General features: G+C 37.4%; 3 protein-coding genes and 4 long non-coding RNA genes across 7 annotated transcripts; 2 read left to right on the top strand and 5 right to left on the bottom strand.

Moving 5' to 3' along the window:
- Positions 1-16,154: 16,154 nt before the first annotated feature.
- Positions 16,155-18,169, bottom strand: LOC119770265. Its single transcript, XR_005278737.1, has 3 exons — positions 17,839-18,169; positions 16,313-17,776; positions 16,155-16,248 (listed from the first exon to the last, which is right to left on the bottom strand). It is a non-coding gene; the product is annotated as an uncharacterized LOC119770265 (long non-coding RNA).
- Positions 18,170-75,998: 57,829 nt separating this feature from the next.
- LOC119770075 lies at positions 75,999-76,888 on the bottom strand. Its single transcript, XM_038264273.1, has 2 exons — positions 76,798-76,888; positions 75,999-76,735 (listed from the first exon to the last, which is right to left on the bottom strand). The coding sequence occupies exon 2, from the start codon at positions 76,733-76,735 to the stop codon at positions 76,112-76,114; it is 624 nt and encodes a 207-aa protein (XP_038120201.1). The 5' UTR covers positions 76,798-76,888; the 3' UTR covers positions 75,999-76,111.
- A 677-nt stretch (positions 76,889-77,565) lies between these two features.
- On the bottom strand, positions 77,566-78,812 carry LOC119769655. The gene is made up of 2 exons (XR_005278468.1): positions 78,391-78,812; positions 77,566-78,328 (listed from the first exon to the last, which is right to left on the bottom strand). It is a non-coding gene; the product is annotated as an uncharacterized LOC119769655 (long non-coding RNA).
- Positions 78,813-79,563: 751 nt separating this feature from the next.
- Positions 79,564-108,410, top strand: LOC6030935 (N-acetylgalactosamine kinase). Its single transcript, XM_001841746.2, is given in 7 exon segments — positions 79,564-80,067; positions 106,837-107,004; positions 107,067-107,268; positions 107,332-107,854; positions 107,902-107,970; positions 107,973-108,093; positions 108,157-108,410. Coding segments are annotated over 7 exon segments (1,413 nt in total). The 5' UTR covers positions 79,564-79,927; the 3' UTR covers positions 108,347-108,410.
- On the bottom strand, positions 88,669-92,284 carry LOC119769654. Its single transcript, XR_005278467.1, has 2 exons — positions 92,111-92,284; positions 88,669-88,773 (listed from the first exon to the last, which is right to left on the bottom strand). It is a non-coding gene; the product is annotated as an uncharacterized LOC119769654 (long non-coding RNA).
- A 1,163-nt stretch (positions 108,411-109,573) lies between the features above and the next one.
- On the bottom strand, positions 109,574-130,053 carry LOC6030936 (RNA polymerase II-associated protein 3). Its single transcript, XM_038263134.1, is given in 8 exon segments — positions 109,574-109,761; positions 109,831-110,023; positions 110,090-110,245; positions 127,120-127,509; positions 127,573-127,726; positions 127,728-128,030; positions 128,032-128,564; positions 129,792-130,053. Coding segments are annotated over 8 exon segments (1,959 nt in total). The 5' UTR covers positions 129,936-130,053; the 3' UTR covers positions 109,574-109,675.
- Positions 130,054-133,908: 3,855 nt separating this feature from the next.
- Positions 133,909-135,449, top strand: LOC119770004. The gene is made up of 3 exons (XR_005278616.1): positions 133,909-134,276; positions 134,342-134,627; positions 134,679-135,449. It is a non-coding gene; the product is annotated as an uncharacterized LOC119770004 (long non-coding RNA).
- Positions 135,450-144,179: the final 8,730 nt, after the last annotated feature.

Genomic DNA, 144,179 nt, shown 5'->3' with positions numbered 1-144,179 from the left:
TGTTGTCCAAGAGACTGACATCCGATCGCAGGAGTTGTAGAAAATTGAATGCGCTGATGAGGTTGAAAATTTAAAAACACCTGAAAATATAAGAAAAAAAGAAAAAAACGAGGAGAAAAACAAAAACCACAAATATTTCTCAAATAAACGCATGTTTATCAATTTTTTATGCAATACGAGATTAGTGATTGTTTACCTGATTTTCTTTAAATTTTATGTAATTTAAAATTAAAAAGCAAATTTTACAAACATTGCTGAAACAACACGATTTAAAAAATTATAATTCAAATTCAAAAGCAGTTTTTATTTTTTTAAACATTTCGAATGAAATGGAATCACATTATTTTTATTTATTATCATTTTGTGAATATGAAATATAAAACAATGTGTTCTAAATTCAAAAATCTAACATGTTGCTGACTTAAATAACAAATGAAGCATAATTCTGGCGTTTTTAAAGTTTTAAATTTATGTGTACCATAAAAAACAAAGAATAAACATTTCTAAAAATATATACAATGTGGTAATTTATTTAACTTATTTAAAAAAAAAAAAATCTGAAACAAAAACTATGACAGGCACAGATATTGTTTTTACTCAAATTTACACTTTGAATTTATGTGCGCCCGCCACGGAGTTCAAACCGATCTATGGATTATGAGCCCAAGCCCAGTGCCACGTCCGATTGATCCACCAGACGGGACTTGAAGGTAAACATAAACTGATTTTAATATTAAATGCAGACGTGACGAAAAGTATACGTTTGTAATTAATACCCAAAACACCCAAAATGGATCTACAAGCAAGCTTATTCCTTCCTCATTTTCAATATTTTTATCTGTACTTTTCTGTAATTTATTCCCAACCAAGCTGTACAGCTAAAACAAACAACATTTTTTTTAAATAAAGGCTAGTATGTAGATCGGAAGAAAAGGGGTCAAGAAACAGCTTTACAAACAGCAGAACAAAGGAGAGGGAGCGTTTTCTTGAGGCTTTTCTTCACCCTATCTGGCTTGCTTTCGCTTCTACTGCTGCCCATTTGAATTTTTTCTTGACCGGTTCCTTCCGATGTGCAAACACCGCTTAACATTGTATCAAAAATTACCGCATTTTAACTAATTTTGAAACTGTTAATAAATCATGGCAAAAATTACTAAAATGCAAAATCAGTAATATTTTCGAAGAATTTGTTTTCATCAGTACCGGTACACTTTTATAAAATAAAAAATAGTCCATATTTCAGTTTAAGATGATTTCTTGAAAAGCAATCTCAATAAATGAAGCAAATTGCAAAAATAATATAAATAATTCAATTAATGCTCAAAATGTGCTTTGCTGCACAAAATACATTTTTTATAAAAAAATAAAATCAAATGTTGTTTATTTTTGCAACAAAAGCTTTCTTTAAAAAAAAATACCGATTTAACGATTTTGTTCTGTAAATGCATGGTAGTATCAACATTTTTCAACTTTTATATTAAAAATTTTGAACTTTCTATTAATATTCACTTACGCGATCTTTTAACCAGACAAACGATAGTTTTTACCGAATAGTTTTTTTTTCTCTGTTGTGTCTACTTAATAATATTTTTGTTTATCTTGAAACAAAACATAGTACAGAAAATATTATTCTAATGAATAAAACAAAATCATGTGGTAAATTGTTGCAATAACAATAAAATATATAAACTGAAATAAATGCCGTTCCGCTATATTCGATTGCTATTATATGTCAAATTAATTTTCTCTTCAAATTGTATTTATTGTAGCTAAGGGTATGGATTCAAGCACTTTTGATATTACCGTAGATTAGATTATTCAATGTTACATTTAATCATGATCAAAACAATGTTTAAGGTCATATTATTTATATATACCTTCAAAATGTACAGTGCTTATCAGATAACAACAAAAAACATATTTTATTCAATTATTCTTGTAGTGCATAGATGTATAGTTTGCAATCTGACTACTTTCTCAAAGAGTTCCAGCTCATGCGAAACATTTTTCAAACTACCACCGCAGAGGTCTGTCAGGCTCCAACACGGAGGAGACAATATCCTAACCATAATTTCCTTCAAAACGTATCTTGCTGATCTAAAAACAGCTGAATTATTTTTTAATGTTTTATATTTAAATATTTTGTTTTATTTTTCTCGTAATGTAAAATGGGTTCCAAGCAACTTTGATATATTACTTGAGAAGATTGTTCACAGAAACTTATTTTTTTTTAATCACGATCTTTACGATCCCTGTCAATAATTTCTTTTCTTATTTAAAATTTTAACTTTTTCTTTGCTGATAAACTCCTGTTATGTAATTTGAAAAAGTTTGGTTTCATAATTATGTACAATCGATTAAAGAACCCCAAAGTTTCTTTAATTTATTTCAAAATAATGTTTCTCTTAATTTAATTTTGATATATTTACATTACTAAAATTCTGAAATTTTTTTTTTACTCAATAAAATGATACAGTGTTAAAATATAATTTCCATCGAAATTAATGCATGATTTTGAACTATTTTGATACAAATAACAGATATTGCATTGAAAAATAAAAATAAATACAATAAATATTTCATAGTTTTTTCAAAATAATGTTTTTTTTTCGTTGCTTAAATTGTCACTCATACTTCTCAACTCAAAATTAATCTTTAAATATTTGTATTATTTTCTGTTGTGACACAACGCTCTCACACTTTAAATTATATTTTAAGCATTTCTGATGATTAATCATTCCTTTATTTATTATTTAAAAATGCATCAAATTAATTATTAAGTGAATTATTTTACCTTTTTTTAAACTAATAATGTATTGTTCATGTCAACGACTACTTAAATTTTTACTTCCCTGTGAAATAATGTTGGGTTTCAAGCAACTTTTGTATCACAGCTGAGTAAATCGATTAAAGTAACAATTAACCATAACAACAATCAATATGGAATCATTAACGTCTTTCAATTTAGAGGTTTATCTTTCAAGAGAGGACAACTCCAGTGTTAGTGACAACCGTTTAAGTCCTATTCGATGAATTTAAAATCATTTTTTAGGTAGTTCACAGACATAACGCCAAAATACATATTGCTTTATTTGTGGATACCAAAAAGTGCTCGCTTTCACATTTAAATTTATTTATTCATTTTCTTAGGTCAATTTCTTTTGTGATGTTAAAGACGGTCCTTAATTGAATGAAAAGATTTGCTGAACAATATATTTTTAAAATCCATAAGGCTCCTTCTGCGAAGTTATTTAAAAAAAATCATCACAAATGTCTGTCGGGTTCCTTTATCGAGGAGATTGCAGCCGGACCCTAAGATGACAGTTTTCGTGAGTTGCGCTTATACACCGACAGATGGCCAGTGGGCCTACTCGGAGTCCGCCCATTAAATACGCAATTCGAAATTTACATGGAAAACTTTTTTTTTGTGACGGCTTTCGCGGCACGCTCACTTCATCTGTTCTAGACTAATATTTGAACGTGGCGTATCTCTAAAGAAGTTTTTTAAGAAAATGATTCCAGACTGCTTATTTTGTCGTTTTAAACCGAAACAAGGCTACAATTATATTTATTTCAACTATTCGCCATTTTCAAAAGTTTTGCTAAATAATAACGAAGGCCGCCATCTTAGGCCCACTGGGCCCACAAAAAGGGGTACGCTCAGTTTGTATGGGAGCTGTCAACATGCTCCCGGGTTGGGAGATTGTTATCTGACTGCTTTCGCAAAGAACTCCAGCACAGATTATTCATTTTTTTTTAATCTGACTACCATCGCAGAGGTCTGTCAGGCTCCAACACAGAGGAGACTTTTTTCTGACCACCATCGCAGAGGTCTGTCAGGCTCCAACACAGAGGAGACTTTTTTTCTGACTACCATCGCAGAGGTCTGTCAGGCTCCTACACAGAGGAGACTTTTTTTCTGACTACCATCGCAGAGGTCTGTCAGGCTCCAACACAGAGGAGACTTTTTCTGACTACCATCGCAGAGGTCTGTCAGGCTCCAACACAGAGGAAACTTTTTTCTGACTACCATCGCAGAGGTCTGTCAGGCTCCAACACAGAGGAGACTTTTTTCTGACTACCATCGCAGAGGTCTGTCAGGCTCCAACACAGAGGAGACTTTTTTTCTGACTACCATCGCAGAGGTCTGTCAGGCTCCAACACAGAGGAGACTTTTTTTCTGACTACCATCGCAGAGGTCTGTCAGGCTCCAACACAGAGGAGACCTTTTTTTCTGACTACCATCGCAGAGGCCTGTCAGGCTCCAACACAGAAGAGACTTCAAAATTAACTATGACTAATCAATTATAACGGCAAAAAACGTTGCTCAAAGCAAATTTCAAAGCAAAACATTGATTGTCAATTTCTGCATAAATCTATAAAGTTTTCATTAGAATTCTAAAACGATCGTTTTCAATTTCCATCAAGCAACAATCTAATATTGCATCAAATTCACAGTACCGTAATCTGGGGTGAATCGGGACTACAGTCTGAATAGGGACAGCAGTTTTTAGAGCACTTAAAGCTTTTAAATTTGGAAATGAATGTACACATTTTGTTGGCCTGAGTCTGATCTAACCGAAACCAACCAGAAAAATCAAAATATTGTGCTCCAATATGGTTAAAACTGCTGTCCCAATTCGCCCCATGTGTCCCGATTGACCCCAGTTTACGGTAACAATTTATCGTCAATAATAACAACAATCAAATCTTCATTCAAATGAGAACTAAACATTTTTTCATTAACCATAAAATTAATAATCAAATTTTGCATCAACTTCAAAACAAAACATTGGTCATCAATTACCATATAAACAATCAAATATTGCGTCAAATTTAAAACTCAAAATTGCCCATCATAAAACAACAATCAAATATTGCATGAAATTTAAAACCGAAAAAATACCGTTCTATAATAACAAAACTCAAATTCAGAAAACAAATCTTGGCCTTCGATTGCCACAACAAAAGCAAATCTATCATCATATTCAAAATAAAAACTGGTTTTCGATTACCACAATATCAATCAAACCTCTGTCTTACTCGAAACAAAATATTGGTTTTCATTTATCGCAAAAATAAGCAAATTTGTCATCTTATCATAACAAAACATTGGCCATTAATTCCCTCATCAACAATCAAATCTTTCAATCAAAATTAAACCTGTAAATTTTGTAATTTGTGATTTTATTGGACTTTGCATCAAGTCATTGCCACAACAAGCATATCTTTCATTAAATTTAAAACAAAACTAACAAGAAGCAAATATTTATCTTATTCAAAAATAAACATTGGTCTTCAATTACCAAAATAACCAGCATCCAATCCAAAATAAAAATAAAAATAATGATCATCAATAATAACAACAATCCATAACAATCAAATTTTGCATCAAATTCAAAACAAAACATTGGTCGTCAATTATAATAACAACAATAAAATTCAAACAACAAATTTGATTTCAATTACCAAAACAACAACTAAATTATCTACCTTCAGTCGCAAACTAATACTCCATCAAATTCAAAACGAAATATTGATTTTCAATTTCCACAATCTTGTCAAATCTTTTGTCAAATTATAAACAAAATATTGATTTTCATCAATCACAAAAATAAGAAAAAAAAATTGAAGTCTAATTCGTAACAAAACATTAGAGTTCAACTTCCACAACAACAATTATACATTGCATCAAATTAAAAACAAAACATTGGTCGTCAATCAAAACAACAACAATCAAATCTAAAGCAAAAATGTGATTGTACAAAAACAATCAAATTTCGAGCAAATTATTTGCCTTCAAATTCCACCATAAACTTAGAATAAAACATTGGTTTTCAATAATCACAACGAAAAGCCAAACTTACTACTTCAAAACAAAACATTCGTTCCCAATATCACAACAACAAGCAAATCATTCATTAAATTCAAGACCGTCAATTATCGCAGAAAGTTTTATGCCTTTTATCAATTTCAAATAACAAGTTCAAGCAAAAATCTACCTGTTTCAAAACACAGGCAAAACAATACAATAATTTCTATGGAATAAGACGTGTTGTTTGTTGATTGCAAAATATCTGTGTTTTTATTATAAAAGAAAGTCCCCGATCACGACAATGGCACAGTCCGGTAAGTCGAACCTTTTGATTCATGAAAGATCATTTGTTTTGCTTGAATTGTTGTGTTGTGAAATCCAACAGTTTTGTTTACCTGCCAGGATGCAGGTCCAAGGTTTCGCTTTGTTGTTTTGCCTGTGTTTTGAAACAGGTAGATTTTTGCTTGAACTTGTTATTTGAAATTGATAAAAGGCATAAAACTTTCTGCGATAATTGACGGTCTTGAATTTAATGAATGATTTGCTTGTTGTTGTGATATTGGGAACGAATGTTTTGTTTTGAAGTAGTAAGTTTGGCTTTTCGTTGTGATTATTGAAAACCAATGTTTTATTCTAAGTTTATGGTGGAATTTGAAGGCAAATAATTTGCTCGAAATTTGATTGTTTTTGTACAATCACATTTTTGCTTTAGATTTGATTGTTGTTGTTTTGATTGACGACCAATGTTTTGTTTTTAATTTGATGCAATGTATAATTGTTGTTGTGGAAGTTGAACTCTAATGTTTTGTTACGAATTAGACTTCAATTTTTTTTTCTTATTTTTGTGATTGATGAAAATCAATATTTTGTTTATAATTTGACAAAAGATTTGACAAGATTGTGGAAATTGAAAATCAATATTTCGTTTTGAATTTGATGGAGTATTAGTTTGCGACTGAAGGTAGATAATTTAGTTGTTGTTTTGGTAATTGAAATCAAATTTGTTGTTTGAATTTTATTGTTGTTATTATAATTGACGACCAATGTTTTGTTTTGAATTTGATGCAAAATTTGATTGTTATGGATTGTTGTTATTATTGATGATCATTATTTTTATTTTTTATTTTGGATTGGATGCTGGTTATTTTGGTAATTGAAGACCAATGTTTATTTTTGAATAAGATAAATATTTGCTTCTTGTTAGTTTTGTTTTAAATTTAATGAAAGATATGCTTGTTGTGGCAATGACTTGATGCAAAGTCCAATAAAATCACAAATTACAAAATTTACAGGTTTAATTTTGATTGAAAGATTTGATTGTTGATGAGGGAATTAATGGCCAATGTTTTGTTATGATAAGATGACAAATTTGCTTATTTTTGCGATAAATGAAAACCAATATTTTGTTTCGAGTAAGACAGAGGTTTGATTGATATTGTGGTAATCGAAAACCAGTTTTTATTTTGAATATGATGATAGATTTGCTTTTTGTTGTGGCAATCGAAGGCCAAGATTTGTTTTCTGAATTTGAGTTTTGTTATTATAGAACGGTATTTTTTCGGTTTTAAATTTCATGCAATATTTGATTGTTGTTTTATGATGGGCAATTTTGAGTTTTAAATTTGACGCAATATTTGATTGTTTATATGGTAATTGATGACCAATGTTTTGTTTTGAAGTTGATGCAAAATTTGATTATTAATTTTATGGTTAATGAAAAAATGTTTAGTTCTCATTTGAATGAAGATTTGATTGTTGTTATTATTGACGATAAATTGTTACCGTAAACTGGGGTCAATCGGGACACATGGGGCGAATTGGGACAGCAGTTTTAACCATATTGGAGCACAATATTTTGATTTTTCTGGTTGGTTTCGGTTAGATCAGACTCAGGCCAACAAAATGTGTACATTCATTTCCAAATTTAAAAGCTTTAAGTGCTCTAAAACTGCTGTCCCTATTCAGACTGTAGTCCTGATTCACCCCAGATTACGGTACTGTGAATTTGATGCAATATTAGATTGTTGCTTGATGGAAATTGAAAACGATCGTTTTAGAATTCTAATGAAAACTTTATAGATTTATGCAGAAATTGACAATCAATGTTTTGCTTTGAAATTTGCTTTGAGCAACGTTTTTTGCCGTTATAATTGATTAGTCATAGTTAATTTTGAAGTCTCTTCTGTGTTGGAGCCTGACAGGCCTCTGCGATGGTAGTCAGAAAAAAAGGTCTCCTCTGTGTTGGAGCCTGACAGACCTCTGCGATGGTAGTCAGAAAAAAAGTCTCTCCAAGAGGCAAAAGGTAGTTACGAATATTTTTTACACTTTGGTTAAAAAATATGCGGTTTTGCAAAAACAAATAACAAAACAAACTTTTAAGTGTAGTTCGACTATCAAACTTGTAATTCGTTGCTGATTTGTTAGGATTTTTTTTTAAATAAGGAGTTTTTTTGCAGCACCCCTTTTGGGCGGACATTTCTGTTGTCACCTTTTGGTTCCTTGGATTAGCCATGGATAATTTCACAGTGTAATAAACAGGGCAGCTACCACCACGCGGCGCCACCGTTTTGATTGAGAAAATGATACAGGTTTTTCAGACGAGTTTCAATCCCGTGGTTTCAAGCAACTTTTGTATCACAGCTGAGTAAATCGATTAAAGTAACAATTAACCATAACAACTATCAATTTGGAATACTTAATCATAAAAGTCTTTCAATTTAGAGGGTTATCTTTCAAGAGAGGACAACTCCAGTGATAGTTATAGTGACAACCGTTTTAGTCCTATTCGATGAATTTAAAATCATTTTTTTAGGTAGTTCACAGACATAACGCCAAAATACATATTGCTTTATCGGTGGATACCGACCACATTTGAACTTCACAAACAACACGTCTTTGAAATTTGATTTGAGCAACGTTTTTTGCCGTTATAATTGATTAGTCATAGTTAATTTTGAAGTCTCTTCTGTGTTGGAGACTGACAAACCTCTGTGATGGTAGTCAGAATAAAGTCTCCTCTGTGTTGGAGCCTGACAGACCTCTGCGATGGTAGTCAGAAAAAAAGTCTCCTCTGTGTTGGAGCCTGACAGACCTCTGCGATGGTAGTCAGAAAAAAGTCTTCTCTGTGTTGGAGCCTGACAGACCTCTGCGATGGTAGTTAGAAAAAAGTCTCCTCTGTGTTGGAGCCTGACAGACCTCTGCGATGGTAGTCAGAAAAAAGTCTCCTCTGTGTTGGAGCCTGACAGACCTCTGCGATGGTAGTCAGAAAAAAAAGTCTCCTCTGTGTTGGAGCCTGACAGACCTCTGCGATGGTAGTCAGAAAAAAAGTCTCCTCTGTGTTGGAGCCTGACAGACCTCTGCGATGGTAGTCAGAAAAAAGTCTTCTCTGTGTTGGAGCCTGACAGACCTCTGCGATGGTAGTCAGAAAAAAGTCTCCTCTGTGTTGGAGCCTGACAGACCTCTGCGATGGTAGTCAGAAAAAAGTCTTCTCTGTGTTGGAGCCTGACAGACCTCTGTGATGGTAGTCAGATTAAAAAAAATGAATGATCTGTGCTGGAGTTCTTTGCGAAAGCAGTCAGATAACAATCTCCTCGATAAAGGAACCCGACAGACTTTTGTGATGATTTTTTTTAAAATAACTTCGCAGAAGGAGCCTTATGGATTTTAGAAATATATTGTTCAGCAAATCTTTTCATTCAATTAAGAACCGTCTTTAACATCACAAAAGAAATTGACCTAAGAAAATGAATAAATAAATTTAAATGTGAAAGTGAGCACTTTTGGTATCCACAGATAAAGCAATATGTATTTTGGAGTTATGTCTGTGAACTACCCAAAAAAAAATGATTTTAAATTCATCGAATAGGACTAAAACGGTTGTCACTTTATATAACACTGGAGTTGTCCTCTCTTGAAAGATAAACCTCTAAATTGAAAGACGCTAATGATTAAGTATTCCATATTGATAGTAGTTATGGTTAATTGTTACTTTAATCGATTTACTCAGCTGTGATACAAAAGTTGCTTGAAACCTAACATTATTTCACAGGGAAGTAAAAATTTAAGTAATCGTTAACATGAACAATACATTATTAGTTAAAAAAGGTAAAATAATTCACTTAATAATTAATTTGATGCATTTTTAAATAATAAATAAAGGAATGATTAATCATCAGAAATTCTTAAAATATAATTTAAAGTGTGAGAGCGTTGCGTCACAAGAGAAAATAATACAAATATTTAAATATTAATTTTGAATTTGAGAAGTAGGAGTGACAATTTGAGCAACGAAAAAAAAAGCATAATTAAAAAAAAACTAGGAAACATTTATATTTATTATATTAATTTTTATTTTTTCAATGCAATATCTGTGATTTGTATCAAAATAGTTCAAAATCATTCATTAATTTCGATAGAAATTATATTTTAACAATGTATCATTTTATTGAGTTAAAAACACTTTCAGAATTTTTGTAAAGTAAATATATCAAAATTAAATTAAAAGAAACATTATTTTAAAATAAATTAAAGAAACTTTGGGGTTCTTTAATCGATTGTACTTAATTATGAAACCAAACTTTTTCAAATTACATAACAGGAGTTTATCAACAAAGAAAAAGTTAAAATTTTAAATAAGAAAAGAAACCATTGACAGGGATCGTAAAGATCGTGATTAAAAAAAAATAAGTTTCTGTGAACAATCTACTCAAGTAATATATCAAAGTTGCTTGGAACCCATTTTACATTACGAGAAAAATAAAACCAAATATTTAAAATAAAACATTAAAAAATCTTTCAGCTGTTTTTAAGGTAAGCAAGATACGTTTTGAAGGAATTTATGGTTAGGATATTGTCTCCTCCGTGTTGGAGCCTGACAGACCTCTGCGGTGGTAGTTTGAAAAATGTTTCGCCTGAGCTGGAACCCTTTGAGAAAGTAGTCAGATTGCAATCTATACATCTATGCATTACAAGAATAATTGAATAAAATATTTTTTTTGTTGTTATCTGATAAGCACAGTACATTTTGAAGGTATTTATAAATAAAATGATCTTAAACATTGTTTTGATCATGATTAAATGTAACATTAAATAATCTAATCTACGGTAATATCAAAAGTGCTTGGATCCATACCTTTAGCTACTTTAAATACAATTTGAAGAGAAAATTAATTTGACATATAATAGAAATCGAATATAGCGGAACGGCATTTATTTCAATTTATATATTTTATTTTTATTGCAACAATTTACCACATGATTTTGTTTTATTCATTAGAATAATATTTTCTGAACTATGTTTTGTTTCAAGATAAACAAAAATATTATTAAGTAGACATAACAGAGAAAAAAAACTATTCGGTAAAAACTATCGTTTGTTTGGTTAAAAGATCGCGTAAGTGAATATTAATAGAAAGTTCAAAATTTTTAATATAAAAGTTGAAAAATGTTGATACTACCATGCATTTACAGATCAAAATCGTTAAATCGGTAAAAAATATTTAAGAAAGCTTTTGTGGCAAGAATAAACAACATTTGATTTTATTTTTATGAAAAATGTATTTTGTGCAGCAAAGCACATTTTGAGCATTAATTGAATTATTTATATTATTTTTGCAATTTGCTTCATTTATTGAGATTGCTTTTAAGAAATCATCCTAAACTGAAATACGGACTATTTTTTATTTTATGAAAGTGTACCGGTACTGATGAAAACAAATTCTTTAAAAATATTACTGATTTTGCATTTTAGTAATTTTTGCCATGATTTATTAACAGTTTCAAAATTAGTTAAAATGCGGTAATTTTGATACAATGTTAAGCGGTGTATGTACATCAGAAGGAACCGGTCAAGAAAAAAATCAAATGGGCAGCAGTAGAAGCGAAAGCAAGCCAGATAGGGTGAAGAAAAGCCCCAAGAAAACGCTCCCTCTCCTTTGTTCTGCTGTTCGTAAAACCTTCCTTTCCTTCCGATCTCCATATTAGCCTTTATATAAAAAAAAAGTTGTTTGTTTTAGCAGTACAGCTTGGCTGGGAATAAATAACATGAAAAGTACAGATAAAAATATTGAAAATGAGGAAGGAATAAGCTTGCTTGTGGATCCATTTTGGGTGTTTTTGGGTGTTAATTACAAACATATACTTTTCATCACGACTGCATTTAATATTAAAATCAGTTTATGTTTAACTTCAAGTCCCGTCTGGTGGATCAATCGGACGTGGCACTGGGCTGATCGATTTGAACTCCGTGGCGGGCGCACATAAATTCAAAGTGTAAATTTGAGTAAAAACAATATCTGTGCCTGTCATAGTTTTTGTTTCAGATTTTTTTTAAATAAATAAAATAAATTACCACATTGTATATATTTTTAGAAATGTTTATTCTTTGTTTTATATGGTACACATGAATTTAAAACTTTAAAAACGCCAGGATTATGCTTCATTTGTTAATTAAGTCAGCAACATGTTAGATTTTTGAATTTAGAACACATTGTTTTATATTTCATATTCACAAAATGATAATAAAGAAAAATAATTTGATTCCATTTAATTCGAAATGTTTTAAAAAAAATATTGCTTTTGAATTTGAATTATTATTTTTTTAAATCGTGTTGTGTTGCTTCAGCAATGTTTGTAAAATTTGCTTTTTAATTTTAAATTACATAAAATTTAAAGAAAATCAGGTAAACAATCACTAATCTCGTATTGCATAAAAATTGATAAACCTGCGTTTATTTGAGAAATATTTGTGGTTTTTGTTTTTCTCCTCGTTTTTTCTTTTTCTTATATTTTCAGGTGTTTTAAATTTTCAACCTCATCAGTGCATTCCATTTTCTACAACTCCTGCGATCGGATGTCAGTCTCTTGGACAACATAGATGAAACATTTCGAAGACTGCGCTTTCGTATTTAGATCAGCATGAAAACAAAGTCGAGGAACCCGACGAAAATCTTTTAGGAAATTTAAAAAAAAACATTGATTGATTTAGCATTCATGCAATTTTTCTGTTAGGAATTATGATTGATATTCGTCATCTTGAGAGTAGAAAAGAGGGAGAATGTAGGGATTATGGGTTGCAGGATTGAATATGTAATAAATTATTAAATGAGTATTTATTATAACATTGATATAATTCATAAATAATAGTTAAGAGCGCAACAAAAAGTGCAAACCTTCATGAATATTGCCTTGTTAGCTGATTGCGGATGGAGTGCGAGAGCGCGCTAGCGAGCTGCGAGAGAGAACAACAAGCGAGAAAACAACGAGATGCGCGCGGCTGGCGAAAGAGAGAATGAAGATTGTCAAATCAGTTTTGTGGTTAATTTCTGTGGAATAAGACGTGTTGTTTGTTGATTGCAAAATATCTGTGTTTTTATTATAAAAGAAAGTCCCCGATCACGACAATGACAGGAGTTGTAGAAAATGGAATGCGCTGATGAGGTTGAAAATTTAAAAACACCTGAAAATATAAGAAAAAGAAAAAACGAGGAGAAAAACAAAAACCACAAATATTTCTCAAATAAATGCAGGTTTATCAATTTTTTATGCAAAACGAGATTAGTGATTGTTTACCTGATTTTCTTTAAATTTTATGTAATTTAAAATTAAAAAGCAAATTTTACAAACATTGCTGAAACAACACGATTTAAAAAAATAATAATTCAAATTCGAAAGCAATTTTTTTTAACATTTTGAATGAAATGGAATCATATTATTTTTATTTATTATCATTTTGGGAATATGAAATATAAAACAATGTGTTCTAAATTCAAAAATCTAACATGTTGCTGACTTAATTAACAAATGAAGCATAATTCTGGCGTTTTTTAAGTTTCAAATTTATGTGTACCGTAAAAATGTGGTAATTTATACAATGTGGTAATTTATTTAACTTATTTAAAAAAAAAAATCTGAAATAAAAACGATGACAGGCACAGATATTGTTTTTACTCAAATTTACACTTTGAATTTATGTGCGCCCGCCACGGAGTTCAAACCGATCTATAAATTATGAGCCCAAGCCCAGTGCCACGTCCGATTGATCCACCAGACGGGACTTGAAGGTAAACATAAACTGATTTTAATATTAAATGCAGACGTGACGAAAAGTATATGTTTGTAATTAATACTCTAAAACACCCAAAATGGATCTACAAGCAAGCTTATTCCTTCCTCATTTTCAATATTTTTATCTGTACTTTTCTGTAATTTATTCCCAACCAAGATGTACAGCTAAAACAAACAACATTTTTTTTAAATAAAGGCTAGTATGGAGATCGGAAGGAAAGGGGTCAAGAAACAGCTTTACGAACAGCAGAACAAAGGAGAGGGAGCGTTTTCTTGAGGCTTTTCTTCACCCTATCTGGCATGCTTTCGCTTCTACTGCTGCCCATTTGATTTTTTTCTTGACCGGTTCCTTCCGATGTGCAAACACCGCTTAACATTGTTTCAAAAATTACCGCATTTTAACTAATTTTGAAACTGTTAATAAATCATGGCAAAAATTACTAAAAATGCAAAATCAGTAATATTTTTGAAGAATTTGTTTTCATCAGTACCTGTACACTTTTATAAAATAAAAAATAGTCCATATTTCAGTTTAAGATGATTTCTTGAAAAGCAATCTCAATAAATGAAGCAAATTGCAAAAATAATATAAATAATTCAATTAATGCTCAAAATGTGCTTTGCTGCACAAAATACATTTTTTTTTATTAAAAAAAATAAAATCAAATGTTATTTATTTTTGCCACAAAAGCTTTCTTTAAAAAAAATTACCGATTTAACGATTTTGTTCTGTAGTATCAACATTTTTCAACTTTTATATTAAAAATTTTGAACTTTCTATTAATATTCACTTAAGCGATCTTTTAACCACACAAACGATAGTTTTTACCGAATAGTTTTTTTTTCTCTGTTGTGTCTACTTAATAATATTTTTGTTTATCTTGAAACAAAACATAGTACAGAAAATATTATTCTAATGAATAAAACAAAATCATGTGGTAAATTGTTGCAATAAAAATAAAATATATAAACTGAAATAAATGCCGTTTTGCTATATTCGATTTCTATTATATGTCAAATTAATTTTCTCTTCAAATTGTATTTATTGTAGCTAAAGGTATGGATTCAAGCACTTTTGATATTACCGTAGATTAGATTATTCAATGTTACATTTAATCATGATCAAAACAATGGTTTAAGGTCATATTATTTATATATACCTTCAAAATGTACTGTGCTTATCAGATAACAACAAAAAACATATTTTATTCAATTATTCTTGTAATGCATAGATGTATAGATTGCAATCCGACTACTTTCTCAAAGAGTTCCAGCTCTGGCGAAACATTTTTCAAACTACCACCGCAGAGGTCTGTCAGGCTCCAACACGGAGGAGACAATATCCTAACCATAATTTCCTTCAAAACGTATCTAAAAACAGCTGAAAGATTTTTAAATGTTTATATTTAAATATTTTGTTTTATTTTCCTCGTAATGTAAAATAGGTTCCAAGCAACTTTGATATATTACTTGAGTAGATTGTTCACAGAAACTTATTTTTTTTAATCACGATCTTTACGATCCCTGTCAATAATTTCTTTTCTTATTTAAAATTTTAACTTTTCCTTTGCTGATAAACTCCTGTTATGTTATTTGAAAAAGTTTGGTTTCATAATTATGTACAATCGATTAAAGAACCCCAAAGTTTCTTTAATTTATTTCAAAATAATGTTTCTCTTAATTTAATTTTGATATATTTACATTACTAAAATTCTGAAAGTTTTTTTTTAATTCAATAAAATGATACAGTGTTGAAATATAATTTCTATCGAAATTAATGAATGATGTTACAATAATTCTTCTCCTGCTACTCTTTGAGCTCAAGTAATAAGAAAAACAAGCACAAAATTCGTCTTTTAACATGTGTATTGAACCGATTGATGGTGTGAGTGTGTGTGTGTGTGCGTACAACATCTTCCTGATGCTCTTCTTCTTGCTCTCTCTTTTCTTCTTCTTTCGTGCTCCATGCGCCCTTTCGGCATCTAGCATTATTCCGTTTTCTTCTTCCTCCTTCTTTTTCCTTCCCCGGCTCTTCTCACTTTGCCTCTTCCTCTTGCTCTCTCACTTGCTCACCCTTCGATCGCCAATTGCCGCGTGGCGAACCGCCCTTTGCTCGCGTCCGCGCGGGATTCTTCACCTCGGCCCGACCGGCCAACATTTCCACTTACGAGCACCGCCGCGGAGCAAGCGGATTCCACGTGCCTCCGCCGTCGTCCAAACTTTCTCCCCGCCTGCGTTGATCTTGCGAAGATTGTTCCTCCCAACATGCCGCGCGCCGGCGTGTTTCGTCCAGTGATCCAAGGCAGCAGGCCGGCTCCGGTGCCGATTCGTCCCTTCGGTGCAAATATCGTCGTCCGTCATTTTTGGCCCTACAATTTTCGTTTCCGTGAGCAAAAGGTGCAAAAAATGCCCACGTGCAGTAGAATTCATTACCTCGCCGGCGGACGGTGCCGGTTTTCTTCCCGACGAGGGCCAGTCACGGTAGATGCTTCTGAGGACGTGAACCTCGGGCGTCCTCCTGCGGGACTTCACAACTTTACGGCGGGGCGAGCACTTTTCGCGGAGCAGAACAACTGCGCACACGGTTTGCGTGGAACTTCTTCCACTGCACGACCGCTCCTCACGTTGGCGAACACTGAATGAGCTTTCCTTTTCAGCGGAAGTGAGCGCGCACGGCTGTGTGAGTGCACAGCGGCCAGACAATCTTGTCTGTCAAACAAGCAACGTTGACGTTCGCGTGGTAGCGGGGGGTGATTTACAAATTTCGCACGGACTTTTCACATCAAAATATACAGACTAATCATAATTGCTATACAACCCTGCCATTTGGGAAGAATTTTCCGTGTGGGATGACAGTCCCACACGGAAAATTCTCAAAACAACTTCCGCCAGAAGCTTGCTGGAGACCGTCTGACCCGTGACCTACGTCACATACTTAAACTAGACCAAACTCAAAAATACTAAAGTGCGGAAGCCCAAGGCTCCCCAGATCGTGTTGATCGAAACATAACGGTACTAACGATACACAGCAGCGTAATCTGCTCAGACAGGTGGTCAGATGGTCATCTCCTGCATGACCCAAAACGTCTCCAGCTTAACTCCCACAATGGCTACCTCTCCTGAGCCTGACAGCCAATTGCCTACAACTGGCTTCAACTCCTCACTGTTACCGCCTAGCGTTTTTTGTTTTCTTCTTGTTCACAGCCTACTCCTACTGCTGTCATAGCTTGTTCACCGTAGCAGACTCTAAGGTACACACATTTAACAAAAACTAGCTAAATTTCCTGATTGGGTTCGTTTTGTTGGGCGCCATGTTACAATAATTCTTCTCCTGCTACTCTTTGAGCTCAAGTAATAAGAAAAACAAGCACAAAATTCGTCTTTTAACATGTGTATTGAACCGATTGATGGTGTGAGTGTGTGTGTGTGTGCGTACAACATCTTCCTGATGCTCTTCTTCTTGCTCTCTCTTTTCTTCTTCTTTCGTGCTCCATGCGCCCTTTCGGCATCTAGCATTATTCCGTTTTCTTCTTCCTCCTTCTTTTTCCTTCCCCGGCTCTTCTCACTTTGCCTCTTCCTCTTGCTCTCTCACTTGCTCACCCTTCGATCGCCAATTGCCGCGTGGCGAGCCGCCCTTTGCTCGCGTCCGCGCGGGATTCTTCACCTCGGCCCGACCGGCCAACATTTCCACTTACGAGCACCGCCGCGGAGCAAGCGGATTCCACGTGCCTCCGCCGTCGTCCAAACTTTCTCCCCGCCTGCGTTGATCTTGCGAAGATTGTTCACTCCCAACATGCCGCGCGCCGGCGTGTTTCGTCCAGTGATCCAAGGCAGCAGGCCGGCTCCGGTGCCGATTCGTCCCTTCGGTGCAAATATCGTCGTCCGTCATTTTTGGCCCTACAATTTTCGTTTCCGTGAGCAAAGGTGCAAAAATGCCCACGTGCAGTAGAATTCATTACCTCGCCGGCGGACGGTGCCGGTTTTCTTCCCGACGAGGGCCAGTCACGGTAGATGCTTCTGAGGACGTGAACCTCGGGCGTCCTCCTGCGGGACTTCACAACTTTACGGCGGGGCGAGCACTTTTCGCGGAGCAGAACAACTGCGCACACGGTTTGCGTGGAACTTCTTCCACTGCACGACCGCTCCTCACGTTGGCGAACACTGAATGAGCTTTCCTTTTCAGCGGAAGTGAGCGCGCACGGCTGTGTGAGTGCACAGCGGCCAGACAATCTTGTCTGTCAAACAAGCAACGTTGACGTTCGCGTGGTAGCGGGGGGTGATTTACAAATTTCGCACGGACTTTTCACATCAAAATATACAGACTAATCATAATTGCTATAATGATTTTGAACTATTTTGAACAAATAACAGATATTGCATTGAAAAATAAAAATAAATATAATAAATATTTCCTAGTTTTTTTAAAATAATGTTTTTTTTCGTTGCTCAAATTGTCACTCATATTTCTCAACTCAATATTAATATTTAAATATTTGTATTATTTTCTCTTGTGACGCAACGCTCTCACACTTTAAATTATATTTTAAGCATTTCTGATGATTAATCATTCCTTTATTTATTATTTAAAAATGCATCAAATTAATTATTAAGTGAATTATTTTACCTTTTTTAACTAATAATGTATTGTTCATGTTAACGATTACTTAAATTTTTACTTCCCTGTGAAATAATGTTGGGTTTCAAGCAACTTTTGTATCACAGCTGAGTAAATCGATTAAAGTAACAATTAACCATAACAACTATCAATATGGAATACTTAATCATTAACGTCTTTCAATTTAGAGGTTTATCTTTCAAGAGAGGACAACTCCAGTTAGTGACAACCGTTTTAGTCCTATTCGATGAATTTAAAATCATTTTTTTAGGTAGTTCACAGACATAACGCCAAAATACATATTGCTTTATTTGTGGATACCAAAAAGTGCTCACTTTCACATTTAAATTTATTTATTCATTTTCTTAGGTCAATTTGATTTGTGATGTTAAAGACGGTCCTTAATTGAATGAAAAGATTTGCTGAACAATATATTTTTAAAATCCATAAGGCTTCTTCTGCGTAGTTATTTAAAAAAAATCATCACAAAAGTCTGTCGGGTTCCTTTATCGAGGAGATTGTTATCTGACTGCCTTCGCAAAGAACTCCAGCACAGATTATTCATTTTTTAATCTGACTACCAGCGCAGAGGACTGTCAGGCTCCAACACAGAGGAAACTTTTTCTGACTACCATCGCAGAGGTCTGTCAGGCTCCAACACAGAGGAGACTTTTTTCTGACTACCATCGCAGAGGTCTGTCAGGCTCCAACACAGAGGAGACTTTTTCTGACTACCATCGCAGAGGTCTGTCAGGCTCCAACACAGAGGAGACTTTTTTCTGACTACCATCGCAGAGGTCTGTCAGGCTCCAACACAGAGGAGACTTTTTTCTGACTACCATCGCAGAGGTCTGTCAGGCTCCAACACAGAGGAGACTTTTTCTGACTACCATCGCAGAGGTCTGTCAGGCTCCAACACAGAGGAGACTTTTTTCTGACTACCATCGCAGAGGTCTGTCAGGCTCCAACACAGAGGAGACTTTTTTCTGACTACCATCGCAGAGGTCTGTCAGGCTCCAACACAGAGGAGACTTTTTCTGACTACCATCGCAGAGGTCTGTCAGGCTCCAACACAGAGGAGACTTTTTTTTCTGACTACCATCGCAGAGGTCTGTCAGGCTCCAACACAGAGGAGACTTTTTTCTGACTACCATCGCAGAGGTCTGTCAGGCTCCAACACAGAAGAGACTTCAAAATTAACTATAACTAATCAATTATAACGGCAAAAAACGTTGCTCAAATCAAATTTGAAAGCAAAACATTGATTGTCAATTTCTGCATAAATCTATAAAATTTTCATTAGAATTCTAAAACGATAGTTTTCAATTTCCACAGCATCAAGCAACAATCTAATATTGCATCAAATTCACAGTAAAAATTTATCGTCAATCATAACAACAATCAAATCTTCATTCAAATGAGAACTAAACAGTTTTTCATTAACCATAAAATTAATAATCAAATTTTGCATCAACTTCAAAACAAAACATTGGTCATCAATTACCATATAAACAATCAAATATTGCGTCAAATTTAAAACTCAAAATTGCCCATCATAAAACAACAATCAAATATTGCATGAAATTTAAAACCGAAAAAAATACCGTTCTATAATAACAAAACTCAAATTCAGAAAACAAATCTTGGCCTTCATATTCAAAATAATAACTGGTTTTCGATTACCACAATATCAATCAAACCTCGTATCTTACTCGAAACAAAATATTGGTTTTCATTTATCGCAAAAATAAGCAAATTTGTCATCTTATCATAACAAAACATTGGCCTTTAATTCCCTCATCAACAATCAAATCTTTCAATCAAAATTAAACCTGTAAATTTTGTAATTTGTGATTTTATTGGACTTTGCATCAAGTCATTGCCACAACAAGCATATCTTTCATTAAATTTAAAACAAAACTAACAAGAAGCAAATATTTATCTTATTCAAAAATAAACATTGGTCTTCAATTACCAAAATAACCAGCATCCAATCCAAAATAAAAAATAAAAATACTGATCATCAATAATAACAACAATCCATAACAATCAAATTTTGCATCAAATTCAAAACAAAACATTGGTCGTCAATTATAATAACAACAATAAAATTCAAACAACAAATTTGATTTCAATTGCCAAAACAACAACTAAATTAAAAACAAATTATCTACCTTCAATCGCAAACTAATCCTCCATCAAATTCAAAACGAAATATTGATTTTCAATTTCCACAATCTTGTCAAATCTTTTGTCAAATTATAAACAAAATATTGATTTCCATCAATCACAAAAATAAGAAAAAAAAATTGAAGTCTAATTCGTAACAAAACATTGGAGTTCAATTTCCACAACAACAATTATACATTGCATCAAATTAAAAACAAAACATTGGTCGTCAATCAAAACAACAACAATCAAATTTAAAGCAAAAATGTGATTTTACAAAAACAATCAAATTTCGAGGAAATTATTTGCCTTCAAATTCCACCATAAACTTAGAATAAAACATTGGTTTTCAATTATCACAACGAAAAGCAAAACTTACTACTTCAAAACAAAACATTCGTTCCCAATATCACAACAACAAGCAAATCATTCATTAAATTCAAGACCGTCAATTATCGCAGATAGTTTTATGCCTTTTATCAATTTCAAATAACAAGTTCAAGCAAAAATCTACCTGTTTCAAAACACAGGCAAAACAACAAAGCGAAACTTTGGACCTGCATCCTGGCAGGTAAACAAAACTGTTGGATTTCACAACACAACAATTCAAGCAAAACAAATGATCTTTCATGAATCAAAAGGTTCGACTTACCGGACTGTGCCATTGTCGTGATCGGGGACTTTCTTTTATAATAAAAACACAGATATTTTGCAATTCACAAACAACACGTCTTATTCCACAGAAATTAACCACAAAACTGATTTGACAATCTTCATTCTCTCTTTCGCTGGCCGCGCGCATCTCGTTGTTTTCTCGCTCGTTGTTCTCTCTCGCAGCTCGCTAGCGCGCTCTCGCACTCAATCCACGATTAGCTAACAAGGCAATATTCATGAAGGTGCGCACTTTTTGTTGCGCTCTTAACTCTTATTTATGAATTATATCAATCTTATAATAAATACTCATTTAATAATTTATTACATATTCAATCCTGCAACCCATAATCCCTACAGTGCCCATGTTTGCCCACTATTGAAAAACATATTTTTGAAAAGCTGAGAAAATTCTCTATATTTTGCTTTTTCGGACTTTGTTGATACGACCCTTAGTTGCTGAGATATAGCCATGCAAAGGTTAAAAAACAGAAAAATTGATGTTTTCTAAGTCTCACCCAAACAACCTGCCATTTTCTAATGTCGATATCTCAGCAACTATAGGTCCGATTTACAATGTTAAGACATGAAACATTCGTAAAATTTTCCGATCTCTTCGAAAAAAATATTTTCAAAAATTTAAAATCAAGACTAACATTTCAATCTAGCCAAACATTCAATATTACGCCCATTTGAAATGTTAGTCTTGATTTAAATTTTTTGAAAATATTTTTTTCGAAAAGACCGGAAAATTTCACGAATGTTTCATATTTTAACATTGTAAATCGGACCTATAGTTGCTGAGATATCGACATTAGAAAATGGTGGGTTGTTTGGGTGAGACTTAGAAAACATCAATTTTCCTGTTTTTTAACCTTTGCATGGCAATATCTCAGCAACTAAGGGTCGTATCAACAAAGTCCGAAAAAGCAAAATATAGAGAATTTTCTCAACTGTTCAAAAATATTTTTTTCAATGGTGGGCAAACATGGGCACTATTTTTAAAAAATGAAAAACTGCGACTTATTTTTAAAAAAGTTACCTAAAAATGGTTATAACTTGGAAACGATGCACTTAATCAAAAATTTACTAAAGTACTTTTTGATTGCAAATTCGATTTTACATCGAAAAATGAAGTTGAAAAATTTTTGCGACCAATATTTTGATTTTTTTTAAAAATCTGGATTGATTCAAAAAATCATAACTCGGTCAAAGATTTTTTGCCCATTCTGGAAATTTCTGAAAAGTTGGCATTTGATGTCCTCTAAAACATATCAAAAAATAAAAAAAAAAATAAAAATAGTGTTTTTTGCAAATCAAGTTTTAGTGACAAAAAGTTAAATTAAAAATCACCAAATTTTTTTTACCGTGTATCATTTTTTTTCAGTGTAGTCCATATCCATACCTACAACTTTGCCAAAGACACCAAATCGATCAAAAAAATCCTTCAAAAGATACAGATTTTTAAATTTTCACATATCATTGTTGTATGGACAGCTGCCAAATTTGTATGGAAAATTATATGGACAAACTAATGATGCAAAATGGCTTCTTTGGGCATACCGAAGGCACCAAAAAAGTTTCAGCCGGATTAAAAAATATAAAAATTAAAATTATGTTATGTGTATCATCTATATCTGAAGTCTTTTTTTTTTTTTGAAAAGGTTCTTTAAACAAAATGTGTTTTTGAATACCCCTGACTCAAAGCGGTTCCGAAAACACCCAAAAAGCAAAAAAAAATATTTCTTTTTTCAAAAAAACTCTTGAAAAAACTCCAGATATATATAAACAAAATTCGACGGTTTTGTTCGAACTCGAATCAGTTTAATACGGAGCGTCGGATCGAGGTGCTCTTTGTTGCGTTGGGTTTGTATAAGCCCAAGGAAGGCTTATACGCTAACTAATTGACACTTTGACCACTCTGGAATCGATTCCGGAGTATCGGCAAATTGTATGGAGAACGTTACATAAAATCATATTTTGACCGCAGGAGGCTGAATAAGCAAAAAATCAAAAAACGTCAACAAACTAAAAAAGGCAGAACGAAGTTTGTCGGGTAAAAAAATTTGACAGGTAGGGGTGGAGTTTTTATGTTAAAGTTTCTCATAAATCACGGATTTGACTTAATTGCATGCCAAATGCACAAATCTTGATTATTTTTTTTTTTGAAAGGTTTCATAAGCTATTATGTTTATAGGACCTATTCAAGAGCAATTCCATGCCAAATAGGGAATCGGTTGTACCCGACCCTCTCCGATTTCAATGAAACTTTGTAGACATGTTATCCTTCGCTTATATAAGCCATTTTTGTGTATATGGAGCCAGTTCCACTCGATAATGACATTTGAGAAGGGCGTAAGTGTTTTAAATATTTTTGTAATTCGGAATTTAAATATTTCTGTGTTTCGAAGCCGTTGCATCGTATCAAAAAGTGGTCAAAGACAAACTTGTAGGAAATTTTACGGGCTTTTCGATAAAAATACACTGAAAGAAAAAAACACCCAAATTTTATGAGATTTTTTGATTTTTAAGTTTAAAAGTCAAATTTGAGGGGGAGCCCCCGATTTTTTTTTTCGTTCAAAATTTTTGTGAAGATAGCCTAAGATGTTACAAAAAGACTCATGAAAAATGCAGGATGGAGCAACTCACCTAAAAAAATACAAAAATCATTTACTGAAACTGTTTTTTTGAAAAGAACTCTGAACGTCAAAATTTTCAAAAACCTAATACGGGAATCGATTCTCCAGACAATTTTACATAAAAGCCTCCATATTGACCATTGTCCTAAGTCCAATCCTTGTGAAGTTACAGCGGTTTTAAAAATAAAAATGTTGAAAAAATAGGTTTTTTGATGGTTTTTGGCAATTTCTATATGACAGACTTGATTTTTCAGTCTCGAAAATATTTTTACCGGAAAGCTCGTCCAATTTCCCATAAGTTTGTCTTTGACCACATTTCAATTGGATGTATGGGCTTACAGATATAAGCTAATTTACTATCCAGGTTACTATACTACACTGAAAAATATGATGTTTTCAATTATGAGCAATGTAATTAGCTTATATCTGCAAGCTCATACATCCAATTTAAATGTTGTCAAAGACAAACTTATGGGAAATTTGACGAGCTTTCCGGTAAAAATATTTACGAGACTGAAAATTAAGTCTGTCGTATAGAAATTGCCAAAACCATCAAAAACCTATTTTTCAACATTTTTATTTTTAAAACCGCTGTAACTTTACAAGGATTGGACTTCGGACAATGGTCAATATGGAGACTTTTATGTAAAATTGTCTGGAAAATCGATTCCCGTATTAGGTTTTTGAAAATTTTGACGTTTAGAGTTCTTTTCAAAAAAACAGTTTCAGTAAATGATTTTTGTATTTTTTTAGGTGAGTTGCTCCATCCTGCATTTTTCGTGAGACTTTTTGTAACATCTTAGGCTATCTTCACAAAAATTTTGAACGAAAAAAAATCGGGGGCTCCCCCTCAAATTTGACTTTTAAACTTAAAAATCAAAAAATCTCATAAAAGTTGGGTGTTTTTTTCTTTCAGTGTATTTTTATCGAAAAGCCCGTAAAATTTCCTACAAGTTTGTCTTTGACCACTTTTTGATACGATGCAACGGCTTCGAGATACAGAAATATTTAAATTCCGAATTACAAAAATATTTAAAACACTTACGCCCTTCTCAAATGTCATTATCGAGTGGAACTGGCTCCATATATACAAGAATGGCTTATATAAGCAAAGGATAACATGTCTACAAAGTTTCATTGAAATCGGAGAGGGTCGAGAAAAAAGTACCTGATAAATTCCTGTTTTGGGCTGGAATTGCTCTCAAAAAAAACTCTAGAAATATCTCTAATGAAAGCAACAAAGAAGAAAAATAAACCTCAATTGCTTTTTATAGGATTCATAAAACAAATGTTGCGTTCTTGAAAACATGAACTGTTTATTTTAATGTTTAGGTTGTGTAATATAATATAATCGACTTTCCATTAAAATATAACGGTGAGATATTGCATACATTCAAGCCTGATGTAAGAGAATGTCTTTTTTCTATGAACAAAATTTTATTGATTTTTTCATTTTATTTCCTAGATTTTTTTTGTTTTGAGACATTATTTCGATGAGTTTTTGAGTAGTTAAAAACTTACAGTAACAGTTTGTAAAAATGCTTTAAAAAAAATTAAATTTTATTCATAACTTTGTATTTATTTTTCCACGCGTTTTATGTTAACAAATTTAGTGAAAAAAAAGTAAAAATCTGCATTTTTTAAGGAACAGTTAATGAATGAAGTTAACTTAAATAGTTGTAATTTGATACTAATTGATTTGATTTGATTTTAGTTTTTTAGGTCGTTGCAATTATTTTTCAAAGCTCATGACACCTCTTCAAAATCGGCCCGAAAAATCAGAGGGCCACCTTTTTTCGATTCGCTTCACCACCCGAAAACATTTCAAAATGCTTTTTCCTGAGTTGACATAAATTTGAACAGGTTTGAGCTTGCAGTTTTTTCATCCAAATAATTGCTTGTAATTTCAATTTTCATATTTTTACTATTTTTTTTAAGTGAACACCCTATTTTTTAAAATGTTGGCGATTTTGTTGTTCGTGAAGGACAGAAAAAATAAGTGTTTGCGCAACGGCATTGCAAAACTTTTATTTAAGGTTTTGGGCCCTGGTCAAGGACGAGGAGGGAGGATAAAAATCTAAATTTCAAGAATAATCTTCACAAAAATATATACAAAAGGTACCTAAACAATAGTATCATGCATTATGGCAGATATTCTACTTCCTAAAACTTGCAAAAAATTCGATTCATAAAAATCTTCCAAAAGTGGCACGTCTTTAACCGTTTCTGTGATCTTAAAATCAAATTTGCACAAGGCATTAAAGTGGTGTGAAGGGTAAAGGACAAAAACCTCAGATAAAATAAACTGTTTTTTTCTTAATTATTATTTTAAATTGTCTCAGTTTTCGTTTGGATTTGTTGGTTTTTTAGTAAAGCGATGCGCTGGTCTTCAAAAAATTGCTATTTTTGAAACAGTTGTGTTTTTCGGTAAAATTTTTTTTTTTCGATTTATTTTTAAGTTGAATAACACATTATTTTGAAGCAATTCAAAGCAATTAAAATTTATTTTCCTAAATTCCCAAAAAAGTGTATTGATGAAATTTATCAGCATTTTTGTAAATGCAAACCAGTCAAAAAATGACCATTTTGAAAAATATACCAATCAAACACTTTCTTCTCTAACATGATAGATGCTATCGAAAAAGAACGATATTGTGAGCTAATCCGCTAAATCTATGTTGACGATATTTTCCCTAAAAATCATTTACAATGTTATCGATTTTGAAATCATTTGCATCAAAATCCAAATTTTGTACAAAAAAAAAGTGTTAATTTAATCTAATCGGTATTTATCGGTGAAATCTGACGCAAATTTTAGAAGAAAGATAAAGAAATTTTAGGTGGATAAGTCGACTAGGAGTCATAGAAGAAGATATAAAGGACGGAAACTAAGTAAGCGAAGGGCCATTTAAGGAAGTATGTGTGTGTGATCAAGTCTTTTAGCCTTCTAATTTGGCTCTGTACAAGTACTGAGCGAAACACACAGTAAATGTACAGAGACAACTTATTCCTGCAGCGTCATCCATATGACTCCCGGACGGCCTATCCACCTAAAATTTCATTATCTTTCTTCTAAAATTTGCGTCAGATTTCACCGATAAATACCGATTAGATTAAATTAACATCAGTTCTCGGTGACAACAACAATATGGGAACAAAAAAAAGTAATTGATTTTGGAAACAATATTATAGAATTATAGATTAGCTTGCGAGAATTCTATCTATTTTAGAAACTGTTCCAATTAAGTTTTCGATATATTTTTTATTATATCTTTCAAATTTTATTTTAATTAAGTAAATTTAAAATATTTTTCTTCCAACATTTCTGGGGGGAGGCACAATGTATGGGCTGCCCCCCTAGCCTATTTTTTGAGGGGGGTTAATAAGCCCCCCACCCCCCCCCCCAGAGTCGGCGCCTCTGATGAGAAGTTTATATCTATTCTAAAGTTTCTTTTAAGGTCTTGATCCAAGGAACAACTTTGTTGAACATCGCAAAATAAAAAACAAAAGGGGTGAAATAATACAATTAGAGCTGTTAATGTGAAAAAAATATTTTTATCAAGGTTTTAACTACAGTGTAAAAAAACCAATCACATTAAAAATGTATCAAAAACAAAATAAATTAAATGGAAAAATTTCAACTCAGTGCATGCGATCAAAAATAAATAAGTTTAAAATATATCAAAGTTTTGTAACTTGAACTGTATTGTAACAAATACTGAACAATACAAAAAGATCGTAATTGGTGTTTAATTTAATATGACTCCAACTATCAGTTACCATAAAACGGGGTGGCTTTGACAGGTTTGATATTTTTCCGCAAAATTAAGAGTACAAATCAAATACGTACGAAATGGTATGTAATCATACTGATTGTGTTAGACAAGAAAAAGTTCTCACGAAATTTTTGAAAGTTCTATAAGCTTGTACTATAAATTGTACAATTTTAATATTCCCAAAATGTCATAATTTTCCTAATGAACATGATTTCGTATCCGAAATTTTATGCCATTGATGTCCTGATAAATTGTTGATATGATAAGTTCCAAAGGTTTGTAAGGTCTTTGGCTTTTTTATAAATATTTTATATATAAAAAAATAAGTATGATGACAAATACAGCATTTTATTTCAGATATGTTATTCAAAGATATTTGTTCATCAAGAAACATGATGTGATTTTATGAATCGTCAGTTTTGGTGTGAAAGCACAACCGACTTTTATCTCAAAACCGTCCGTTCACGTGTCCGGGCTTAGTTGTTGATGTATATTTCCCGATTGGCAGTGATCCGCGAAGTTAAGTTGCGCTCTTAATATGTCAACTTTTGAGGGGTGTTGTAGAACTGCGCCTAATTCCTGCCATCTCACAAATGCACACGTGTCGGTAGCAAATCCAACACGGACTGTTACAACCCATCGAATTAACTTCTCATCCCCCTGCTGCTGCTTTAAACGCGCTTCAACACGTTGCAATTACAGCTCAATCGAGTCCACGGCATCAAGAGGCAATCAAACCCGTCAAGCAGTTGATAAGAAACAACCCGCGTACGACCTCGACGGTAGGCAAATTAGTGAGATTTCCGATTGATTGATGATAATTTGAATATAACATCACTTTTTCTGCTGTAAATGTCAGCGCGACATGTGCGACTTCAAAAAGATGAAACGCAGAACTAGATTAATCGCAACATTTGTAGATCGATGTCATAGAGTCGAAACTGGCGGACCATAAGTTGTCCCCTGGATAAGGGACGCAACATTGGATTTACAACATTTCGGATATAGTCACAATACCGTGCTGAGTTGTAAGTGCCTTCATGTATAACATCGAAGGAATAACCACGCCAAAAGACGGCGACAGAAAACTCATCCGCCCATGTTTTGGTACTAAACCTTGAAACCCCCAAGCAACACATGGCGAATTTAAAATTAATATCAAAATAACACCAACTGACACCACGCACATAACAAATTAGCGATTCGAAATGTTCCCTCGCAGTGCCTCCGCGGGCAAAATCTTCGCTGAGCTACATCGATGCCACCGAGGAATAGGTTGGACAGGGACTTAAAGAAGCTGGAGTAAAAGGGTTGAATGCTTGCGATCTGATTAGGGGATATTTTTTTCATAGGGTGCAGCAGGTTTAGTTTTTAAAATTACTGCTACGAGGGAGAAACAGGATTTGTTTTCAATCCAGTTTTATAACACAATCTCGCCACCGAACTCAACCCTGTTTTAGATGGAAAGGAAATGTCAACTTCAGGATCAAATTTCACCCAATAAAACTGAATGGTTGTTTTTGCCATACTCAACATGTACCAAAACAACGTAATGGGCCCATTACGAACACTTGTTTCAATGTGTTTGATTTGAACAAGATCTTTTATTTTTCTTAAGAAAGTCGAAGGGATCCAACCTCACAAAAACAATTCACCCGTTGTTTCACAATTCATCAAATCACTTGTTTCCTTTATGTTTCACCTATTTTAAGACTAATTTAATGAAACTTTGCAAGTCAAGCTCTGTTAAGATTTAGGAGTCGCTGTTCTTCACAGAGCATTATTGTCCCACCTGTATATTCATGCAATTTTGAAAAACACAAAGTGTTAATTTTAGTTTTCTCAAAACAAGAGATTGAAAGCAACAATTAAGTTGGAATATATCAAAAGGACGAGTCCGGTGGTTTAGCGGTTAGCGTGGTAGCCTCTAAATCCCAAACGGACACAGTGGTATTTTTTGAGACGAGATTTGCCTGATCACGCCTTCTATTGTATAAGGAAGTAAAACGTCGGTCCATTTGCGTAAAAGAGGTTTTGGGTGACTCACCACACATAACCTTCGGACGCCTAGAAATAAGCAGAAACTTGCAACAAAGACCACAAAAGACCCGGGGGTCGTTAAAGTGGATTGCTTTGTTTTTTTATCAAAAGAGCGTTGGAATTTGAAATTATAATACTTCGTTTCAGAATTTCGCCGGCAAGTCTCTTGAAGAAAATTCAATGTCCTACAACATTATTAAAGGATGCAAAACAATCCGAGTTAATTCTGATAAGTTTTTTACTTTTTACATATTTTACAAAAAAAAGAAAATTTGATAAACACCGAAACTTTGGATGCCATTTTCGCTTCGGGATTACTAGTTATTTAAACTTAAGTCTTTTTTGGCAAATGCAAGTTTTGCTGAAAATTGTTGATTAAATTTAAAATCAAAACGTGCAAAAAATAAACCAGAAAAATATTCCTGGCTTGGTTTTGTCTGTTGTGTGACGTGACATATTTCTCAATTTCTACAAACACCTATAATTTTTGACAATTTAATAAACGCGATCTTTTTTCTTCCACAAACATCTACACACGTGTGGATTTTGCGTGGCATGGTCCTGTCTGGAATGCTATAATTCCATCAAATAGTGACAAGCAGTTATTCCCGGGTGCCAAAATTAAACAGATGGAGACGACGAAAACCAAACAAGTCAGTTGGGTCACGTGCCATTGACACTTGCCATCGTCAAAAGAATGCAATATTATTTCACGTCAGCTCACCAGGCAGAGCTAGGCGATAAAGAGAAATATTCTTGTAAGCAACAAACGTAAGAGGGCTGGAGTTTTGGGGGGTTTTGGTGAAACTAAATTAATATTTTTATGTTTGGACATGGGAGTGATGACATTCAATTCAATTCAATTAGTAAATAATCAATTCACAATATCATACTTTTAAAACCTAATAGAGTTTTGGAGTACCTTTCAACTATGATTTGTACTATAGTTCATTTTGATGTAATTGGATATTCTAACAATGGATTTGCCAAGAGAAGGAAAAATTATTTAAAAAAAACCTTCGAAATTTGCTAAGGAAAAGGATAGAAATAGAAAAGCTTAAACCTAAATCACAATTTGTTTTTTTCTGTTGACGTCGAAAAAACTGCACTGCACTAGGCAGCTTATCCGTTGTAGATATACTTCATCATCAGCTCACTAAGAGCTTGTAATTGTTCTGCCTTGTTCCGGCAGGCACGAAAGCGCGTGAGCATCTCTCCAGCTAAAGCGAAAAACTCGGAAAGCGTGAAGAGGTCATCTCCGGTTACGTCTGCTTGTCCCAATGAAGTACCGCACCCAGAAGTGGCTACGCTAGCGTACGAACCTCCCCAAACCGGGAGGGAACGCTGGGTTGGTCGATGGAACCACTCCGCCGCCAGCTGCTGCAACGTTCGAGCTCGAAGTCTTCGGAGGTTGGAGGGACGCTGGCGCTTTCTTCTTCTTGACCTGCTCCTCGAGGTTCTTTTTCCGCACGGCACCGCCACGGAAATTCGCCGTGTGGTTTTCACCACAGTTCGCACACTTGACGCGCGCTTTGTGCTGCTGGGCGTTTTCCCCCAGCTGGTCTTTCCGCGGAAGATTGCACCTTTCGGTGAAGTGGGTCTCACCGCACTTTACGCACCGGGGCGGAAGATTACAGTTTCTTGAACCGTGTCCGAATTTTTGACAGCGGTGGCATTGCGCTGCGTCGGCCGGATTCTTCGTGTAGAATCGCCACGTCACGAAGAAGCCGTCCAGTGCTTTGATCCGCCGTAGGTCTTGGATTTTGACGGACCCACGATCGAAGTACAGGAGGTACAATGTGTACGTACCTGTAACTGTTGTCCTTAACCTCTCGAGGCTTAACCTTGATGCCCGACAGGTGTTCTTCCAGGTCGGAGATTGGGCGGTCCGGATATCCCTGAAGGACGGTCTTCACTGGGACCTTCTCTGCAGGATTAAATGTGAAGAATTTCGCAACTTCAACTTCTTCACCACCAGGTCGAAATTCTGTTTATTGTGCGTAATAACTTGCACTGAAGTTTTACTAATTTTCAGACAATATCGTCTGCCAACGTTTCCAAAACAAAAATTGGAGGTGGACGTCGTTCCTTCGGAGAGTTTCATTTTTTCTTCTTTTGCTTGCGCGCATGTTCATCATCGTAGTCGTCGTCGCTAGCACTGCTGCTGTCACTGTCGGTGTTGTTTTCTTCTCCACTCAGAATCTCAAATTCGTTTCTGGTGGGAACGTTGGAAGAGGTTGTCGTCGTAGTGCTGGTGGACTGCTGCTGCTGCTGCTGCTGGCCGAAAGTGCTCCCGGATGCCCGGGTGGATTGTCTCGTCCGTACAGGGGACTCACGTGGACGGTAGGACACGTGTAATAGCGATTCATCGATGACGTCACTGGGCACGCTCCCCTGCGCGGTGGCGGCCGACACGGCGTTTGTTTGTTTACTTTTTTGCACACGGCCGGTAGACGAACTTCGCGGGTTTTTCGAGGCCGCACTCGAACTGCCACGGCCACGGCCGGCCTTTGGCATGCTGGAGCAGCAAACTAGCGGGTGATCACGGTAAATTACGGCGAAAAAAAATGAAAATTTTGAGGAGCTCCGAACAGTAGACTGTTGCTGGCTGGTGTTGCCAGTCCCGATGGGAGTGATGACATGATTTTGTGGTGAAGATAAGTTAATTTTAATGCTACATTTAACTGAAGATACTGTTTTATACATTTACAATTCTAAGAGTTTCATTCAGATTTAGTGCAGTTGTTGGAATTTTAAATTTGACACCGGAGAGCTGCTGACGAAAAAGGATGAATTGAAATCAACCGCCCTATAATTTTCTCATCAGGTGTAGCGAAAAGTTAATATCTTTTGAAACGCGTTGATGTCCCAGAGCAGTCTGAAACAAAACAGGATGAAGTAAAACGCTCCAATGCTTATAAACAACAAAAGTGATTCATTAAGATATCATCAGTCCAAGCATGTGTTCCATATAGACAGTCTGCGCTTCAGAGAAAAAAAATTGAAAAATAAGGAGCGCAAAATGAATTCTGGCGTGTCCGGTTTTATGCACACAGTCCATGACGCAAAACAGTTGTCCTGAATTAGAAGCTCTTAATTAATAGTTTGATGTGGTATTTTGGACCTTCGGGAACGAAGGGTGCACAATACACGTCATCAACGCGGAACCACAGCATTTGGGATGTCATTAAACATAAATCATTATTCCAATATCAGTCGTGTTGCATGGTATGACAGGGCGTGGTGGCAGTCCTAATCGCGCCAATTGATCTAATTAAAATCGTAGCCCGGCGTAATATCGACACCCGCGAAAAGCCTGCCGAGTCAGCGGTTTCAATAACAGAGATTTATATCCGCGAACAGCGAATACTGCAGCGGACCGGACGACGAAACCAGCCGCGACCAGTCATTTGTGTATGAGTGGTATTCTTGTACCCCCACCGACAGATTCAATCAGCTCAGGTTCAGGATCATGGGATGGTTTTACTAGACAAACCGTACCATGCAGCGTCATAAACATGTAAAATAAAACCTTAAATTTAAAAAATCTAAAAAAAAATTCATAAAAAAATCTTCTTACAGTCTTAGTAATTAAATAAAGATACATATTTTTAATAAAAAAAAACGAAGTTGACTTCAAAGCTGTCGGCCACCATTGCTAGTACCAACCACTAGTGACTTCCTTTTTATCTACAAGGACTTCGCCGCCCTGGGCTCCTAAGTGTATAAAAATATGGCACGGAGCGACGGCGCCAAATACCGATATTTACACAAAGAATTTTAGAGCGCCCGCCGCGGGATTCGAACCGGCGACCTCTGGATTGTGAGTCCAGTGCGCGGTCCAATTGATCCACACGGGCGGGACATTTTTTAATAAATAAATTTTTAAATCACTAAAAAAAACAAATAAAAAAAACTTTGTCTGAAGAAATGACCAATTGATTAATATTAGGTTCTTTTTTATGTCGGATCTCTCTAATCTGAAGACAAAATAATTTCGGATCCACATTAGTACACTCAAACCCCGATGGTTTGACACCAACTGTTGTCAAACGAACGGAGTCACTTTTTAGTTTAACACCCTTTTACACGAAGTTCACACATACTACCAAACGCACACTATCGTGAGTGCCGTGTAAAAAGTGACAGTTCGTCACTTTTTAGTTTGACTTTGACCAACCAACGGGGTACAAACTAAAAAAGTGTCAAACGAAAAAGTGACCAACCACCGGGGGTTGAGTGTAGTGCGTTCATACCGGGAATTCCATGGAAAAAAATCCGGGATTTTTCAAAACCGGGAATTCCCGATTCCTGGAAATTCTCGAAATAAAAAAAAAACAAATTTTGGTCCAGAAATTCATATTTGATTGTGAAAAAGGTAAACAGCTGAATACTTGGTAATACAATACAATTTAAAAGACTGAACACATACATTGAACGAAATGCTCCAGAAGGATAAGTAAGTAAAAAGTAAATCTTTCCCAGTTCCTGAGGGGAACACCCTTGAAGAGTATCGGGGCCGGCATTTACAAAGCGGATTCAGTGGCAGTTTCATTCTCAACTTAATGTTAACATGTTAAGGTTAATGTTAACATTCCATAGGTCGCCTCCCTAAGGTGTCGTGATAAGGTCCAGTTTGTGACGATACACTACCTTCCCTTTACTAAGCAATCGATTCCAGAAAGGAAAAGATCACCAGTTGTGTTGGTCCGAGCCGGGATTTGAACCCCGATCTACCGCTTACGAGGCGGAAGCGTTACCACTGGGCTACGTGGCTCGGATAAGGCGGGAATCGAACCCCCGCCTCATAGCAACTTAGGGATCGGCAGCTGAAGCCGCTAACTACCGCGCCACAGGGCTCTTCGGAAGTTTGTATTCGAGATATATCAGCATAAATTTGGCTTATAAAGGAAAATTGTTGAAATTTTTGTTTACAGATTCGCAAAATGCCAACCACTTCATACAGCAATTCCATTTGAAAGGAGCCTAATCCGAAAAAAAGTTCTCCGATCGGGTTCAACATTTTTCTCGTCTTTGCGCGAGGCGCGTCGAAAAACTCAGTTTTTATTTTCAAAAAATCATACCTCAGAAACGTATAAGTCGACATAAGACATTTTCAAATGTTTGGCTGTTTTTCGGATCTCAAAATATTTTTCCTTGAAAGGCAACTAATCACCTTTCATCTGCGTCCAAGACAGCTAAATTCGGTTGAAATGGCACGGAGTAATATTTTTTTGAATTTGATTTTTGCGAAAATTTACGAAAATGGCCGTTTTTCGTACCACCCTAGCACAGTGTAGGTCCCCTTAACGGCCAAACAAAAAATACATTATTTTGGCAAAGGAACCCCCAGACAAATTTTGAACCCGATCGGAGAACTTTTTGTTTTTTATTTTCAAATGGAATTGCTGTATACGGAGTCTAAGCCTTGAGCATCACCCAACTTATCGTTGCGTTAGTAATCAAAAGAGCTTCCAAAAAGACTATGAGAGTTTGTAGATCTGACAACTCTGTCTTCAATAATGGTCATGACCACTTAAATGATACTTATTAGTAGGTAGAAGAACTATAATTAGTCAAAGATAGAATTTTGACATCAATCAACTATATATTATTTGGATTGAAATGCTATAAAAGTACTTTTATAAATAAGGATCTGATTTATATTTTTCAACAATTTGCAAAATTTTATCGAAGCTCAAAATTCTGGACCAATTTTTCAAAGTCATGAGTTTGAAAATGGTGTTTTACCGGAACTTCAAACGTTCAAACGTAATCGTTTTTATGTTTAATTTAAACGGAAAAATCTTACAATGATTTTAGCTTGCTTTAAACAAATACATTTTTAATATTTTTTCAGTAAATATTGTGGTGTTTAGTTGGGAGAGGTTGCATTAGCTTTAGAAAATAAGCAATAGCCTTAATAGTGTTAATGTTTTTAAAAAGAAAATTTCAAAAAAAGCTAAGTTATGAGTTTTATTTTGTTTGAAAATCGTGCTACAATTTTTTACAGTTCATAATTTTTATTTATAAATCTACAGTAAAAATTGGCCATCAAAATATACACACAGCTAAACATTAAAATCTAGACGGTTTTAAATTAGATAGTAGAAATTTACCAACTTGTTCTTGAGTTTTTCATCCAGATTTGTTGAAAAACGCAAGCAGCAGTCAAGTGCTCTGTGCTCTACCGTTTTTTCGAAATTTTTCGCCGTAGTTGATAGTGATTACCCGCGAGTTTGCTTCTCCAGCATGCCAAAGGCCGGCCGTGGCCGTGGCAGTTCGAGTGCGGCCTCGAAAAACCCGCGAAGTTCGTCTACCGGCCGTGTGCAAAAAAAGTAAACAAACAAACGCCGTGTCGGCCGCCACCGCAGATGGAATCGACAAAAAGTATCTACAGTGAGTCAAATATTTGTCCGTACCCCCCCCCGTACGGGAAATGTTTGTGATATAAAAGTACATAAAATTCGACTAAAGTGCCATGTTTTATACATCAATCGACGCGGCAGAATGTCCTCTTTAAGACACTGTCATTGGATTTGCAAAAAACTTTTTCTTGAAAAATACAAAAAATGTTTACTGAAAAAAGTCAAAAAAAAGAGGTCAAATAATTGTCCGTACCCCTAGTAAAAGTACAAAATCTGATCGATTTAAGTGAATTCATTTATGAAATGTTGTTTCAGTGTCAAATACTAGTACCTTTAGCCAGTTTGTGACAACTTTGAACTTCTGATAAGTTTGTTTAGTTAATTTATATTAAAAATTGGATTAAATTTAGTTTTTAAAGTAAAACTTGTCAAAACATTAGTTTATAAACAACTATTTTTATAAAATTGCTATTTTGTGTTGTAAAGTCTCTATTGAACAAGTTTCAACAATATTTGTTCAAAATATACATTGATTTCATCTTTTTATTGACATTTTTCGACCAAAAATACTGTTTCGGAACAATACCGTTAAACAATCCGGATTGTCCCGGAACCGGTTCAACCCCTCGGAGGGAAATTTTGTGGTGATCAGATAGAGGACAAAAAACCCACCTCTTGCAATTTGAAGCAACCAATTTCGTCCACTACAGCCCGATTACGAGTCCCTAGTCTGAAATTTGAAATTTTCACTTTCCGTGCTGAGAATTTCTGTACCGTTCTGGGTCAGAATGTTTTGCTTGGGGAATTTGAAAATTTCAAATTTCAGACTAGGGAATCGTAATCGGGCTGTAGTGGACGAAATTGGATGCTTCAAATTGCAAGAGGTGGGTTTTTTTGTCCTCTATCTGATCACCACAAAATTTCCCTCCGAGGGGTTGAACCGGTTCCGGGACAATCCGGATTGTTTAACGGTTTTGTTCCGAAACAGTATTTTTGGTCGAAAAATGTCAATAAAAAAGATGAAAACAATGTATATTTTGAACAAATATTGTTGAAACTTGTTCAATAGAGACTCTTACAACACAAAATAGCAATTTTATAAAAATAGTTGTTTATAAACTAATGTTTTGACAAGTTTTACTTTAAAAAACTAAATTTAATCCAATTTTTAATATAAATTAACTAAACAAACTTATCAGAAGTTCAAAGTTGTCACAAACTGGCTAAAGGTACTAGTATTTGACACTGAAACAACATTTCATAAATGAATTCACTTAAATCGATCAGATTTTGTACTTTTACTAGGGGCAGTGACAGTGTCTTAAAGAGGACATTCTGCCGCGTCGATTGATGTATAAAACATGGCACTTTAGTCGAATTTTATGTACTTTTATATCACAAACATTTCCCGTACGGGGGGGTACGGACAAATATTTGACTCACTGTACATTCCAGATACGTTCCGAGATCACCAGTGCGAACCCGTTCCGGTCCTTCCGGTGCCACGACCAGTGGCACATCAACATCCGCCAACATCCCCATCAGGAACGAGTTCCAGATGCTGAGCGACGACGAAGAAAACAACAACACCGACGGTAGCAGCACTATCGACGACGACGACGACGATGACGGGCGTGCACGGAAGAAAGTGTCGACGCCAAAAAAGAACAATTCTCCAAAGGAACGTAGACCACCTCCAATTTTTGTTTTGGACACGTTGGCGGACGATGTTGACGAGTTGCTGGAAGGCCTCGGATATTGTCTGAAAATCGGTAAGTCGTCAGTGCAAGTTTACACATTTGACGAAAAGAACTTCGACCTGGTTGTGGAGAAATTTAAGCGTCAAAACTTTAAGTTTTACAAATTCGTGCAGAAGATTGCCGTTAAGGTCGTTTTGCAGGGGTACCAAGACCGCCCGATCTTCGACCTCAAGAAGGACCTCTCGGGTGCTGGCATAAGCCGCGTGACATAAAAGTCCTCTCGCGGAAGACAACAGTAACAGGTACACACACCCTGTACCTGTTGTACTTCGACCGCGGCACCGTCAAAATTCAAGACCTGCGGCGAACTAAGGCGTTGGACGGGTTTTGGGTAAACTGGCGGTTCTACTCAAAGAACCCGTCGGACGCAGCACAATGCCACCGTTGCCAGAAATTTGGCCACGGCTCGCGGAACTGCAACCTCCCGCCCCGCTGTGTGAAGTGCGGCGAATCACACCTCTCAGAGGCGTGTGCACTGCCGTGCAAGGCGGACCTGGGGGACAAGGCAGAGCAAACGAAGGCGCGCATCAAGTGCGCCAACTGTGGAGGTAACCATACCAGCAACTACCGTGGATGCAGCGCACGGAAAAACTACCTCGAGGAGCAGGAAAAGAGGAAGAAGAAAGCAGCAGCGTCCCACCCTCCTCAGCGAAGTACGAGCGAAACCGTGCCGGCAGCTGGTCATCGTACGGTTCCAGCAGACAACTCAGCGTTCCCTCCTGGATGGGGGCGATCGTTCGCCAGCGTGGTCGATGCCGGTAGTGGCAATACGGCCCAGCAAGAAGTTACCGGAGAAGATCTCTTTACCCTGCCAGAGTTCTTTGCTCTCGCAAGGCGGAGCAATTCCTGGCCCTTGGGGAGCTGATGATCAAGCACATCTATAAAGGATAAAAACTGTGATCTAGTTTTAAGCTTTTTCTATTTCTATCCCCTTTCCCTTGCAATTTTAGTAAGTTTTTTTTTATTTTTTTTTTTTCTTACTCTTGGTGATACCTTTATTTACAAGCAATAACTATTCCAAAATGGATTATGATGTAACACACAGCTGTAAGGAACTCCAAAACTCTGTTATGTACCTCAAAAGAAATTATTGGATCTTGATTATTCACCAATAAAACCGAATTGAAAATTGAAATGAACATTTTTTTCAGGCATTTTTTGTTATTAAAAATTCGATTCGGGGTATATTTAAAATTTAACGATAATTTTCTATAGGACAGTTTTTCATGAAATTCGATTACATTTCATCAGTCCAAGAAAACGTAAGAAAATCAGTTTTTTTTCCAATTCCTTTTATATAAACATGCTTTATGAAATTAATTGATTTTTGATGAAGCAGTTTCTTCAATTTAATTTTAAAGAAACGTAAGATGAAACTCTTTAAAATCTTCTTTGCATACATTATTTACAGTTTTATAATTCGTCTCAATAATTATATCGTTAACCAGATGAATTTAAACGAGTGACCCCCCCCCCCCCTTAAACAAAAATCCTGGCTACGGCCCTGAAATCTAGCATAACATTTGAAATTTTCCCCTTACCTGACCTCATCAAGAGCAAAGAGACAACAAATCTTAATTAATCGCAACTAAACCATCCATCGTAAAAAAATAATATGTATAATGATTTAAAGACTAATCAAATTTCTGAAAGAATCAAAAAGTGTGTATTTTCTCAAGTGTTGCCATATCTTTTATCTAACCAACATGCCATCCCATCTCACTTACCGCTGGTCAGCAGAGTAAGATTTATGCTTTCCTATTAGCCACTTCATGTTTGTGCGGTTGACTTACACGCCAATTATCGTGGCATAAATCATACCGTACAGTACGCGCATATGATTCATGTGCATTAGTCTTTCCACTTTGGCACAGAGCGCATTTCCACATAATGAAACACTGTCTATCAATTTTGGCACCCACCCTCGCACTGCCGGTGCCAGTATATCGCATGTGAATCAATCTCCTCACCGTATTTGGGTTCTCTAGCCGATTGGACTGTACCAGCCTCGACCTGCAAAGAGTGACAATAGAATCGAAAATGACGACATATGAAACAATTATAAGTAACAGCAGACGACAAACGGCTTAGTCTTTGCAGATTTCGAATTTAATGTCATAGCCCTAATCAATGCTAAGTGATTGTGTGCATCCAAGAAGACTTGTTTCGAGATATTCATACTTTGGTTTGTCTGTTCTTCATCAGTGGCATTAGCTATCGTTCTGGATCAGAGAAACGAGTGTGGTGATTACCTCTCCTCTCGAGACATTCTTAATGTTTAAGGGCCAACGAAGAAGAACTGGTGTCGGTGCTGGCGTGGGCGCTTGGTAGGATATGGAAAGCACTTTTCTATGTATATCGTTCATAACGGCGTCGATGGACGACCGTTCGTACCATTTATGCTGAGCAGAACATCGGAGGGGTTGCAATTGCAAACTACAAGTTAGGGATTTCATGTCAAAAAGATGACGAGAGAAGTGGATAAGTCTGTCCTTAACATCTGCTCTGTACCGAGTATGGCGTAGAGAGGAAGCACTTTTAGCCTATTAGAAATTGGGTTTTGAACACAATTCTTTTTATTTTTTACCTTTAACACGCAGCTTCCCATCAACACAATATTTTGAAAAATTATCGGTAGCGCAATATTTTGCTCAAAAAGATCAAATACAATATTTAAAAAAAGTATTAACACCCCTTGGGTACATTTTGTGATGAAACATGCCAACAATTTAAAGTTTGACAGAAACCTAGTACTACGTTTTGATCGGAAACTCTTGCCAAACATTTTGCTACAAAAAGTTTGTACATTTTTCAAAGAATTAACATAAATGCAGTTATTTGTTGACAAATCATGATTAATCCAGTGTAACAACTCTTAATGACTGATTAAAAAATAATTTGGATTGAATATAAAGTTAAGTAAAACCGTTGAAATATTTTTCAATGTTTATGTCGCCCCCACCCCCTTCATTAAAATTTTAATGGAAATACAAGTCTAATCAACTGAGAACAATCAAAAATGCCTTTTTCTGCCTTGATAATCATATTAAGCATGTTTGGGCTCGTCTTAAATATATTTTGAACTTTTATGAAATTACATTTTTTTCCTGGAAAATAAAATTTTCGTCAATGCTTAAAAATTTTGGAAATGAATGATCGCAAAACAACTGGACAAGTGCATAATGCATTTAAAACCCCTTTTGCCTTCCTCACTGAGGTAAGGCTATAATCCTGCTCGAAAAAGTAACTTTTGAAAAACAGCTCGTAGACCTATATTCATGTATACCTATCGACTCAGAATCGAAAACTGAACAAATGTCTGTGTGTGTGTGTGTATGTGTGTGCGTATTCCCTTGGTGCTCAAAATTCTTGCCAAGTTTTCTCGGCACTGGCTGATCCGATTTGAGTCAAACAAGTTGCATTCGGTCCGGTTTGGTGCCCCATACTGCACTATTGAATTGTTTGAAGATCCGATAAGTAGTTCAAAAGTTACGTATAAAAAGTGTCAAAGTTGCGAATCGGGTGCTGGAATTTTGATGCCGGATCTCACTTAAATGCATTTAAACTATGTCCAGATCCATCATCCAACCCATCGTTGGTTAGGTAATTGAAAGACCTTTCCAATGATTCTGAAACATTGAAGATCTGGCAACCCTGTCTCAAGTTATGACCACTTAAGTGATATTTATGTACTTTTTGAAGCCGGATCTCACTTAAATGTATGTAAACTATGTACGGATCCATCATACGACCTATTGTTGGTTAGGTTATTGAGAGACCTTTCTAACGAGTCCACATCATTGAAGATCTGGCAACCCTGTCTCGAGTTATGACCACTTAAGTGATATTTATGTACTTTTTTGAAGCCGGATCTCACTTAAATGCATGTAAACTATATCCGGATCCATCATCCAACCCATTGTTGGTTAGGTAATCGAAAAACCTTTCCAACGAGTCCACAACATTGAAGATCTGGCAATCCTGTCTCGAGTTATGACCACTTAAGTGATATTTATGTACTTTTTGAAGACGGATCTCACCTAAATGCATGTAAAGGATGTCCGGAACCATCATCCAACCCATCGTTGGTTAGGTAATCGAGAGACCTTTCTAGCGAGTCCACATCATTGAAGATCTGGCAATCCTGTCTTGAGTTATGACCACTTAAGTGATATTTATGCACTTTTTTGAAGCCGGATCTCACTTAAATGCATGTAAACGATGTCCGAATCCATCATCCGACCCATTGTTGGTTAGGTAATCGAGAGACCTTTCTAGCGAGTCCACATCATTGAAGATCTGGCAACCCTGTCTCGAGTTATGACCACTTAAGTGATATTTATGTACTTTTTTGAAGCCGGATCTCACTTAAATGCATGTAAACGATGTCCGAATCCATCATCCGACCCATTGTTGGTTAGGTAATCGAGAGACCTTTCTAGCGAGTCCACATCATTGAAGATCTGGCAACCCTGTCTCGAGTTATGACCACTTAAGTGATATTTATGTACTTTTTTGAAGCCGGATCTCACCTAAATGCATGTAAACGATATCCGGATCCATCATCCGACCCATCGTTGGTTAGGTTATCAAAAAACCTTTCAAACGAGTCCACAACATTGAAGATCTGGCAATCCTGTCTCGAGTTATGACCACTTAAGTGATATTTATGTACTTTTTGAAGACGGATCTCACCTAAATGCATGTAAAGGATGTCCGGAACCATCATCCAACCCATCGTTGGTTAGGTTATTGAGAGACCTTTCTAACGAGTCCACATCATTGAAGATCTGGCAACCCATTGTTGGTAAAAAGTGAGGAAGGCATCAACCACATAGGTGGATTAAGTTAGTTTTTTTATTCAAAGTTGATGTTGACACCGTGGCCTGTCATATCAGTTTTTTACCTTTTTGATTTTTGTGACCATATATAAAATTAAATAAAAAATATTTAAAGCGATAGGCATTACGTAAACTATAAATTTAACAAATTTCCCTAATAAGCAGTTCTCTCAGATTTCGGTCATTCGATTTTTTTTGTATTTTTTAATCCGACTGAAACTTTTTTTGTGCCTTCGGTATGCCCAAAGAAGCCATTTTGCATCATTAGTTTGTCCATATAATTTTCCATACAAATTTGGTAGCTGTTCATACAAAAACGATATATGAAAATTCAAAAATCTATATCTTTTGAAAGAATTTTTGATCGATTTGGTGTCTTCGACAAAGTTGTAGGTATGGATATGAACTAAACTGAAAAAAACTGATACACGGTAAAAAAAAATTGGTGATTTTTTATTTAACTTTTTGTCACTTAAACTTAATTTGAAAAAAAAACACTATTTTTTATGTATGTTTTAGAGGACATAAAATGCCAACTTTTCAGAGATTTCCAGGTTGTGCAAAAAATCTTTGAACGAGTTATAAATTTTTAATCATTACTGTTTTTTTAATTGAAATATTGGTCGCAATTTTTTTTCAAAAAAGTACAATCAGTGTAGTACATCAGTACATCAGTGAAATTTTGATAAAGTGCACCGTTTTCAAGTTAAAGCAATTTTTAAGTAACTTTTTTGAAAATAGTCGCAGTTTTTCATTTTTTCAATTAGTGCACATGTTTGCCCACCTTTGAAAAAAATATGTTTGAAAAGCTGAGAAAATTCTCTATATTTTGCGATTTTGAACTTTGTTGATACGACCCTTAGTTGCTGAGATATTGCCATGCAAGTGTTTAAAAACAGGAAAAGTTATGTTTTCTAAGTCTCACCCAAACAACCCAACGTTTTCTAATGTCGATATCTCAGCAACTAATGGTCCGATTTACAATGTCAAAATGTTTCATACATTCGTGAAATTTTCCGATCATTTCGAAAAAATGATTTCAAATTTTTTTAACCAAGACTAACATTTTAAAAGGGCGTAATATTTGAAAATATTGTTTTAGAAAAGATCGGAAAAAATCACGAATGTTTCATATTTTAACATCGTAAATCGGACCATTAGTTGCTGAGATATCGACGTTAAAAAATGGTAGGTCGTTTGGGTGATGATTGGAAAACATCAATCTACATGTTTTTAAACCTTTGCATGGCAATATCTCAGCAACTAAGGGTCGTATCGACAAAGTTCAAAATCGCAAAATATAGAGAATTTTCTCAGCTTTTCAAAAATATTGGTTTTGAACGTGTGCACTTAATTAAAGTAATGGAAAACTGTGACTGTTTTCAAAAAAGCCTCAAAATGGCTTTAACTTGAAAACGGTGCACTTTACCAAAATTTCACTACAGTACTTTTTGATTGCAAAATTGATTTTACATCAAAAATGAAGCTGATTTTTTTACCGGGCATCATTTTGTTTCAATGTAGTCCATATCCATACCTACAACTTTGCCGAAGACATCACTTCGATCAAAAAATTCCTTCAAAAGATACAGATTTTTGAATTTTCATACATCGTTTTTGTATGGACAGCTGCCAAATTTGTATGGAAAATTATATTGACAAACTAATGATGCAAAATGGCTTCTTTGGGCATACCGAAGGCACCAAAAAAGTTTCATTCGGATTAAAAAATACAAAAATAAAAATTCAAAAAAAAAACGATTTCGTAGAGAATTGCTCTAATAACAAAAAAAAAACTTATCGATTACTAAGTTTTCAAATTTTTATCTGTTTTCACAACCAAATTTTAATTTCCAGAAAAAAAAATTTTTTTTTTCATTTTCGGAAATTTGGGAATTCCCGGTTTTGTCCCGGGATTTCCCGGGATGGACGCACTATTTAAGAGACAGTATTTGTAGATTTTGCTCGGTTAGTTCTAAATTGTATCGAGGTGCTCCGATTTGGATGAAACTTTCAGCGTTTGTTTGTCTACATATCTAAAGTTTTTTTTTTTAAAAAAAAGGTCCAATAAACCAAATTTCCAGTTTTTGCTTTTTGGGTGTTTTTGAAACCGCCTTAAGTCAGGAGGGGTATTAAAAAACACCCAAAAAGCAAAAACTAAAAATTTGGTTTATTGGACTTTTTTAAAAAAAAATCCAGAAATGTTAATGCCGTAGGCTTATAGTCTTTGAAATTCCCTAATTTTTGATATTCTAATCATCTCATGTTAGACAAACAAACGCTGAAAATTTCATCCAAATTGGAGCACCTCGATACGACCTGTGAAAAACTCGCTATTAAATGCTTTAAAAGCTGATGTACCTACTCAGACTGTAGATCCGATTCGCCCCAGTTGACGGTACTTTTATTCGATCTCTTGGACATTTTGATGTGTTCAGTGCATTTTTGATGATAGCGCCAAGTTCATGCAGTATTTTCGATTATGCGCAATCAATTTACCAGGCAAATTCACTTGGAAAACATTTTCAAGTTCATGATTTGTATTTTTAAATATTTTTATTTATCCTACTATGCATGGTCAAACATATTCATTGTTTGAAAATTTGCCTCGTCAAAAATCTTTAATTTTTGAAAATTTTACTTCTTTAAATAATTTTAATTATATTTGTTTGATGCGATTGGTTAAAGTGAACGCACTTGATTCGCCATTTGAATTGAATCAAGAAAGACAATGCTTAAGGACCATCTTCGGTTTGTAAACGTGTTGTGCATCCCATTCATTCAAATTATAAACATTCGCCTAATGGGCTATCTACATTCACTTAACTTAGAAAATTGCAATTAGCTTAGGAATTTGAATCAATAAATCAAAATGAAGTTGATCTTCTACAATGGAAAAGTAATCAAATTAGAAACTGGACATATGATTCGGTTTTGTTTTTTTTTTTTTACTTTTTTTTCTAAGTGATAGAATCACAACAGCTTTGCGTAAAAAATCACACATAACGCAATAACAGCAAGCTACAAAAAAAAAAAACTACGAAACGAAGATGCGAGCAAAATTGCCTCTGGCTCAATTCAGTGCAAAAGAGCCCAGGAAATTGAGCTAATTTTAATTTTATTCATATAAATTAATCCAAAAATCATTCATTAAAAATCCTTTCAAAATGCGACCCAACACAAGCACAATGAAGGCGGCTTTTCCTCTCTTCATTCACAATGTCACACTTTGCTACAGGCATATCATTAAACGCTGGGAAAGGCCGGGAAACTCACTCTCTTCTGAGCTGTCCTCATGGTTGGTGGCAGTCGACCATAAAAGCCAAGCCAGGCACCCACCACGTGTCGCTTTTGTGGAGCGTGTTGGGTTCTGACACCCTTTTTGTTGTCGAACGACGAACGTCTTTCGTAGGATCCACTCCCCCATGGTGGGATTAATGCCGGCGACACCGCGAATTTGTTGGCGAAACAGAAGTATTGTGTCATTATAATTTAAGGTGAGGGGTCGGTTTCTCGCCTAACGTTTGAAAAGGACCATTTTATTTTGATAAGAACAAGTTTACGCCTACTACCTTGACACTCATTCCAATGGTGTGTGTGTTTTTTTGCACTTCAACTCATTCACTTTTTTGCCACGAGCGTTTAGGATTCTGCGTCCGATGATGAGGGTTCCACGGCGATGATGGTTTGTACATTGGTGTTCGGTTGCAAGTACCGATTTCTAATGGAAATCCTTTTAAAAACATATCTTGCCTAAGGCTATGACGACGCTAGGTCCTCGACCTTTCAGACAAAATTATGGGCACGTGATTCAAAGCGCAGTTGAAATGATTGTCCTTTATGTAATTCTTTCATTTTTTTTAATTTTACTAACAGACTAAATGTTTTAGTAAATGGGAAAGGGTGAAGTGAAACGGGAAGCCTGGCACAACTTGAGTGTTTAAAAGATATTTTTAAGAAAAATACCATAAGTAGCAAAAGTTGTTTGAAAAAAAGTTTAGTACGAAAATTGATTTTAGTTGCTTTTATAAACTCGATATGACACTGCTTTCAAAAATTTGAGTCGAGTATAAACTCCTCCACAGGGCCAAAATTAGAACAAACTTTTCTCCATACATCTTCACAATTTTTCTCATAGAAGTTTTAAGAGGCAGTATTTGTAAATATTGCTCGGTTTGTTCTAGAGGTCGTATCGAGGTGCTCCGATTTGGATGAAACTTTCAGCGTTTGTTTGTCTATGCATGAGATGAGCTCATGCCAAATATGAGCCCTCTACGACAAAGGGAAGTGGGGTAAAACGGGCTTTGAAGTTTGAGGTCGAAAAAACATTAAAAATCTTAAAATTGCTCGCATTTCCATAAAACTTCTTCAATTCCAACTCTCTTGGATGCATTCGAAAGGTCTTTTGAAGCACTTCAAAATGTGCCATAGACATCCAGGATTGGTTTGATTTTTTCTCATAGCTTTTGCAAAAAACTGTTAAAAATGGATTTTTTTAAAACCTTAATATCTTTTTCCAACAGCCTCCAACACCCATGCTCCCGTAGGTCAAAAGATAGGTAATTTCATGGACTATAAGCCTACGGAAATAACTTTTTGGCCAATCGCAGTTTTTCTCATAGTTTTTCGATTTTTCTATAACAAACATTTTACAACGTTAGTTTTTGCCCTGTAGGCCGTCATAGCGGCACTTTTTGGTCTCAATTTTGTCATATTTGGAATCCTCGGAAAATTTCACGTAAGTTAGAAGTATTGGAGTTGTAAATTTGATTTCAAAAATAATTAAATAAAACATTTTCGAAAAAAGAAATAGATCTTATTTACCCTGTGATCAATACGTCAAATGCCGTATTAAGTAGGCGAATATCTGTTTTACCCCTAATCCGACAAAATGTTAAAACATATTTTAATTCATTTTAAATGGCATTTTTTCCAATCAAATTTACAACTCCAATACTTCTAACTTACGTAAAATTTTCCGAGGATTCCAAATATGACAAAATTGAGACCAAAATTGCCGCTATGACGGCCTACAGGGCAAAACTAACGTTGTAAAATGTTTGTTGTAGAAAAATCGAAAACTATGAGAAAACTGCGATTGGCCAAAAGTTATTTCCATAGGCTTATAGTCCATGAAATTACCTATCTTTGACCTACGGGAGTATGGGTGTTGGAGGCTGTTGGAAAAAGATATTAAGGTTTTAAAAAAATCCATTTTTAACAGTTATTTGCAAAAGCTATGAGAAAAAATCAAACCACTCTTGGATGTCTATGGCACATTTTGAAGTGCTTCAAAAGACCTTTCGAATGCATCTAAGAGAGTTGGAATTGAAGAAGTTTTATGGAAATGCGAGCAATTTTAAGATTTTTAATGTTTTTTCGACCTCAAACTTCTAAGCCCGTTTTACCCCACTTCCCTTTGTCGTAGAGGGCTCATATTTGGCATGAGTTCATCTCACGTATATACAAACAAACGCTGAAAGTTTCATCCAAATCGGAGCACCTCGATACGACCTGTTACACATTGGTGAAAAACTCGCTCTAAGGGCTTAGTGGAATGGGTTCCCGTGGTCAGAATAAGCTCAAATTTTGGATTTACATATTCTAGATTGTACCGGAAATTTAACCACCTTTGTGCCAACATATTGTAACGGTTTTTTATTTTATTTATGATCCCCTGAAATCAATTTTTGTTATAACATCATGTTTTGAAAGTTTTTTTTTAACGCTTATTTGCATAAAATCCTTGTTCTATCTTCATTTATATATACAGCAATTCCCCACGAAAACAGCATGATTCGAAAAAAAATTTCTCCGATCGGGCTCAAAATTTTTCTGGGGGATCCTTGGCCAAAATAATTAGACCCGTATTTTTTTTGTTTGGCCATTATGGTGACCTACGCCGTGTTAGGGTGGTTCGAAAAATGGCAATTTTCGTCGATTTTCGCAAAAACCACTTTTTTTAAAAAATCATATCTCCGCGCAATTTCATCCGAAAGGTGATTAGTTTGGCTGTTTGGGAAAAATAGTAAGAATTTTCATAAATCTAGCTTAATATTTGAAAAGGTTGAATGAAAACATAAAATGCTGTTTTGAAGGTCTCGGGACCAAAGAGCCTATGTCTGAAAATATTTTTATCGGATTCCTCGTAAAATTTCACATAACATATCAAAAAATGGTGAAGTTATGTTTTCGATACTCTGAGATACGATTTTTTGAAAATAAAAACTAGGGTTTTCGACGCGCCACGCGCAAAAATGGAAAAATGACGAAAACGGGAAAAAACGACTTTTTTCACTAAAACTGCGATAACTTTAAAATGTCAGCGATGACCTATACATGTTAGGGTACCAACATTTTTGTAATTAAAAGACGCAACTTTTGGTACCATAACATCTATAGGTCATTGCTGAAATTTTAAAGTTATCGCAGTTTTAGTGAAAAAAGTCGTTTTTTTGCCAATTTCGTCATTTTTCCCTTTTTGCGCATGGCGCGTCGAAAAATCCAGTTTTTATTTTCAAAAAATCGTATCTCAGAGTATCGAAAACATAACTTCACCATTTTTTGATAAGTTATGTGAAATTTTCCGAGGAATCCGATAAAAATATTTTCAGACATAGGCTCTTTGGTCCCGAGACCTTCAAAACAGCATTTTAATCACCATTCTTTTGGGTCTAGAACAGCTGAAATCGGATGAAATTGCGCGGAGATATGATTTTTTGAAAAAAGTGGTTTTTGCGAAAATCGACGAAAATTGCCATTTTTCGAACCACCCTAACACGGCGTAGGTCACCCTAATGGCCAAACAAAAAAAAATACGGGTCTGATTATTTTGGCCAAGGATCCCCCAGAAAAAAATGAGCTCGATCGGAGAACTTTTTTTCGAATCATGCTGTTTTCGTGGGGAATTGCTGTATATGTTTGTTTATATATATATATCGTCAGCTGTGTGCTATCTTGTGACATAGACCATTTTGGTCGAAAATGAGTTAATGATGACGTTTTATTATACTGAACAAACACTACAAGATGCTTTCACCCGATTTTGGAAACTCGCTTCCGTTTCCCGGATATCGCAATACACACTTGTGACATAGACCAATTTATCATCAAAATGATCGTGCACACTTGTGACTCGTCATACATGGTGTTGGAAAATGTGGAAAATTTGTCTTGTTTTTCACAAATTTATGTTGATACACATTTTCTGAAGGCAATTGAAAATATACTGATTAAGTTGATTAAACCATTGATTTGAGCTTATTTTAGTTTGTATGGGAATTCTGTGCACACTTGTGACACGTAGTACAATTTTACTTTCGAAACACACTTGTGACACGTGCTTTTCAGATTTTTGATTACATAATTATTGTATCTTTTAACTGGTGTAATCAAATTAGTTGAAACTTGGAGCGTTTGTTAAGCGATAGTATACAAACCGATTGCTTCAAAAAGTTTGGCTCTACCATATAAATTGAAAATATTTATCATCAAACTTTAAAAATCGATTTTCTCGAAAAGTACTAAATGGTCGTTGTCACAAGATAGCACACAACTGGCGAGTTCAATTGGCGGGTAACTATATTGAACTCGCGCCGCGAAAAATAAAACTATTGTTTCAACTAACGCAATGATTCCGGATTTCATTGTACAAGGCAGCACTCTGGAGGCAATTCGCTGTCACCGTTTTATTTAGTGTTTTGCAGAAGAAAATTTATATCGAGCATAAATAAATAGTGGGAAGCAAAGCAAAAGCCTTCGCAAATTGATTTGCAGTCGTTTGTTGCGTTTTAAATATAAAAACAAGCTAAACGAAATTGCGCTATGAAATTTTGGGCACAAAATACATTCGTTTGCGTTTTTGTAACGAGTTGTCGGCGATTCTTTTGTGCAAATTGTTTTGTAGTCCTAACTGTGTAGCGTCACACGAATATTAATTGCATAAATTAAAAATACAGGCCAGCAACATAAATAACGTTTAATATAACAAAAGTTTGTTATTTATTTAGCAAGCCCGTTTTATGACCTCACACCCCCTCTCCCTTTAGGGAGACTTTTAGGGATGAAAAAGGGTGGGAGGTAAATAGTTTAGTTTGAGAGGTCTTAGAACCCCTTAAAATTTTGCACGCAATCTCGTTTGCTTCAAGTGAAACCCTAAATCAATTCCCTCTGACGGTGGTTATGGTTAGCAGAACACCGTGTAGGTACATGAACTTGTTTATTTCAAATCAATAAACTAACAAAGGTTCCGGAACATGACCCACCACCAGCACAAATCATCAGCCAATTTAAGAAGGAGAAAAACACGCAACGTGACGGCTTTTGTTTTGAAGGGTGCAAACGAGCCATAAAATTTAAAAGCATAAAAAAATGAACTTCGAAAAATATCACACCGGTTATGTCGATTCGAAATTCTCTCTTCCTAATTGGAGGAATGGAAATTAAATCAACATTTGCTGCTGCCGTGTTTTGTACTAATTCAGTTTCTGTTTCTGCAGGTCTCGACAGTTATTCCCGCCAAGCCACGTGGGGGAAGAGGGTTCCAGGCCTGCAGACTTTTGGCGTGGAGTGAGAATTTGTATCGATTCGTGTTATTGCCGCCGAACGACACGCTTGTTAAATTTGCGTTCTGGGGGGAAAGAGTTACGAAACTCCCCGCACAACTATCGAAGCACAAAGAACGCGACTGAAACCCAGCAGAATTACGCGAAAGAGCGATGGCGCTCGCTGCTGCGACAGCTGGTGTTTATAAACTGAAGTAAATTTTAAATGGCTGACTTCATTTGCCAACGATCCAGCATTGTTAGACGGGTATCAAACGATATCTTTTATTTGATTTAGCTAATTTTGTACACCGGTTATGCGGAATTTGGCATGCGTTGCAAGCCAACTTTGAACACTTTTTTTTTAGTTGGCTTTATACAGAACGATATGAATAAAATGTATAACAATTTTAAATTAAATCAAGTTCCAAAAACGTATAAGACAGGAAAATCATGCTAAAATATTTAAAAACAAAACACATAAATAAAACACGTCATTTTGTCACTTCCAATCAGAGTAATTCAATTTATCATCGCTAACACGCTAACACTGATTAAACACTCCTCTTTTAAAAACATGAAGTTTGTTATGTCACAAGAGTGGTTTCAGGAATTTGCCAAATTTGATCTTCGGATGGGGCCATCGGAAAACCTGGGAATCGGTCAAAGAGGCATCTTAAAAATACTCTCCATCCAAAATCAAGAAGTTTGATACGTCACACGACTACACAGAAAAAAATCATGGTTATATTAAATCTGGGAAGGGGTACATCTTTTATGTTAGAAAAAGGTGTAATTTTACCTCTGGAAATGTGTAATTTTACCACTTTACTGGTGTAATGTCACTTTTTCAGTCTAAATTGAGGTAAAATTACGTCATAAAAGAGGTAATATTCAACAACCTTCCAAAATTACAGCTCCCAAATTTACATTATTTTTTACTGTGTAGTTTATGCTGTTTCCCACTATGGTTCTGGATGTGGCCACCGGAGATCGGAGGAAACGGTTCCGATGGGACCTATGGTATTTCATATTATTCTAGGGTTGTTTTGCATGACTATTAAAGGTAGAATAAAGCGTATCAGTTCACAATTGGATAAATCAGATACTTTTTCAAAAAATCCGGATCTTCCGGCGGCCTGTACACCGGCCACCGGTCCGTGTAATGAAATTTTTCAACGGATAATTGTTCCTGGTGCAAAAACGAAGCTTTTGGTGCATAGCAATCAATATTTTGCGCGAAATCATGTTGCGGCAATTTTTGGGCCCTGTTTTCCCACTGTGCATCGCTTTGAAAACTGGACGATTTACGCCGATGTTACCTGGAAATGTGTATCGGCAGTTTGAAATTATTTTTCTCTCTTGCGTATATGCCAGAGGAAAAAAACATTTTTTTCTGACATCAAATCTGTCATCATTCCCAAATGGGTCATTCCATTTGAAGCGGAACAGCATTTGAAAATTACCATCTCCGATTCTGCTCAAATTTGGCAGAGCTGATGAGACTATCAAAACATGCAAAAATCACGAATTTTATCCAAATCGGACCACTCCCTCTATTTTTGTACCCTCCCAAAAAAATCGACTTTTTGGCGATTTTTGAGCGAAACCTCTATCTTCAAACGACGATAACTTAGGAACCACAAATCTTAGAGGGTCGGTGATAGACTCAATTTTGAAGGAAATTGGACGTAGAATCCATTTGCGTGATCAAAATTTAGATTATTTTTTTTTCAACCTGTATTGCGCAATTGAAAACTTTAAATGGCCGTATCTCAAAACAGCCCTATTTATTTTTAAATTTGACCTCACAATCGTATTCCCCGTCCGATTTTACATAAGAATCACTTATCGACAGAAAGGAATATGTTTTGTTCCAGAGATATCGAATTTTAAAGTTTTGAGTATTTGAGATTACCTAAATTAGCTACACTCGCCGCATATGCTAGAAGCACTCAGTCGTGCTGATCAATAATTACTACCTGGTGTTCTGTAAGATGAATTATTTTTATAATTTGAACTTTTTATATTTATTTGCAAATGCTACAACGTTTTACAATATATCTTTTAAAAATATTTTTTCAATTGGTTTCATGTTTTTCCTAATTCCTCATTCCTTCCCACTTATTCAAATTATTTCTTTAATTTGAAGCGAGAACCAATGTAGAGCTAGCTGTAGTAGATTAAATAATTTCCATGGGTTCTAGAACTTTTGCCATGTGCGGTAGCGGAATAGTGCCATTCAGCAAAAACCTCAAAATCTGCCTGGTTTGAAGGATTGATCATATTTAACCGATTTTTATATTGTGAGCCAGTTTCATCTGAATAATTGATGTTTTTTTTCAATTCTAATACATTTAATTTCAAAAACAAAACCATATACTTCTGACACATGTGGACAGCAGCTGTATCGTCTTCCAAGATTTCGAAATAGTTTACAAACAAAAAAATATTATTGTTCGGATTAATTCAAATCCGTTTTTATTGGTAAATAATCAAGATACAATAAGTTCTTTTGAGGTACAAAATAGAGTTTTGGAGTTCCTTTCAGCTGTGTGTTACATCAGAATCCATTTTGGAACAGTTATTGCTTGTAAATAAAGGTGTTACCAATAGTAAGAAAAATTAAGAAAAAAAAACTTACTAAACTTGCTAGGAAAGGGGGATAGAAATAGAGAAAGCTTAAAACTAGATAGACACAGTTTTTTATCCTTTCTAGATATGCTTAATCATTAATTCCCAAGGGATAGAAATTGCTCCGCCTTGTTACGGCAGCTCCGAAACCGCGTCATCATCTCCCCCGCGAGAGCAAAGAACTCCGGCAGGGTAAAGAGATCTTCCCCGGTGACTTCTTGCTGGGCCGCATTGCCGCTACCGGCAGCGACCACGCTGGCAAACGATCGCCCCCAGCCAGGAGGGAACGCTGAATTGTCCGCTAGAACCGTTCGCTGGCCAGCTGCAGGGACGGCTGCACTCGTACTTCGCTGAGGAGGGTAGAACGCACACCTCCGAGAGGTGTGGCTCAACGCACTTCACGCAGCGGGGCTGGAGGTTGCAGTTCCGCGAGCCGTGGCCGAATTTCTGGCATCGGTGACATTGGGCTGCGTCCGATGGATTTTTGGTGTAAAACCGTTAGTTTACCCAAAAACCGTCCAATGCCTTAGTCCACCGCAGGTCTTGAATTTTGACGGTGCCGCGGTAGAAGTACACAGGTACAGTGTGTGTGTACCTGTGACGGTTGTCTTCCGCGAGAGGACTTTTATGTCTCGCGGCGTTATTCCGACACCCGAGAGGTCCTTCTTGAGGACGGAGGTCGGGCGGTCTTGGTACCCCTGCAAGACGATCTTAACAGCGGTCTTCTGCACGTGGTCGAATGTGTAGAATTTGAAGTTTTTACGCTTCAATTTCTCCACAACCAGGTCGAAGTTCTTTTGGTCAAATGTGAACACTTGCACTGACGATTTACCTATTTTGAGGCAGTACACGAGGCCTTCCAGCTGCTCGTCAACATCGTCCGCCAACGTGTCCAAAACAAAAATTGGTGGTGGTCGTCGTTCCTTTGGAGTAATTACTTTTTTTTGGCATCGGCACTTTTTTCTGTGCACAACAACCGTCGTCGTCGTCGGTAGTGCTACCGTCGGTGTTATTGTAGCTGCTTTCCTCGTCACTCAGTCTCGCGAACTTGTTACTGGTGGGAATGTTGGCGGATGTTGAAGCGCCATCGTTCGACGGATTGCCGGAAGTAGCTGAACGGAGCCTAATAGGGCTGCGATCCTGGACGCGGTAATTGGCGTGTAATAGTTTCGGGTCGAATCCATTGGCGCACACACTCCCCGGCGCGATGGCGGACGACGCGGCGTTGGTTTGTTTACCTTGCACACGGCCGGTAGACGAACTTCGCGGGTTTTTCGAGGCCGCACTCGAACTGCCACGGCCACGGCCGGCCCTTGGCATGCTGTTGGAGCAAACTCGCGACTAATCACGGTAAATTACGGCGTAAAATTTCGAAAAAACGAAGGAGCACTGAGCACTAGACTGCTCTTGCCCTGGTGAATAAATCAGATTAATCTTTGTGATTTGCTTACATTTTTCAATTTTATACTTTCCAGAAATCCTCCTCTTTAATTATGCTTCACGAGAGTTTTATTCATGTTGATTCATAATTTTTAACACGATAATGTATCGTACACTTTTTCTAAAGTGTTACTTACAAGATCAATTGCAATTTCCTGCTAGTGATTATTTGGGATGAAATCTTATTTCAATAAATAACCAGGTAGCAGTTATTGATCAGCGAGCCCGAGTGCTTCTAGCAGATGCGGCAAATAAAGCAAATACAGGTAATCTCAAATACTTAAAACTTTGAAATTCGATATCTCTGGAACGAAACATATTCCTTTCTGTCGATAAGTGATTCTTATGTAAAATCGGACGGGGAATACTATTGTGAGGTCAAATTTAAAAAAACAAATAGGGCTGTTTTGAGATACGGTCATTTAAAGTTTTCAATTGCGGAATACAGGTAGACAAAATATTTTAATCTAATTTTTGATCACGCAAATGGATTTTACGTTCAATTTCCTTCAAAATTGAGTCTATCACCGACCCTCTAAGATTTGTGGTTCCTAAGTTATCGTCGTTTGAAGATAGAGGTTTCGCTCAAAAATCGCCGAAAAGTCGATTTTTGGGAGGGTACAAAAATGGAGGGGGTGGTCCGATTTGGATGAAATTCTTGATTTTTGCATGTCTCAACAGCTCTGCCAAATTTGAGCAGAATCGGAGATGGTAATTTTCAAATTTGCATTTATTCTTGCACACTTCAGGTGGAATGGCCCAAATGTAATATTACAATGTTTTTTTACTGTGTAAAAAGATCAAACGAAACCATTATTTCGTCGCCATCGTACTAACTCGTCGTACGTGCACCTTCATAGATTCCCAAAATTTGATTTCAATCCTGAGATATTCAATAAAAACCGGAAAAACTACGTGCATTGTTATCACTTTTCATATGAAAGAAGTTTAAATTATGTCCAGCTATCTTGACACAGCCTGAAAAATGATGTAGGTGCGTCAGTTGGCCAAAGGAATTTCAAGTCAGAACGCGTTTGACACAAGTATGAGCTCGACTGCCATAAAAAAATCAATCATAACTCGCGACTCCAGCTATCAAATTCAACCAAACAGGACAATGCACAAAATGGTCATCCAAACAAAACGTGTTTGTTATTGTTTACATTGCGTGCTCTCGTTTTTGTTTATGCAAGGTCAAACATTAAAACGCGTTTTTCTCGGAACGTCAAGATAGCACGATAGCGTCGATTTGCTGATTTAAGGTCTCGGGACCAAAGAGCTCAAAGCTGAATTTTTTATCATTTTCGGTTTTTGAAAGATGGCAATTTAATTTATTTTATTACCGTCATCAGGGGTGACATTGGGTCTAGCGGGTGAGATTGGGTCATACAAAAATGCTGAAATTTGTATGACGGCACAAAAGCGCGTGAGCATCTCTCCAGCTAGAGCGAAAAACTCGGGAAGCGTGAAGAAATCATCACCGGTAACATCAGCTTGTCCCGGAGAAGAACCGCCCCCAGAAGCGGCTACTCTAGCGTACGAACCTCCCCAAACCGGGAGGAAACGCTGGGTTGGTCGATGGAACCGCTTCGCTGCCAGCAGCTGCAGCGGTCGACCTCGATGTCTTCGGAAATTGGCGGGACGCTGGCGCTTTCTTCTTCTTGTCCTGCTCCTCGAGGTACTTTTTCCGCGCGGAACAGCCATGGAAATTCGCCGTGTAGTTTCCACCACAGTTCGCGCACTTGACGCGCGCTTTGTGCTGCTGGGCGTTTTCCCCCAGCTGGTCTTTCCGCGGAAGAATGCACCTTTCGGTGAAGTTGGTCTCACCGCACTTTACGCACTGGGTGGAAGATTACAGTTTCTGGAACCGTGTCCGAATTTCTGACAGAGATGGCATTGGGCTGCGTCGGCAGGATTCTTCGTATAGGAACGCCACGTCACAAAGAAGCGTAACAAAGAAGTAGGTCCTGGATTTTGACGGAGCCTCGATCAGGAGGTAAAAGGTATACTTACCGTTCACCGTTGTCGATTAAGTCGAACTTAAGCCTTTAATATAGCTCATCGGATAGGTCATTCAACGGCGAGTTGCATGATGGGTCCGGACATTTTTATCAAAATATTTAAGATTTGACCTCTTTTGCAATCATAAAAAAAAATCATTAAATTACTTTAACTGAACCCGATTTAGCAGGTGATTACAAATTCATCCAATTTTCACGGTAAACTACAAAAAATGTTTGGACGACCTGTTCTAAGTTCGAGCAACGCTTCAATAATTTATCCAGTTGTCATGTTATACCATGTACCATGAAAATTAAAGTACCATATAAATCAATAAACCGTTGCGTATCAACAATGTTTCATCGAACATATGATTTCCATCAATAAATTTTGATGAACAAGCCCCGAAAACGCCCCATTGCTGCCCGTTGCCTTCACTCCAACTGGTTAATTGAATCCTAATCATTCACATCTTTGGGACCTGTTACAATTCAGAATGGGCATCACCTCGTAAGAAAAAAAGAGCAGCAACGAAACATGTTTTCGGTACGCTCGCATAAATCAAATTAAGTTGGTCAGTTAGAACATGTTTCGAGTTTTTTTTTTCTTTTACACCTCTTTTGCACTGCTCCAGAAAGACTGTTTTCCTTGATCTTTTCGTGAGTGTTTTTTTCCTCTCCCCCGTTTCTTCAGAGGAACCCGAAATGTGTTTGCATTTGCTCTGTTTTGGTCGAAATTCGCACATTTTAATAACAGTCCTGTCCAGACTTGGAGATTCTAACGAAATAATTCAAGAACGATGTTAATTTAGCACTGCGTACCGAACGCCACAAAACCTTATAATTTCACAAAACGGAATATATGTTTCGCTGCGCTGCACGATCCCTGATCAAAAAGCGAGCAGCGTGAGGCGACTTGGCGGAATAATTTTCATTCAGACAGCAAAGAACGGTGAATTCCCGCGATGTTGAATCAGTTTGGTGTTACACTTTATAGCGCGAACATAGGGGAACAGCATCTAATTCCAGCGTGCCTCTAATGTTGGCAGGTCAGAACTTTGACATTCAATTAAAGCTAATTAAAAGCGTTTTCAACTGAAATCGGGAGATAAATAGCTGAATAAGAAGTGAGCAAGAAAGTTTCAATCATAAGTTTTGCAAAATTAGTTGTTTAAATAATGAAAATTAGCAAATTGGATGGAGTTAGGAGCGAGAGCTTAACCTGCCAAAGATACGAGAATTTCCCCTACATCGAACAAAACCGAGTTTCAAAAAACAGAAAGTGGACAAAAGATGTTGTTTTATCAATCACTTCGAGTTAAAGTGAATCAATTAGTTGACATTGAACATCTAACGAAACGATTATGAACTAAATTGTGTAACAAGTGCCTTGAAACAGGAAAAAATACAAAGTGACAGTACTTTGAAATTTGAAAACATTAAGGTCGAAGATGGTGTCTTTCACTATTGGGGCAGTGACTTGGCAATGACTGTCAATGGCGATTCTGAATTCAGGATCCAGAAATAGTAAATTGAAATGAAAAAATAATCACTATATCTAAAATGCTTCTACAAACAACAAAAAGAAACCCATTTTGTTGATTGATTCATTTTAATCAAAATTTGAATGTTTTTATTAAACAAATATAGCTGCCAAATGGCCGATCAGGGAAAAGCCTTAACAGATGTCGAGCAGCATTGTACAGAAGTTTGTATCCATTTGTATCTCCATGGAGAAACGAGGTAATGCAAAATAGACTTTTTTGCGTCCGGATTAGGAAATCGATAGAAATATGTCGGGCATTTAAATTCAAGGTAAAAAAACATGAAAATCTTAGAATTGCTCGCATTTCGTCAGTAAAACTTTACCAATTCCAACTCTCTTAGCTGTCTTTTGAAGCCCTTCAAAATGTGCCATAAACATCCCGGATTGATTTGACTTTTTCTCATAGCTTTTTTTTAATCTTAATATCTTTTTGCAACAGCCTCCAACACCCATAGGCCTAAAGTTAGAGAATTTCATGGCCTACGGAATTAACTTTTTGTCCAGGCGCAGTTTTTGTCATAGTTTTACGATTTTTCTATAACAAACATTTAAGGATATAGAAATACTTGAAATATGAATCCAGGTTTTTAAGCGAAAATGACGTTCGAATGGTGAACGTCCGAAATGTCAAAATCCCCAAGTAACATTTTAGGTTTTAAGTAGGCCATAAAAGCCTATTTAGGCCGTATCAGGGTTTTCAGAACCATGATAAAACCTGTAAGTTTAAAAATGTTACTAGGGTCACGCAGTGGTACCAATATTCCGAAAAAAAGTGTACCATGGCATGACAGCCACATTTTTTTCTAATGTTGGTGCTACCGCATGATTTTGGCATTTCGGATGTTCACCATTCGTACGCCATCTTTTCTTAAAAACCTGGATAAAATATGAATATGGACGAAAAATCAAAGTCGTTGGAGGCGGGATTTGAACCCCCGTCCTTTGGATTGGTAAGCAAAAAAGGCAACTTGATGAGCTTAGACTGGAATTACAATACTGGAATACTGTTACAACCAACCCGCATCGCCTTCCGAGGTGTATCCTAGGGTTCTACCTCTCCTACTAACATTGAGTCCAAAACCTCCCTACAAACATCTATACCACTAAGGTGACGTAAGAGTCCTTGCGCACTTTAGATTGGTGTTTACTAACGATCCTTCCCATCCTTGAGGATAGCTTGGACCCGGTCAGGACTCCCTTATGCCCTGGGTTGTATTACACACTCATCAAAAGATGAAGACCCTGTTGTATTATTGTTCCGGATGAGGGTCTAATACAACCACACCAAACAGTGGGATAAGCGTTGTGGAGCCTTCCGGTGGTGGGGCGTCCTCCAAATGCTTATGCTAACAAAAATTTTACAACGTTAGTTTTTGCCCTGCAGGCCAAAAACGGCTTTTTGTTTCAATTTCGATATACAGGCCAGACTCGATTATCCGAAGCCTCGATTATCCGAAGGTTTGTACGGGACTTCGGATAATCGAATCAGAAACAAAAAAAAATGTATACCTTTTTTTGCCTTTTTATCTGGTTCATAACATTAAATTCGAGTTCTGAGACCCCATTTTAGTCAAAATTGAATATTTGATTGTTTTTTAAATAATTACAGTATGTAAAAAAAGTATTTACACCCCTTGGGCACTATGCACATTTTGCGATGAAACATGTTCATCTCAAAATGTGCATAGTGCCCAAAGGTGATTTGTCAACAAATAACTTTATTTATGTTAATTTTTCGAAAGGTGTACAAACTTTTTTTGCACCCTTTTTGATTTCTGTAATAGTATTTGTTATATAACTTTTTATAGAAATCATGTTTTCATGAGCTTTTTGTAGCAAAATGTTCGGCATGAGTTTCTGAACAAAACGTAGTACTAGGTTTCTGTAAAATTTTAAATTGTTTACATGTTTCATCTCAAAATGTGCATAGTGCCCAAGGGGTGTAAATACTTTTTTACATACTGTAAATGAGTCATTCCAGGTCAACTGAGTACACTTTTGGACTCGACCTTCACCGATTTGGACCAAACTTGGAGGGAACGTTTTTCTATTGATAGTTAACAGAAATCCCAAGTTTGGTGCTGATTGGACCATCCCTCTATTTTTGGCACCGCCCTCTTTTTGGCGATTTTCTAAAAAAATAATTTCTTTTAATCATAACTTTGCAACTATTTGAGCAAAAGACTTTCTACAGGTTGCATTTTATAGAAAATTGTCAAGGAATTCGATAAAAATATGTTAACCCTTAAATGCCCACTAATATTATATTTTAACGTTTTAAGTATAAAATTTAAATTTTGACCAATTGATTATATTTTTATTTTTTATTTTATCGCCATCGTGTTCCCGGACAATTTTACATAATAATCAATATAGACTTCAAACTAAAATGAACTTTTGGCGAGATACAGCGATTTTACAGAAAAAAGTTTGATTTTGCACTGCACTCTGTCCTATGAATTCAAATCCGAAATAAGTTTCTCACATATAAAAACCGAATTATGCGAGATTCATTCCTTTTTGTTGAAAAGTACACCATGAACTTCCGAGTGCTGTGCAAAATCAAACTTTTTTCAGTAAAATCGCTGTATCTCGTCAATAGTTCATTTTAGTTTGAAGTCTACATTGATTATAATGTAAAATTGTCCGGGAAACACGATGGTGATAAAATAAAACAAATTAAAATATAAGCTATTGGTCAAAACTGAATTTTATACTTAAAACGATAAAATATAATACTAATGGGCATTTAAGGGTTAAAATTTTATTTTTATCGAATTCCTTGGACAATTTTCTATAAAATGCAATCTGTAGAAAGTCTTTGCTCAAATAGTTGCAAAGTTATGATTGAAAGAAAATTTTTTTGGCAAAATCGCCAAAAAGAGGGCGGTGCCAAAATAGAGGATGGTCCAATCAGCACCAAACATGGGATTTCTGTTAACTATCGATAGATAAACGTTCCCTCCAAGTTTGGTTCAAATCGGTGAAGGTCGAGTCCAAAAGTGTACTCAGTTGACCTTTGTAGAAGTCTCCAGTCTCCAGTCAGTTGACCTAGAATGACCCAAATACATTTTATCAATTTCGATTGTCCACGATCCATACAAAATATGTTTTTTCTGTGGACAATTGTCCGGAGTGGAGAGGGGGGGGGTGTAACAAATTTCCAACAAGTGTCCACGTGGTTTATGGATGGTCCCTAGGCTTATAGTCCATGAAATTCCCTTACTTTTGGCCTATAGGAGTATGGGTGTTGGAAGCTGTTTTAAAAAAGAAATTAAGGTTTTGAAAAAAAAACATTGTTAACAGTAATTTGCAAAAGCTATGAGGAAAAGTCAAACCAATCCTGGATGTTTATAGCACATTTTAAAGATCTTCAAAAGACCTTTCGAATGCAGCTAAGAGAGTTGGAACTGGTAGAGTTTTACGCAAATGCTAGCAATTTTATGATTTTTTATGTTTTTTGGGCCTTAAATTTCAAAGCCCGTTTTACCCCACTTTCCTTTGACGTAGAGGGCTCATATTTGGGATGAGTTTATCTCATGTATAAAAAAACAAACGCTGAACGTTTTATTTAAATCGGAGCACCTCAATATGACCTATTTCACATTCGCTTCGCTTCGCTAGGAGACGGTGATTTTCGCCGGATAGCAGACTGGATTTTCGCCATGTGATGTGATGATTGTCTTAGCCCAAGTTGCCTAGGAATCGATAATTGGGAATAGAACCAATTCCACCTGTAGCAGATTCTCACCACCATGGCAGCCGTCCATTGCCGACCGCTCCCATCTCTACCGCGCACCAGTGACAAGGAAAGGGATTTGGAAGCCGGGAAGTGTTGATGATGCTCCACAAGTCACTACGGTGTCCCCAAGTAAGTTTCGCTTGGAGTTGACGGTTTTTGGGAAGGTGAATGGTCTGAGGAGCCACCCTAGGCAAGTGGTAACGACCGTTTTTGCATTGTTGTTCGAATTTTTCGTGTGTTTTCATTTCTAATGGGAAGCTTTACAATTCTTCTCATCTCTTATTGGATGAATTCTATCAGTTGCCCAGGCTATTTATATCTCTTGCATGCAATCTTGTTTGAGTTCTGATGTTCAACTTGCATTCAATGTGATTCTTTGTCCGATTCTTGGATTCAATTATATCAGTCTAAGTCCTTTTCAAGCAACCAATGCTCCACGGTAAAGTGGAAAGCATTTTGCTTGCCAATCCTAAGGACAGGGGATCGAACCCCGCCGTTGAGCATCATGTTTTTCATTAATTTCCAAATTCTATGAGTCCAAGAACTTTCTCGTTGGGAGCAGATGGGTATCGAACCCAGGACCATTCGCTTATAAAGCGAACATCGTAACCATTCAGCCACGACCGGTTCCCTTCAATAAGGCTTTCTAGGCCCAGTGAAAAAAATATAATTTAATTCAAAAATGACGAACTCCTCGTCACAGTGTCCTGATGCAAACAATGATCGAGCTGTAGCTGTCACAGCCCTGCGAAGTATGTTGGCTGACATATCGGGCAGCCAGTCAAAAACCAGCTAGAAGTCGCCTGACAAAAACTTTTGCTAGAAAGAGATAGGAAACCTGATGCAAACAAACGTCCAGCTGTCATGTAAACATACTTTGAATGTGTTGGTAAATTTGTGACTAGAAAGCCTTATACGACTTATTTCACATTGGCGAAAAACTCGCCCTTAAGTTTTCGCGAAAAAGCTAGATTTCCACCTGATATCTAGAGCAAAGTACTGGATGTTTTAAGAGTGTGTCCACGAACAGGGCATACCCCTTTGTTTGGGACGTCGATGCGAGATGGGTATGCTTTGCTCGTGGCAAAAGAAAATCATTGGACGTTCATCAAAGAAAAAATCCGAAGAGAGCATGGCTCTTCTCTCGCGCACGAAAGATCGGTAAAAGGAATCTAAAAAAATCATCATCTTGATTATTCGGCGGAACATATTTTTCACTACTACTCTTGCAAGTGTAACGTCACACGTCGAAATATGACCTGTCACATTTTGTAGATGGGCAATGTGTGTAAACAAAGTGAAATAAATATTTTTAAGTGGTGCTGACTAGGAAATTCACAAAAAAAACATCAACAGATTGATTTTCTTGGAGAAGTTCGGGAGCGATTTTATTTTGCGTGATTTGCCTCCTCTCTCTTTCGCGGGTGAAGAAAGTTCGCAAGTGAAATTGATTTTTTTTGCGATTATTACATCCCTGGCTCGTGGACTCGCTCTTAAGCTTATCTGACAGATCACACGATATTTGATGCAGATCAATAAATCGAAAGTTACGAAAATGCATATGGGACATTTATGCGACTAGGGACAGTAAAATGTTACTTAAAAAGCTCTGGAATCAAATGTCACCAAAATCAGGATTCTTTCTTTTTGAGATAAAACTACACACAAAGAAAAAATACTCTAAATTCAAAAAGATCGTTCGTTGGATTATAAGTTCGCGTTGGTTAATATTCGTAGAAAGTTGAAAATTTTTAATTTAAAAGTTGGAAAGTTTATGATACTACCGTGCATTTATGGAACAAAATCGTTGTATCTGTAAGAGTTTTTTACTTTTAATATAAAAATAAAACTTTTATGGCAAAAATAAATAACATTTAATAATACAGTATGATTTTAGAAAAATTTCTGGATTTTATTTCACTATTTTTATATTTAAACAGTATGAATCAAAAACAAAACATTTTTTTGTATTTATCGCTTCTGCTTCGGGTTGGCCAACTTCCGAGTCCAAGCTGTATCGATCCTTCCGGTCACGTCCAAATACCTCAGGCAAAACCGGATCCGGATGGCCGTTTCGTTGCGCAGTAGCATCGCAGCCTTTAAGCGTGTCAGCGATCTAGAGAACAGGGTAGTCATGTTTTCGGCCTTCATCAGGACAGGCTTGGAGGAGACGGCCGTTGGCGGATTCGGGAAGGGTAGTCGACTTTTCCCGGCTGGGAAGTATTGTGCCTGGGAAGTTCCCGAACTTGAGGCTGATGTGGAATCGATTTCGATCGCTTCATCCTCCTTCGAGAATGGCACAAATTTTGCAGGCTCACCGTCCGCTGCTGCTGTTTTGACTCACAACGGTGTCCGCGTACGACTCTTGACTGCGGCCGCGTTCGGATTTGATTCGCGTCGTGAACAACTCACTCACCACCGGCACTACCAAAATGTTTGTTTACATTTGGGACTTAAGCATGCGTACACAATTACACGAGAACGATAAAATGAAAGAAATAATCCAGTCGTTTGAAAAGTTAAAACTTTTAAATCTATTGGTAGTGAGATTTTTTAAAACTTTAGCAGTAAAAGTTTTCGTTTTTAAAACAAGAAAAAAACTTGTATTGAAGCAAATTTTCAGCACTTTTTAATTCAAAAGTAAGTTACTTTTGTCATTACAGTAATATTTTTTTGTGTGTAACACCCATATCAAATTAAGCGAATTAACCCTCTACTGCCCAATTTTTTCCGATTTTTTTTTTATTTTTCCCGTGTTCAAGAGGTCATTTTAAGCAACTCTGGCTCTACGAAAAATTTTACTTCTCTTTTTTATGTTTTTCTTGTTTCATTTTTAAGGATTTTAATTTGCATTTATCTTGTTTATTTTATGTGTGTTTTTGATAGTATTTGGCTTACTCTATCATCTCCTATCATTTACTATTACCTATCTAGTTTTTTCATGTTTTTACAGTCACTTTTCCAATGTTTTGCTTGTTTTCACATTTTCTGCTATAATGATGATAATGACACCATTATCATTTAAATTGTAAAAAAAAAAATGCGTAGTGGCATAGTCTGGGACACTAGAAAAATTACTGCATACCTCTTTTTACTTAAAATATAGGAAATGTTAGTAAAATAAATAGCCAAAGTTGACCAAGCCAAAGTTAGGAATTCTTCTTTCCAATGCTTTTTAAAGTTTAAATTGGTTGGAAAATGGATTTTTGGCGATTTTTTCAATCGAAGCCCGTCTAAAGGCGGAGTTGGGTTGTAAAAGGTTAAGTAGAGGTCGATGAAAGATGTGTTGCCACTCTTTTCACATCACCAGCTCAAATGCTGGAAATTGTATCACTTTGTTCAAGCATTTAACTACTTTAAAATAATGTTTATTTCCGAATAAATAAGTGTTCACCGGAAAATGTGTTTATTGGATGGTGTAAAATGTGATGACTTAATGTATTGCTCATTGCGAGATAAAATCACGTTTCTCCATCGCTGTGAGTGGCAGGAGATTATTGCCGCCTAACTACCGCAGCGTAAAAATCAGCAAGTTGAACTGAAATTCTGCGTTGCTTTGGCTGTCAACTTGGTTTGCTTTGAATATTTTCCAAAAAGTCAGCTGAAAACTCAAGACAACCTCTGACAAGAGTCAAAAATTCGTTCTGCGGTTGTCATGCGGCTGTCGTGCTTTTGCACTCGACAATCACGAGTTTGGACCAAACATGGAGGGAGTGTTTATTTATCGATAGTTAAAATGAATTTCAAGTTTGATGCTGATTAGACCATTCCTTTATTTTTTTTTAATTTCTAATATACCATTTTACAGGAAAATTTCCAAGAAACGCGATAAAAATAAACTATAAACCATCAAATGCCTCCCCGTATTTTTTCTTTTTAGTTTATGTTTCCAAACGTAGTTTTTACCAGTTAGATTTTTTTAATATTTCTTTTTTTATCACCATCATTGATCATGAGCACAATTCACTGTTTCGGGATTAGTCTTGTTTCCGTGCACTAAATTGGTCCGAAATATCTCCCATAAGGCTTATTGAATTTAATAATATAGTGCTCAACGCCATTGGTCACTTCACGAGAAAAATTTAATGGAGGACTTGTCACAACGTGTCTTGATTATGTCAAGTCTTTGGAAATCGATAGTAAATTGAGTAGCATAACAAACTTTGTTTTAAAATTCAATCAAATTTGTTGAGTTTTATACCTGAAATTCACTAGACAGATCAGTTTTTAAATATTTGCAAACTTTTGATAGTAGCATAACCAGTCCATTTTTATTGCTTTTTGAGAATTTTTTTGCTTCAAAAAATTCTTTGTAACATTGGTAATGGTCATATTGTACATGTTTTTCAATTGAATTTAACTTTTTGTGACCAGGTAGGAAAATAAATAATTTTGAAAATCAAAAAAGCTATTACAGCATTGTGGCGACTGGTTTTATGATTACCCCACAATGTGAGGTTCCGTTCAATTTTTAAGAGCAGGAATTTCATGCTGGCTCAAATCAACGCTGGTGAACAAATTATACCTAATCGTGCTTCAGCTTTGGTTTTATTGTGGATGCATATCATTAGGACTGATTAAGACACACAAGGGACAACGGCAATAAAAGAGTCTGGGTGGTCCCAAATTGCGCTCTATATACAATATATGACTGCTTTTTTGCGTGTTTCTTCTGCTTCTGCCGCTTCTCATTCTCATCTGAACCCCATTCAAATCAAAACAATGAAAGACCTCGCTAGGAAAGTTTTTTCTGAAAAATGCTCATATTAAATTCCTCCTAAGATGCGCGAATGGAAAAGAAAATCCTATATCGAATTCTTACGCTCAATTGAATTCTTTTGATTTTGTTCCTACCGGTATGTCCTATGCATTCTTCATTTCTATTTACCCTGGCAAAGAAACGAATGTCGAATGCTTTTTAAAGTTCGCTTTCGGATATGACCACTATCCGTCGGCTGGTTAAAACATAATTATCAACGTTTCTTGTGATATTGTTTTGAGTCTAAACAATTTTATTTTCACTTATGAATAACTATACCGTCAAGACTCGATCATCCGGATTCGCACTAGCCGAAAAAAACCTAAATTTATCATTTGAAGTAATGAGCCCTATCTAGAATCACATATTCCTAAATTGAAGTATGTTTGAAGTAATGATTAAAAATCAAAAATTAAATTACTTTTCTTCGTGGTGGATGCACGCCATGGCTGAAGGAGATTATTATTGCAAATCAATATACCTAAAAATGTCTTCGTTGAAAGGAAGGTCCTTTTCAAATATCTTTGAAAGTAAAGTAAATTTTTCCCATGACCATGAGAGAACCAAAGTTTGTTTACATCCGTAAGGAAAAAGTGTTCCGAATTTGTGGATTTCAAGGGACAAAGTGTTTCTCAAAGAACTTGATAATATAAAAGTTAAAATTTGAAGTTGTTTTATACAGCATTCAAAAGATCGCAAGAAAAGCTTTCAAATGAAGGTAAAGGCGAGTAATGACGTTCAATTATCGATTTTCTATGATTTTGTGTACATTGGCCGATCTGTAAACTGTTCCGAATATGAGGGATGACTGTATATCAAAGGAGGCGCACGAAACTTCACAAAGATTCGTTCTAGGAGAAGATTCTAAAAGTGTCGTGCGTCTCCTTTGAAATATGAACAATTCTCTACGAAATTGATCTTTTTTTTAATTTTTGCTGAAATTTTTTTGGTGCCTTCGGTATGCCCGAAGATGCCATTTTGCATCATTAGTTTGTCCATATAATTTTACATACAAACTTGGCTATCCATACACAGTAAAAAATTGTGTAAATTTTGTATGGTGTAATTTTGGAAGGTTGAATATTATCTCTTTTTTGGTGTTATTTTACCTCAATTTAGACTGAAAAAGCGACATTACAACAGAAGAGTGGTGAAATTACACATTTTCAGAGGTAAAATTACACATTTTTTCTGACATAAAAGATGTACCCCTTCCAATATGTAATATTACCATGATTTTTTTCTGTGTACAAAAAACATTTTTTGGTGATTTTTGATTTTACTTTATGTTGCTATAACTTGATTTGCATAAAATCGCTATTTTTATTTTTATTTTTTTGTATATGTTTTAGGGGACACCAAATTTTCTAAGTCTTACCCAAACAACCCGCGATTTTCTAATGTCAATATCTCAGCAACTAACGGTCTGATTTTCAATGTTGAAATATGAAACATTCGTGAAATTTTCTGATCTTTTCGAAAACAATATTTTCATTTTTATAAATCAAGACTAAAATTGCAAAAGGACGTAATATTGAATGTTTGGCAAATTAAGTCGAGAACAGAACACTGATGAAGTCTGCAAGTAGTAGACGAAATACGTATCTGTCAAGATATTAAAAATATATAGCGGAATTAAAAGGAACAACTCATCTCTTTGTATTCATAGTAATGCATTCTGCTAAAACGCTCAACCAACCACAATGGCAAATCAAGTTTTAGTTAATGTTGGCCGATTTTAGCTTGACATACTTTATGGATGCCTGACGTAAAAATAAAATTTGAACACCATCAACTCAGAATCAAAAACTAAACAAATGTCTGTATGTGTTTGGATGTGGATGTGTGTCACTGAATTATCTCGGAACCTGCTTAAGGCTCTGGAAGGCATCATTCCCGATCGGCCATTTGGCGGCATGTTTGTTTTAGGAAAACATTCAAATTTTGATTCAGAATGTTTCAATCTAAAAATGGTTGTCTTTGTGTTGTTTGTAGAAGCATTTTACATAAAGTGATTATACATATTTTCATTTCAATTTACTATATCTGGACCCTAAATTCAGAACCATCATTGACAGTCATTGACTCAAAAGTGAAAGACACCATCCATCACCTTATCTATCGAAGTCACCCCAGAATTCAAAATAAGAATTTTCAACGCAACTATTTGTTTAAGGGGTTACATACATGTAGAAAATCACAAAATTTCATATTACAGAAAATTTATTGAAACCATCAAAAAGATGATTTTCAATCACTTCTGAAACATTCATGAAGATATTCCATGATTAAACTGAGTTAGAGACGATTTTAGGCTCAACATTTTGCCGTGCGCAAAGCGGACTGTCAAACTTTCTGAGTGTTTTTCTCGAAACACCGAGTTGAATTTTTTTTTTTTAATTAAATATGTCTTTATTGAACTTTCTTATAATAATTACATTTCATTTACATTCTAAGTGGTATGGCTAAATGCTCTTCATCTTTATTGTATTTTTCGTTTTATTATTAACTGTTCACATTCATTTATTTACTTCAAATTGTTTTACATTTTTGCATTGAATCGAATACATTTGGGTAAAAAAGAAAAAAAAATCACTTTAACAACTAATCCTAACTTAAAACTAAAAAAGTAAATTCATTGAAATATTCAAAATCATTAGAACGGGTAAACTACGAACTGTATTTTAAGATAAATCCTCCAAGCGTTCTTACTTGTTCCGCACGAGTTTTGCAACCACGCAGTGTTGTTGTCATCTCGATGAAAATGTTCAGAAGTTCTTGTGGTGAAAACAGGCCACTACTGCCTTCATCCATTGATTCTGGTTGGTTTTCCCTCGGTTGCTGACTGAAGCCAGGAGGTGTTGTATTCTCTGCAACTTTTTGCCGCTGATTAAACGGCAATGGCTGCAGATTTGGAACCACTCGAACAGATCCCGCTCCAGGTGATGCCAAAGCAGGAAAATCCACGTCCGTGAAAGTTGGTGGTGTTTTGCGACGATTTGGTTGGTGCCTCGTCGTCGCTTGCTGTCGAATTTTTACAAACTCAGCTCGTTTAAGGCAGCTTCGATTCTTGGTAGAATGGTCGCCGCCGCAATTGAAGCATTTTGCTCCAATGTTCTCGTTGATTGTTTCGCAAGCTTGAGTGTTGTGCTCACCTCCGCAGGTTGCACAACGACTCTTGATGAAACAGTTCCTTCCACCATGCCCAAACTGCAAACAGTTCGAACATTGTGTCACGTCACGGTGCACTGGACGATAACGTTCCCAAGTCACGATGATGTTGAAAATTGCCCGAACTGCTTTCAGCTCAGACGGCGTTGTCGATCCTTTCTCGAGATGAACCAGGTACAGTTGATCACGATACTTGATGTCCTTGTTGTGTCTCGTCATCTTGAAGACTTCGATCACGTTCAACTTAAGAGTTTTGAGCTCTTCTTTCAACACATTCACATCCATGTCGTACAGGCCTCGGAGGACCTGCTTTATGGGGCGTTTACCTGGATCGTCATGGCTGTAGTATTCAATCTTTGTGTTGTTCAAGAAATCCCGAACGTAATTGTAATCCTTTCTGGTAGGTAGCAGAATTTTGAGTCCATCAGCACACAAGCGAATGGATGCTCGTAAAGCACCAGATTTGATAAACCCGGTCAGCCACTTTCGCACCGAATCCGATGACGATGTTTTCACAAAAATGGGTGGCAACTTTTCCCGTCGTTCAAATTCTTCCTTCTCGCTCACGTCCACAGGGAGGGTAGCGAACTGGTTTCAGACGAATTTTGAGCGTCCTTGCTCAAACTACCTGGCTTTGCAGGTAGCGCTTCGGCATTCTTTAGCTTCTTCATATCTGCCGATCCTGCTGGTGAGGACCGCCTCTTTTCTTGCCGTGAGGCATTTTGCACTTTTTAAGCACTTTTTTGGTTTGTGAGGGACGCACGTCTGACTCGCTTCTCTGCTGATCGCAGACTATGAAACACCGAGTTGATTTACGGGTGTTACGATATCTCGAGATGGGATGAACCAAATTGGCTGAAATTTGGGGTAAAGACTCCCAAGACATATCTCGTGTGCATGACGAAGCCCGATTTTGAAATTTTACCTTTTTAAAAAAATACAAAAATCAAAAACTGACGATTTTTTATATGAAAAACAGAAAAATATTTTTATCTTTTTTTAAAATAAGTTTTTTGAAAATCGGCCTTCGTCATGCACACAGGACTGGTTTAACGAGTCTTCACCGAAATTTTGAGCCGATTTGGTCAAGGCAGTGTTGAGATATCGTGGCACCCGTTTTTTGAAACTTCCAACTTCAATGATACAACCAAATGTCTTCAAATTTGTTTTGATAATAGATAAAAATGTATATTTTAATACCCTGAAAACAGATTTTAAATAAAATTAAGTGTGTACTCACACAAACCTCTGACATTTTTGTCGATTTACATGTATGTAACCCCTTAAACACTATTGAAAAAAACTTTTTTTCAAAAATAGTACATGGACCTTGTGTGACTTACACTGCCGTTCTACGCGTAATTGTCCTATGTTCAAAAAAGTGCAACTGAGAAAAACGATTTTGAAATGTTTCGACCGATTTCTGTGTTTCTACGCATACTTGTCCCGCGGGTTCCTATCCACCCTATTTGTCCCTAATCGCCCCAGTTAGTAGCTTATCACTCTTATTTATGATCCTCTTGCTATACAATAGGTAAACAAGACATAATGCTTCGTTAAACTAATGATTCTATGAGAGAAAATATTTGGCGGGACAATTATGCGTAGAAGTATAAGACGATGGGACAAACAGACTTGGTGTTGTTTTTGATGAATTTCCGAACAGAGTACTAGATTTTATGTGTTTTTCTAAAAGTATACGATAAACTAAACTTAAACATGTCAAAAAATCAAAATCGTTTAAAAATGACATGGGACAATTATGCGTACACGCAGGAAATAAGGCATATTTGAATCAACAAAACGTTTTGTTGATTTGAAAAGCATTATTTTTGCTGCATCAACGCTAAACGTCAAGCAGCTTTTTCGAAACAACAAAAGACTTTTGTGGACTTGAGAAAATCAAGGTTTGTTTCAACGCAAAATCGGCGTTGATTATATCACGGGTATGAATCTTCAAGCAATTTCAATATGGCGACTTTTATCAGAAGAAAGTGAGGCATTTTCGCTAGTTCTCACTGTTCTGTGTTCTGCGTGCACGTCCGCAAATATCGACCACACACATACAAACACAAAGCGCCACCAAGAGGCAAAAGGTAGTTACGAATATTGTTGGCACTTTTGTTTAAAAATATGTGGTTTTGCAAAAATAAATAACAAAACCAACTTTTAAGTGTAGTTCGACTATCAAACTTGTAATTCGTTGCTGATTTGTTGGGATTTTTTTTTAAATAAAAAGTTTTTTGCAGCACCCCTTTTGGGCGGACATTTCTGTTGTCACCTTTTGGTTCCTTGGATTTGCCATGGATAATTTCACAGTGTAATAAACAGGGCAGCTACCACTACGCGGCGCCACCGTTTTGATTGAGAAAATGATACAGGTTTTTCAGACGAGTTTCAATCCCGTGATTATATTCAACAAAAATTTGGTTGATTCAAATCTCGTACAGGCTGATTCTACAAAACATTTTTCTGCGTGTAGAACGGCAGTACACTGAAAGAAAGGCACATAGCTATATCACATGTTTCACACGTGAATCTGGCCTATACGACTTGGCATGTGAATGTCATGTGCAAATCACTTCGAAAATTCTCATCGCGCGACGCGGTAAATTCAAAAGCAAAACACGTTAATTTCATGTGACAACACTTATGAATTTGCAATGCTTTTCTCGTTAATGTTAAACGATTTTGTAGTCTGAATCGAATGGGTTTCCAATGGTTTTCAGGTGTTTAAAACGGTGAGAGGGGGTTTCTTTATTTTTTACATTAAATTTATTCCTCGGTTTCAAACTTATTTTTTTATTTTTCAAAACCAAACATCTTTTTGGATACATTACATTAAATCATACATTTCACTACACTGACATTAAATTTTCTCTGCTACGCAGCGTTGGAGTGTCCAGAGCAGGTCCCAACGACGTTGTGCTGAGCTGTGTCATACATGGCCAACGAGGCGCTCAAAAAGAACGCCCTGCTGGGCTGATGTATCGTCATCGACAATTCATCTCAAAACCAAAACATTTCAATCTAACATTTTAAGCTTCTCACTTCGAAATCAAAGGAAATGTCGAATGGGGCAAATCTAAGTGAAATTAAATTGAATATGAAGTGAATAGCATGCGAAAAGAGAGTGAAGGGTCTTTCGATAGCGATCAGCTGGTTTTGAATGATTCTCACATCCATTTGACATGAAAAATATGTGTGGGTCAAAGTAAAGGCACGTGAATTTATTGTGTTGATTTTTGGAGACTCCCACTCCACACTTGAGATTGCTATGTTGTTTTCTTTCAGTCTTTCCCAGTCACGACGTTCTAGCAGGATTCTAGCAGAGTTCTTACAGAGCTGGATATTCTTACAGCATTCTAGCAAAAATGTTCTACCGTTCTAGCAAGATTCTGACAGAACCAACTCTGCTAGAATATTTCGTGGCTGGGTTCAGTTCATGTTCTTAAACTAATAATCTTGAGAAAAACCATAACAGTTGGAAAATATTCCAAAAATGAGTTGAAATCCTATCAATGTCACCTCGGTTTACGGTACCATAAACTGGGCTGACATTGATTAGGAGCTATTTTTTCGCAATATGAAAAATACAAATTAAATACAAACCGAATGGTATTGTATCATACTGGGCTGTTCAAACTTCCTCAAGCAGTAGTTTTCAATAAATTTTAAAAAGTTTCAAGAGTAAGTTAATTTATTTATGAAAATATTGAAAAATAGAATCAAAGTATCATGTTTTTGTCAATGAAAATGAGTTCGATTCGGAAAACGGACTGAATAATATTTGAAAAGTAAATTGAAATTGTGGTAAATTTTGCATTCATTTATAAGCATGGAAATATTTGAAATTTTAATTTCCATTTTCATTCCAAAAATATGAGTTTCATAACGACGAGCGGCTTTTTTTGCAAACCATTGCCCACCTCTAACTGAAAATAATCTTACTTAGTTTTGTAGCCCGCTGGGTAGCGGCCACGTGACCGTCTTCGGATTGTCGCAGGACTGTAACGAGTGGCTTAAGCGCCACCTTTGGAAAAAGGACCACTCGTGCAGGTTAACTTGCCCAGCATGAAACCCAGACCTCAGGGCGGGTAATCAAAAATCGTCCTACCATCAGACAGAGCAATCCGGAGAGATAAAGAGGCGGTAGAGGGTTCGACACACCCGATAACCGATACCAAAAATCATCACGAACTTACCAGCAACCTAACTCACACTCACGATCATCATCACCGGTAGAAGGTTCCCAACCAAGACCCCATAACGTGCTAGAAATCGGAAGGGAGGGACTAGGATTCCCGAGCAGTCCAACTCGGAGTACTACAAGAAGCTAAAACTACCACGGTACGGATGTGAGAAAACCCCTACGCCAGGACAACTCAATTCTCGGGAAATCGCTTAAAGAACGAACTACCGTAAAATGGGGCGAATTGGGACAATTTTTGATCATTTTTGTTAGTAATTCAATGGTAAGAAACTGTTGGAAGCCTAATTTATTTTTCATCCATGTAATAGATAATTACCGCTACAAATGTATCAGTTTCATCCTTTATCTGCTTTGTTAAATTGATCAAATAAAAGTTTTATTAGCTGTCCCAATTCGTACCGACCTTGGGGCGAATTGGGACACTTTATTTGTCTATCGTTTTTTTTTAACAAATCACTTTATATATACAAACTAGATCATATTAATCAAATTTCGATTATATTTGAACATTGATGCTACTTTTTATCAAAAAATTTCACACTTAATGTTTGTTTTATACAAAATTAAATTTATCCAGCAGCCATAAGAATAAAACTTTTTGCTGCTATCACAACAGCATTTAATTGCATTATTTATAGTAAAACAGATGGTAGAACTACTAAGTTGACTGATGTATTACAAATATCTCATTAAAATAACGATTAAATACTAAAATTAGCATTAAAAAATATTTTTTTTTTGCTAGTATCAAATCGACCTAGGATTTGGAATTACTCTTTTATTTGTAAGTTCATCACAGAGTGTAGATAATTTTGTAAACAAAACATGCATACAGTCACGATTCGATTAGTACAGTTACGATATTTTGTTCGAAGATTTAAGTAAGCTTCTTAGCAGTATTTCAACATTATTTTGCAGACATATTTATGTGATTAATATTTTAGTTATTTTTTTTTTAATTCATCGAGGAAAACTCATTATATGAAGTATTTTTTTTTTTGTTAATTTCAACAAATGCTACCGTACTATTTGTCATCCGACTGTATAGCTGCGTTGTTTTTTTTCATTAAATTTTGAAATTTTCATCCATTTTGAGACGAGTCTTAGTTCAAATATTTCTACTTCTTTTCGTATTTATTATTTTGATTTGTAATTTCATTCCCAATTTACAACAGAATAATGTAAGAAGAGCAGCAACTTGAAAATAAAGATATTTTTTAGTTCGGTTTTGATTTGTTTATTTGTTGTTCATTAGGGGAATGAGTTCAGTTTAAATTGTGATATGATTACTTGTATAGAATATCAACCTGTGTGGAAACAACAATCTAAATCAGTGGGTTTGGCTCGAACGAATAACGGCCACGACGCACGCTTGGTTCCTTAAGGGTTATTATTACATCTTGAGACGCGAAGGCACGCTCGTCCGAAACATCCGGAAACACGAAAATGTCGGATTTCTTTGTAGATTTGCGCAGGAACGATCCTAGGTAATCCCCACCTGCTTTGCTGGTGATCTTTCCAATGTGGCGTGAATCCCGTTTGCCGTACACAAATTTGACGAGAACCCAGCTTCCCACTCCGGGTTCCAGTTCGTTCAGCGTGTCCACGTTGTCCAGCTCGTCGTCATTTTCTCCCAACTCATCCTGCTCGTCCTCGCTAAGTGCACAATCAGCTTCCGGCCCCGGTTCTCCCAGCTCGCCCAGGTCGTTCAGTTCATCCTGTTCGCCGTTCGCGGAAAGCGCCGGTTGACCACCTCGTTTCCGTAGAACGCAGTTCGGGTCTTTTTTGAGTTTCGACTCAAGCCACTGGAGCGAGGATTTGGAAAGGCCATATTTCTTGGCCACCTTCCGGAGCGGAACACCTCGCCGCCTTTCACGCAAAGCCTTCATTGACGCTTCCACACTTACAGATCCGGTTTTTGCGTTTTCCGGCAGGTAAACACGAACCATCTATAAATAAAGGAAAACTTATAAGTTTTATTGATAAATTTGCTAGATTTAGGCAGAATTACCTTAATTAAAACGACGAAACCGACGAAACAAAGAAAATCAAAACTCTGCTGAGACGGTTTGAGGCGGAAATGGCAAATTTCTCGTGTCAACTTTTTGTTTACTTCAGTTTTGACATTTGCACGGTTAAATGAGGTGCGTGATATTCTTTATGTTTTACTCGGTGTTAGCGTGAATTTGATAAAAAAAAATCATTTTTTTTTTAAATAAAATGATCAAATTACCGGATTAAACCAAATATTTTATAGAAACTAAGTGAACTGAGCATAACGATGTATATTTTTACATGTATTAAGTACGCATAAGGTGTTGTAGGAATCATACAAAAGTAGAAAAATACTGTCCCAATTCACCCAAAATCTTCCAGTCTTTTTATATTTTTTATATATATGGTTGAAACTATGTGTTGATATCATAGAATTTAATTCTTTATACTTCATTTTGTTAAGGAATAACTTGTTAAAAAGTTATACTATATGAGAAAGAAATAAAATGCGCCTAACGATGTTTTCCAAGTAACACTTTGATCATCATGTTCATATGTCATTCCATCACGCTTTCTTATTTTGGGTTGTAAAATTATTTATCCATTATATTTGAAGCTCTACTTAAAAGAATATCAAAATTCGAAGTATTTCAAACATTTTGTGAGAAAAGTAGACTCCTAACAAAGGAAAAAATGCAGAAAAATGTCACTCAAATAATTTTCCCAGTTTTGTCCCGATTCAAACTGATGTCCCGATTCGCCCCATTTGACGGTACTTCATGTTTAGAGGAAACACGGTACTGCAAAGCATGATTTTATTACAGCGGTACGATCGTAAACTACAAATTAACCTAGGATTAGCATAGTTATAGTTGAGGCCTCTAATCTGAATGTTCCCGAAACATAGCTAGCTGGATTTTCCCTACGTGTGCGTTTTTCGTTCGTTTCTTGGCTCGGCCGAGCACTTAGTGGTGCGTGTCTTCGCTAAACCCCAAATTCACATGCGCATGGAGATAGTCTCAGGGGGGAGAGTTGTACTCACTGCTTGGTTAGGCGGTTTGCAACCTAACCTCTCTCACAGGACCGCACGTGGTGCGACGATCGGTGAACTCCCGGGATCCTCTGCGACGCTCGGCGATGCTCCTGACGCTCAATGCTGCTCTTCTCTCGACTCGGTGTGCTGTTTCTCTCGAGATGCCTCAGCGTCGTGCCTGTCGGCTTCCGGCGATATCTATCCGCGTGGCGCGATGAACTTAGTTCACGCGCTCTCCGATGAAGGTCTACGCCAGGTGGGCGTCCTGCTCTCGGCGGGGTTAGCTGGCCGACGCGCAAATGGGTGTAAGTTGGTCACGCGCGTGGTGGATGGGCGTGTTCAGGGCGCGATGGTAACGTGCGCAGCCCTCTTCCGGACGGCGTCCTACCGGGGGGGTTTTTCAACCGGGACGATGGAAAGTGGATCCTGCGGGCACGGATGGGGATGCTGGAACACCAGCAGTGCGGGTGCCGACGCACCAGTTCTATCGGGGAGTAAGTGGGCCGCCGAACGACTGTTCTATGGCCGTGAGTTGGAAATCCGGGGATTGAGGGGATTCAAAGGGTTCCAATTTACCTGGGATTCTCCTTCTTAACGCACACGGCACACGTTCGCACACTGGCACTACTTGTTCCTATCTTGGACCTACTCGGGAAAAAGAATTTAATCATCCAGTCGCAAAAGCAAACCCACACCGTACTTGAACACTGAAAGACGCGAAGCAAAACCAAGAACTCCTCTCCGGTCACTTTCACTGTCACGGTTGAAATGACCGAGTCCTTCCGTGTGCCCTCAGACCTAAGGTGAGCGTTTGTACGTTCGGTTACGGGGACTTGTAATCGGCAAGCCGAGTGCAAGTCTGTCGCTCGTGCCTTCCTACCCTTGACCCCGGGACCGGCTAGTGATGTGACTACTTGCTCTATCGCCCAATTATATCTGCCTTCTCGCTCAGCTCATGGCATAACCACTTAAGGCCCTACCCCTGATCTTGACCTTGCATCGAACAAGGAAGCTGCATGAGTTGCAGTTTCCATGGGAGAGGCTAGGTCACGAAGTCTGCGATTTCTCTCCAGACGGTCACGAGCAGAGAGAATCCGACGGAATCCATCTTGATCTTGCTGCTTTGCATGCAAGCTCGCACGCAAGTTTGGATTCATTTCGCTCGAATTCAAAATCAGCCATGTTCGTTTCATTTGTACTAGTGTATTTATAAATAATAATTGTAGAACGCTACAGTTTGACGTAATCAACTCAATTTGCCAATCGGTACCTATCGAGTAAAAAACAATGAATTTGTTCGATTAGTACACTCAAACCCCGATGGTTTGACACAAACTGTGGTCAAACGAACGGGGACACTTTTTAGTTTGACACCCTTTTTACACGGGGTTCACACACACTACCAATCGTTTGTTTTGATAATGTGCGTGAGCGCCGTGTAAAAAGTGACAGTTCGAGTTCTTAAGATGGAATGAATTGATACATCCCTCTACATATATTTACGCCCAAACATTTTAAAACGTTTCCAAATGCACCACAATAACAGCAACGGTTTAATCTCTGCGTTGATTATAATATTTAGTAGCACAGTAACTATCACCACAAGTATCACCACCTAACGTATCATGTTCATGGATGCTATCCTCTCTCTCACGCAAAACTAGCCGCTCTCCCTTATTCCGAAACCAAACCTGGAAGTTTACTCTGCTCATCTTGCTTTCTTCGTCAGCGCTATAATAGCCGGTTAGTTCAGTTGATAAAACATTAGGCTTACGTCGACATCAGCAGTTCCAGGTCTAAGAATAGCATTTCTTTTTTATTGTGCCCCAAGTGTGTATCAGCCAGCCAGTGCGCGCAATGATAAGAGCTTGACGAAGCTCATCCAAAAGGCGGCAATTTGACCCAACTGTGCTCAGTATTGTTTTTGTGTTGTCGCAGGGACGTTTGTGTCGTTTGTGTTAGGGACGAAAAATTAAAAGCCTCCGAGAAATTTCAATATTTTGCTACGCTCGAGAGAGAGAGATTTTTTCGTTCTGTCATCAATTACGGACTTTGTTTACGTCTCTCTTTCGTTCGAGGCCAAGAAGAAGATTTGAAAATCCACGCGTCAATAATGGGCAGCACTAGCGACACCTTTGTGAACGTGCTGGAAGCTTCCACTGTGGAGAACTGCGAGAGGGTTTCTCAGCTGAAAGCTCAATTTTTAATTCAATTCAATCGCACCCCGAGCTTTATTGTGCGCTGCAGCGGCAGGTAAAGTACCCCGCTTTCTATTCTAATTATCAAAGTAGATATGTTCGGGAATTCAAGCTCTAGAGCGTTCTCCAAGATTCGTTGGCTACAAGGAGATTCTAAAGAGATGTCGTTCACATTTTATCTTTGAATATAGCTTAAAATTTGTAAAAAAAATGTTTATTTTATTATAACATTACCGTGCGACGTCGGTCGAATGTCGTACGACATTGTCGAACAATTTCGATAATCGATCGCACGACAAATACGACATTTTGGAGCAAAACGTATGACATTCGCTTGAAATGCTTGAACCACCTCAAACCATAGCTGCATGTCTTTAACCCTCTACTGCCCAAAATTTTTTTTTAGAAAATATTTATTTTTCCCGTGTTCAGGAGGTCATTTTGGGCAACTTTTGTTCTACGAAAAACTTTACTTATCTTGTTTTATGTTTTTTTGTTTTATTTTTACGTATTTTAATTTGCATTTATTTTGTTCAGTTTATGTTTGTTTTTGACAATATTTGGCCTATTCTACCACCTAATATAATTACATTTTGCCTATCTATTTTTTTCACGTTTTTACAGTTACTTTTTCAATTGTTTGCATGTTTTTCACATTTTTTCCTATAGAATGGCACCATCATTTAAATTGCAACAAAATACGTAGAGGCATAGTCTGGGGCACTACAAAAATTACTGCATACTTCTTTTTACTGAAAATATAGGAAATGTTAGTAAAAAACACAGCCAAATTTAACCCCTAAAACAATGACATTTTTAAAAACATTGGCAAAGTCACATAAAACAAGTTAAAATTCCAACCCTGAAATTTTCTAAAATTTTAAGAGTTCTTCTTTCCAATGCTTTTTTAAGATCAAAAATCGGTTGGAAAATTGATTTTTGGCGAAGCCCATCTAAAGGCGGGGTTAGGTTGTAGAGGGTTAATTTTGAGGGGTTTCTACATGCAGAGTCCAGATGCAGCTCCATTGTTGCGTCGTCTTCTCCGGTCGCCTGTACTCAGCAGATTTTGAACCACCACTTTTTTAGTACTTTTTAATTAGGTCCTTCAGGTGCTGTAACCAGGATAGGACCGGGGATCATAAACAGTTACATAAAAACAAAAACACTCAAAACAGCCAGGGTTTTTTAATCGTACTTGCAGATAAAGTAGCCAAGAACTTTTACTTGGTCCATGCGTGACTTGCTATTCTCTGAGTAGTGAGTACGGAGAAGATTCTCCACAGTTCCGCATAGCTGTAGAGCAGGGGTGCTCAAAGTTTTTGAAAGCCGGGCCAAATTTTTAAGCTCAAATGAGCATGCGGGCCAAATTTACAAAATAGGCCTTTAAAAAAATACGTTGATGTTTTCTGAAATTTCTGTTATTTTTAAAACACGTTCGTTAATAAAAAATAATAATAATAGAAAAGACAAAATGTCACTTTCTTATCAGTAATGTTTATTTTATTGTTTTAGGTTTAAACAAAATTGTATGAACTTTCAACTGATATTTTCATTATTTTTTTTATTTCGAAAATTGTGACATGTAATTTCAATGAAAAAATGTTACAAAATTTGTTAAGCTCCCGTAAAGTTGAATTTCAATCATTATTTTCAAAAAAATGTATTCTCGACGAAAAAAAAACATTTTGGCGAATAACACGTAATCATCGAAAACAAACTAAAATTCAATTTATTTTTGAATAAACCCGACCATGATCAAATTGATTCTGAACGCAGAGGAATGCATTTTTAATGGATTTCTGCAGCAATTTGCACGTAAATTTCCGTGATATTTTGAAGTTTTTGAAAAAATGTTTAGCTCCTAGTTTTTCGATCCAATTATAAAAAGCTCTGTAAAATATTTCCATCAGCCTTATTCGTCCGATTTCAACATTTTGTCTGCCTGAATCAAATGGTAGTCAATTAGATTCGTTATCCACCTGTCATGAGTTTAAATCCCGAGGGAAGGTTTCTGAGTGCAAAGTAAATTTGATGGTAATTTCATGAAAAGGGTCATTATGGTTTCTCATTAACACCTAAACTCCCTAGCTCGAGAAAAAGGGGGAATTTCCATACAAATTACCCCTTTTTCTCGAGCTTGAGAGTTTAGGTGTTAATAATGAAACAAATACTTTTTGCAATTAGCACAGGTTTCTACCAAAGTCAAATTCGAACGTATTATAAATGTTTCCAAAAATGTTAGATGAAAGTTTTGACGATATTAACTAGATTACTCAAATTGAAACGTGTGAAATTGTTTGAATTATTATGGTTATTGGACAAAATATTTGTTTCGTGAAATGGGGATCAAAATATTAATCTTATTTTTATAAACAAAAAAAGATCAGCATAAAAATGTTATAATTCTAATTTTAAAAATGTATAAAACCGCTTTACAAGAGTCAAACGGGCCATTTTACATGATCATTCAAAATGGGTTCGCGGGCCACAAAAAATCACCTCGCGGGCCACGTTTGGCCCGCGGACCATACTTTGGTCACCCCTGCTGTAGAGCGTCTCCTCGCCTTCCTCCTTCGTGCCGAAAGCGCAAAGGTTAAGGGACGGTTTCAATCCGGTCCTCGGAGAAACACAGCTGTTTGATCCCAAACGGAGTCAGCTTGTAACTTAGGCCATTTACGACAACGGCTCCGTCTTCTTCCGCTTCCGCGATCCGCATACGAGAAGAAAATCGTCCCCATCGGAGTATTCTTGCACCTCCATCCGTAAACACTTTGACGCGCAATAAATCCAGCAGGGAAAAAACAACCCTGTTTCTGGTCAGGACCGGGGATCAAATACATAAAATAAAAAAATAAATAAATAAATACACTGCGGCAGGAGTTAATCCGCGCCGAACTTGCAGGACATTGTTCCGACCACCCTTTCCTGGTCCGAACGGGTCTTGGAACTCCTCAGTCGCGCAGTGAACTCGTAGAACATCTTCCACAGCTCCCCGAGGAACATCTTCCACAGCTCCTCCGTGCTGTAAAGCACCTCGTCTCCTTTCGCCTTGGGTTGGCCTTCGGCACCAGGGCCAGTATTTCCTTGACTGCATCAGCTGCGGATTGTGGGTCTGTCTTCTTTCGCTTATCCGGAATCGGGACCGGAACCGGCAGCGGAGGGAAATCCGCCGCGGAGAACGACGGTACCACCGGACTCTGTTTGTCCTTCTTCCATGCTGGCGGCTTCGGCTTGGACGCCTGCTGCCTCGACTGGATGAACTGCGCACGTTTGGGGCAACTACGGTCCAGACCCTCGTGCGACCTAGAGCAGTTAGCACACTTTTTGGGTTGAGTTACTTCTACTTTACAGTGTTCCGTTTTGTGGAATCGCCCACAGTTGTTGCATCTGCTTTTGAGATAACAGGTCCTGGCTCCGTGTCCCAGGCGGAGGCAATTCCTGCACTGGGTCACGTTGGGTTGCTTGTTCCGGTAGGCCTACCATCAGTGTTGGAATTCGAGCGAGAAGAAGGAAAGCGTTTCTCACTCGCGAGCGAGGGAGAGAACTTGTAGTACTTTTCTCTTCTCGCTCGCGCTCGCATTTTCGTTCGCGTTCTCGCTCTCGCCGCGAGCGCTCGCGAGCGCCTCGTGCTAGCCGTTCGTCCCAAGCTTGCAATTTGTTTATCAGGCTTATGAATACGAACCAGGCGATGGTATAGAGGTGTAACTTCAATCGTTGTGTTGTTTTTTTTTCGTTTCTAACACGTTCATCTTCTCGCGAACGGGCAGTTCTGGCTCGCGAGCTATCCCGTTCACGAGCGGAGGAGAGCACGGGCAATCGGTGAGTTTCTCTCGGCAGCTCGAGACTCGCGGCGAGAACTCGAGAGAGAGAAATTTTTCTCGCGAGAGCGCGATAATACCAACACTGCCTACCATCGGACGATGACTGGTCCCATTTTCTTAATTGCACTCAGCTTCTTGAGGTTCGTGTGTCCCTTGGGAAAGAAGACAATATAAGGGGTTTCACCCACGGTAGACTTTTCCTTCCGCTTGATGGCCTTCACATCCCAAACATCAAGATTATGGTCCTCCTTGAGTCGATCCTTGATGATCTCCACATCCACTTCTGGGAGTCTTCGCAGAACTACCCGGTGGGATCGATCGCTTCGTCGATCGTGCGAGTAGAATTGCACTTTGTACTCAAGCAGCAGCTCTCGAATGGTGTTAAATTCCTCAACGGAAAAACACGTCACTTTTATTCTGCTCCGGGTCAGCTTGTACTCCGGTTTCACTTTGCACAGGGCCATTAAATCCACAAATCTGTTAAAGCCCAAGTTCATTACGACCAGAGGTGGTTGCTTTTGTTTACCGGCAGATTTTCTGGGTTCTGGAACCGCCGGGGCGTCTCCTCCTCCTGCTGCACTGGCATTGTTGTTGTTTTTGTCGCTCGCTAGCGCGCTGAATTTGTTGCTGTTGAGCAGGGTCTTCTCAACTTTGTCTCCTTCGGTGACGATTCCAGTGACCTCGCTGGACTTCTTCCGCTTCTTATTCCCTCGGACGGGCTGAAAATCTTCCTCCTCAGAGGATTCCTCCACCTCCATCCGTCAAAAACTTCCAAGCACGCGAGATGACAACACAAGCAAAACACGTCTTAACTTGTCGCTGGCTGGCGACTGAATAATTTGTCAAACATTCAAGGTGTGGTCGCAAAGCAAAGGTCAGATCTGATTCAAACCCCACTTCTAGCAAAACAATATAGGTGGGCCAATGTCTAAGTGTAAACAAAGATTCTATCCTAGCCTATTTGTCTATAGAGCAATTCCATGTCAAATAGGTAACCGGTTGTACCCGACCCTCTCCGATTTCAATGAAGCTTTGTAGACATGTTATCCTACGCTTATATAAGTCATTTTTGTGTATATGGAGCCAGTTACACTCGATAATGACATTTGAGAAGGGCTTAAGTGTTTTAAACATTTTTGTATTTCGTAATTTAAATATAGCTGCCCTACCGTTGCATCGTATAGCTGTAAGCCGTTGCATCGTATCAAAAAGTGGTCAAAAACAAACTTGTAGGAAATTTGACGGGCCTTCCGAAAAAAAAAATACACGGAAAGAAAAAAACACGCCACTTTCATGAGATTTTTTGATTTTTAAGTTTAAAAGTCAAATTTGAAGGGGAGCGATTTTTTTTCATTCAAAATTTTTGTGAAAATAGCCTAAGATGTTACAAAAAGACTCACGAAAAATGCAGGATGGAGCAACTTATCTAAAAAAAATACAAAAATCATTAACTGAAACTGTGTTTTTTTTCAAAAGTTCTCTAAACATCAAAATTTGTCCTAAGTCCAATCGTTGTGAAGTTACAGCGGTTTTAAAATTAAAAATGTTGAAAAATAGGTTTTTTTTTTATGGTTTTTTGACAATTTATATGTGACAGACTTGATTTTTCACTCTCGAAAATATTTTTATCGGAAAGCACGTCCAATTTCCCATAAGTTTGTCTTTGACCACATTTCAATTGGGCTTACAAATATCATGAGTAGTACGGTGCCTGTGTGGACGCGTAGTCCTGTTTTTTCATGCTATTTTCCGTCTCTTTTGTGTCGCTGTTCGAGTGCATGGGGTGATTGGTCATTATAATTAAATAATGGCATCAGTAGTGCGGTGCCTGTGTGGACGCGCAGTCCTGTTTTTTTTTTCGTGTTATTTTCCGTCTCTTTTGTGTCGCTATTTGTGAATATGGAGTGATTGGATTTCTTCTTCTTCTTTTGCCTTTCTTACTAAAGAAAGGTATAGTGTTTGCTTTTGGCTCCGACGCCAAATCAAGCTTCGTTCCCAAATCATTTCTCGAGAAATATTCATTCGAAAAATCTGCAAAAAATCATGGACGATCGATTTTCGACGCCCGATCGATTGACAATGACAGAATTGGTCTACCTGCAATATCCGAATTTTGGCGCTTAATTTACTGTAGAGAACGCGTGACGTCCGTGTGTGGTAAAAAAGTGCTCAATTTTGTGGTAGGGGGTTTCTCAGAGCCCACATTATGGATTTAAGCTCTCTTGGGCGCATTTGAAAGGGGATGTGCTGAACCTGAACCAGTTCCATACCAAATTTGAATTTATCCATTTTTTATGGGGACTCGGAGTGTGTTTTCACCAAATCAGGCGGTTTTCAAATGAAAATTCGGTCGAAAATTGAAGTATTGAAATCATTTATTTGTCCAAAAAATTGCATTTTTCCAGCCCTACATCCTCCCAAATTTTCATCCATGTCGGTAATGTGGTTCTTGATTTACAGCTTGTGGACTAATTCACTGTGATGGGGAAAACCCCCTAAAAAAGGTAAAAGCCAATTTTCACCAAATGCCAAAACTATTCCTTTGGCATTTTATCTAATTTTTTTTCTCCACATCATCATCTAGACCATACTCGATGTTCTGAAACAAATTTGACCTCATTCGGATTTACCGTTCAGATTTTAGAAAATTTCCATTTTTGCCTTTCTTACTAAAGAAAGGTATAGTGTTTGCTTTTGGCTCCGACGCCAAATCAAGCTTCGTTCCCAAATCATTTCTCGAGAAATATTCATTCGAAAAATCTGCAAAAATCATGGACGATCGATTTTCGACGCCCGATCGATTGACAATGACAGAATTGGTCTACCTGCAATATCCGAATTTTGGCGCTTAATTTACTGTAGAGAACGCGTGACGTCCGTGTGTGGTAAAAAGTGCTCAATTTTGTGGTAGGGGTTTCTCAGAGCCCACATTATGGATTTAAGCTCTCTTGGGCGCATTTGAAAGGGGATGTGCTGAACCTGAACCAGTTCCATACCAAATTTGAATTTATCCATTTTTTATGGGGACTCGGAGTGTGTTTTCACCAAATCAGGCGGTTTTCAAATGAAAATTCGGTCGAAAATTGAAGTATTGAAATCATTTATTTGTCCAAAAAATTGCATTTTTCCAGCCCTACATCCTCCCAAATTTTCATCCATGTCGGTAATGTGGTTCTTGATTTACAGCTTGTGGACTAATTCACTGTGAGGGGAAAAACCCCTAAAAAAGGTAAAAGCCAATTTTCACCAAATGCCAAAACTATTCCTTTGGCATTTTATCTAATTTTTTCTCCACATCATCATCTAGACCATACTCGATGTTCTGAAACAAATTTGACCTCATTTGGATTTACCGTTCAGATTTTAGAAAATTTCCATTTTTGCCTTTCTTACTAAAGAAAGGTATAGTGTTTGCTTTTGGCTCCGACGCCAAATCAAGCTTCGTTCCCAAATCATTTCTCGAGAAATATTCATTCGAAAAATCTGCAAAAATCATGGACGATCGATTTTCGACGCCCGATCGATTGACAATGACAGAATTGGTCTACCTGCAATATCCGAATTTTGGCGCTTAATTTACTGTAGAGAACGCGTGACGTCCGTGTGTGGTAAAAAGTGCTCAATTTTGTGGTAGGGGTTTCTCAGAGCCCACATTATGGATTTAAGCTCTCTTGGGCGCATTTGAAAGGGGATGTGCTGAACCTGAACCAGTTCCATACCAAATTTGAATTTATCCATTTTTATGGGGACTCGGAGTGTGTTTTCACCAAATCAGGCGGTTTTCAAATGAAAATTCGGTCGAAAATTGAAGTATTGAAATCATTTATTTGTCCAAAATTGCATTTTTCCAGCCCTACATCCTCCCAAATTTTCATCCATGTCGGTAATGTGGTTCTTGATTTACAGCTTGTGGACTAATTCACTGTGAGGGGGAAAAACCCCTAAAAAAGGTAAAAGCCAATTTTCACCAAATGCCAAAACTATTCCTTTGGCATTTTATCTATTTTTTTTTCTCCACATCATCATCTAGACCATACTCGATGTTCTGAAACAAATTTGACCTCATTCGGATTTACCGTTCAGATTTTAGAAAATTTCCATTTTTGCCTTTCTTACTAAAGAAAGGTATAGTGTTTGCTTTTGGCTCCGACGCCAAATCAAGCTTCGTTCCCAAATCATTTCTCGAGAAATATTCATTCGAAAAATCTGCAAAAAATCATGGACGATCGATTTTCGACGCCCGATCGATTGACAATGACAGAATTGGTCTACCTGCAATATCCGAATTTTGGCGCTTAATTTACTGTAGAGAACGCGTGACGTCCGTGTGTGGTAAAAAAGTGCTCAATTTTGTGGTAGCCCTGACTGAAAAGTCCGTCCGACGTCCGTCGTTTGTCGTACGTGCAATCGTACGACGTCGCACGACAATGTCGTGCGACATTCGCACGAATGTCATACGTTTTTGCACCAAAATGTCGTATTTGTCGTGCGATCTATCATCGAAATTGTTCGACATTGTCGTACGACATTCGACCGACGTCGCACGGTTTTGTTATTTAGGATGTCGTGCTATTGTCGTGTGCTGTCATTTCGGAATTTTTAGGTTATTTTCGAAATAAAATTCATTTTATTTGTTGTTTTGCTGACTTTTATTGATATCTATTAGTTTTCACTGGCCTGGCACTTTGTTTTCCAAATATTCACCATCACTGCAGTCACAATTTTCCAAATTTTGCTTGATGATGGCATCCGGTAGAATTCGTGTGCTACCCCGTGAGTAGTTCGTTCACCTCCATCGCTTTCACTCAGAGGTTGTACTCGGCCGCAAGTTTGTATTTTTTTCCAGGTCTTAGTATTGATAATGGCGATTTTGACATTCTCCAAAAATCAAACACCACCAACACTTTCATTGTCCTGTTTGGAGACTGTTTGATACAGATCTGAAATGAATTAAATAATAAAAAAATACTGTAACTAGGGGAACAGCATCTAATTCCAGCGTGCCTTTAATGTTGCCATATCAGCACTTTGACATTCAATTACAGCTCATAAAAAGCGTTTTCAACTGAAATCAAATAATAAATCGGCCAATAAGAAGTGAGCAAGCAAGTTTCTATCAAAAGTTTTGAAAATTAGTTGTTTGAATAGTTAAAATAAGTAAATTGGACGGAGTCAGGAGCGAGTGCTTATTTTGCTAAACATACGAGAATTTCTCCTATTTGATACCTGGCGAAAATATTCAAATTATTTAAAATTTCTAGAAGTTAAGAATTTTAAAAATTAAGAATTTCAAAACATAATTAATTCTTATTCTTAATTTAAGAATTGTAGCTAATAATTTTGTGTTTTTCAAATTTTCGATTCAATAATTTAATAATTTAATAATTTAATAATTTAATAATTTAATAATTTAATAATTTAATAATTTAATAATTTAATAATTTAATAATTTAATAATTTAATAATTTAATAATTTAATAATTTAATAATTTAATAATTTAATAATTTAATAATTTAATAATTTAATAATTTAATAATTTAATAATTTAATAATTTAATAATTTAATAATTTAATAATTTAATAATTTAATAAGTTAATAATTTAATAATTTAATAATTTAATAATTTAATAATTTAATAATTTAATAATTTAATAATTTAATAATTTAATAATTTAATAATTCAATAATTTAATAAATTAATAATTTAATAATTTAATAATTTAATAATTTAATAATTTAATAATTTAATAATTTAATAATTTAATAATTTAATAATTTAATAATTTAATAATTTAATAATTTAATAATTTAATAATTTAATAATTTAATAATTTAATAGTTTAATAATTTAATAATTTAATAATTAAATAATTAAATAATTAAATAATTAAATAATTTAATAATTTAATAATTTAATAATTTAATAATGTAATAATTTAATAATTTAATAATTTTATAATTTTATAATTTTATAATTTTATAATTTAATAATTTAATAATTTAATAATTTAATAATTTAATAATTTAATAATTTAATAATTTAATAATTTAATAATTTAATAATTTAATAATTTAATAATTTAATAATTTAATAATTTAATAATTTAATAATTTAATAATTTAATAATTTGAAAATTTAATAATTTAATAATTTAATAATTTAATAATTTAATCATTTAATAATTTAATAATTTAATAATTTAATAATTCAATAATTTGATAATTTAATAGTTTAATAATTAATTCGCAATTCGCAATTTTCAGTGTAAGAACGGGCCTTGACCGATCTTATGCACTAGGTTCCCGACGAACACGCACTGCCCTTACACCTACATCTCACCCTTGCTCTGAGTCAGTACGAGCAGCACGCTAGAACACGCTTTGAGTGTTCGTGCCAGGCATGCACACCTTCTTTCCGGTTACGCATTTTAACTCGGCCGGGGGTGGTACATTACGTAGGGTTTGATGTAAGTATAAGCGCCTAACCATTTAAAGTGTGCCTATCAACTTTCATTAAAGCAAAAACTGTTTTATTTTTAGTTTGAATTCAAAAACTAGTTGTTATTTTACTGTGTATTGTTTTCTGCTGAAATCATTCCTAGAGTTGAGTCGTGTTTATATGTTGCTATTTCTTTTGTCGCGGTGTTTTGTTACAATTTTTGGTCCTAAGCATTTTATACAAGTTTTTCAAAAGTACAATAGTAATATTTGTGTTAATTCTATAATCATTTCAAAATTTGAGTAAGGGCTCGAACCTCATTTGTTTGAAGAAAAGGGTGAAGATTGAAAACAATGGACAATGAAAGAAATATACTATTTGAAGAATCAATAGTAAAAGAAAGATAATAATTTATGAAGTAGATAAAGAAATTAACAATAGTTAATAAATAGAGTCAACAAACAAGCTTAGATTGTATAAGGGAAATTTATAGGGCAGATGAACAATTATTCAAATAGATAAATAAAGATAAACAAAATTGACATCGCTGCCAAATTAAGGGAAAACAGACAGTTTGTTACAGCAGCATCAATTAGTAAATATAGTAGAAAAGCGTTGAGAAATAAGAGAATCATGAAAGAAAAATCGAAAATCGAAAGCAAATGGACGATAATAAACATAAGGCGTGTTAGAGAATCAGTGAAACAAAATAAACAGAATATAGATGGTAGATAGAGAACCTGGAGCTTATTCGAGAACGGACATCTCAAATCAAAAGCACCAATCGAAGCACGAGAACCGTCACAAAGGATTTTGCTCGATAGGCACCATACGTTTGTCAGCTCCCGTGCCTCGACTGGCATCTCAGGCTCGAGATGTCCGTTCTCTAACAAGCTCCAGGCTCTCTAATGGTAGATAAAAACGAAAAGAAGAGAAACCCCGTTGTGCGATGTTTCAGGTACATCCACAGCAGTTGACTCAACATACTGCGAATCAAAACAATACCGTCTACAATCACAAATTACTTCCCTGTCCCACATTGTCGCGCCCCTTTCTTATAGCCGTCTCGAGTCTGACCCGCGGTGGTCAAAGGTTTACGAGCCGTTTCCACAGGCCACCAGCTAGGTCATCATGAAAACCAAGCCAACGTGGAGGTAAGAAAATAGGACACTTGCAAGGAACCAGAGCTATACTGTCTTGATCAAGAATGATCTAACAGGACTACGGACGTAGTCAGTGTCGCTCCTTCCGGGATGTTCCTCACCTGAGCGTCAACTGAAGAGGTATCATCAGCATCATTCGCACTTGGCCTGCAATAGTTTAATAATTAATTAATTAAATTATTTAATAATTTAATTATTTATTTATAATTTTATGATTTCATAAATTACACCGACCAACAAAGTTTCTGCGCAGGCTCAACTCAAGGGGACCCCAAAAACATGTTTACTTTGTATTTTTCAAAAATTTCAAAAATATTTGGAAAGAGCCGAATGGGTTCCAAAGTTTGTATGGAGAATTAGAGCTGTTCGCTACTCCCACAAACTTCATGTTTCAGAATTTTAGAGTTTTATAATTTTTACTTTATTATTGTACTTCTGAAATTCTAGTATTCAAGAATTTCAGAAGTAAATAATTTCAGAATTTTTGTGTTTGAGATTTAAAAAAAGTTTTGGCTCGTAGAATTGTAGAATTCAAAAATTATTTTTTTTATTATTTTATTGTGATTGCATTAGGTTTTGATCCCCCCCCCCTCCTGTCCTCCCCCACGCACATTTCCATCGTCCTCTTTTTTCCTCCCGGCACACCTCCACCGTTTAAAAAAACACGACTCACCCCAATCCGCTTTCGATCGCAGACCGGTTCCTTCCCGTCCCATCTTCCGGCATGATACGCCGGGTTAACGATGTTTCACGTTCTCTTCCAACGTCGCGAAGGCGTCCTGATTTCAAATCAGGAAATCTGGAACATAATGTTATGATTTAGCCGCTCGCCCACTCCGGCCGGAACTTTCCAGCAAAAAAAGGAACACAACTCACCAATCAACCAGCCAAAATCCTCACGAACCTTTACAACAATATTGTTTTTCTGATTTGATCAAGTCCGATCAAGATCAACTGAAGAGAACTGTCAAACTGTTTGCGTCGACGATAATCGACGTCGAATTGAAGGTAAATCGATGGAAAAAACAATGTCGAGCATGTCGAGTGTTTGTCGCACGTTTGTCGTCCTTTCGACCAATCGATATCGAAACGGTAAAATCAAAACCGTGCGACAACTCGTACGACGTGCGACATTTTTCAAACAGGGAGGGGGTTTCTCAGAGCCCACATTATGGATTTAAGCTCTCTTGGGCGCATTTGAAAGGGGATGTGCTGAACCTGAACCAGTTCCATACCAAATTTGAATTTATCCATTTTTTATGGGGACTCGGAGTGTGTTTTCACCAAATCAGGCGGTTTTCAAATGAAAATTCGGTCGAAAATTGAAGTATTGAAATCATTTATTTGTCCAAAAAATTGCATTTTTCCAGCCCTACATCCTCCCAAATTTTCATCCATGTCGGTAATGTGGTTCTTGATTTACAGCTTGTGGACTAATTCACTGTGAGGGGGAAAAACCCCTAAAAAAGGTAAAAGCCAATTTTCACCAAATGCCAAAACTATTCCTTTGGCATTTTATCTATTTTTTTTTCTCCACATCATCATCTAGACCATACTCGATGTTCTGAAACAAATTTGACCTCATTTGGATTTACCGTTCAGATTTTAGAAAATTTCCATTTTTGCCTTTCTTACTAAAGAAAGGTATAGTGTTTGCTTTTGGCTCCGACGCCAAATCAAGCTTCGTTCCCAAATCATTTCTCGAGAAATATTCATTCGAAAAATCTGCAAAAATCATGGACGATCGATTTTCGACGCCCGATCGATTGACAATGACAGAATTGGTCTACCTGCAATATCCGAATTTTGGCGCTTAATTTACTGTAGAGAACGCGTGACGTCCGTGTGTGGTAAAAAGTGCTCAATTTTGTGGTAGGGGTTTCTCAGAGCCCACATTATGGATTTAAGCTCTCTTGGGCGCATTTGAAAGGGGATGTGCTGAACCTGAACCAGTTCCATACCAAATTTGAATTTATCCATTTTTATGGGGACTCGGTGTGTTTTCACCAAATCAGGCGGTTTTCAAATGAAAATTCGGTCGAAAATTGAAGTATTGAAATCATTTATTTGTCCAAAAAATTGCATTTTTCCAGCCCTACATCCTCCCAAATTTTCATCCATGTCGGTAATGTGGTTCTTGATTTACAGCTTGTGGACTAATTCACTGTGAGGGGGAAAAACCCCTAAAAAAGGTAAAAGCCAATTTTCACCAAATGCCAAAACTATTCCTTTGGCATTTTATCTATTTTTTTCTCCACATCATCATCTAGACCATACTCGATGTTCTGAAACAAATTTGACCTCATTCGGATTTACCGTTCAGATTTTAGAAAATTTCCATTTTGCCTTTCTTACTAAAGAAAGGTATAGTGTTTGCTTTTGGCTCCGACGCCAAATCAAGCTTCGTTCCCAAATCATTTCTCGAGAAATATTCATTCGAAAAATCTGCAAAAATCATGGACGATCGATTTTCGACGCCCGATCGATTGACAATGACAGAATTGGTCTACCTGCAATATCCGAATTTTGGCGCTTAATTTACTGTAGAGAACGCGTGACGTCCGTGTGTGGTAAAAAGTGCTCAATTTTGTGGTAGGGGTTTCTCAGAGCCCACATTATGGATTTAAGCTCTCTTGGGCGCATTTGAAAGGGGATGTGCTGAACCTGAACCAGTTCCATACCAAATTTGAATTTATCCATTTTTATGGGGACTCGGAGTGTGTTTTCACCAAATCAGGCGGTTTTCAAATGAAAATTCGGTCGAAAATTGAAGTATTGAAATCATTTATTTGTCCAAAAAATTGCATTTTTCCAGCCCTACATCCTCCCAAATTTTCATCCATGTCGGTAATGTGGTTCTTGATTTACAGCTTGTGGACTAATTCACTGTGAGGGGGAAAAACCCCTAAAAAAGGTAAAAGCCAATTTTCACCAAATGCCAAAACTATTCCTTTGGCATTTTATCTATTTTTTCTCCACATCATCATCTAGACCATACTCGATGTTCTGAAACAAATTTGACCTCATTTGGATTTACCGTTCAGATTTTAGAAAATTTCCATTTTTGCCTTTCTTACTAAAGAAAGGTATAGTGTTTGCTTTTGGCTCCGACGCCAAATCAAGCTTCGTTCCCAAATCATTTCTCGAGAAATATTCATTCGAAAAATCTGCAAAAATCATGGACGATCGATTTTCGACGCCCGATCGATTGACAATGACAGAATTGGTCTACCTGCAATATCCGAATTTTGGCGCTTAATTTACTGTAGAGAACGCGTGACGTCCGTGTGTGGTAAAAAGTGCTCAATTTTGTAGGGGGTTTCTCAGAGCCCACATTATGGATTTAAGCTCTCTTGGGCGCATTTGAAAGGGGATGTGCTGAACCTGAACCAGTTCCATACCAAATTTGAATTTAACCATTTTTTATGGGGACTCGGAGTGTGTTTTCACCAAATCAGGCGGTTTTCAAATGAAAATTCGGTCGAAAATTGAAGTATTGAAATCATTTATTTGTCCAAAAAATTGCATTTTTCCAGCTCTACATCCTCCCAAATTTTCATCCATGTCGGTAATGTGGTTCTTGATTTACTACTTGTGGACTAATTCACTGTGAGGGGGAAAACCCCCTAAAAAAGGTAAAAGCCAATTTTCACCAAATGCCAAAACTATTCCTTTGGCATTTTATCTAATTTTTTTTCTCCACATCATCATCTAGACCATACTCGATGTTCTGAAACAAATTTGACCTCATTCGGATTTACCGTTCAGATTTTAGAAAATTTCCATTTTTGCCTTTCTTACTAAAGAAAGGTATAGTGTTTGCTTTTGGCTCCGACGCCAAATCAAGCTTCGTTCCCAAATCATTTCTCGAGAAATATTCATTCGAAAAGTCTGCAAAAAATCATGGACGATCGATTTTCGACGCCCAATCGATTGACAATGACAGAATTGGTCTACCTGCAATATCCGAATTTTGGCGCTTAATTTACTGTAGAGAACGCGTGACGTCCGTGTGTGGTAAAAAAGTGCTCAATTTTGTGGTAGGGGTTTCTCAGAGCCCACATTATGGATTTAAGCTCTCTTGGGCGCATTTGAAAGGGGATGTGCTGAACCTGAACCAGTTCCATACCAAATTTGAATTTAACCATTTTTTATGGGGACTCGGAGTGTGTTTTCACCAAATCAGGCGGTTTTCAAATGAAAATTCGGTCGAAAATTGAAGTATTGAAATCATTTATTTGTCCAAAAAATTGCATTTTTCCAGCCCTACATCCTCCCAAATTTTCATCCATGTCGGTAATGTGGTTCTTGATTTACAGCTTGTGGACTAATTCACTGTGAGGGGGAAAACCCTAAAAAAGGTAAAAGCCAATTTTCACCAAATGCCAAAACTATTCCTTTGGCATTTTATCTATTTTTTTTTTTCTCCACATCATCATCTAGACCATACTCGATGTTCTGAAACAAATTTGACCTCATTTGGATTTACCGTTCAGATTTTAGAAAATTTCCATTTTTGCCTTTCTCACTAAAGAAAGGTATAGTGTTTACTTTTGGCTCCGACGCCAAATCAAGCTTCGTTCCCAAATCATTTCTCGAGAAATATTCATTCGAAAAATCTGCAAAAAATCATGGACGATCGATTGACAATGACAGAATTGGTCTACCTGCAATATCCGAATTTTGGCGCTTAATTTACTGTAGAGAACGCGTGACGTCCGTGTGTGGTAAAAAAGTGCTCAATTTTGTGGTAGGGGGTTTCTCAGAGCCCACATTATGGATTTAAGCTCTCTTGGGCGCATTTGAAAGGGGATGTGCTGAACCTGAACCAGTTCCATACCAAATTTGAATTTATCCATTTTTTATGGGGACTCGGAGTGTGTTTTCACCAAATCAGGCGGTTTTCAAATGAAAATTCGGTCGAAAATTGAAGTATTGAAATCATTTATTTGTCCAAAAAATTGCATTTTTCCAGCCCTACATCCTCCCAAATTTTCATCCATGTCGGTAATGTGGTTCTTGATTTACAGCTTGTGGACTAATTCACTGTGAGGGGGAAAAACCCCTAAAAAAGGTAAAAGCCAATTTTCACCAAATGCCAAAACTATTCCTTTGGCTTTTTATCTAATTTTTTTTCTCCACATCATCATCTAGACCATACTCGATGTTCTGAAACAAATTTGACCTCATTCGGATTTACCGTTCAGATTTTAGAAAATTTCCATTTTTGCCTTTCTTACTAAAGAAAGGTATAGTGTTTGCTTTTGGCTCCGACGCCAAATCAAGCTTCGTTCCCAAATCATTTCTCGAGAAATATTCATTCGAAAAATCTGCAAAAATCATGGACGATCGATTTTCGACGCCCGATCGATTGACAATGACAGAATTGGTCTACCTGCAATATCCGAATTTTGGCGCTTAATTTACTGTAGAGAACGCGTGACGTCCGTGTGTGGTAAAAAGTGCTCAATTTTGTGGTAGGGGTTTCTCAGAGCCCACATTATGGATTTAAGCTCTCTTGGGCGCATTTGAAAGGGGATGTGCTGAACCTGAACCAGTTCCATACCAAATTTGAATTTATCCATTTTTTATGGGGACTCGGAGTGTGTTTTCACCAAATCAGGCGGTTTTCAAATGAAAATTCGGTCGAAAATTGAAGTATTGAAATCATTTATTTGTCCAAAAAATTGCATTTTTCCAGCCCTACATCCTCCCAAATTTTCATCCATGTCGGTAATGTGGTTCTTGATTTACAGCTTGTGGACTAATTCACTGTGAGGGGAAAACCCTAAAAAGGTAAAAGCCAATTTTCACCAAATGCCAAAACTATTCCTTTGGCATTTTATCTATTTTTTCTCCACATCATCATCTAGACCATACTCGATGTTCTGAAACAAATTTGACCTCATTTGGATTTACCGTTCAGATTTTAGAAAATTTCCATTTTTGCCTTTCTTACTAAAGAAAGGTATAGTGTTTGCTTTTGGCTCCGACGCCAAATCAAGCTTCGTTCCCAAATCATTTCTCGAGAAATATTCATTCGAAAAATCTGCAAAAAATCATGGACGATCGATTTTCGACGCCCGATCGATTGACAATGACAGAATTGGTCTACCTGCAATATCCGAATTTTGGCGCTTAATTTACTGTAGAGAACGCGTGACGTCCGTGTGTGGTAAAAAAGTGCTCAATTTTGTGGTAGGGGGTTTCTCAGAGCCCACATTATGGATTTAAGCTCTCTTGGGCGCATTTGAAAGGGGATGTGCTGAACCTGAACCAGTTCCATACCAAATTTGAATTTAACCATTTTTTATGGGGACTCGGAGTGTGTTTTCACCAAATCAGGCGGTTTTCAAATGAAAATTCGGTCGAAAATTGAAGTATTGAAATCATTTATTTGTCCAAAAAATTGCATTTTTCCAGCTCTACATCCTCCCAAATTTTCATCCATGTCGGTAATGTGGTTCTTGATTTACTGCTTGTGGACTAATTCACTGTGAGGGGGAAAACCCCCTAAAAAAGGTAAAAGCCAATTTTCACCAAATGCCAAAACTATTCCTTTGGCATTTTATCTAATTTTTTCTCCACATCATCATCTAGACCATACTCGATGTTCTGAAACAAATTTGACCTCATTCGGATTTACCGTTCAGATTTTAGAAAATTTCCATTTTTGCCTTTCTTACTAAAGAAAGGTATAGTGTTTGCTTTTGGCTCCGACGCCAAATCAAGCTTCGTTCCCAAATCATTTCTCGAGAAATATTCATTCGAAAAATCTGCAAAAAATCATGGACGATCGATTTTCGTCGCCTCGTCGACAAGTTGTCAAGTTGAGCTTCACATGCAGACGCGAGCAATGCTGGCGCGTGATGCTGGCGCGTATAGAGTTTTGATACTAGATTACCCCCTTTTAGTGCAAGTTGCTTTATCGATTGCTCGTTCATCACACATCGCCTATCATTATTTTCTATGCTAAGCTTCAGTGAACGCAAACTAGACGCAAGCAGCTATCCGTTCTGAAGCCTCATGCTCATTCTTTTGCCTTTCTTTTTTGTTTTGCTCATTCTCTGATCGAACTCTAAGCGAACGAATTTCTGGGAAGCGTCCAAGCTTCCCATGTGCCAGTGACAACGCACATCGCGGGTTTGATTTTCTTGCTTCGGTACTAGCCTTTTTGTGTATTAGTATTTTTGTTCATCGTACCAGCGCACCAAGGTGGTTTATTCGGTACGTTTGCGTTTGTCGTAGTGAAGTCCCTCCGAGCGCTCAGTCGTTGTATGCTTCCCAATCCCAAAAACGCCTAAATGCATACTACATAATTTTCTGGCTTGCCTATTGAAAGCTCACAATTTTGCCTAACGCCTAAATGACAGTTTAGTGAATTACAGTAGGCGTTTCAAAGCTTTCAAGAACATTTATGCGGCTTTACCGTTACATCGTTGTTTACAACACGGCAAATTCTCGGGTGTTGAAACACTTTCTGCCAGTCATTTTGTAACCACTTTAACGCATTGGAGCAAGACGGAATTATTTTGTTTTCTCGTTAATTTTTAATATTTTGAAAAGTGTTTTTTGCAGAGAATACGAACAATTTAGCGATATGCAGAAAACATTACGAACATCGCAAATTGTGAGCTAATTCTCTGTCTCAAAAACAATGTGTTCTGATTTAAAAAATCGAAAATGCTTGTGTGCGAGCACAGCTTACAACCGGCCATGGCAAATGGGGCAAAAACCAGCGCTTTTCAGTTATATGAAAAAATATGGTTGAGTTTCGAATTGTATTATGAATGGACCATTCTTTATTTTGCTATTTCCTTGAAAAAAAAATCAACTGCCGTTAACTTCCTTTTGTAAGAAAGGCTCTATCTCACCCCAGGTGGGATTAAATCGGGTTTTTTTCATTTATTTTTGTTCGCGCGTTCGTTGGCCGATGAATTTTATGTTTGTTCTCTTTATATAGTTTTCGATAGAAACGATCCGATTTTTGTTTTTTGAGACAAGCAAGTCGTATTGCTGGATTAAGTCCTTTCCATATCATCGAGGATCGGAAGGCACGTCGACGGATATGTTTTAAGGCTTATGATATAAAATAATTTTAATGAATGAAGCCCTTCCTACATCACCGTTGATCGGAAGGCACGCCGACGGAGAATTTCTGGAGAATCGCGGTCGAATCAATACTATATTTAAATCCCTAGATAGGTATCTTTCCGCAGCCGGCTGCCTAAGATTTTTAAAATTTCAACCGATAAACAAATTGCTCATGGTCGCATCACCTACCACAGTGAATCCTGACCTCATACCCATCTTACTAACCCCTCAAAACTCATGTGATACTTTGTCGGAGACGCAGTCGATTTGGCGGTCCCATCACTCAAGTATCGGCTAACATTCCCATCCACTTCCCCGTGTCTTACCACTGGTCGTGGCCGGCGTCGGTATTGATCAGCACGATAAGGACCTTTGAAAATTGCGAAGGGGTGATGATTGGTTCCTACTTTTCATCTGTGGTCCACGGAGCAATGTTTGGGGGTCCTGGTCAGTAACGAAGTAGCAGCTACGGGTAGACACCAATGCTATGCTATGCTATGCTATGCTTAATTTAACTTAATTTAACTTAATTTAACTTAATTTAACCCAATTTAACTTAATTTAACTTAATTCGTTTTCGTTTTCGTTTTACGGAGCAAGGTGGGGGACGCGGCCTCAAGTCAGTCCAAGTCCGGTTTCTTGTGGAAAATAGGGTAGTGGCCGAACTAGTATTGCATACCAAATGAACACCACCGGAAGATATAGAGGATCAGGAGGGGAAGGTGAAAGAAAATTAGTGTAGGTGTGAGTAGTAAGAACTTGGATGACTTAAGCAGTTACGTTAATCTAAGTTTAACACTGAATAAAGGAAATCTGAAATTATGATTCAAAGTAAAAAGGCCCGGAAGAAATTGAATTATTAGTTAATTAAATAAGAAAATGTAAATAATCGGAGATTTATACAAAAGACACCTATGATGTATTTCAAATTTAAAGGAAATGGAATATAAATCTTGATGCATTTTTTTCTGGGCCCCGTCCTGTCGCGTCTGTCAGTAGTCTTATCGTACATTACAACTAGAAGCAGATGTGCAAATGAAATAGTACACTTCGAAATAGTACACTTCGACCAAACCAAACATTTATCAACAACCTAAACTAAACTTTCTGAAAGAAACTTGAATCTCAAACTCCCACATTCCAAACATTCCTTTACCTTGTTTTTAACCCAATAAACATAACTGAACAGTTCATACTTTACAAGTTGAACACTCGTTGTTAAGACGACTATTTCCGTAGTAACAGTTCAATAGGGCGAATCTGCATTTGTAAACAAGCAGTCTATCCCCCTCTTACTTGACGTGAACTGTCACTTGAGCGAAAGGGATAGACTGTCTGTCCACAAATGCAGACGCGCTCCATTGAACCACAGACAACAGACGTTTGGGCTCGATTCTTCCCTTGTGTAAATCATTGCTACAGATTTTTTAGTTGTGGCAATCCGTTTGTGGCGCTGTAGTCGCTTTTCCCTGACACATTGCCCGCTGTCAAAATATCGCTTTCCGCCTACTGTCATTTTTCATTTTGTTGGTTTTCAACGTTTGTAATCGTTTGTTCTGGATGAAAAGTTGATTTCAGCCGATTTCAGTAAAATCACTCGCTAGAAATCCGGTGGGGGAATCTGACGCGCCGGGGAGAGGCCTTTGGTATGGCGACGAGGGTTCGCTGGAAGTGGCGGCACTTGAAGGTGGGGTGGGTTTCGAGGGCGTTGAAGAGGTTGATGTCTTGGAGGTGAGCGTTGAAATGATCGTGGTAGCTGGTTTGTCGGTTCCAGAGATAATCTTCGGAATGCGGTCGTTTGGGGCCAAAGCGTTTACGGGGTTGGCCGTGATAGTAGCTCTTGTTCCGGATTGTTTCGTTTCTGGTTCCGGATCTTTTATCCTCCAAGAAACGCTTGCTCATCCCTCCCGATTTCCACCGGGTCTCCTACTCCTTTTCGCTCACCTCTATTGGTTTTGTTTATCAACACAACCAGCAAGAATTTGACAGCCTCAAGCGCGGCCTTGGTTGCTGTGTTTAAAAAAGCATCAGACTAGACTATTTTTTTAATATCGATAATTAAATGAAAAAAAACATCCACGTGCTTGTAAGTCGTGTTAATTAATAATTAAAGTAGATTTACTATAGCATTTAAACATAATCTTCAACTTTTTATTATTTTTTTTCGAAAAATTGAAATAATATATTTTTTTATATTTCTGGGTGATGCATTTTCAAACACACCTTCTCAGAAAACCATCATGGCTGCTTTAGAGAGTGGCAATAGGCTAACAGATGGCGCTAGTAGATTAGCAGGATGCGGCAGCCATGTTTTTACACACGATTTTCAAATTATTTTGTTCTAGCCGCTACGTCTGTTGTCTGTGATTGAACTGTTATTACGGATTTCGTGCCTTCCATTTCATTAGGGCACAGAAGCTCTGCAAACAAGAGTGTATCCCTATCATACATTATGTAAACTGTCATTTGAGTGAGAGAGATGCATCCCTGTTCACAAAAACCATGTGTCCCTTTGAAATGTTAGGCTCCATTTGAGCATGAGCATGAGCATGAGCATGAGCATGGTTGACTGCCAATGAGCTGCTACTCCGTTATTGACAGATCAGCTGAAGTTAAACAATGAATCAAAAATGATCAGTGGGAGCCAACCATCCGTTCACTGTTTAACCCCTGAAGACCCCGACTTTATTAGTCAATACCGGCGCCCTCCCAAGAAGCCTGCAGTTCAACAAAAGGGAGGAATGTTAGTCCGATAGTTGAAGTTGCAGACTCATCAAGCACATAGTTTTTCGCTATATACTTGTTGATACCGCTTGAGACCGTTGAATCCACAGCATCTCCTTCAAGCATCACGTGATTATTTTTTTTGGGTTAGTAGGATAAGGTATTGGCTTTTCGATGCCTCCCGAGCTACGATGCTATGGGGAGGACTTTCATAACAAACCCGTCGGCGAGCCTTCTGAGCAACGATGCTATGGGAAGGTCTTTCTAATTAGCACACCAAAACACTCGCGCACAGGTATTTCAATACTGAATAAATGTAATTTTTCATCGCGATTACCCAGACGACATTGATGATATAGGAAGGACTTTTTTACAGTCATTTACAGTAACACTTAAACTTATTTTAATGCAACATTTCACACGACGTCGTGCCTTCCGATCAACGATGATGTAGGAAGGACTTGAGCAAGCCAATCAGGATGAAACACGAAATAAAATTCTTTTCTTTTCACACACAATGCCACATAATGCCACATAATTGACCGTGCGTCACCACCCGACAAATTGAACTGATTTTCTTCTGCTTGTGGGCAAGCCAACCAGGATGAAACACGAAATAAAATTCTTTTCTTTTCACACACAATGCCACATAATTGACCGCGCGTCACCACCCAACTAATTGAACTGATTTTCTTCTGCTTGTGGGTAAGCCAACCAGGATGAAACACGAAATAAAATTCTTTTCTTTTCACACACAATGCCACATAATTGACCGCGCGTCACCACCCAACTAATTGAACTGATTTTCTTCTGCTTGTGGGTAAGCCAACCAGGATGAAACACGAAATAAAATTCTTTTCTTTTCACACACAATGCCACATAATTGACCGCGCGTCACCACCCAACTAATTGAACTGATTTTCTTCTGCTTGTGGGTAAGCCAACCAGGATGAAACACGAAATAAAATTCTTTTCTTTTCACACACAATGCCACATAATTGACCGCGCGTCACCACCCAACTAATTGAACTGATTTTCTTCTGCTTGTGGGTAAGCCAACCAGGATGAAACACGAAATAAAATTCTTTTCTTTTCACACACAATGCCACATAATTGACCGCGCGTCACCACCCAACTAATTGAACTGATTTTCTTCTGCTTGTGGGTAAGCCAACCAGGATGAAACACGAAATAAAATTCTTTTCTTTTCACACACAATGCCACATAATTGACCGCGCGTCACCACCCAACAAATTGAACTGATTTTCTTCTGCTTGTGGGTAAGCCAACCAGGATGAAACACGAAATAAAATTCTTTTCTTTTCACACACAATGCCACATAATTGACCGCGCGTCACACCCCAACTAATTGAACTGATTTTCTTCTGCCTGTGGGCAAGCCAACCAGGATGAAACACGAAATAAAATTCTTTTCTTTTCACACACAATGCCACATAATTGACCGCGCGTCACCACCCAACTAATTGAACTGATTTTCTTCTGCTTGTGGGTAAGCCAACCAGGATGAAACACGAAATAAAATTCTTTTCTTTTCACACACAATGCCACATAATTGACCGCGCGTCACCACCCAACTAATTGAACTGATTTTCTTCTGCCTGTGGGCAAGCCAACCAGGATGAAACACGAAATAAAATTCTTTTCTTTTCACACACAATGCCACATAATTGACCGCGCGTCACCACCCAACTAATTGAACTGATTTTCTTCTGCCTGTGGGCAAGCCAACCAGGATGAAACACGAAATAAAATTCTTTTCTTTTCACACACAATGCCACATAATTGACCGCGCGTCACCACCCAACTAATTGAACTGATTTTCTTCTGCTTGTGGGTAAGCCAACCAGGATGAAACACGAAATAAAATTCTTTTCTTTTCACACATAATGCCACATAATTGACCGCGCGTCACCACCCAACTAATTGAACTGATTTTCTTCTGCTTGTGGGTAAGCCAACCAGGATGAAACACGAAATAAAATTCTTTTCTTTTCACACACAATGCCACATAATTGACCGCACGTCACCACCCAACTAATTGAACTGATTTTCTTCTGCTTGTGGGTAAGCCAACCAGGATGAAACACGAAATAAAATTCTTTTCTTTTCTGAAATGTTAGGCTCCATTTGATCGTCAAAACTCCAGTAGATCCTCGATTCGCAACAATGGTCGATACAACCATAATCCGAAAACCGTTAGTTCAACAGATTAACGAATTTTGTCCGATATCATTTCATTACTGATTGATCGAGACTCTATGGATTTTTTTGACTATTCCGAATGGTTAGCATACCACATAAATTGAAATCAGAGATTCTGAAAGCATTACTTAACTCGCTTACACACAGATGGAGTCTGGAACTATTAAACAACCTAAAGTTACAAAAAATACTAACTATTCTGAGTGCCTTGCAACAAAACTAATTTATCAAAATACCAAATCCTAACCTTACACCCACTTTGAAAAAACGAAAAATCACAATGCCTAGAAGAGGCCTCTCTTACTGTTTTGTGTAAGCGTTGCTGTGCTTTATGAATTTCTACCTAAGCTAACGACGTATCAAAAAGATTAAAACCTGTTCAAAGCAGATTTTACAAACAAGAATATTGAGATGCAAATGAAAAAAATCAATATCTTGCAATTTTACATAGTACAATAGTTGTGATTTCTATCAACACAAGTATATAAATATAAAATAAATGTGTGATATATATCAACATCGGAAACCATCTTTGCAAATAGCCCTGAAACGACGGCAACGTGTGGCTCCATCTCCAGGGAATTTAACTTAATTTAACTTAATTTAACTTAATTTAACTTAATTTAACTTAATTTAACTTAATTTAACTTAATTTAACTGAGAAGTGCGGTGCTTCGGTGGACGCGCAGTCCTGTTTTTCGTGATAATTTTCGTCTCTTTTGTGTCGCTCTTTGTGTGCATGGGGTGATTGGGCATAATAATTGAATAATGCCATCAGAAGTGCGGTGCTTCGGTGGACGCGCAGTCCTGTTTTTTCGTGAATATTTTCGTCTCTTTTGTGTCGCTCTTTGTGTGCATGGGGTGATTGGTTTTATGTGATTAGGTTTTATTTTTTATGTTTTTTTTCTTTCTCTTCATTTCCTCAGTTTGATTTGCGATGCCTTTCCGTCGGGTCGTGTTTTTTTTCGCGTTCGTCGTCGGTGTGTTTTTCGTTTTTTTTTCTCGCGTGCGTGTATGTGTGTAAAGGTGCGGCTGGCTCTGGTTGTCATCGATGACAATTGAGTCAGTCTGATTTGCGATGCCTTTCGGTCGGGTCGCAGGGTTTTTTCGCATTCGTCGTCGGTGTGCAATAACAACAAAACCTTATCATACCATTTCAGCTCGATAAACATCGTAAATCGTCGTTCGCTTCGTTAATCAGTACCCCACTAAACATGAATCATGTAAAACTCGTAAAAACATCTCAATTAAAAAGTCAGACTGTTAAATCCTTCATCATTTAATTACAAATAATTTTGGTTCTATCTTTCCACAGCCGGCTGTCTAAGATAAATCCATTTCAATTAAAAGTTAACAGCCGATAATCGAGAAATGACTCATCCGCAGCATCCGATTGCTTGCCTTGAGATTAAAACATAATACCTTTCAACAAACACTATGATTTTGGGTCGCATCATCATTTTCTATGATGAATCCTGACCAAACACCCTATCCTACTAACCAATTTTCAGGTTCCTGGCGCTTGTGGGGTGTAAGCACAGAGTAAATCAGCTGCCCTAGTAGCCACCTGCGCTAACTAACATTCCCGTCCCTTAAAATCGAGATCTACAAACTGACATGGCGGGCGCCGTTGGTGGCCAATGACTGTTACCTATTCGCAACTGATCTTGTTCTGGAAGTCATGGTGTTTTATCTTTTCAGCGCATTCATACATGCTGTTGATAAGGGAAACACCACTAGATCGTCGAAGCATATAATCAGTAGTGCTGAAAGGATATTACGGTTCTGTTCAGCAACGGAGGGGCAACCATGGGTGATCTCTCATGCTCATGCTCATTTCAATTGGGCTTACAAATATCATGATATCAGATATCATCGGTTTTAAAAAAAAATTGATGTTTAGAGCACTTTTGAAAAAAACAGCTTCAGTAAATGATTTCAATGTCAATGTTGCACTTTTTTTTATATTGCCCTCTGGTGATAAAGTAGTGAAAATAACAAGCAAACTGTCAAACTGCAAATAATTAGACGATCTCGTAATTCATTTCTGGAGTTTTTTTTTTTGAAAAGGTCCAAAAAACCAAATTTCCAGTTTTTGCTATTTGGGTGTTTTTGAAACCGCCTTGAGTCAGGGGTACTAAGAAACACCCAAAATGCAAAAACTGAAACTTTGGTTTATTGGACCTTTTCAAAAAAAAAAAACTCAAGATTTGCAGTAGTCCTTACAACAGATGGCAACATCATTGTCATCATTGAATGACACTGGAGTCTGGTTTGGGAGTACTTTTAGGCGTTGAGCGCGTTGAGCAGACTACCATTTCAAAACTGAACCATGACTTAAACTGCTTCTTTTTACAGAGTCAACATAATCGGGGAGCATGTTGATTATTGCGGCTTCCCGGTGCTACCGATGGCCATCGAACAGACCATTCTGCTCGCGGTAGCTCCCTCCGAGGACAATTTGCTTCATTTGAAGAACATCAATCCCAAGTACAAACCTTTTAAATGCAACATCAATACTTTTACGTAAGTCTCTGTTTAGATGAGGGTTAATTGTGTTTGAATTTGAATGTGCTTTTGTATTCCAGTATTGACCTTCCAGAGGCTAGCGGACCAGAGTGGTACAAATATTTCCTGTGTGGCGTCAAGGGCATACTCGAGCACATTGCGCCAAAAAATCCCAAAGGAATGGCGGTCGTTCTTTCGGGAAACATTCCACCGGCATCCGGTTTATCCAGCTCGAGTGCCGTCGTTAGCGCTTCCGTGCTTTGCTGCGCATTCTTGCAAAACGTGACGAGCGATTTTTAGTTGAATTGAAAGGGGACCCAATCATAGTTTCTGTCCAACTTGCAGGCCCCGCTGGTGAAGCAAACTCTGGCAACGGTTTCTGCCGATTGCGAGCGGTACATCGGAACCCAAGGCGGAGGAATGGACCAAGCCATTGCCTTTCTGGCCAAGCAAGGGACGGCACAGTTTATCGAGTGGAACCCACTGAAGGCGACTCCGGTGCATTTACCAAAAAACGCTGTCTTTGTGATCGCCAACAGCTTGAGCGAGGCTAACAAGGCGGCTACCTCAGATTTCAATCAGCGCGTGGTGGAGTGCAGATTGGCTTGCAGGTTTTTGGCAAAGAAAATGCAACTCAACTGGCGAGACATCTGGCGCTTTGCCGATCTCCAGAAAGCACTGAACTACTCGCTCGAAGAGATGGAGACACTGACCAATACCTATTTGACGCAGCTGGTCTATACCAGACAGGAACTGCTCGAGGTGTTCGAGATGGAGCGGGATGACTTTGTCGAAAATTTACTCACGGCCAACACACGCCAGTCGGAAGTTTTCAAACTTCGCCAAAGGGCACTTCACGTGTTCCAAGGTAATGTGATTTTTTTGTCCCTAACCCAGTAAACATAATTTTTCCAGAGTCGATCCGCGTCAAAACGTTTGTGGAGGTCGCCCAACGCCCAACCGATAGAACCATTCACCTGATGAAAAACTCATGCGTCAATCCCACGAAAGTCTCCGATCGCTGTACGAGTGTTCGCATCCTAACCTGGACCGACTTGTGGAGCTTTCGGACAAGCTTGGCGTCGGAGCTCGCCTTACTGGTGCCGGGTAAAATCCTTTAGCAAAGCGTTCTCGTTTATTCTACAGTGATGATTGTCATTGTTCTTTCAGATGGGGCGGGTGCATCGTAGCACTTTGCGACGGAGTCGACCAAAGTCTTCAGTACATTGACTACTTGAAGGAGGCGTACTACGCGGACCTGACCCAAGCTCAAGGCCGAAACCTGGACGAGGTGGTGTTTGCCACCAGTCCGCAGAGAGGCGCGGAAATCTACCTGGAAAAGCCGGGTGTAATTGGGTAGAGCGACGCGAGTGAAGCCTGCTTGCAGAGAGTTACCAATAAAGTGCGTAGATTTGTAGAAGTTAGCTGGAATGTGGTTCGTTCATTGTTATCACATCCATAGGGGGATGGCGTCGCTATTTTTAGATAACATTTTCCACTTTTTCTCATCGAAACCGACTACTTTATCGACTTCATTTTGCTGGGCGTGATAGGACGCCGTCTATTTTTAGACGATGACTCAGCACTTTTCCACTCTTGCGCTTAAAAAAACCAGATGGCAGCACGATGTAACGCCACGTCCCTATGATGGGCAACTTTTCATCATCTCGACGTTTCCTGCACACAGAATCAGAACAGCCGTGGTGGGTTTTCAAATACTTGGCTTGCCGTAGAGTTGCGCCAGCACGTGGTTCATCTACTCTTCCCCGCACTGTTCTCGGGCATATTTCGATCTCGTAGACGACCGTTCTCATCAGCGTTCCGTATACGATGCCCTTTGTACATCAGGAAAGCTTGCCAGACCTTAGGGTCTTGAGGAGTTCAGCGCCTTGGAATTTCTCTGCCGCATTTGATATCGTTCCGAGGTACACAAACTCCTTCACAACCCCAAACTCGTCTCCGTTGATCCTACTGCCACCAGATACTTCGTCTTCATCCTTAGCCCAACCCTCTCCGCTTCCTGCTTTAAGTCATGGTACTTTTCAGATACCACCTGGAACGTTCTGTCGACAATGTCCATGTCATCTCTGATAATCCTGCTCGAGATGGTAAAACGAATGGCCGAGAACCGTCGCAGTCTAAAGGTTGCTTTCTTATCTGTAATCCAGAAGGGCTAGGCTCAGTATTTTTTTAGAACTAAGATCATTTACTCTAAAGGTAGTCGTAGTCCATGATCTCAGGGTCGGCACGAGCTACTAGGCGGGTACAGCTAAATACGGAAATGGCAATAAATCAAATAAGTCCAACTTGTCCCCTTCTTGAAATTCGGGTTTATTACTATGTACCTCCTTCCGCTCCTCCGGTAGTTCGGTTTTCCATATCTTGACTATCAGCTGATGCAGACAGGTCGTCAAGTTGTCCGGGCCCATCTTGATGAGTTCAGTCCCGACGCCATCCTTCCTTGCCTCTTTGTTGTTCTTGAGCTTCTTGATGGCATCCTTATCCTTACTTACTGTAGAGTGACCCAAAATTCTGAACCTGTAAACTTATCCAAGGAATTTCTTTCATTAAAAATAAATTCTACGTGTCCAGTAATTTGACAGCATTCTCGCCTCCACGCCTTTAATACCGCTCGGAATATTCAAAATAATAATAAAAACAATCCTGCTATTAATCGATAAGTCACAAATTAATAAATCAAACAAGACTTGACCGCGCGCACTTCCGCAACATCATCTCCATTGGCATCCATAAAGTCAAACAATTGGAGCATGTCTAAGGGAAAATTTTACACCAATATTAAAACATAAACAACAGCACACACAAAAAAACTCCCAAACTCACCGTATTTCTCCTTCTCGCTGAGCATCAAAACCAGCAGGCCCACGTTGGACACTTGGGTGACCTCTCGCAGCACGGCAAGCGGGGAAGCCTTCTGGTGCTCGCAAAAGTGAAGCAGAATGTGGAAAACGTCGCCCAGAAAATCGGAAGACATGCTCTCTCCGAGCAGCTTGTGCAATGGTGCTTTCAAAGTGGTCTGTGAAGTGATCGAAATCGGTTAGTAGTGCCCAATCGCCCAGAATGCCGGGTCGCCAATACTAACCTGAAGGTACTGATATTTGTCTTCGACAGTTTTCAGGTTGATCCAGGTGTGGTAAAACTTGACCGAGTTTGACGGAATCGGAGGAAAGCTGTTCTCGGTGCCCGAGGTTCTTGGCTGCTGGACTGCTGTCGCCGAGGATTCAGCATCCATCTTGCACTGGAAATATAGAAACGAGTCATTTTTCATTGAAAGGGTTGAGTTGAGAAATCAAATCAATTCAATTAATTTTTACTGGGTACCATTTAAAAACGTTACTCAATCCACCCTACGATCAAGACGGGGTTTCTCACAAAAACCACCCTTTTACATTCTTCCGTCAGTTCGTCATTAAAATGATTTTTGTCAAAATCGAGAATTTTGTAAACGATGTTCCAATAGGGTCCTTAAGCCCTATGTCAATGCTTATGTACAACGGTAAAAAACACGATTGAAAACCATTTCTCATCACTTTTTTTATCATTTTAATGCAAAATAAATTGACTAGACAACATTTTTTCGAACGATCAACTATGGTCTTCTTGGAACGAGCTGTCAAGTAGAACCTTTTCTATAGAGTTATCTAAGCCCGATCTCACGCACACTAGCACGCCATTTGTTTTGCTGGCCGGTACAAAATTTAACCTCAATCTTTTTCGTGTACGTACACGCAATACATGCGCACGTAGATAACTCTATAGAGTTATCTACGTGCGCATGTATTGCGTGTACGTACACGATGGATTTTTAGGTTAAAATTTGTGGTCGCCAGCAAAAACAAATGGTAAGCTAGTGTGCGTGAGATCGGGCTTAGATAACTCTATTGCGCGTATTCCCGAAAAGGATACGCGGCATACCAGCCTCGAAACGTCGCGCCGCACTTTCGGCAAATGCGCGCTGTCAAATCCCATACTGTGCGTTTTGTTTTTGTTGATCTTCTTCTTCTAATTGCATAGCATTGTTGCCGGGAATGTTTTTTTATTGCACCAAAAGTGCAGAAAATCGCTGGCAAAAGTGTCTGCGGCACATTCTAAAATGCCGCGCGGCGTGTAGCTTCGAGAGAAACGGACAATATCAAGATGGGCTGCGAAGTTAAAATAAGCTTTATCGTTGTGAACGATAATATTATAAATTTAAGGACCCAATTCATCTTCTTAAACTTTAATTTAATCAAAACATGTATTGCGTGTACGTTAGGGTGACCAGAATATGGGACTTTTTTCAAAACCTCGCTCCACAAGCTGATAATTGTTCCTTGAGCTATTTTAGGACTCTGAGCCAAATATGAGCAAAATCGAACAACATCTACCCGTTGATACTCGGGGGTGAAGTTTGCATGGGAAAATCGAAAAAATGTATGAAAAATCCAATTTCTTACAGTTTAGTCTGCAAGGTGCGCTCCTTCCATCCAAATATTCCCAAAAGTGAGATTCTAATTGAAAATTTTAAATCAAATTATTCGCTCTACAGCATTGCACAGTGGGCAAAAACGGGTGAAAAAACGGATCTTTTGATGCCGTCAGTTTCTGCTTGTCAAAAGTATCATTTTTAATGTAAAAAATTACGAGGAATCGATTGGTGGTACTCCCATTAGCGGCAAATGACGGAAAGTGGTCCATTTTACCCCATTTTGCCTTTTTAGGGTGTTTTTCTCGAATATCTTCAACTGCCGTAGTTTGCCGCACCTCTAAAGTATCTTATTTTATGTAAAACATCACGAGAAATCGATTGGCGACACTCTCAATAGCGGCAAATGACGACAAGGGCCCATTTTTCCCCATTTACCCCTTATTTATGTGTTTTTCATTAATATCTTGAATTACTGTAGTTTCCTGTAGTTTTAAAGCATGTTATTTTATGTAGAAAATCGCGAAAAATCGATTTGTCACATTTTCATTGGCGGCAAATGACAGCATGGGCCCATTTTGCCCCGGTTACCCCATTTTATGTGTTTTTCGCGAATATCTTTAATTGCCATTGTTTTTACACTTTGAAAGTATACTATTTTATGTAAAAAATCACGAGAAATCGATTGGTGACACTCCCATTGGTGGCAATTGTCAGCAAGGGCCCATTTCGCCCCATTTAACCCCTTTCTTATGTGTTTTTCGAAAATACCTTGAAAATACATTATTTCTTACAGTTTCAACGTATATTATTTTATGTAGAAAATCACGAGGAATCGATTGGTGGTGTTCTCATAAACGAAAAACGACGGCAAAGGCTCGTTTTGCCCCATTTACCCCATTTTATGTATTTTCTTTAATAAAATAATGTAATTTCAAGGTATTTTCGAAAAACACATAAGAAAGGGGTTAAATGGGGCGAAATGGGCCCTTGCTGACAATTGCCACCAATGGGAGTGTCACCAATCGATTTCTCGTGATTTTTTACATAAAATAGTATACGTCCGACGGAAGGCGTGGTCAAACAAATCTCGTCTCGAAAAATGCCACCGGGACCGTCTGGGATCGAACCCAAGCCGACTGGGTGAGAGGCAACCACGCTTACCCCTACACCACGGTCCCGGATAATTGAAAATTTAATGTTTGACACTGTCAACGATTCAACGATTTAAAAAAGTCATTTTTGTATTAATCTAATCTAATCTAATCTAATCAGACCCTAGCGCAGCCAATCTTTCCAAGGGATCCTGGAGAGTGCCTTAGGTTAGATGACGCCTAGCACTCTTCTTGTCATTTATTAACATTTGTAGTGCGCCATTGCATCGGAATGCATTGAAACATCACAATCGTTAAAGCGGCCAGGCCTACTGCGTAAAGCCGTATCGCAGAGATGACTCGTAATTGGGTTGAGTTTGAGCACTGAGTGTTCGAACAACAACACAATTCTGAATCGACAGGGGAGGAAGAAGCGTGGGGACACACCACCATACGCTCCGAGATTTGGTTGTATTCGTTGGGAGCACCATGCTAAGAAGGTTTGGTACTCCGGGACCCTCTGGGATGGGACATTGTATTTCCACGAATGCCCTGGACACTATTTGCCGTGGTTATAGCGCCACAACTCGCTCTTTAAAAAAGTCATTTTTGTATTAAAAACTTTTTTTTCACTAATTTCAGGCTCGGGTATCAATGGGTTAATCTCAACTAATTTCGCTCAAAATTTGCAAGGACGCCTATAATAACCCAAAGATCCGTTTTTTGTTTGTGGAGCAGGAGGTAATTTTTTCTGGGCGCCCTAGTGTACCTACACGAAATAAAGTGAGGCTAAAATTTGCCCGGCCAGCAAATGGTGCGCTAGTGTGCGTATGCGAACCGTCATAAAGCTCTATGCGAAAACCCAAACGGCTATTAGCCTATTCTAATCTAATCTAATCAATCTTGCCAATCTTTCGAAGGGATCCTGGAGCGGGCCTTAGGTTAGATTACGCCTAACTTTCTTCGTCATTTATTAAAATAATGTGCAGTGCGCCATTTCATTAGAATGCATTGATACATCACAAATGCTAAAGCGGCCCGGCCTACTGCGTAAAGCCGTATCGCAGAGCTGATTCGTTGAAGTGGGTTGAGTTTGTGCACGAAGTGCTCATACCAGGGCTGTGGAGTCGGAGTCGGAGTCGGAAGAATTCGAACAGCCGGAGTCAGACCTGAAAAGTTGAAGTCGGAGTCGAAGTTGAAAATTTCTAATATCCTGGAGTCGGAGTCCTAGTTGGAGTCATTTTTTTTCAATCATGTGCAGTTCATAGATTTTTTTTCCATAATGACCGACGTTATTACGTCAACTTCGGTTTTATTTCACCCTTTTTTTGTAAAACCAGATTTAATCCACCTACAGATATGATAGGCTCATGAGTAGCAAATTGATTGTACTCATCACAATTCTACAAAGTGAACTTTCAATTTTGCCCTAGGTTTTATGAAGACGAAATGTACCCATTGTTGGCACACTAAGCGTTCCGAACAATTCTCATCACTTTGCAGTTTTCCGCTATTTAATCAACATTTTTGGATACGTCAATAATGGAAAGTTACTTGCTCACTTATATTTGAGCTATTTGTTACTTTGGAACAGTCAAAAACACTATATAAAAGTTGTAATTCATGATCAAAGTGCTGATAGGCCGATAATAGAAATAGGCTGAGAAATGCTATATTTCCCCTATAGGCCGATAATATAAATGTGATAAGAAAAGTGTTACCCTAGCTCGACAACGGAGTCTTGAAAATATGAAGAAGATTTTTTTTCAAAAAAATCCCCAAAAGCTACGAGGTACAAAGATATATTTTTTAAATAATAATTTCGGTTTTTGAAAGATATCAGAAACATAAAGGTTCACTTTCAATAGGTACTTATTTAGCATGATATAGTTTTGAAAATATTTGAAAAGTGACAGTATAACTCTACCATCAAATTTCAAATTTTATCATCATCTTTTAAATTTCATTTACATGGAATCAACATTCATTTTTGCCTGCCTCACCTTACTGAGGGAAGGCTATAAAATCACTCGAAAAATGAACTTTTCAATAGAGGAGAAAAGCAACTCGCGACAAAATTTTGAGGCTAGGAATTTTGACAGATATGATTTTCATAAAGTATTCGCCTCCTTTTCTCTTCCACAGAAAACCTGGGAACGAGGTAGCTGTCAAACTAGGCCAAAATGTTAAAGTCACTCACAAAATGAACTTTGAGTGATTTGAGTTCATTTCTGACGTCACGATTTTCTCCTCTATTCGAAATCCTAGACCCATCTTCACGTGTGTGTGTTTGGATGTGTATGTGTGTCACTCAATTATCTCCGAACCTGCTTAACCGATATTGTCCGTTTTGGTGTCATTCGATCTGTCCTGTGGTCCAATAAGACACAGTAAAAAAACATGGCAATATTACATCTGGGAAGGTTTACATCTTTTATGACAGAAAAAAATGTGTAATTTTACCAATTTTTTTGTGTAATGCCACTTTTTCAGACTAGATTGAGGTGAAATTACACCATTAAAGAGGTGATATTCGACCTTCCAAAATTAAACCTTCCAAATTGACACTTTTTTTACCGTGGACCCTAGAGAATATTAGTCGACGAAAATTGGCATTTTTCGGACCCCCCTAACACGGCGTAGGTCACCCTAATGACCAAACAAAAAAAAATATAGGTCTAATTGTTTCGGCCAAAGAACAGCCAGAAAAATTTTGATCCCGATCGGAGAACTTTTTTTCGAATCATGCTCATAGAAAAAAACGTTTCTTAATCCACCATTAGGTGGGATATGCCTTCCTCACATTTACAAAGTAATAATGAAAATAAGTTTATGAAAAAAATATATACCTGATACAGACTTTTCCAGAAAACATGCAGACTCTCATTTGAAGCAATGTGGCAACCGGGCGTTTCGCATCTGGCGCGACTCTCGCACGTAAACAAAAAGACCCGGCCTTTTGAGGTTATGCAAAAAATCACCCTTTTTTGTATCTACAAAAATCTTTTTCTTGGCATAACTTTTTAAATACTTTACTAAACAAAATAAAATTTAATAGGGTCTTAGGCGACCCCAAAACAAACAGAATAATTGTGGTTTGGTTGATTGTGGTTTGGTAAGGCGAATCCGGCCAAAATCGGTTCAGTCAGTTCTGAGATAATCGTGTGGAAAAAAAAATCGTGTCTACACACATTCTGAGTCGATAGGTATACGTGAAGGTATATCTAGGAGGTGTATTTAAGAAGTTCATTTTTCGGGTGATTTTATAGCCTTGCCTCAGTGAGGTGAGGAAGGCAAAAAATCAATTCTCGTAATCGTGAATTAAATTCACGAACGTGAGAACCACGAAGGAATTTACTAATAAGTATGGTACATTTGCACTATAAACGTGAATATATTCCTTCGTGGTTCTTGCATTCGTGAATTAATTCACGATTTTGAGAATTGATTTTTTTCCGTGCTGTTTTCGTGGGGAATTACTGTATATGAATGTGAGGAAGGCACCAACCTTAAGGTAGTTGAAGTAACTTTTTTATGTAAATACAAAAATCAAAGTGTCATGGGGGTCAGAATTGAAATTGAAAAAAATATATTAAAGAGAAAAATAAAACTTTTTTAAAACAATCATTGAATCTACTTAAAAATGGTTGTGTTTTCTATTTATCTACAAAAATCTGTAGGTGTTGATCCTTGGGCAAACGATTTTGATTTCATTGAAGTTAATCTCAAGAACTTTTGCATGCGCATCACCACTTATAATATTACACACAGCAAGTACTGTTTTTCCACATACAAAAAAAAAGTTGCATCCTACGGCATACAAATCCAGCACCAACAGAGAGGACTGGCGCCTTTGCCTGCTCGGCCATCAAACCGATAAAACACATGATTGGAACTCCGTACAAATTTGCGATCAAAAAGAAAGTCGTGAATGATTTGGCTAGTGGTATAACAAGGATTTTGTCCACGACATTGTCATGGCATCCTTTGATCATCACTATACCAGATAGAGAGACCCCAGACGTAAACAATCAACTTCTGCTTATGGTTGCAAAGAATGGTTTTATTTTATCGCTGCTAAGAAGTATTTATTTCCAACTATAACGCTTCAGCAAGTAAAGTAGCTGTACAGTAACTCAGCCCGCTACTCGAAGGAGCACGACTGACGATGACAAATCATCGAAAAGATTAGCAGTAACTCCCTAAAAAAATGTTTGGCTTTGAAGTTTTGCTTGCATGAAACCAATACGGTAAACACATATGTTAGTTTAATTCACCTTAGTGAGTTTAACGTCTTTAAATGTAAAGAAATTCGCAATTCGCAATTTTCAGTGTAACAACGGGCATTGACCGATCTTATGCACTTCCCGACGAACACGCACTGCCTAAAGGCAAATGTATTTTTACACCTACATCTTACTCTTGCTCTGAGTCAGTACGAGTTTTAGAACCCGAGTTTTAGAACCTTCACTTGGACATTATCTTGCTATTTCACTAGTAAAAGTAGTACTTTTTGAACAAAAAACTTCATTCCAAGACTATTTTGTGCAGAGCAGCAAAACACTGCCTCCAAATGACCTGTTTCATAATTGTGGGCTGTTATTGTGCCTCCCACAATTGTGGAACACCTGAATTTAACTGATATTTTCACAAAAAAAGTTATCAAACCATGTATAAAACATCCATGAGCTTGAGTTTCATTGGTTTCAGTGTGTGAAGTCATTATTTGGTAATAAATATGTACTCCTGGAAAGATCCAAAGTTTGTTTACATTCGTAGGAAAAAAGTGTTCCGAACCCGGTACCGGTGAAATCCGAACGGAGCGGTCGTTAATTTCGGGGAATTGGGTCCTAAAATGAAGCTTCGATTGCTGATATTATTGTTTACAGCGATAAAGCTTATTTTTCTGAGTACAATGACCCTTTGTACGAGCACAAAGAGTTTAAAATGGATTTTTAAATCAATTTTGAAAAATTAACCTCGCGGTCCTTCTTGACAGAAAAGCTCCTACTTGACAGCTCGTTGCAAGGGGACCATAGTTGATCCATCGGAAAAATGTTGTCTTGTAAAAAAAAATTTTTGCATTAAAATGAAAAAAAGTGATCAGAAATGGTTTTTTATCATGTTTTTTACCGTTGTACATAAAAATTGACATAGGGCTTTAGTACCCAATTTAGTGCGCGAAATTCCGTTCGGCCACGGATCAAAGCAGCAGCAGCAGCAGGAAAAAAAACAATACACGTAGCCGGGCCCTTTGAACAGTCGTCGTCGTGGTCCCTCGACCACGCTGTCCTTTGTATACGGCTGATAGTGTAGTGTGGAAGAAGCAAATACAACTTTGCGACACGGAGCGCGGAGTGTGGGAAAAAAGTTTTAGAAAGCAATGAAAAGTTTTAAGAATTTTTAAAGAAAATTAATTAGAGCAAAAGTGAAGTGTTTTACTGCCCCCACCACTCACAAACCCCCTTCTCCGGCAAGAGCGTCTGTTCCCAGGTAAGGGGCGGCTGGCTAACAGTCCCAGTGCCAGGGTGGGACTCTAAACAGTGCTGGTACGACGGTCCTCCGGCGAGACAGGGGGTTGGTGATGGCTACACGCACCCGCCGTAAAACCCAAGTGCAGAGAGCTCCAGATGCGAGCCGATCCAATCGCCGACCCGATTTTCGGGGATCCAGGGATTGGAAACTCGGGACGTGGAACTGCAGGTCTCTCAACTTCGATGGGAGCGACCGCATTCTTTCCAACGAATTGCGGGTCCGCGGTCTCGAAGTCGTGGCGCTGCAGGAGGTGTGCTGGAAGGGGAAGGATCACCGAGAGTAGACCGGTTATTGGGAGGTTCAGCGCCCACCAGCTGACGAACGGGAACGGCCTAGGACTCATCGATTTCGCTACCTCCCGGAACACAGCACAGCCTCCTCTACAAGTACACCTGGAGATCACCAAACGACACGGAGACGCAAATCGACCAAGTTCTCATCGATGGTCGACACTTCTCGGACATAATCGACGTCAGAACCTACCGGACATCGACTCGGACCACTACCTGGTGGTGGCAAAGCTGCGCCAACGCCTGTCCGTGGTCAACAAGATCCGGTACCGTCGCCCGCAGCGGTATAATCTGGAGCGGCTCAAGGATCCTGAGTTGGCTACCCAGTACGCGCGGGAACTCGAAGCTGCGTTGCCTGATGAGGGTGAGCTCGCCGAAGCCCCTCTGGAGGCCTGCTGGAGCCATATGGAAGCAGCCATCAACGCAGTGGCATCGAGCGCCATCGGGTACGTGGACCGAGTTCGACGGAACGGCTGGTTCGACGAGGAATGTCAGGCGATTTGGGACGAGAAGAAAGCAGCGCGAGAAAAGTGGCCGCTGCACAACACCCGTGGGAACAAGGAGTCGTACAAACAGTTGCGAAGACAGCAAACTCATCTCTTTCGGGACAAGAAGCGCCGCCTGGAAGAGTTGGAGTGCCAGGACATGGAACAGCTGTATCGCTCCAACGAAACGCGTAAGTTCTACAAGAAACTTAACCAATCCTGGACTGGCTTCATGCCGCGAGCCGACATGTGCCGGGATAAGGACGGAGGCATCTTGACGGACGAGCGTGAGGTGATCGAAAGGTGGAAGCAGCACTGCGACGAGTACCTGAACGGCCCAGAAGCGGAGTACCAGGGCGACGGGGGAAACGACTTCAGCGGTATGGTGGACGGCGGGGACGAGCCAGCACCCACGATGAGGGAAGTTAAGGATGCCATCAAGAAGCTGAAGAACAACAAAGCAGCGGGTAAGGATGGTATCGGTGCTGAACTCATCAAGATGGTCCCGGACAAGCTGGCAGCTTGTCTACACCGGCTGATAGTCAAGGTCTGGGGCACAGAACAGCTACCGGAGGAGTGGAAAGAAGGAGTTATATGCCCGATCTACAAGAAGGGGGACAAGTTGGAATGTGAGAACTATCGAGCCATTACTATTCTCAACGCGGCCTACAAAGTGCTGTCTCAGATCATTTTCTGTCGTCTGTCGGAGCGAGCAAAGGATTTCGTAGGGACGTACCAAGCCGGTTTTGTGGAGGGGAAATCGACGACGGACCAAATCTTTTGCTACGCCAAATCCTCCAAAAATGTCGCGAGTACCAGATTCCGACGCACCACCTGTTCATCGATTTCAAAGCCGCGTACGACTCGGTCGATCGCGAAGAGCTATGGAAGAGCATGTACGAGAACGGCTTTCCGGGAAGCTGATCAGACTGGTGAAATCAACGATGGACGGGGCACGGTGCAGCGTGAAGATTTCGGGGCGATGTCCGACCCGATCGAATCGCGCAAGGGACTGCGACAAGGCGACGGTATCTCCGGCCTCTGTTTCAACATTGGACTTGAAGGTGTAATGAGGCGGGCGGGCTTCAACATGCGGGGCACGATTATCAACCGATCCAGCCAATTCATCTGCTATGCCGACGACATGGACATTGTCGGCAGGACGTTCGAGGAGGTGGCCAGGCGGTACACCGAATTGAAGCGGGAAGCGGATAAGGTTGGATTGAAGGTGAATGTTGCAAAGACGAAGTATCTGCTGGCAGGAGGAGCCGAGTCCCATAGGGCTCGCATAGGACCGAGCGTGACGATCGACGGCGATGAGTTCGAGGTCGTGGAGGAATTTGTGTACCTCGGATCGTTGGTTACGTCGGACAACAACTGCAGCAGAGAAATTCGGAGGCGCATCATCACCGGTAGTAGTGCCTACTACGGACTCCACAAGACCTTACGGTCTGGTCACCTTTCCCGGCGTACAAAGTGCACCATATACGAAACGCTGATAAGACCCGTCGTCCTCTACGGGCACGAGACGTGGACGATGCTCAAGGAGGACCTGCAAGCGCTTGAAGTTTTCGAACGACGAGTGCTTAGGACGATCTTTGGCGGCGTGCGTGAGGACACTGTATGGAGGAGAAGGATGAACCACGAGCTGGCGCAACTCTACGGCAAGCCAAGTATTCGGAAGGTCGCCAAGGCTGGCCGGATCAGGTGGGCCGGACACGTCGCCAGAATGCCGGACGCGCTGGATACGCGCCAACCGAATCAGACCATCAATCCGGTGAAGTTGGTGTTCAATTCGGAGCCGGTTGGAACGCGGCGGAGGGGGGCGCAACGTGCAAGGTGGTTGAACCAGGTGGAGGAAGATCTGGAAAGTGTGGGAGTTCCGCAGCGGAATTGGAGAGTAGCAGCCCAGGACCGAGTCCAGCGGCAGCGCATCTGGAGACAGCTCATGACCCGGAGGTTGTACGAGCAGTAAGAGTAAAAGTAAGTAAGGACCAGGGGCGCCGACTCTGGGGGGGCACGGTACTTTTTGCCCCCCTTAAAATTGGGCAGGGGGGGCAGCCCATACATTGTGCCCCCCCAGAAATTTTGGAAGAAAAATATTCTTATTTTAAATATTACAAAAAAAATCACAGACATAATTGAAAATAATATTTAAAACTGAATTGGAATTCGATAGAATTCTTGTAAGCGAATCTGTAAAATAGTTCAAAAACATTTGTTGTTTTTAAATCGACAACGTTTCATCTATACTACTGCGCTCTCTTATGCTAACTAGGTAGGAAAACCAGCAAGCTTAGTATACAAGAGCAAACTTACGCAAACTCTTGTCAAAACAATCATCAAGTTTTCAGACGCAACATTCTGCGATTTGCCATTGTAGATCAGGATTTAGCGAAATGAACAGAAACACTTTTCAAAATGGTCATTTGATGACTGCTTTACATTTAAAAAAATGCTGATAAATTCGATTTTTTTGAGTAATTTAAGGTAATTTTTTTCTTGATTTCTTTTTAAAAAATTGCAAATTTTTGGTCGTATCAAATTGTTATAATGCCTTTTTTGATTTTATTAAAAACCGTTTGTGTATCTTTTTGGTTATTCTTAAATTCTGGAATTCTGAAATTCTGAAATTCTGAAATTCTGAAATTCTTAAATTCTGAAATTCTGTAATTCTAAAATTCTAAAATTCTGAAACTCTGAAATTTTGAAATTCTTAAATTCTTAAATTCTTAAATTCTTAAATTCTTAAATTCTTAAATTCTTAAATTCTTAAATTCTTAAATTCTTAAATTCTTAAATTTTTAAATTTTTAAATTCTTAAATTCTTAAATTCTTAAATTCTTAAATTCTTAAATTCTTAAATTCTTAAATTCTTAAATTCTTAAATTCTTAAATTCTTAAATTCTTAAATTCTTAAATTCTTAAATTCTTAAATTCTTAAATTCTTAAATTCTTAAATTCTTAAATTCTTAAATTCTTAAATTCTTAAATTCTTAAATTCTTAAATTCTTAAATTCTTAAATTCTTAAATTCTTAAATTCTGAACAAATAAATTGATGTTAAATTTTCGATTATTTTTAAACATTGTTTTTTTTGTAATTTCCAAATTTCTGATTTTTTAAATTTCTGAATTTCAACTTTTGATTTCTTAACATTTTTAAGCCATGAGTTTTTTTAACCCTAGGGTTTTTAAACTTTTTTAAATTTTGGATCATTTATTTTTTTCTATTATTTTTTCTAAATTGCAGATTTGAAAAAATGTTTTTTAATGTGTATTTTCCAATTTCTAAAGTTCTAAATTTTTGCTTTTACTTATGTTTTCATTTTTAAAATATTTGTGTTGTTGAATTTTAAATACCTGATAATTTTTATTATTGACTGTTACTTCTGGAAAATAAGTGAGAATATGCCAATTAGAAGGAATTCGCCTTCCAAACATATAAAAAATTCCCCCAATAAACGTTCTCAATCACGTTTTAATAAATTATCTTTTTCAAAAAAAATGGATTCCGGATGAAAAAAAACTCTTACCACATCGTAATATTCAAATTGGTAAAATCGTGATATACAATAAACTTAAACATCAAATCGCCACTCTCACCTAACGATTTTGGAAAACAACCGTGCCCCCCCAACATTTTGGACTAGTCGGCGCCTCTGGTAAGGACTATAAGCATTTTTTTTAATAAGCAAAAGTACAATAGTAATATTTGTGTTAATTCTTTGATCATTCCATAAATTGAGTAACGGCTCGAACCAATGGAAAGTTAAAGAAATATACTATTTAAAGAATGAATAGTAAAAGAAAGATAGCAATTTATTAAGTAGATAAAAAAATAAACAATAGTTAATAAATAGAGGTAACAAACAAGCTTAGATTGTATTAAGGGCAATTTATAGTGCAGATAAAATAATATTCAAAAATATAAATAAAGAAAAGGCACGTGATAAAAAAATGACATCGCTGCCAAATTAAGGCAAAACAGAACAATTGTCAGCAGCATCAATTAGTAAAATAGAGTGGAAAAGCGTTGAGATATAAGACCATCAGAAAAGTAAAATCGAAAACAAATGGACAACAATAAACAGAAGGCGTGTAAGAGAATCAGTGCAACAAAATAAACAGAAGATAGATGGTAGATAAAAATGGAAAGAAGAGAAACCCCGTTCTGCGATGTTCAGGTACATCCACAGCAATTGACTCAACATACTGCGAATCAAAACAATACCGTCTACAATCACAAATTTCATCCCTTTCCCACTTTGTCGCGCCCCTTTCTTTTAGCCGTCTTGACTCTGACCCGCGGTGGTCAAAGGTTTACGAGCCGTTTTCACAAGCCACCAGCAAGGTTACATCTTGTCATCATGATGACTAAGTGGAGGAAAGAAAATAGGACACTTTCAAGGTACCAGAGCTGTACTGTTCTGATCAAGATAATTCGAATGATCTAACAGAACTACGGATGTAGTTAGTTGCTCCTCCTTCCTAGATGTCAACCGAAGAGCACGCAACAAGGTAAGTGCCATAGGGACGTGACGTTACATCGTGCTGCCATCTGGTTTTTTTAAGTGCGAGAGTGGAAAAGTGCTGAGTCATCGTCTAAAAATAGACGGCGTCGTATCTCGCCCAGCAAAATGAAGTCGATTAAGTAGTCGGTTTGATGGAGAAAAAGTGGAAAACGTGGTCTAAAAATAGCAACGCCATCCCCCTATTGCATGCTCTTAGGTATCAATCCTTGGCCTGCTTTAAATGTAAAGAAATCTGAAAATAATTTCGAATCCAATAATTTCTTATTTATTTCACAATTGTTTTGATTTGCTGTTCTAGTTTCAGCCATGGATTCCTTTGATTGTGTTTTGACAGGTTTATGCTAGCAGCAATGTGCGAGGGTTTTAATTCTGAAATCTGCACGTGTTATACTGAGTAGAAGGAAAATTTCACATTTTTAAAACCCCTCAATCCAATCTGGCTGAAAATCTTGCCTATTGTTGGAGCTTTCTACCACTAGAGGCAGCACTGTACGAATCTATCCTTTTTGAAATTAAGTTCCACGCATGTGGATAAAGTATGGAAAGGATAAACGCATAGGTATACGAGCTTGACATTTCGGTCAAGTAGGTTTTCCATCAGTATGGAATATGGGTTACATATTTCTGAGTATAATATAAATAATAAATTGTTCGGTAACTGGGCTGAGAACGTAGCCCAGTCACCGAATGTTGTTCGTTAACTGGACTGAACAAAAAATAACGAGGGGACCACCGATGCATAATATTTTCCAGATGAAATATAAGAATAAAAGTTACTCAAATTTATTTACAAAGCTTACTTTTTCTTTTTTATTATTGTAACTTGAAATCAAACAAAATTTTGAAAAAAAGTTGTTTTTATCTATTGAATATGATTTTTGCATCCATTAACCCCTCGGCCATTTTGGTTTGTTTTGGTTTTTTACGTTTGTCTGCTTTTTAACTGGGCTACGGCCCAGTTATCCAGCGCCCAGTTACCGAACAACTACTGTATTTTATTAAATTATTCAAAACAAGCCTCACCCGACACACTTCGTTCTGCCTTTTTTTTTGTTTGTTGTCGTTTTTTTTTTTTTGCTTATTTGGCCTCCTGTGATCAAAATATGATTTTACGTAACTTTTTCAACAATTTGCCGATGCTCCGGAATCGATTCCAGAGTGGCCAAATTGTCAAATAGTTAGCGTAAGAACCTTCCTTGGGCTTATACGAACCCAACGCAACAAAAAGCACCGACGCTCCGTATTGAACTGATTCGCGTTCGAATAAAACCGCCGCGAATATTAATACTGAGTTCGAGTCGGAGTCAGCGTCGAAAATTTGTTGATTTAGTTTACCCTGTGATCAATACGTCAAACGCTGCATCTAGTAGACGAATACCTGTTTTACCCCTAATCCGACAAAACGTAAAAAAAAAATTTACATTGGACTCTCTCGTTGTCGATAGCAAGAGTTATCAAATTATAAAAATAAAAATCTTCAAGGGACTGAAACATTTATTGACAGCAGGAGCAATATTGATATCGAGAAGATCGGACCAGGGTGACCACTCAAATCCCATTTTCAAATTCCCGACTTTTTGCAGACTTTTCCAGAATGCTCAAATAATACGCATTTCTTATCTAAAGAATTATTCAGGGTGACCACTCAAATTCCATTTTCAAATTCCCGACTTTTTTCCAGACTTTTCCAGAATGCTAAAAAGTTAGGCATTTCTTATTTAAAGAATGATTTCAAACAAAAAACTTTCTATAAGAAAAGTCAATGTCAAATGTAGGTATAGAACAGGTAACAACAAATAAAGAATACTAGAATACTTATTATGATTCAGAGTAGAAACACAAACAATTAGTCATTGAAAAAATAATCAACAGTTCAACAATACTTATAACTTCCATGGTATTTTTTAAATTGGCAAACGTATAGTTCTTGATAATTTTGTTTAACTTCATCATCATTTTAAATCAAAGAATGATTAAAACATAATTGCTGTTATTATTCGTTAAAAGGATTTAGAAAAATTTCAAGGTATTCGTAAAAGAAAATGTTTTTGCCAAGTTCCTTTTTTAATTTTGTAATTTTTGATATTGATTTTTTTAATCAATGTCAATTTATCGGTATGGTATGCAGTATTTAACTGTTTTTTTTAAATGAAAATTCAGTTTAATATGATTTTATGTTTTCTCACTTATTTTAAGCAAAAGTTAAGCAAAGCTATAACTAAAAATTTATTGGATAATTTTTTTGCAATTTCAATATTTTCTTTATGTTTTCAAAACGTAAAAAAGTTTTTCAACTGTGGATTTTATTCGATATGTATTTAAGTGTTCCGCAAAGGGACCATCCATAAACCACGTGGACACCCCCTCGTGGACAATTACCCATACAAAATAAAACTTTTTGTATGGATCGTAAACAATCACAATCGCAAACCCCCTAAAGTGTCCACGTGGTTTATGGATGGTCCCAAACTGAAAATCAAGCATTATCTATGGTAGGTTATATACCCAAACTCACAAAAAAAAGTTCAAGGGCAAAATTTGGAAAAAAAATATTTAAAATTACTTAATGAATTTACTTAAACAATTACAAATATTTACAAGAAAAAAAAAAACATTGCCAAACTCAAGTTTGAATATTCAATTATGTGACAAAATGAAATAGAATCATAATTCTAAGCTGGCCATTAGGCTCTATTTTTATATTAGTTTTTCATTAACTTTACCTCTTGTTTTATGAACAAAAATTAATAGCGATCATTTGATTCATAAAAAAGACTCCAAGATTTTGAATGTCTTAAACAGCTTTTCCATACTCAAATATATTTGAAAATTGTACAAAATATTACAAAATTATTCAAGAGTTAAAAACTAATTTTCAAACAAGTATGCTCAGAATTCCCGACTTTTTGACAAAAAATCATAAATTCCCGACTTATTCCCGATTTTTGGCGGATTTTGGCGAATTCCCGACTTTTTCTCGACTTTCCCGACTTGAGTGGCCACCCTGAGATCGACAGCGAGAGAGTCGACTGTAGTTCATTCTTAATGGCATTTTTTCTAATCAAATTTATAACTCCAGCACCTCAAACTAACGTGGAATTTCCCGAGGTTCCCGAATATGTCAACATTGAGACCAAAAAGTGCCGTCTTGTTGGCCTAAAAGGGGAAAAGTTAACGTTGTAAAATTTTTGTTACAGAAAAAATATAAAACTATGAGAAAAACTGCGAATTTGAATGCATCTGAGAGAGATGGAAATGCGAGCAACTTTATGATTTTTGATGTTTTTTTGGACACAAACTTCATAGCCTTTTTTAACCCCCACTTCCTATTGTCGTAGAGGGCTCATACTTGGCATGAGTTCATCTCATGTACATACAAACAAACGCTGAAAGTTTCATCTAAATTGGAGCACCTCGATACGATCTGGTTCACATTGGCGAAAACTCGCTCTTAAGCTTCAGTAAGCCTACTTTGTATCGGACAGAAAATAGAATCCTCAATTTCATCATCCTATTGCCAACAATCGAAATGATCTTAAGGTCAATCGTTTTATTGAGTGAAACAGTGATAAAGAAAAACCATGAAATGAACAGTTTAAAGAATTGCCCTGTCAAATTTAACAGAATCAAAAAATAACTGAAAAACGGTAGTGCTGAAATAATTATAAGATAGTCAAATGTTTCTATTACAGTTTAACAAGATCTAGAACTGCTGACATTAAGATGCCAGCGGAAGCTTTAACAAACGAAAAGAGCGGTTTAACACTTACAGTTCCTTTGTTAATCAAGTCCTTGCCCTTCTTAGCGTGAGACACAACGTCGTCAGTCTTGCCGTCCTCCTTCCTGTCGCTCGTGACATTCGCCGCTTCTTGGCTTTTGTTATCGGCCTTCCGGAACATCTCTTTGGGTGGGCTTGACGGCGTCACCGGAGGCGAAAAGTACTGCTTGAGCTTGTTCGAGGACGACGGGAAGAGACTTTCGAGATTCGAGGGTTCCGGTTTGGGTTCGACCAGCCGCTCGCCGGTGTTGTTGTTGAAGATCTTATCGATAACGGCGTCCGGAATGGCCTCGTAGTTGGAGGCAATCACGTAGTTGGAAGCATTTTGCTTGGAATCGGCCGTCGAAGACGCTTCTGAGATCGTTATTCTTTTGAGCGGTTTCTGCAAACAAGAACTGTTACTACAAATTTAGAATGAGACATTTGTTTTTTTTCCAAAACGAACCTTTGAGCGAAGATGAGGAGCTTTATTGACAAAACTGACCAGAGAAGCGTTCTTCCTGAGCTCGTTCCAATTGTATGCTTTGGGCTGCTGTTCTTTCTTGAGCGTAAGCTGAAGCCGTTCCAGATCCTTTTCGGCAGTGAGGCGCTGTTTTCGTTTTCACCAGCTTGAGATATGTTTGGCAATCGTTGATCGCTCCGAGGTAATCCGCGCGCAGTTCCCGAACTCGCATGCGCTGGTAGTACGGACGGAAGTAGTCTTTATCCAACTCAATCGCCCGATCGCAATCCTTCGCGACGGCTTCGTAATCTTTCAAGTGAAAGTTGCACAAGCTTCGATTGTAGAAGTAAATCGGATCATTTCCGTAAAGCGAAATCGCCTTCGAAAAGCACTGGCGACCCTTTTCAAACTCCTTGCTGGTCCAATGTTTGTTTCCTGCTCTTTGATGATGTCGGCTTCTTTTTTAGTCGCTTTTCAATCCTTTCCATGTCCTGTTTGGTTCTGGCAATCTGATTACGATCCATCGAAACCTTCAGTATCTTGGCGCAATCCGAATAAGCCTGCTCGTTGTTGCCCAAGTACTCGTAGGCTTGCATTCGCCGGTAGTAAGCATTCGCGCACTCGGCATCTAACGCAATGGCCGAATCACAGTCCGTAATGCACTCCTCGTATCGCTCCAAAGTGAACAAGCTGTTCGCACGGTTCACAAAATACGTCGGATCCCGATCGTTGATCTCGATAGCCTTCGAGTACATTTCGATGGCATTTTGGTCGTTGTTTTCCTTGTGAAAGCTAAACTCCACGGCCGCATCCTTAGCCCGCTTGTGGAACGTATTACCGATAGCGTTGAACTTCTCCGCTTCCTTGAGCTCGGTGATGGACGACGCGGGCGGAGGATTGCTGCTGGTCATCTCTGTTTTCTCCTTTGCATTCTGATCGGCCACAAATTTGAGCATTTCATCGACGCAACTTCGAACCGGCGCCGCAAGATTTCCCTGTGGAACGTATCCGAAAATGTTATTGTAACTGCCCTATAGGCAACAACGAAAAGAATCCAACATAAACACACGGCAACATAAAAGCAAACTAACAGACTTTTAAAACTAAAAACTATTTACTTCTCATATTAATTCCAATAGAAATCAAGTAAAACTATCCCAGAAAAATCAAATGGCGTCTCGGGCGTCGCAAGGTGCTAAGCATATTTTTTTGCCGGGTCCGATTTTTTGAAAAATTGCCAAACTTTGAAGGTCTGTACCGAGCTCCAGGGTGCTCCAGCTCATGTTACGTCCAATCAAGCTCATATTTAGGATTTGGGCTCAGAATGCCCAACGGAACGAACCCCTGAATGGCCGCCAAAAAGTCATCTTTGTTACACTCTAATATATATTTCAAATTTTAATTTTTGTATGCATTTTTAAGTGTTATAGAAAAATAAGTTAAAGGATCAACTGTATCTAGATTGTTAGCTAACTTAATCGCTAGTTGAGATATAATGCTATAAAAACCTAACTATTTTTTTAACGTTTTACTAAGAAAACAGTGGTTTGCAGATCCAGTAGTTTAATTAGTTTGGAGGTTTATATTTCTTAGCAAACTGTTTAATGTTAAATCGCACTGCATTTACATTTATTGTGTAAGCCATCAAATTGTAAAAAAAAATACTCTGGCCATAATTTTCAAAGATGGATACCAATGGAGTGTTTCAAACAGTTGTTATTTACTGAATTATTGTTATTATTTATTGTATTGCCATAAAAAATGTAGATTTTTATTACCATTGCTCTACTAGCTTTTCCTGCAAAAAAAGCAATCCAATAAAAAAAGCTAGTAAAATGAGTCCATTAAATGGTCAAATAAATTTTACATTATTTTGATTGATTGAACCTGTATTTGTTGATTTAGATCAATGCAGAGTTTTCAAATTCTATGTTCATAACAAAAATAATCATGTTTTTCTCATAGCAGTTAATATTTTCGAACCCGCATCCTTTGATTGTAAATCGAAATTCACACCGTCAATCTTTTTCAGGTACTTGCGGTAAGTACGGAACACCTGTTCCATTTATGTGTAAATAGCACCGCCCAAGGCCAGCAGAATACTCGGAAACCCAAACGTGCATATAAAAGTCCACAAAACACAGGATAAAACGACCAACACAAAACAACATCAACTTCCAGAACATTCAGCAAACAAAAAACATTTAAAAAATATCTCTAACCTCAACTTCCTGCTGTTGCTGCTGGCGAGTTTGAGCCTCTTTCTGCTTGATCTCCTGCTCCCAGTCGTAAAGGCCCTTGATCGATTGCTGCACCTGTTCGCACTTGGTTTTCAACTCCAGTTGCGTTTGTACAGCCTTTGCCATTGTTTCTGTTTAGAATTTCCAGAAATTTACTGTTTTTCCAGGCGAAACAAATTTTCTTTTACTCGAAAACCCAGAACAATGACTGACGTTTAAAATATTGACCAAACCACAACACGGAAAACCGGCATTAGTCTTTAAAGACTTATTTTTAGCCGAACTTCAAGGTCAGTATTGTCAGAAAAAGGCCTAAAAATTAGTCTTTTTTCGGGCCTAAATTTTAGGCTTTTTTTAGAACAATGTGGGGAAGTAAGAAAAAGGCTAAAATATAGGCTTTTTGTTAGAAACCTTTAGAACTTATTCGCGATTTGACATGTCAGTTTTTGTTTGTTGTTCGAGCTGTGCGGACCTTTCAAGGCGTCAGGTAAGTTGGTTGTGGCAGGTTTTTCGGTGTTTCTGGGTTTAAAGGAGTGAACCGGTGCCGTGATGAGGCCATTGGGGAAGGAGCCGCCGCCGCCGCCGGGTGTTGAATGTTCCATTGAAAGGCGGGGACGGAACAAACGACGGGTCGTTAAATTGTCCGTCCCAAGAAAGAGGAGGAGGAGGACGGAATATTTAAGTTACGGTGGCGTGTTCCTTCCCTTGGGGACTGAGCACTACGGCATCGATTCAACGTGACCATCCGGACGGAAGACAATGAGGAGGAGGTGTTTGGATCGGCCGGGAGTTGGTGAAGGAAAACGGATGCTTGCATGGTGCGTCGTGTCGTGAACGATGGAGAAGATAAATTTCAAGTGCCGGGAGTGTGACCAGACCGAAAATCGGTAGTGACCAGTTAGGGATTTGTGGCGTGATGGAAGTGGAGGAGAAAAGGAGTGTGTGTTTGTGGGTGGGTGGTGGGTTGTTGGTTAGTGTGTACCTGAGTGTGGGTCACTGGGGGAACCAGGGACCAGGGACACGTGCACCCCCTCCCCTCCCTCCTTTGCCAGGAATTTGTTTTAGATTTTTTCGGGAGTGTATTCACAAATACCGTAATCAAAAGTATTCTCATACATGTGCCCCCCCCCCTCCCGAGATGCCCCCCTTCCTGCCTAAAAAATTCAAGAAAATAATTTTTTTTTTCAAAATTTCAAATACAGATTTCCGTCATCACGGGTGACATTGAGACTGGGGGTGAGATTGGGTCATAAAAAATGAGGAATTTTGTATGAACCAATCTCACCCCAGACCCAATGTCACCCCTGATGACGGTTCTTAAAAATTTAAACTCAAAAATTCTAAAATTATAAGGTTTTAAAAATCTTGAATTCTCATGATTCTAAAATTCTTAGAATTTGAAATTCTAGTTTTACAATTTAAATAAATATTTCTGAATTTGCTAAAAAAAGTCTTAACCCAAATAAAATTGAATTATAAAATTCCTCAAATTTAAATTCTAAAATTCTAATATTCTTGACTTCTTAAATTCTTGAATTCTTAAATTCTTAAATTCCTAAATTCCTAAATTCTTAAATTCTTGACTTCTTAAATTCTTGAATTCTTAAATTCCTAAATTCTAAAATACTAAAATTCTAAAATTCTAAAATTCTAAAATTCTAAAATTCTAAAATTCTAAAATTCTAAAATTCTAAAATTCTTAAATTCTTAAATTCTTAAATTCTTAAATTCTTAAATTCTTAAATTCTTAAATTCTTAAATTCTTAAATTCTTAAATTCTTAAATTCTTAAATTCTTAAATTCTTAAATTCTTAAATTCTTAAATTCTTAAATTCTTAAATTCTTAAATTCTTAAATTCTTATATTCTTAAATTCTTAAATTCTTAAATTCTTAAATTCTTAAATTCTTAAATTCTTAAATTCTTAAATTCTTAAATTCTTCAATTCTTCAATTCTTAAATTCTTAAATTCTTAAATTCTTAAATTCTTAAATTCTTAAATTCTTAAATTCTTAAATTCTTAAATTCTTAAATTCTTAAATTCTTAAATTCTTAAATTCTTAAATTCTTAAAGTCTTAAATTCTTAAATTCTTAAATTCTTAAATTCTTAAATTCTTAAATTCTTAGATTCTTAAATTCTTAAATTCTTAAATTCTTAAATTCTTAAATTCTTAAATTCTTAAATTCTTAAATTCTTAAATTCTTAAATTCTTAAATTCTTAAATTCTTAAATTCTTAAATTCTTAAATTCTTAAATTCTTAAATTCTTAAATTCTTAAATTCTTAAATTCTTAAATTCTTAAATTCTTAAATTCTTAAATTCTTAAATTCTTAAATTCTTAAATTCTTAAATTCTTAAATTCTTAAATTCTTAAATTCTTAAATTCTTAAATTCTTAAATTCTTAAATTCTTAAATTCTTAAATTCTTAAATTCTTAAATTCTTAAATTCTTAAATTCCTAAATTCTTAAATTCCTAAATTCAAATCTTAAATTCCTAGATTCAAATTCTCGCAACTCATCTTCAAAATATTGATTTTTTTTATTTTCAGGTTAAAGCTGAACGCATCCGTGAATCTGTCGTATTCCGAAACTACCGAATTACCGAATAAAAACATTCTTCATTCTTTAAATAAGTCTTTTTAAGCCTAAAAATAAGTTTTAATCAAGTTCCGCCATCTTGGATTATGTTCGCTTTGACCGCTCCCATTTCCTGCAAAAGCCTAAAAATTAGTCTTTTAAACCTATAAATAAGTCTTTTTAAGCCTAAAAATAAGTCTTAATCAAGTTCCGCCATCTTGGATTATGTCCGCTTTGACCCCTCCCATTTCCTGCAAAAGCCTAAAATTTAGTCTTTTAAACCTATAAATAAGTCTTTTTAGGCCTAAAAATAAGTCTTAATCAAGTTCCGCCATCTTGGATTATGTCCGCTTTGACCGCTCCCATTTCCTGCAAAAGCCTAAAAATTAGTCTTTTAAACCTATAAAAAAGTCTTTTAAGCCTAAAAATAAGTCTTAATCAAGTTCCGCCATCTTGGATTATGTCCGCTTTGACCCCTCCCATTTCCTGCAAAAGCCTAAAATTTAGTCTTTTAAACCTATAAATAAGTCTTTTTAGGCCTAAAAATAAGTCTTAATCAAGTTCCGCCATCTTGGATTATGTCCGCTTTGACCGCTCCCATTTCCTGCAAAAGCCTAAAAATTAGTCTTTTAAACCTATAAAAAAGTATTTTTAAGCCTAAAAATAAGTCTTAATCAAGTTCCGCCATCTTGGATTATGTCCGCTTTGACCCCTCTCATTTCCTGCAAAAGCCTAAAAATTAGTCTTTTAAACCTATAAATAAGTCTTTTTAGGCCTAAAAATAAGTCTTAATCAAGTTCCGCCATCTTGGATTATGTCCGCTTTGACCGCTCCCATTTCCTGCAAAAGCCTAAAAATTAGTCTTTTAAACCTATAAAAAAGTCTTTTAAGCCTAAAAATAAGTCTTAATCAAGTTCCGCCATCTTGGATTATGTCCGCTTTGACCCCTCCCATTTCCTGCAAAAGCCTAAAATTTAGTCTTTTAAACCTATAAATAAGTCTTTTTAGGCCTAAAAATAAGTCTTAATCAAGTTCCGCCATCTTGGATTATGTCCGCTTTGACCGCTCCCATTTCCTGCAAAAGCCTAAAAATTAGTCTTTTAAACCTATAAAAAAGTCTTTTTAAGCCTAAAAATAAGTCTTAATCAAGTTCCGCCATCTTGGATTATGTCCGCTTTGACCCCTCTCATTTCCTGCAAAAGCCTAAAAATTAGTCTTTTAAACCTATAAATAAGTCTTTTTAGGCCTAAAAATAAGTCTTAATCAAGTTCCGCCATCTTGGATTATGTCCGCTCTGATCCCCTCGCGTTCTCGAAAAAGACTAAAATTTAGGCTTTTTGACGATAACATAAAGCCTAAAATTTAGGCTTTTTCGTACTAAAACGAAACTAGTCTTTTAAAGACTAACCCATCATTAGGCTTAAAAAGACTTAACACGGTTAGGTTCGATAAAGCCTAATTTTAAGTCTTAAAAGACTAAAATGACCTTTGCGTGTAAGCATAGACTAATTATATATAGATATGCCACTCCCCTGTTGAGGCTGGTGACACTACCGCCACGCCAAAATTGCACCTGGTGGCAATTCACAGGTACTAATTTTGGATATTTCCGAAGGGAACATTTTTTTCTCTCCAGTTTTAGTTCAGGGTTCTATAATATCATAGCAACCTGCCTGCTATTTCGAAACTTTGTTGATATTGTTTTGTCAAAACTCGAGATTTTGCTTGAATATTACGGTGAGCCGTTCATTAAGATTCCTGCCAAATTTCTCTTCAGGAAGTCGCTTATCCCGAATGTCGTTGTCGGGAAAAGCATGCAACAGTAACAGTTACGTTCCAATTGCTGCCAATGAATCCGTGTGAGCCGTGTTTGCAGATCATGCGATGTGTGAGGAGAAAACTTAACAAAAAAAGTCGGACGTTAAAAAAATTTAATCCGTCTCACATTTTCAGGCTCGAGAAACCACTGACGTCTTCTTTAAAATTTTCCGAGAAATACTTTAAAGCGGTCTACCAAAATCCGTTGCCTTGTCCTCAACAGTGTGCTTACCTCCAACAAGGGTAATTTGGTAATGCCCGGTTCAGTGCCGAGAGTGTGTCGTGAACCAGCTGAAGTCATCCCGGCGAGCTCACCAGCAGAGACTTGGACAAGGAGTGTGGCTCATGTGCAAGAGCATCACGTGGAGGACAAGAACACCAGAAGAACTCGGCACTCCGCAAATCTCATACCGAGGCACCTGTAAGTGTGTGTCAATCTATCGCGATAATATCTAAACTCCACCCTTCCTAGACTGGGAATCGGTCCATCGCGACGCTACGGGCACGACGTCAAGGAACACATAAACGAGCACCGCCAGCGGAGTTGGACGTACATTGCAACCAGCGCTACCAAATGTGACCACCAGGTGCACGGACTGCTATTCTAAAGAGATCGAATCCAAAAAGAACGCCCCCACACGGAAAGGGGGCGTTTTGTATACAATTTTTGGTGCGCAGAAGCGATCTACGGAGCACAAGTCGATCCTCGAACAGGTTGGTCGATCAGCGGTCGTCGCGAGGACTCAAGGCGACTTTGCGCTCCACACGTGCGCGCGACGCTTGGCGTGGAAAAGTAGAGTGCTAGCGAGAGGCAGACGAACATCAGGAAGACGTGAAAGCGCAGTGTGCGAACACGAGGCGGACGGTGTGTACGTCGTGGAGACGTGGAGACGCAACGCGCGAATGCGGGAACGTGTGCGCGTCACTTGGACGTGGGAAAGCAGTGCGCTAGCGTGAGGCGGTCGGAGTACGCGTGCGTCAATGATACGAGGTCGCAGGAACGCGGTACCCGAACACAGGGTGGGTCGAGAGTGGGTGTGAGCATGACGTGGAGGTGCGGCAGGGTAGCAGAAGCAAGTGTGGTCTGGGTAGCGAAAGGATGGGCCCATCTGGTAGTAAGTAGGGAGAATTGTGTTGTCCATTAGGATAAGGAAGCAGGGATAAGAGTTTGGCAGGAGAAACCATAATATGTAAACAACTCGAATAAAGTATGGCACTTCAGGCTCGGATCCTCATCAACACACAATTTTGTTCTACTTCCTCAACCGAAATCCTAGCTCCACTCCTGGACCGGTTCCTCAGGTCCCATTGCCATCAAGGCCCAAAAAGCATATCATTACTGACTGCAGGCACGCGGGAAAACGTCACCAACCTTAAACGCTAGCAAGAAGTGCGGTTTACAGAAATGGAACAAACCGAAGTGTTAAGAAGGATCTGCCGGTTTAGCGATAACGAACAGGCAGTCATCCTCCAATAATAGTACTCTACAGCAGGGACCATCCATAAATCACGTGGGCAATTGAGGGGGGGGGGATTTTTCCGTGTGGAAGACGGTGGCGGACGCTCTCATTCTGATTCATAATATCAAAGCTGATTGTTTTTTTGAAGTGCCAGCTTCAAGACATGACCTTGCTAAAGTTTTTGGCCTTTTTATCTGAAAGAAAGTAGAATGTAGCTTCTTCACATCGCTAGCTGTTTTTAAACCACCCTCACCAAACAAACGTTTTCACGTAGCGTGGAATTTTGTTCAGCTTGGCCACCGTCGGTGCCACCAAACGAGATGATTCCTCCCAGCTGCTGGGGACCACATTGGCACAGTCCAAAGCGAGGTCGCAATCGAGCGGGCACAGTCTGCGATCCTTTAGGTCGTTTTTTGATTCGCTGCTCGGAATGTTTCTACTAGGAATCGTCGTCAAGATCATCGTACGCCTAGAGGGCGAGATATTCCATGTTTCGGGATGGAAAAAGTTTACAAAAACAGATTGTTCTAAGTTGAAAAAAAAAACCGCTGACACTTTGTCAAAAACAAAACAAACATTCAATAAGGCAAGTGCACAGGATGCTTAGATTTTTTCAAACATTTTAGTACCTGTAACTCGACTGTGGTGGCGCTCGGAGCGCTAAAGGGGTGTCGCCAACTGGATGTATGGAAAAATCCCGAAGTGAGACATCTAGGTAATTAATAATCTAAGGTGTAAGCGAGCGGCCAAAAATATTTTTTTGCTTTTTTGTGACTTTTTTGTGTTGTTTGTACTTAGTATAATGAAAACAAATGAATTTTGATATTTTTCCAAAAAAAAGTTTAATTTTCGATTTTTCATATATTTGAGGCCACATGCATTAAAGTGGTGAATTTTAATATTCTTGCTTTGTCTATTTGATGCACGGAATGGCGGTTTATGCTATGTTAAAGTTTCTGATTTACGTTCAATCTCCCTCCTCTTTTCTTGAGTTTAAATCCACCTCTCTTTGAAGACCCCCATCCCCTCAATTAAAATTTGATTTTTGCGGTGTTTTAGAATTTTAGACGGTTTATTTTATGGAACATTGTATGGATTCTCGTCCACGTTTTTGGTTGATCCACTTGCAAAATTCACGTTTTCCACGATAAATTCTTCTAAATCAAAATCACTATGTAACCGATTGTCTTTAGATTACTTAAAATATGAACTTCTTCTATGGGCTTTTGTATACCTCGTTTTGAAGCTACAGAACAGCATGCGTAGTTTTTCCTCTGTGGGTTTTTCCTGAGTTGATCATGTGATGGTTCTGCAATGTTGTAATTCTTACAAATATACTCGAAAGCAGTTCTCACGTTTTCAGAATAGTGCTTCGTTATATCGTACAGGGACACTACGGTATTATTATCCATACTTTCAAAAGAACACAACAACGAACTGATATGAATATTCGACGAATCGTTTCTGTAAAATACTTAGAATAGGAATTTCTAATTTTATTAAACGTACCTAAGTACCGTAAACTGGGGTGACTTTGATAGCCCGGGTGACATTGATAGAAATTTGATTTGGCCACTATTTTTGATACATCCAATGTAACAGTCACATTTTGCATATATGTTCGATAATAAGCTTTCCCTTAATGCTTACATACTCAAAATTCTCAAAATGTTTAAATATTAATTTGACGGGCATTTGAAAAACCTATCAAAGTCACCCCGGGCTATCAAAGTCACCCCAGTTTACGGTACCAACAAAGTCATGAATATCAAATCAATTTCAAAACATACATAGCAGGTACGTCATTTCTGCCTCCGCAGGTAAATAATGTGATTTTAACCAAGCGTATACGCGAAATCATTAATTTTCTTGCATGAATCAAAATGTTCAAAATGGCATAACTCAAAAGTGCACATAAGTGCACTTTGAAATTGGAGACAAGTTAGGACATGGTTCAAATTTTAAGCTGCAAAATTTTCAGATCGCACAAATGCACACAAAAAAGTACTCCATTAACAAAGTCGAAAAAACTAAATTTTGAATAAAAATCCATCTTTTTGATTTTTATTATTTTTTAGCCTGTAAAAGTGTGTTTTGTAAAATATTATTGAAAAGTTGAATCAATTACCTTTCTGAATATATATAATGATGCAGGAAAAATACATAAACAGCTACACAGTACAACTATGAAAAATAATCATTTTTGTCAAAAAACATGTTTTTTCTTACCATTTTCGCCTTTGAAGGTCTGCAATTCAGTGAATATTGAACCTACAACTTTCAAACTCCGGATTTTTCTTAGTTAGAATGTTTATTTTCGAAAAAAAATACCAAAAAAATAATTAGAGTATGTCGGTTTCTCGATTTATGGCCGCCTGAAACCCCATAGCACTATGGGGTTTCAGGCGGCCATAAATCGAAAAACCGACATACTCTAATTATTTTTTTGGTATTTTTTCGAAAATAAACATTCTAACTAAGAAAAATCCAAGGTTAGAATTCAATCAAACTGGTAACATGTTTTTGACAAAAAAAATTATTTTTCATGTGTAGCTGTTTATGTATTTTTCCTGCATCATTATATATTCAGAAAGGTAATTGATTCAACTTTTCAATAATATTTTACAAAACACACAGCTAAAAAATAATAAAATCAAAAGATTTTATTCAAAATTTATTTTCAACTTTGTTAATGGAGTATTGTGCGATCTGAAATTTTGAACTAATCTCCAAAGTGCACTTATGTGCACTTTTGTGCCATTGGACATTTTGATTCATGCAAGAAAAAATGATTTCGCGCGCGTTAAAATCACATTATTACCAGAGGCAGAAATGACACTGTATGTTTGAAATTGATTTGATATTCATGACTTTGTTGGTACCGTAAACTGGGGTGACTTTGATAGCCGGGGTGACTTTGATAGGTTTTCAAATGCCCGTCAAATAATATTTAAACATTTTGAGAATTTGAGTATGTAAGCAGAAAGCTTATTATATATGCAAAATGTGACTGTTACATTGGATGTATCAAAAATGGCATAATCAAATGTCACCGGGCTATCAAAGTCACCCCAGTTTACGGTACTTAGGTACGTTTAATTTAGAAATTCTATTCTAAGTATTTTACAGAAACGATTCGTCGAATATTCATATCAGTTCGTTGTTGTGTTCTTTTGAAAGTATGGATAATATACCGTACGATATAACGAAGCACTATTCTGAAAACGTGAGAACTGCTTTCGTATATTTGTAAATTACAACATTGCAGAACCATCACATGATTCAACTACGCATGCTGTTCTGTAGCTTCAAAAAGGTATACAAAAGCCCATAGAAGTTCATATTTTAAGTAATCAATTACATAGTGATTTTGATTTAGAAGAATTTATCGTGAAAAGTGGATCAACAAAAACGTGGACAATCCATACAATGTTCCATAAAATAAACCGTCTAAAGTTCTAAAACACCGCAAAATCAAATTTTAATTGGAGAGGATCTTCAAAGAGAGGTGGATTTAAACTCAAGAAGAGGAAGATTGAACGTAAATCAGAAACTTTAACATAGCATAATCCGCCATTCCGTGCATCAAATAGACAGAGCAACAATATTAAAATTCACCACTTTAATGCATGTGGCCTCAAATATATGAAAAATCGAAAATTTTTTGGAAAATATCAAAATTCATTTGTTTTCATTATACTAAGTACAAACAACACAAAAAAGTCACAAAAAAGCAAAAAAATATTTTTGGCCGCTCGCTTATATGGAAATACCCCATAGTGCATAGTGGTCCTCTGGCCGAAATGTATTTTTCTGGAACAAAAAAAAATCAATCTGTATTAACATTTAAAAGCACTTCATTTATCTTGTTTTTACTCACCTAGAAATTACACGCAGGGAGTCCCTTTTTTATTCAAATAAAACAATAATTATCAGAGTTTTTTTTCGCAAAAACTCTCGTTAAAACCACTTTTAAATCCAAAGAGCAATTTCTCCTCTACCACCGTTTGTGGCCATCTTACTTATGAAAAATTTTCGCCAACCACATTCAAAAACCAAAACATTTCAATCTAACGTGTTTTTCACGTCAAAATCAAAGGAATTATTATATGGGGCAAATCTAAGTGAAATTCATTTGAATCTAAAGTGAACATCATGCGAAAAAAGGATGAAAGGTTTTTCGCTAACGATCAGCTGATTTCGAATCATTTTCACATCAATTTGACATGAAAAATATGTGTGGGTGAAAGGAAAAGCATGTGAATCTATCGTGTTGATTTTTTGGGACACTCACGTGAAATAACACTTGATATTACTATGTTGGATTCTTTCAGTGTTGACTAAAGCCCTATGTCAATTTTTATGCACAACGGTAAAAACACGATTAAAACCATTTCTGATCAGTTTTTTTTTATTTTAATGCAATTTTTTTTTTTTTGACAAAACAACATTTTTTCGATGAATCAACTATGGTCCCCTTGGAACGTGCTGTCAAGTAGGAGCTTTTCTGTCAAGAAGGACCGCGAGGTTAATTTTTCAAAATTGGTTTAAAAATCCATTTTAAACTCTTTGTGGTCGTACAAAGGGTCATTGTACTCAGAAAAATATGCTTTATCGCTGTAAACAATAATATCAGCAATCTAAGCTTCATTTTAGGCCAATTGGGTCCCTTGGGACCCTTTGTACGGCCACAAAGATTTTAAAATGGATTTTTAAATCAATATGGAAAAGTTACCTTCGTGGTCCTTCTTGACAGAAAAACTCCTACTTGACAGCTCGTTCCAAGGGCACCATAGTTGATCCATCGAAAAAATGTTGTCTTCGAAAAATAAATTTTTGCATTAAAATGAAAAAAAGTGGTCAGAACTTGGGTCAGAAATGGTTTATAAACGTGTTTTTTACCGTTGTACATAAACATTTACATAGGGCTTTAGTACCCAATTTGGTAAGCTTAGATCAAATCAGAGATTACACGCAGCAAAATATGGCATATTTGAATCAACAAAACGTTTTGTTGATTTGAAAATCATATTTTTGTTGAATCAACACTAAACGTCAAAGCAGCTTTTTTTTTTTTTTTTTTTGAATTAAATATACTTTATTGAATCTTTCTTATAATAGTTACATTTGGTTTACATAATAAGTGGTCAGCTGTGGCTCTTCAGCTTTAGTTTGCTTTTCGTGATTTAAACACTATTCATTTTCTTAACTTTAAAAGTATATGATTTATCATTTTTGTAACACTAGGTACAATGAGGAAAAAAAAATCAAGAAAACATAACCTAACCTAAAACTAACTTAATCTTACCATAAACTAAACCAATCCTTGAATCAAGGGGTATTCAGAAATAGCACATTTTTCCCTGAATTTCAAACATTTTTCTTGAATCTTCTGATCCAACATTTTTACTTCTGCTAATTCATGAACCTCACTTGATCTTGTCCAGCCAGGAACATTCAAAACCATTTTGAGTACCTTGTTTTGGACACGCTGGAGCTTCAATTTATGAGTTCTAGCGCAACACTCCCAAACAGGTACTGCATACTCAATAACGGGGTAAATTATTTGTTTGTAAACTGCTAACTTATTTTTCAAAGATAGCTTTGATTTTCTGTTAATTAAAGGATACAAACACCTGATGAGAATGCTGCACTTGTTCAATATTTTGTCTACATGCTGCCGAAACAATAGTTTCGAGTCAAGTATGAGACCTAAATAGACAACTTCCTTTGACCAGGGTATTGAAACATCATTCATTTTAATCAAAACATCATCCTTTGGGACAAATCGGGCCGATTTGGAAAGTGGAAAAATGATGGTTTGAGTTTTGGCTGCATTTATGCGAATTTTCCAGTCGCCAAAGTATTCGGAAAGAACGTCAAGACCCTTCTGAAGACGGCCAACTAAATATCTGGTTATTTTACCCTTATAAATAACGGCAGTGTCATCAGCAAAAAGTGACAACACACCATTACCAGGAAGAGTAGGCAAATCAGATGTAAAAATATTGTACAGAAGTGGGCCAAGAATACTTCCTTGGGGAACCCCAGCATCAATGTTGAATAATCCAGAAGCAATCCCATTCAGAAAAACCTTGAACGATCTCTCCGAAAGATAGTGCTGGATAATTTTGATAAGATACATTGGAAAACCGTATAAATACAGTTTATGTATCAAACCATCATGCCAAACATTGTCAAAAGCCTTCTCAACATCCAACAAAGCCATAGCAGTTGATTTAGACTCAAGCTTGTTCTGCTTGATGATTTTAGTTACTCTCGTAAGCTGATGAGCAGTATTATGTCCCTTTCGGAAGCCAAACTGCTCATTCAAAATTATATTATTATCGTTGGTAAAATCCAAAAGCCTTGAATAGATGACCTTCTCAAAGAGTTTGGACAGACTACTCAAAAGACTAATGGGACGATAACTTGTTGGCGATGTTGGATCTTTTTGAGGCTTCAAAATTGGTATGACTTTGCCCAGCTTCCAATTGGTGGGGAAGTAACCAAGTTGCAAACATTTATTGAAAATATTGGCTAGATGTTGAAAGAACTGATCACTCTGTTTTTTCAACACCAGATTAAAAATGTTATCAAAGCCTGGAGCTTTCATATTTTTCATTTGTTTAACTGCAACTTTGACTTCCTCACCAGAAACATGGGAATCTGCAGGAAATTCAAAGGTAGAGTCATTGATTGTTGAAATACTATTGGCAACTGATGTTTCTTTACGGCTGGTCATGGAAGCGCCAAGATTATGTGAACTAACAAAATGAAGCCCAAGTGCATTTGCCTTTTCCTCGGATGTAATCAAAGGAGAATCCTCAACAATAAGAGGAGGAATAGGCTTTGGTTTGTTTTTAAGAACTTTTGAAAGTTTCCAAAATGGTTTTGAATAATTCCCAAGCTGGCTTACATGTTTTGAAAATTCTTGATTTCTGATATTGTCAAGTCGGTCTTGTATGATTTTGTTCAAATTGTTCACTGAAATCTTTTGTCATAGTCCCCAGTCCGTTGATATTGTCTCCTATAAACATTCCTAAGTCTAATCAAGTGTTTAGTATCTACGTCAATATCAGTTACCTTAAAATTAACAGGAACCTCCCGAACGTTGGCAGCCTCTGCTTGGTTGATAGCCTGCTGGATCACCTCCAGCGAACGATCAATATCGGCAGAAGTTTCCGGGTGTTGATCATAGTCGATGTTGCTGTCGACCACTTGCTGAAACTGCTGCCAGTCAACGTTGTGGTAATCTTTCCGGGTTGGTTGCCGCTGCGGAGTAACGGAAGCTCCAACCTCCACAACCACCGGATAGTGATCAGAACTCAACTCTTCAAACACCTCAGGATGAGCCACGTTCTCAGCCATATTGGTAATGAAGAAGTCGATGATTGAGTGATTCCCAGACCGAGCCACCCTCGTTGGACGATCCGGACTCACAACGTTGTAGTATCCGTTTTGCAGATCGTTGTGCAGAATCACTCCGTTCCGATTCCTCCTGCTGTTGCCCCAAACTTCATGCTTCGCGTTGAGGTCACCAGCGATGATGTACTTTGCGCTCCGCCGTGTCAGCTTCTGGATATCGCTCTTCAGTTTTGCTGCTGAACCATCTCTGGCATTCACCTGACGTGGGCAGTATGCAGCAATGAAGAGTACTGGGCCAACAGAAGTGGGAATTTCCACCCCAACGGCCTCGATGATGTCCAGCTTGAAGTGTGGCAGCCGGCGTGGCTTGAGATCACGATGAACAGCGACAAGCACACCTCCTCCTCCAGAGGTGGTCCTATCGAGCTGCGTCGCGATCTTGTAGTTTTGCAGATAAACTTTTTCACCGGGCTTCAGATGAGTTTCCGTGATGGCAGCTACGTCGATCTCCTTCTCGCGAAGAAAATCCACCAGCTCTAAGTTCTTCCTCCTAATGGAGCAAGCGTTCCAATTCAGCAGCTTGAGGGACCTACGATCCATACTGGATGACGAACGAGGTCAGCACTTCAATCTGCTGGGTCTTGGTTTTGCATCCACGCAGTGCAGCGGACATCTGTTTGAAAATATTGAGGAGTTCGGTTGAGGTGTAAAGATCATTACCATTTTCCTCAACTGCTGGTTCTTGGGTTGGTCTTGGCTCCTGGCTGAAGCCCGGTGGTGGCGGTCTCGGCTCCTGGCTGGAACCCGGCCGTGGATGATTCATCTCAGCTCTCTTCCTGGGATCCAACGGCAACGGTGCCAAGTTCGGGACCTGGCGTCGCGGTTGAAGAGGTGGAAAATTTTGCTCCACCAGGGCTGGAGGAGTTCTACGACGCTGAGGCTGATTCTTCGTCGATGCTTGCTGCCGAATTTTCACGAACTCAGCTCTCTTGGGGCACTTTCGGTCGGTTGACGAGTGCTCACCGTTGCAGTTGAGGCACTTCACCAGCGAATCTTGGATGCACTGGGATGTGATGTGCGCATCGGTACCACATTTGGCGCAACGACGCTTTAGGTGGCAGTTCTTACCTCCGTGCCCGAAGCCC

The sequence above is a fragment of the Culex quinquefasciatus genome, chromosome 3, assembly GCF_015732765.1.
Source record: "Culex quinquefasciatus strain JHB chromosome 3, VPISU_Cqui_1.0_pri_paternal, whole genome shotgun sequence".
Lineage (NCBI taxonomy): Eukaryota > Metazoa > Arthropoda > Insecta > Diptera > Culicidae > Culex > Culex quinquefasciatus.
This window is presented reverse-complemented; position numbering and strand designations above follow the sequence as displayed.

Excerpts from the sequence above, each read along its gene's own strand:
- LOC119770075 (XM_038264273.1), bottom strand. The coding sequence starts at position 76,735 with ATGGTTCGTGTTTACCTGCCGGAAAACGCAAAAACCGGATCTGTAAGT.